The 142,960-nt window shown below is 45.6% G+C and overlaps 5 protein-coding genes across 5 annotated transcripts in view; 3 read left to right on the top strand and 2 right to left on the bottom strand.

Annotated features, from left to right (window-relative positions):
* The first annotated feature begins 8,785 nt into the window (after positions 1 to 8,785).
* RBP3 (retinol binding protein 3) lies at positions 8,786 to 18,657 on the top strand. Its single transcript, XM_079975106.1, has 4 exons — positions 8,786 to 11,918; positions 15,207 to 15,397; positions 17,179 to 17,321; positions 18,189 to 18,657. The coding sequence occupies exons 1-4, from the start codon at positions 8,880 to 8,882 to the stop codon at positions 18,506 to 18,508; spliced, it is 3,693 nt and encodes a 1,230-aa protein (XP_079831232.1). The 5' UTR covers positions 8,786 to 8,879; the 3' UTR covers positions 18,509 to 18,657.
* An 11,754-nt stretch (positions 18,658 to 30,411) lies between these two features.
* On the bottom strand, positions 30,412 to 43,999 carry ZNF488 (zinc finger protein 488). The gene is made up of 4 exons (XM_079975287.1): positions 43,875 to 43,999; positions 38,100 to 38,322; positions 35,249 to 35,480; positions 30,412 to 31,777 (listed from the first exon to the last, which is right to left on the bottom strand). Exons 2-4 carry the CDS (start codon positions 38,313 to 38,315, stop codon positions 30,630 to 30,632), a joined length of 1,596 nt encoding a protein of 531 aa, XP_079831413.1. The 5' UTR covers positions 38,316 to 38,322; positions 43,875 to 43,999; the 3' UTR covers positions 30,412 to 30,629.
* Positions 44,000 to 54,535: 10,536 nt separating this feature from the next.
* Positions 54,536 to 114,061, top strand: ANTXRL (ANTXR like). Its single transcript, XM_079975234.1, has 18 exons — positions 54,536 to 54,772; positions 63,088 to 63,159; positions 63,267 to 63,338; positions 65,336 to 65,417; positions 66,206 to 66,236; positions 67,405 to 67,484; positions 67,733 to 67,801; positions 70,967 to 71,047; positions 71,143 to 71,203; positions 73,650 to 73,748; positions 74,872 to 74,941; positions 75,288 to 75,366; positions 83,196 to 83,291; positions 91,073 to 91,111; positions 92,916 to 93,014; positions 96,121 to 96,288; positions 98,462 to 98,542; positions 112,320 to 114,061. The coding sequence occupies exons 1-18, from the start codon at positions 54,582 to 54,584 to the stop codon at positions 112,545 to 112,547; spliced, it is 1,698 nt and encodes a 565-aa protein (XP_079831360.1). The 5' UTR covers positions 54,536 to 54,581; the 3' UTR covers positions 112,548 to 114,061.
* Positions 114,062 to 122,081: 8,020 nt separating this feature from the next.
* Positions 122,082 to 127,574, top strand: NPY4R2 (neuropeptide Y receptor Y4-2). Its single transcript, XM_079975393.1, has 2 exons — positions 122,082 to 122,431; positions 126,107 to 127,574. Exon 2 carries the CDS (start codon positions 126,184 to 126,186, stop codon positions 127,288 to 127,290), a length of 1,107 nt encoding a protein of 368 aa, XP_079831519.1. The 5' UTR covers positions 122,082 to 122,431; positions 126,107 to 126,183; the 3' UTR covers positions 127,291 to 127,574.
* A 13,573-nt stretch (positions 127,575 to 141,147) lies between these two features.
* Positions 141,148 to 142,960, bottom strand: part of MSMB (microseminoprotein beta) — a 6,037-nt gene continuing 4,224 nt past the window's right edge. Inside the window, exon 4 of the mRNA XM_079975536.1 lies at positions 141,148 to 141,286. Within this exon, the coding sequence (XP_079831662.1) occupies positions 141,157 to 141,286 (130 nt within the window). The 3' untranslated portion in view covers positions 141,148 to 141,156. The remainder of the gene's footprint in view (positions 141,287 to 142,960) is intronic.

Here is a 142,960-nt window from a genome sequence, read left to right as displayed (position 1 = left end):
CGGCAGGGAGGGAGGGAGGGAGGGAGAGGAGCTGCTTCCTTTGAAACCCAGGAAATTAAAGGGACATCATCAATAAGGGACAGCAGCGGGACACGGCGCTGGGATAAGGGACTTTCCCGCCAAATAAGGGACGGTTGACAGCTATGCCCTAAGATCCTAAACTGTGGCTGCAGAGACTGGTAATTCGTAACTGCTGCCTCTTGTGTTGTTGTTTTTTGCTGCATTAGCAGCACTGAAGTGACCTCCCTGGGGTGCAAGCCTGGGCAGTGTGTCTGGGGGTCTTGGGCCGCTCAGACAACAGGACCCACCACTCTTGGCCTTGCTGATGTGGTCCAAAGGAAAGCAGAGCAATATGCTTGGCATCAGTTAGGCTGCAGGAGTTGCCAAAAGGAGGCACGCAAGGTGTCATTCAACCATCTTAGGCGCTCTACTCTGGGTTTGTGTAGGGCCTACTCCCTTTCTTCTCCCAGAGATATCTGTCAGGAGTGCGTGAAGGAGCCAGGCCCTGTGACCGGTAAGGCTTCACAGGACTGGGGCTTTCCTAAGTTTGTTCTGAAGAGGCAAGGCGCGGCCGTACAGGTGAGACCGATTGGTAACTCACAGCACCTGGTAGCAAGAGCCGGGAAGGGATATAAGGTCAGCATTTCCCTTCGGCTCTTGGCCACAGCAACATGCTTCCTGCCTCGCTGCATTTGGCTTCTTGAGTCCTGGTTTCCTGACCCTCGGACCCTTGGCTTCCTGACTCCTGGCTTCTGGATTCTTGTTCCTGCTCCCACCCCACCGTCTTGCCCCCGGTCCCAACATTCTCCGCCAGGACTTCAATCACAAGGCAGTGGAGGTTTACGACCAGAGTTTACCCTCTCCTAGATGGTTTGCTTTCCCAGATGTATGAGCTCCATCTGCCCCTCACTTCCGTCTAAAACAGGCATCCCTGACCTTCGGCCCTCCAGATGTTTTGGACTACAATTCCCATCACCCCTGACCACTGGTCCTGTTAGCTAGGGATCATGGGAGTTGTAGGCCAAAACATCTGGAGGGCCGCAGGTTGGGGATGCCTGGTCTAAAAGCATGTGCTGAAAAGGCCGCCTTGACCTCTTGGTCTCGTCCATTCAATCTACCAGAGCCTGTCTTTGCATGCAACTCATTGGCTACTCTCAGCTGGTTTTGGTGGCCAGTGGAAGCCGTTCCACAGGATGTCCCATGTGGACAGCTTCTAGGTGCCACAGGTGAGAGACGGGTGCAGGGTGGGGACCAAAGGTACACAAACTCTCCCAGAAGAAGCACGATGCGTCCCCACCAGAACAATTTAAAACGTGGCATTCAGGGCAACTTATGATCACCTAAATGTTGTTGTTTAATTGTGTCTGACTCTTCGTGACCCCATGGATCAGAGCAGGCCAGGCACTCCTGTCTTCCACTGCCTCCCGCAGTTTGGTTAAACTCCTGCTGGTAGCTTCGAGAACACTGTCCAACCATCTCGTCCTCTGTCGTCCCCTTCTTGTGCCCTCCATCTTTCCCAACATCAGGGTCTTTTCCAGGGAGTCTTCTCTTCTCATGAGGTGGCCAAAGTCTTGGAGCCTCAGCTTCAGGATCTGTCCTTCCAGTGAGCACTCAGGGCTGATTTCCTTCAGAATGGATAGGTTTGATCTTCTTGCAGTCCATGGGACTCTCAAGAGTCTTCTCCAGCACCAGAATTCAAAAGCATCACCAAAATAGGATGGGTCTTAAAATAGGCATGCCAGGCATTTGCCTTTTGAACTTCTGAGGGTGGTGGAGCTACCAAAAGTCCTCTGCCCCAGGGCTGAGCTTAACACCTGAGAGGGTCTGTGGGGAAGGAGGGCCTGAGTCGTTTAGGGCTTTAAACATTAACCCCATTGAATTGGGTCCAGAAACAAACTGGAGTGATGTGAGATCTAAATGTAGCCCCTTCCAAGCAGCCCTGCTCCCCCTTCCAAGTAGTCAACCACCACAATTTTTAGGTTTTAAGGACCTAAAGCTCAGGTCTGGCAGCTGGGCCAGGGAGGGGAACAGCATGCAAAAGCACATCATGAAGATACTCAACCCTTAACCCAGCAATGTGTGCAGAAACCTTCTTACGCCCATGTCGTAGTGTCCTTTAGGTGCATCGGGGCATAGTACATTTGTAACTGTACTTTGAATAAAAATTAATGAATGTATACTTCTCTGTATTCTTTAGAATCCACCACCGAACTGGGAGGCAAGGCAGCTGTGGTTTTTCATTCTCCCTTCCTCCTTCCTTTTGACAGCTTTCTCTCCCAGCTGCAGTAGTAGGCAGGAGGACTGTGTGACATAGTGGTTAGAGCAGACTTTCTCAACCTTTGATCCCTAGAGGTTGTTGGACTATAACTCCCATCATTCCTAGCCAGTATGGCCAGTGGTCAGGAACTGATGGGAAATGGAGTTCAAGAACACCAGGAAACCCAAAGCTGAGAAAAGTTGGGTTAGAGTGTCAGGCTAGCACCTGGGAAACAGAGATTCATAATCGCCATTCAGCCATGAAGCTCACTGGGCGACTTTGGGCCAGCCACTCACTTTCAGCCTAACCTACCCCACAGGGTTGTCGTGGGGATTAAATGAGGAGAGGAGGAACCACTTTGAAGTCCTGGGAGAAAAAGGGAATAATATGAATGCAATGCAATCAATCAATCAATCCACAGCGGCTTTTCTGCTGCAGCAACAGTTACCGTATTTTTTGCTCCACAAGACACACTTTTTTCTTCCTAAAAAGTAAGGGGAAATGTCTGTGCATCTTATGGAGCAAATGCGTGGTCCCTGGAGCTGAATTGCCCAGGGGCAAAAAGCAGATCATGCTCTTTTTTTTTAAAGAGGGAGGTGGTGTCGAAACAAAGCCGCTGATCGTTTGCCGATTGGGGAGAGAGATAAGGGACGCTAGAGATAAAGGAGGCTGCCTGGGAGGGGGGAGGTAAAGACAGCAAACTTGCAAAGAGGGAAACAGGAAGACTAAAGCAATAAGGAGAGAAATGAGAAGAAAAGGAGGAGGAAAAAACTGGTCCAGCTAAGGAAAGGACACTAAGACAAACAAAAGGGAAGGGAGTGTTGAAAGGAAACAGCTGATCGGTGGGATCCAAAGAGAGATAAGGGATGCTAGCGGAGGCTGCCTGGGAGGAGGGAGGTAAAAGCCCATGGATCCTCAGGATTTTTGCATTGGGTCACCCCAAATTCACCATCAGATCACATGTCTGTGGCCACAGCATGAACCACAAAAATCATACACCCACCATTTCGTTCAGAATATTTTTTTTTCTTGTTTTCCTCCTCTAAAAACTAGGTGTGTCTTATGGTCAGGTGTTTCTTATGGAGTGAAAAATACGGTAACTCAACCACAGAGACTGGGGAGAAATTCAGTTTGGTGTGCCTTTTAACATCCTTTGAAATTTGCGCCTCTCCAAATTTTGCAACCAACCCAAACATCTGCACAAAAAATGCATTTATGAGGGGGAAAGTGTGCAGAGAGTTGCATATATTTCTGAAAATAAACTACGACAGGCATTCTGCTAGGAAGCATCACTTGCCCAAATGTGTATACTCAGATAACATGTGCCCTAAAATGCTGAAAAATTATTGTGAGGACTTGTTTTTTGCAAAAAAATAAAACAAAATTGCAAATTTATGTGGAAACCTGGAAAACTAAATTTAAGATTGGGAAAAAATGAGAAACTGAAAGCTAACAGATTCTCCCATCCCTACTTAGGAATCTTAATTGCTATTGTTCTTTCTCAGTTTTCAGGTGTGTCCTGCACAGGGATAAAAAAGAGATTTAAAACTAAGGATAACCAGGCTCAGTGAGGCTGAACAAAGCTAGAAAACCATGCCAGAGACTCAAAATCTCTAAAATTACATACTAAGACCAAAATGTCTGTCAAAGCAAATGGACAGAGGGGCATGTTGGGTAAAATGCAGTTTTCTAGTGTGTTAATAAAATATTTTTCTGCCTCTTCTCTCTCATAAAGTACTTGAAAGATGAACTGTCATCAATACCACCAGAGCAATCCTCTACATGTTTTCTCAAAAGTGTCCCATAGAGCTCTGTGGAATTTACCCCCTGGTAAACTGCAGTTCAAAATATTGTACAGCTCCTAAAACAAGCATGTCCACAGTATATCTCCACCCTTAAAAAGCAATCTCGGAGGTCAAAGGATTTCAACTAATTGCCTAAAGCAGTGAATGAACCAGATGGATCACACTTTGAATGTAGTTGCACTGGGGTCGTGTGGCAGAATAGAAAAAAATGGCCTTTGCCACCACAGGTATTGCAGAGTCTTCGAGGGCTAAAACCACTGCTCAGTGCCTCAGGCTTCCATTTTTCCTAGTGACTTCCTTTTCATGGTCGCCAGGGCCACATCTTCTGTAATCCTGTATGCCTCTATTTTTACCCCTTTATGAGACACATCCGAGCGATAAGAAGCAGAGTCGGAGACTCCTAAGGCATAACTCCATCTGAGGAACAGACTCTTTTATCTCCACACTCAAAGCACCGAGCTTTCTAACATTTCCATTCAGGTGACCAGTCAAATCACACAGAGAGGCCATCGTCGTAAGAACACACACCCATCAGCAAAAAAACAAGGAGGGGGTGTTTATTTATTTGTTTATTTAAAGGATGCATTTTAAAACCCTGATATCTGGATTCTTTTCCCTTTTTTGTACAGGGCCCCATTCAAAGCAGGTAGCAAAGAAGAAAAATTAAGAATGGTCAGATAAAATAAACGTAAGCACGTAAACGTATTTTGTGCTCAGCCGGTAATTGTGTCTGAATAAAGCTTATGTTACAGAAAATGGAGCAGCAGTCCTCAGTGACCTTCATTGACACAGAGGGCTTGGATTAGAGAAGGGGTACAATACTTAACGGGAACGCAGGTGGCGCTGTGGGTAAAAGCCTCAGCGCCTAGGGCTTGCCGATCAAAAGGTCGGCGGTTCGAATCCCTGCGGCGGGGTGAGCTCCCGTCGTTCGGTCCCAGCGCCTGCCAACCTAGCAGTTCGAAAGCACCTCCGGGTGCAAGTAGATAAATAGGGACCGCTTACTAGCGGGAAGGTAAACGGCGTTTCCGTGTGCGGCTCTGGCTCTGGCCAGAGCAGCGATGTCACGCTGGCCACGTGACCCGGAAGTGTCTCCGGACAGCGCTGGCCCCTGGCCTCTTAAGTGAGATGGGCGCACAACCCCAGAGTCTGGCAAGACTGGCCCGTATGGGCAGGGGTACCTTTACCTTACAATACTTAACGTTTATTTATTGGGACAAACGTCAAGTTCTGCACTTGGGCAGGAATAACCAAGTGCTAAAATATAAGACGGGGCACACCTGGCTTGCTTAGAATCATAGAATTGTAGAAGTGGAGGAGACCCCAAGCATCATCTAGTCCAGCCCCCCCCCCCCCCCCCGCAATGCAGAAATCACAACTAAATAATCTCTGACAGGTGGCCGTTCAACTTCTGTTTAAAAACCTCCAAGGAAAGAGAGTCCATCATCTTCTGAGGCAGTCCATTCCCCTGGCGCAGCTCTTACTTTCAGAAAGTTCCTCCAAATGTTTAGTTGGAATCCCCTTTCTTGTAATTTGAATCAATATCAATCAATAGGAGTATAGCATCTAGATCAAGTATAGCATCAATAGCATCAGTAGGAGTATAGCATCTAGATCAAGGGAAGTAATAGTGGCACTGTATTCTGCTCTGGTCAGACCTCACCTGGAGTACTGTGTCCAGTTCTGGGCACCACAGTTCAAGAAGGACACTGACAAACTGGAACGGGTCCAGAGGAGGGCAACCAAAATGGTCAAAGGCCTGGAAACGATGCCTTATGAGGAACAGCTAAGGGAGCTGGGCATGTTTAGCCTGGAGAAGAGGAGGTTAAGGGGTGATATGATAGCCATGTTCAAATATATAAAAGGATGTCACATAGAGGAGGGAGAAAGGTTGTTTTCTGCTGCTCCAGAGAAGCGGACACGGAGCAATGGTTCCAAACTACAAGAAAGAAGATTCCACCTAAACATTAGGAAGAACTTCCTGACAGTAAGAGCTGTTCGACAGTGGAATTTGCTGCCAAGGAGTGTGGTGGAGTCTCCTTCTTTGGAGGTCTTTAAGCAGAGGCTTGACAACCATATGTCAGGAGTGCTCTGATGGTGTTTCCTGCTTGGCAGGGGGTTGGACTCGATGGCCCTTGTGGTCCCTTCCAACTCTATGATTCTATGATTCTATGAATCCATCTGTTCAGTCCTACTTTCCACAGCAGGAGAAAACAAGCTTGCTCCATCTTCCTTGTGACGGCCCTTGAGATATTTGAAGATGGAGATCATATCTCCTCTCAGTCTCCTCTTTTCCAGGCTAAACATACCCAGCTCCTTCAACCGTTCCTCATAAGGCTTGGTTTCCAGGCCCTTGATCATCTTGGTCACCCTCCTCTTTACATGTTCCAGTTTGTCAACATCCTTCATAAATTGCAGTGCCCAGAATTGGACACAGTATTCCAGGTGTGGTCTGGCCAAGGCAGAATAGAGCAGGAATATTATTTGACCTGGACACTATGCTTCTGTTGAAGCAGCCTAGACTAGCATTAGCTATTTTTCCTCTGCTGCTGCATCGCACTGTGGACTCATGTTAAGCTTGTGTTCTACCAAGACCCTGTGACCTTGGAGAAAAAGGGTAGAATATGAATGTACTACTAGCAAGCCAGGGACGCGGGTGGCACTGTGGTCTAAACCACAGAGCCTAGGACTTGCCAGTCAGAAGGTCAGCGGTTTGAATCCCCATGACAGGGTGAGCTCCCGTTGCTCGGTCCCTGCTTCTGCCAACCTAGCAGTTTGAAAGCATGTCAAAGTGCAAGTAGATAAACAGGTACCACTCCGGCGAGAAGGTAAACAGCATTTCCGTGCGCTGCTCTGGTTCGCCAGAAGTGGCTTAGTCATGATGGCCACATGACCCGGAAGCTGTACGCCGGCTCCCTCGGCCAATAAAGCAAGATGAGAGCCACAACCCCAGAGTCGTCTGTGACTGGACCTAACAGTCAGGGGTCCCTTTACCCTTTACCAGCAAGCCAAGTGTCCCCCATCTTGTATTTTTGCAGCTGGTTCTTTCTGCCTAAGTGCAGAACCTGACATTGAAGAAGAAGAAGAGAAGGGTTTGGATTTGATATCCCACGTTATCACTACCCTAAGGAGTCTCAAAGCGGCTAACAATCTCCTTTCCCTTCCTCCCCCACAACAAACACTCTGTGAGGTGAGTGGGGCTGAGAGACTTCAGAGAAGTGGAACTAGCCCAAGGTCACCCAGCAGCTGCATGTGGAGGAGCAGAGAATCGAACCCGGTTCACCAGATTATGAGTCCACTGCTCTTAACCACTACACCACACTGGCTATTGAAATTCCTTTTGTTAGTTTTGGCCCATTTCTCTAGTCTGTGATGGTCATCTTGAATCCCAATTCCATCTTCTAAGGCATTAGCTATCCTTCCCAATTTGGTTTCATCTGCAGACTGGATGAGCATCCCCTCAATTCCTTTATCCAAGTCATTTATAAAGATGTTGAAGAACAACGGGCCCAGGACAGAACCCTGCAGCACCCTTCTTCTCACTTTTCCCCCAGGATGATGAGGAAATTGAAACTGTCTCACCCTAACTCTATAAAATCTGTAAATTGGCACTCACATTTTATCCTCATGGAAACTGCGTAGACCGGCAAATTTGAAAGGGATAAAGTCTAGACTGATCCTCTTTCAATCTCTAAGCAGCACAATAGAATGGCACTTAGGAAATAACACACACATTCTATTTCAGTCTGTCGGGTTGAGTTTCTCTTGTCCGGAAGCAGTGGCCATATGTTCTGCACTGGTATTACAAGTAAATCCTAATTGATGACAAATTGTGAAGATTAAAGTCGCCTCAGATTTAGCAACACTCTGGTGAGCAGACATAGTAAAAGTGCAGTCCTGAGAATGGTCAGTAACACTAACAGCAAATGTATTCTTACTTGACGGGGAAGGGATTGCAGCGCAAATATTCAGTGTTGGAAAAATCCAAAACACCAAATGCAAGTAGAATGTAAGCTGGAGGACTGGGAAGCTATCATTGGTCCAGGAAAAGAAACTGCCATAACCTCCAACATTTCCCCAATGAAAAAAGGATGTACTATTCAATAATAATAATAATAATAATAATAATAATAATAATAATAATGATGATATTTATACCCTGCCCATCCAACTGGGTTGCCCCAGCCACTCTGGGCAGCTTCCAGCACATACAAAAACATAATAAACATTAAACAAGCTCAAATGTAGACAGTTTCCCAGGAGAGTCTCCTAAAAAACTGGCCCAAGGACCACTTGGAAATTACTGGGGTTCTCGGCAGACCACATAATGATTTTTCTGCCTGTTGTAGCAGTTACAATGTGCTGTAGGTGCTGTGTGATATTCAGTTACTCTTGATTGATCCTTTTGTTCCTTACGTTGAATTTTATTACCTCCCCATTCAGATTTTAAGTGTTTTTCACACACCTGCCACGCCCCACCTGAATGACCACTGGCGTTCCACAGACTACCATTTGGAAACCCCCGACCTAAGCGCTTCTCTTGGCTTCCTAAAGCTCCTTAAAGGCCGTTTTGTAAGAGGGATTGTTGCGCGATGAAGCTGCACTTTGTGTGGCCTTTGTCTGATGCCCTCCAGTTTAATGAGATTAAGGGGTTAGAGCCAGATTTAAGGGCTAGTTAAAGGATATTCCATGCTCTCCAAATGTAATACTTGGCTGTTCAGCACTGATTCACAGACAGCGCCGGCAGAAAGCTAAGATCCTCCCGGACTGCAAGTGTTTTGGATTTCTCTTGCGGCACATTTCACTTTGCACTAAAGAAAATGATCAGGGAACGTCTCCTGCTGTGTGTGGCCCTGATGTGTTGCGGCGGCTGTACTGAGGGCGTTCTCCAGTCCACACTGGTGTTGGATATGGCAAAGCTTCTGCTGGATAATTATTGCTTTCCCGAAAACCTAGTGGGGATGCAAGAAGCCATCGAGCAAGCTGTCAAGGGCGGTGAGTTCTGGGACATTTCCGATCCCAAACTTTTGGCAACTGTTCTGACAGCTGGGGTGCAAGGAGCCCTTAACGACCCGCGGCTGGTGATTTCTTATGAGCCCTCAGCTCCCGTTGCCCCCAAACAAGAAGCAAAGATTTCTCTGACCTCGGAGCAGCTCTCAAATCTCATCCAACACACAGTGAAGTCCGAGGTGCTGGAGGGCAACGTAGGCTACCTAAGGATCGACTCCATCATCAGTCAGGATGCTGTGGAGCAGATTGGGGCTTTCCTGGTAGAAAAGGTGTGGAAAACCTTGATGGAGACGTCAGCTCTGGTCCTCGACCTGCGTTACAGCACCGGAGGGCAGGTTTCCGGCATCCCGTTCATTATCTCTTACTTGTACAACGAGGACAGGGTACTGCATGTGGACACCATATACAACCGGCCGTCCAATACGACCGTGGAAATCTGGACTTTGCCGAAGGTGCTGGGTGTGAGATACAGCAAGGAGAAGGACGTTGTTTTGTTGATAAGCCAGCACACCACAGGGGTGGCGGAAGATGTGGCATATATCCTCAAACAAATGCACAGGGCTATCATAGTGGGGGAGAAGTCAGCAGGGGGCTCCTTGAGCATCCAAAAGTTGCAGATTGGGGCTTCCCCATTCTACATGACAATTCCCCTATCCTGCTCTGTGAGCCCCTTAAGTGGAAACGGGCAAAGCTGGGAAATCGGTGGCGTGGAGCCATGTGTAGCTGCCTCATCAGAGCAAGCTTTGGAGAAAGCCCTGGGCGTCATTTCGCTACGCAAAGCTATCCCTGGCAGTATCAGCCTCTTGATGGGTATCCTGAAGGACAACTATTCCATGGTAGACCGGGTCCCCACCCTGCTGACGCACCTCTCCGCTTTCGACCACTCTTCCGTCCTATCAGCAACTGAGCTGGCTTCCAAGCTCAACGCCGAACTGCACACTGCGTCGGAAGACCCGCGTCTATTCTTGCGGGCTGCCGCCCCGGGAGAATTTGCAGCTGCACCAGCCGAGGAGCAGGTTGCCATGGCTACCGACCTACCAAACGACGAGCAACTCATGCACGCCCTGGTAAATACCGTGTTCAAGGTGTCGGTACTGCCAGGCAACGTGGGCTACATGCGCTTCGACGAGTTTGCTGATGCTACGGTGCTGGTCAAGCTAGGGCCCTACCTCGTACGTCAAGTCTGGGAGCCCCTGGAAGCCACAGACAGTTTGATCATGGACCTACGGTACAACATCGGAGGCCCCTCCTCAACCGCTGTGCCGGTGTTGCTCTCCTACTTCCAAGACCCTTCCGCTGGTGCTGTGCATTTCTTCACCACCTACGACAGGCGCACAAACCAGTCGCAGGACCACAACAGCAGGGCTGAAATGCTAGGCAAGCCCTATGGAGCTCGGCGGGGTGTCTACCTGCTCACAAGCCACCACACGGCCACAGCCGCCGAGGAGTTTTCTTACCTCATGCAGTCCCTTGGCCGTGCCACCCTGGTTGGCGAGATTACAGCAGGTATCTTGACCCATTCGCACACCTTCTGCATTTTGCAGCTCAGTGAAGGAGCAGATTGCGGCCTTCTGATCAATGTACCGGTCGTCTCTTTTATCGACAACCACGGGGAGTGTTGGCTGGGTGGCGGGGTGGTTCCCAATGCCATCGTGTTGGCTGACGAGGCTCTTAAAAAGGCACAGGAAATACTGGCGTTCCACAACGGCATGGGAGTACTTGTCGAGGAAGTAAGGCAGTTGCTGGAGGCCCACTATGCCATACCGGAAATGGCCACCAGGATCAGTGGCGCCCTCCGTTCCAAGCTGGCCAAAGGTGGGTATCGCTCAGTCGTGGACTTTGAGACCCTCGCTTCTCAGCTGACCAGCGACCTTCAAGAAACCTCTGGGGATCATCAGCTGCACATCTTCCACAGCCACGTGGCGCCACCTCCAGAGGAGCACTCTCCCGACAAGATGCCCACTGCCGAGGAACTGGCTTACCTCATCGAGGCTCTTTTCAAGGTGGACGTGTTGCCAGGCAATGTGGGGTACCTGCGTTTTGACATGATGGCTGAGGCGGAGACGGTGAAGGCTATTGGTCCACAGGTGCTGCACATGGTTTGGGACAAGTTGGTGGAAACGGAAGCTATTGTCGTCGACATGCGCTACAACACAGGCAGTTACTCCAACGGAGTGCCCATTTTTTGCTCCTACTTCTTTGACGCCGCTCCTCAGCGACACCTGTACACAGTTTTCGACCGCAGCACCTCTCAAAGTACCGAGGTGTGGACTTTGCCCGAGGTGACCGGCAAACGTTACGGCTCGGCTAAGGATGTCTATATCCTAATTAGCCACATGAGTGGCTCGGCTGCCGAAGCCCTCACTCGCTCTTTGAAGGACCTGCATCGTGCCACAGTAATTGGGGAGCCCACGGTCGGGGGCTCGCTTTCGGCTGGTAATTACCACATAGGCAGCAGCCCGTTGTACGCATCAATCCCCAGCCAAGTGGTGCTCAGTCCAGTCACTGGCAAAGTGTGGAGCTTGTCTGGAGTGGAGCCCCACGTCACCGCGCAGGCTCCAGAGGCCTTGGCTTCCGCCCAGAAAATCATTGCCTTGCGCGCCAGGTTGCCCAGTGTGCTGCAGACCGTGGGCAAACTGGTGGCCGACAACTATGCCTTTGTCGATATTGGGGCTACAGTGGCAGCCAAGCTTGCTGAGCAAGCCGCCTACAGAAATGTCAACTGTGAGGTGGAACTGGCTGAGAAAATGAACGCTAACCTCAAAGCTCTCTCTGGAGATAGGCACCTCAAGGTCACCCACATCTCTGAGCATTCAAAGGACCACATCCCAGGTATCATTCCCATGCAGGTAAGTTCCTATTCGGGGTGTGCTACCTCTTTGGTTTCTGCCACCCAAGGTGACTGCTTCATCCTGTCTCATGGGTGGGCCAGTCCTGCTGGGAAATGTGGCAAACGTGTGTGTGTGTGTGTGTGTGTGTGTGTGTGTGTTTACTTTGTCATCCTATGGCATCACTGAACTTTCTGCTACCCTGCCACGTTATAGAGTATTAGCGGCAAATCATGTGTATTATTACTATTATTTCATTTCTATACTGCTGTATATTTTTAGGAGGGATCTCAACGCAGTTTACAACCTACATTAAAACAGCAAATAAAACAATTTAGAATAAAACATTACTGAAGGAAGTCGAATATAAAGTATACATTTAAATACAATTAACATTCATTCAGACATAATTAACAGGAAACTAAAATATTATCCTGAACATTAAAAAAACAACAACAACTACAGAGGAGGTCAACTGCGGAATCCACATTTAGCAGAGCAAAGTTAACCCCAAAAAATCTTAAACATTTCAAAAGAAAGCATGACTAAGTGAAGTCAAATATAAAAGGCACATTTAAAACAGCACAACTAGCAAAATAATAAGTTGCCCTATTCTCTCCACAGTGTTACTATCCCTTTCTACAGTTTGTTTGTTTTTAAGACGAAAGACACTTTTACTGTTGCCCATATCAGTTTTTTGCCCTTCCTGTTGTTCAGAGTGTGTCATCTCCCAGTTACAATTTAGGGCCAAGCTAGATGTATGCATTTAGCATACTGTGTTTTTCGCTCTATAAGACGCACCAGACCACAAGACGCACCTAGTTTTTGGAGGAGGAAAACAAGAGAAAAAAAATTCTGAATCCCAGAAGCCAGAACAGGAAGAGGGGTCGCTGCACAGTGAAAGCAGCAATCCCTCTTGCTGTTCTGGCTTCTGGGATAGCTGCGCAGCCTGCATTCACTCCATAAGACGCACACACATTTCCCCTTACTTTTTAGGAGGGAAAAAGTGAGTCTTATAGAGCAAAATATATGGTAATTTCTGAGCAGAGCCTCCTGCACTCTGAACATGCACCTGTTCTGACTGCATGACCTGCACTCTGCAGATTCTAAACACAGACTGTATCATCGCACATGCTCTGTTCAAAAGTCAGAAGCAATCTTGTCTCCGTTCTCCAGTGTAACAGATTCTCTGCTGAGGGTTGCCATCGTTCAAAAAGTAAAATTCCTGACCCCTGCAAAGTCGCTGAACTTTTTTTAGGAAACCCCCAAAATTGTTAAGCTTATTTTTGGGAACAAACCCAAATTTTTGAGCTTTTTTGGGAGGGGTGGACTAACCCAAAAAGTGATTTTAAGCCACCCCGCTATTCCCCGACCTGATCTGGAGGCTGGTGGGGGGGAGAAGCAAGCTTGCTTCTCTCCCCCCCCCCCGCCAGCCCCACAAGCTCAGGGGATAGCGGGGAGGCGGAGCGCCACCACCCCGCTATTCCCGGACCTGGTGTGGAGGCTGGCGGGAGAAGCAAGCTTGCTTCTCCCCATCGCCAGCCCTCAAGCTCGGGGGACAGCGGGGCAAGCCGCTGCCCCACGGAGGCTAGAGAGGCTGTCCCTTAAGGCAGAAGAGGGAGACGGAGCGCTCTGTCTCCCTCTTCTAGCTTGGGGATGGCTGCGCAAACCTGGGGGGGAAATAAAAAAATTTTCCTTGATTTCCCCCCAAAAAAACTAGGTGCGTCCTATGGGCCGGTGCGTCCTATAGGGCGAAAAATACGGTATTTATACATACATACATACATACATACATACATACATACATACATAACCCGCCCATCTGGCTGGGTTTCCTCAGCCATTCTGGGCGGCTCCCAAAAGAATATTAAAAACACAATAAAACATCAAACATTAAAAACTTCCCTAAACAGGGTTGCCTTCAGATGTCTTCTAAAGGTCAGATAGTTGTTTATTTCTTTGACATCTGATGGGAGGGCGTTCCACAGGGCGGGCGCCACTACCGAGAAGGCCCTCTGTCTAGTCCAGTGGTTCTCAACCTGTGGGTCCCCAGATGTTGTTGGACTACAACTCCCATCATTCCTAGCCAGCATGATCAGTGGTCAGGGATGATGGGAGTTGTAGTCCAACAACATCTGGGGACCCACAGGTTGAGAACCACTGGTCTAGTCCCTGAGTCTGCAGGTTACCTACACTAATATAACACAACGTCCAATGTTTGCCTCCATGGTTTGTTCTTTAACACAGGAAAGCAGCCTTAACTTAATAGGATCAACAGATGGTCGTGGTTCATTTTAAAGATATTATTATTGCAGCTTTCGACACATTCGTTTAAAATTCTGATTTCTACTTACACCAGGTTTGCGAGTGCGTGAGATGCTTTTACTGTAACTGAGAAGTTTTCGCATTAAAATGCATATACAGTGGTACCTCAGGATAAGTACTTAATTCGTTTCGGAGGTCCGTTCTTAACCTGAAACTGTTCTTAACCTGAAGCACCACTTTAGCTAATGGGGCCTCCTGCTGCCGCTACACCACCGGAGCATGATTTCTATTCTCATCCTGAAGCAAAGTTCTTAACCTGAAGCACTATTTCTGGGTTATCGGAGTCTGTAACCTGAAACGTATGTAACTCGAGGTACCACTATTTCTGCTCAGGAGGGAAGTTGCTGTCCCTTCATGGTTTCTGACGGGTTCAGAGTACAAGGGGCACCCAGTAGAGAAACAAGATTTATTTATTCTCATGTATATTCCCCCTTGGGACACGGGTGGCACTGTGGGTTAAACCACAGAGCCTAGGAATTGCTGATCAGAAGGTCGGCGGTTTGAATCCCTGCGACGGGGTGAGCTCCAGTTGCTCGATCCCTGCTCCTGCCAACCAAGCAGTTCGAAAGCACATCAAAGTGCAAGTAGATAAATAAGTACCACTCCGGCGGGAAGGTAAACGGCGTTTACGTGCACTGCTCTGGTACACCAGAAGTGGCTTAGTCATGCTGGCCACATGACCCAGAAGCTGTATGCCGGCTCCCTCGGCCAATAAAGCGGGATGAGCGCCGCAACCCCAGAGTCGGCCACTCATTCTCACAACAACCATGTGAGGTAGGAATGAGGCAGGCTAAGAAACAGGCACCGGCCATCATGGCTGAGTAGAGATTTGAACCTTGGTCTCCCCTAGTTCTACACTCTATTCAACCCTGGCTTAATTTCAGTGAGACTAGGAGCCATGATGTGCTCAAGATCTCCACCACCTTCATTCATTTGACGTTGCCCTTCTATGTTCATCAACATATGTTCTTCAAACCATGGCAGATCCCTCCTCCCGAAATGTTTGAAGACCTCGTTAAGTTCTCCTACCACACCAACGTGCTTGAGAACAACGTGGGCTACTTGAGGTTCGATATGTTCGGCGACTGCGATCTTTTGTCTCAACTCTCTGAGCTGCTTCTGAAACACGTTTGGGAGAAGATCGCCCACACGGATGCACTAATCATAGACCTGAGGTAACTGCTAGACCAAAAATTATCAGGGACTGGATGAAATCAACGAGGAAATAATCATAATTTTCTTTTCTTTCTTTAAATGTTAATTTTTATTTGATTTTTCCTAAGATTAAAACAAATTTACGTCACATACATCGCTCACTTATATTTTTCTTGTTGACTTCCCACTCCTCCAGCCTGGATATTTTTATTCTTATCCTTAATTGCTGCATTAAACCCCCAAATCCATCTTGTCATTTCAGCCCCCCGCCGCTTATATCTTGAATCCTGCTCACTAGTTCATATTGCTAAAATACTATGACAGTCTAATAAAGGCCTCCAATTTTCCATAAACAATTTGTCATGTTGACCTGTTACGTTTTACAATCAATTTTGCCATTTCAGCATAATCAGTTGATTTTATAAGCCATTCTTGTTTGGTTGGAATCTCTTCCTTTTTCGGCGTTTATAAGATTCTGTAGTTGCTGCATACGCAAAAAAGTAAAAATATAAAAAATTAGTCAGCTTCTTCAGAGCTTCTATCCCAATTATCCCTAGCAAAAAGGCTTCATGTTTTGGGGGATCAGCAATTTAAGGAATTAATTGTAATTTTGAAAATGGAACGTACACAGTAAAAGTGTTGTTTCTCAAGGCTTCAGATTTAATCTCTTTGCCCCGTAACCACTTGCATGGGTGCAACTGAACATTTCAAATGTCATATGTGCAGTTATATGGCAGCAGGCTATAGATTCGGACCTTCATAGTGAACCTGTGATGATGATTGTGATAATAACAATAACAATAACAATAACAATATTATTTATTTATTTATTTATACATACATACCTACATACATACATACATACATACATAAATACATACATACATACTCTGCCCATCTGGCTGGGTTTCCCCAGCCACTCTGGGTGGCTCCCAGCAGAATATAATAATAATAAATTGATAAAACATCAAACATTAAAACTTCCCTAAACAGGGCTGCCTTCAGATGTCTTCTAAAAGTCAGATAGTTGTTTATTTCCTTAACATCTGGTGGGAGGGCGTTCCACAGGGCGGGCACCACTGCCAAGAAGGCCCTCTGCCTGGTTTCCTGTAACCTCACTTCTTGCAGTGAGGGAACCACCAAGAAGACCCTCGGTGGAGTTTCTCAGTGTCTGGGCTGAATGATGGCGGTTGAGATGTTCCTTCAGGTATACTGGGCAGAGGCCGTTTAAGGCTTTAACGGTGAGCACCAACACTTTGAATTGTGCTCAGAAACGTACTGGGAGCCAATGTAGGTCTTTCAGGACCAGTGTTATATGGCTTTGGTGGCTGCTCCCAGTCACCAGTCTGGTTGCTGTATTCTGGATTAGTTGTAGTTTCCAAGTCACCTTCAAAGGTAGCCCCACGTAGAGCACATTGCAGTAGACCAGGCAGGAAATAACCACTCTGGTGAGAGAGTCTGCGGGCAGGTAGGGTCTAAGCCTGCGCACCAGATAGAGCTGGCAAACAGCTGCCCTGGATGCAGAATTGACCTGCGCCTCCATGGACAGCTGTGAGTCCAAAATGACTCTCAGGCTGCGCACTTGGTCCATCAGGGGCACAGTTACCCCATTCAGGACCAGGGAGTCCTCCACACCAGCCCGCCCCCTGTCCCCCAAGAACAGTACTTCTGTCTATGATCCAGATTCCCTCCCTTCACTGAATATACGTGTGTTCAAACCATGCAGCACATTTTAGAAAGTATGTCTGCCTTGTCCCTCAGGTTGAACCTTATGTGATCTGGGCTTTCCTCCTCTGTTTAGATATAATATAGGAGGCTCTTCATCTTCCGTAGCAGCTCTGTGCTCCTATTTCTTTGATGAAGGGCACCCAGTTCTTCTGGACAAGGTCTACAACAGACCCAATGATACCACCAGAGACATGTGGACCCTTTCGCAGCTTACAGGTGAGAGCAATTATACTTTTGGTTTGTAGGTGTCAATAGATTTCCTGATACCTATATTAGAAAGCCACTGACAGCATGTAATTTGTGAAATGTCAGAACGGCTGATAGCATGAATCATTGTCAAGCAGTTCTGATTAAGAAATGGGGGGGGGGGACGCAATGAATACATGGAGAAACAGAGTTTAACACCTCACTTTTTGTAATGTTTGAAAATGGGGTGTTACTGGGGCTAGACCACCGAGTGTGAGGAAGGTGGGAGAGCTAAATCCTCAGGTCAGGAGGGACCAGGGAAGCCACCGAAAGTTCCCCACTGTGTAGAGCAGCTTGTATTTCCTCCTGCATCTTCCTCAGGGGTCCGGGTTGAGGATGACATTACTCTCGCTTCAGGCAGTTGCCTTGTTCTGGCTAGCTGTGTGGCCTTTCTCAAGCTGCACTTTTCGGCCTTAATTTGCAATCTGTAGAGCAGAAGGAATAGCCACTTGCTTTTCAGGATTGCTGTAAACAGGAACAAGATTCATATAAGGCACTTCTAAAATTGAGACACTATGGACTCAACTACATTAGTCGAATTATAACATTATAAATGTGTTATAACACCCTGACACCAGATGGCGCTGTAGAGCTGAAATGGAAAGTCAATAATAATTTCCATTGTGAGCTTTTACAACTTTCCCCCCATAGCGTTTTTTTATAGCTGTGTAGATCCAGCCTACGCAAATTAAGTAAGGATTTCAATTTTGTTGTTGATTTTGAACCCTTGAGGTCTTATTACCCCTTATTTCATAGCTGCAAGGAGGAGGGGAGCCAATCATAGGGTTGAAAGGGACCAATGTACTAACCTAATGCATCTTATCTTGCCTCTTGAAGGTATGAGATACGGTTCCAATAAAGGTCTAGTCATCCTCACCAGCTCTGTCACTGCTGGTGCTGCCGAGGAATTTGTGTTCATCATGAAGAGATTGGGTAGAGCCTTCATCGTTGGGCAAAGGACCAGCGGGGGTTGCCTCCAGCCTCAGACATACCACGTGGATGGCACCAGCCTCTACGTCACCATTCCAACTTCCAGATCCACCATTTCCATGGATGACACGTGGGAGGGTGTAGGCGTTAGACCTCACATGGAAGTTCCTCCTGAGGTGGCACTCATCAAGGCTAAGGAAATGTTGCGGCTGCACAGGTCCAGCTAAACTAGTGGTCCAAAATGAAAGGCCCCATCGGAGCAAAAGGCAGGAAGTGAAAATTAGGGAAGGTGAATGTTTCATCCCGGAAAATCTGTCCCAGACCTCTGCTATCTCAAGGATATCACTGACCCAGTCCCAGTTCTTATGAGAAGTCCACAAAGACATGCAGAAGAACACCCCAACCCAACCCACCCACAGGTTCCTCTTTCAGACAATACACACAGAGTAGATGGCTAGGAGCAGCCGGAGCTCTGTGATTACTCGAGTTTGTGTATGTACCCTTCCACTTCCACTCCGATGCAAATTTTACAGGTCACACCACCCTGAATATCATCCCCCCTCACTGGTGTACACCCCTTATTCGTCCTTCCTGATTCAATGAGTGGATTCGTGCAATCTTGTACACGCGTGAATCGTCGTGAAGAGAGATGCTGATTCCTGTAGGGGTTATTCAGAAGTAAAATGTGAGCCAGTGTGGTGTAGTGGTTAAGAGCGGTAGACTCGTAATCTGGGGAACCGGGTTCGCGTCTCCACTCCTCCACATACAGCTGCTGGGTGACCTTGGGCCAGTCACACTTCTTTGAAGTCTCTCAGCCCCACTCACCTCACAGAGTGTTTGTTGTGGGGGAGGAAGGGAAAGGAGATTGTTAGCCGTTTTGAGACTCCTTAGGGTAGTAATAAAGTGGGATATCAAATCCAAACTCTTCTTCTACTACTACCTTTGCCACCAAAGAAGTCCTATGCGCCTAGGCAGAAACTCATCAGACTGAAGGCAATATTGCCATGTGTGAGCATGGGGGCATGCATGCATACAGACAAGCTGTGAGAGTAGACGCTCCTGTCTGGGGAACTCCCAAGAAGCTCCTTGCATCTGATTGTAGATCTTCCTGACATGGAGCGTCATTCTCGTGTGTTTGCGAATGTTCAGGCCGCTTGAATTGGTTCTGAGTTTTACTGATTACTAGGCAATGAGAAGAAGAGAGCACCTGAACAAAGGAAAGATTGTGCATTTTCAGAATGATATAAGCATAAGTAGGAAACCATTAACACTCCACAATGAAACAGAGGGAATTGAACTGACACTGACAAACTGGAACGTGTCCAGAGGAGGGCAACCAAAATGGTCAAAGGCCTGGAAACGATGCCTTATGAGGAACGGCTAAGGGAGCTGGGCATGTTTAGCCTGGAGAAGAGGAGGTTAAGGGGTGATATGATAGCCATGTTCAAATATATAAAAGGATGTCACATAGAGGAGGGAGAAAGGTTGTTTTCTGCTGCTCCAGAGAAGTGGACACGGAGCAATGGTTCCAAACTACAAGAAAGAAGATTCCACCTAAACATTAGGAAGAACTTCCTGACAGTAAGAGCTGTTCGACAGTGGAATTTGCTGCCAAGGAGTGTGGTGGAGTCTCCTTCTTTGGAGGTCTTTAAGCAGAGGCTTGACAACCATATGTCAGGAGTGCTCTGATGGTGTTTCCTGCTTGGCAGGGGGTTGGACTCGATGGCCCTTGTGGTCCCTTCCAACTCTATGATTCTATGAACTCAGAGCTTCTGAGCCCAGTTCCTCTCTGTTGCATGGTCTTTCAAGCTCTTATCCTTTAAAGGATCGCAGAATCCTACAATCGCAGAGTTGGAAAGGACCGAAAAGGTAATCCCACTGAAATGCAGGAATCACCGCTCTAAAGAATTCCTCACCCAACCTCTTCTTAAAAACCTCCAATGAACCAGAGTCCACAACCTCCCTGGGGACTCCGTTCCACTGTCAAAACAGCTCTAACCATCAGGAAGTTATTTCTAATATTTAGTCAGACTTTCCTTCCTTGTAATCTGAAGCCATTGGTTCAAGGTCCTACTCTCTGGAGCAGAGTAAAACAAGCTCACTCCATCTTCCATGTAACAACCCTTCGGATATTTGAAGATGATTATCATATCTCCTCTCTGTCTCCTCTTCTCCAGACGAAACATAACCAACTCCCTGAACTGTTCCTCACAAGGCGTGGCTTCTAGACCAAACTAAGGCCCGAGGGCCAGGGCCGGCCCAATCGCCTTCTCTTTTTTTAAAAAAATAATAATTTTTATTGGTTTTCCAACAGAAATAAAAACAAACAACACATTCACATACACAAACACATTCACATACACAAACAAAAACATATATAACATGTATAATTTCATAATCCTGTTTTCATACCCCTTGTTTCCGACTTCCCCATACCTCCCTTTCACTGCATCCTTAATTCTTAACATTTTTTTAGCAATTATCCAACAATTAATTATTTAATTCACTTTCATTACATTCCTTTTTCTTTAACTTATTCGTTACAGCCTCAATTCTCTATTTCTTATTCCCTGACATCTAGCACCCCTCAATTTTGCAATACTTTTTAAGATATATCTTGAATTTCTTCCAATCTTCTTCCACTGTCTCTTTCCCCTGGTCACGAATTCTGCCGGTCATCTCTGCCAGTCCCATATATTCAATCACCTTCGTCTGCCATTCTTCCAGAATAGGTAGTTCTTGTGTCTTCCAATACTTTGCGAGAAGAATTCTTGCTGCTGTGGTAGCATACATAAAAAACGTCCTATCCTTCCTTGGCATCAATTGGCCAACCATACCCAGAAGAAAAGCCTCAGGTTTCTTAGGAAAAGTCCACTTTAGGACTTTCTTAATTTCATTATAGATCATTTCCCAAAAGGCTTTAATCCTCGGGCAGGTCCACCAAAGGTGGTAGAAAGTACCTTCAGTCTCATTACACTTCCAGCAATTACTATTGGGCAAATGATAAATTTTAGCAAGCTTGACTGGGGTCATGTACTACCTATAAATCATTTTCATTAAGTTTTCTTTTAAGGCATTACATGCCGTAAATTTAACACCGGTGGCGGCCCAATCGCCTTCTCAATCCGGCCCGTGGATGGTCTGGGAATCAGTGTGTTTTTACATGAGTAGAATGTTTCCTTTTATTTAAAATGCATCTCTGGGTTATTTGTGGGGCCTGCCTGGTGTTTTGACATGAGTAGAATGTGTCCTTTTATTTAAAATGCATCTTTGGGTTATTTGTGGGGCATAGGAATTCGTTCATCCCCCCCCAAAAAAAAAATATATATATAGTCCGGCCCCCTACAGTGGCCAGTGGACCGGCCCCCTGCTGAAAAAGTTTGCTGATCCCTGTTCTAGACCCTTGATCATTTTCATTGCCCTCCTCTGTACATGTTTCAGTTTGTCAACATCCTTCTTGAGGGAAGGAAGGAATAAACTTTATTTCCAACCTCACCACAGAGAGGGCTTAATCCTTTGTGCTGCTGACAGAATTCCTTGGCGTAAGGGCAGGAGAGCACTGGAGGGTTTCACAATCCCACCATTTTTTCCCTTGCACCTTTCTCCAGAAGGTGGAAATCTTTTGCTACCCAATTCTCCCACCCCCACATTTAATTCCCAAGGTTGTCCATCTATTTCTCTAATTTGTGAAGTGATGGAGGCTGCCTGTTTTCGTTGAGGGTTTTTACAAGACCTTGTTACGAAAGCGTAGTACATTAGACCCATCTATCATGTTTCCAGTGATATGTCATTAGCTGAATTGTATTACTTAGTATATGGAGCCTGAGTTTGCCACCAGAATTCTTATCAGTGACCAGGTGTTCTTGAAACCCATTTCCTTGTTGTACCTGGATATTGTTTTCCCAGACTAGCTGACCGGAAGCAGTGCCTAACGGTCAGGTCTCGTCTGAGATGAAAATGCAAGTTGTATAGGCTTCCGTTCTGTATCTTCACCAATGTATGTTTATTAAGAAAAGGACACCATGCAGGAGACTAAGAGCAGAATCTGGACTGCACTGTTCTGTGAGAATTAAGATCCAAGAACAGAAAGAGAAAAGTTAGGTCAAAATAAAAATCTGGTTTAATCCTATCTGCTTCTCCCTGCGATCAACATCTTGCTCTGAGCCCTCATGTGAGTCATGTCTTTGCTTTTGTGTTGAAAACACTTCTGTGGCTCGTCGTTACTGCTTCTGCAAAAGATGAATTGCATTCCAGCCACTCCTACATGTACGACTTATTTAGATGGACGGATTATTAGCATTGCTGCCGTTCATCAGATCTGCAACCCATTAGGGCACCACACGCCATTTTTATGGTCTTTATCCTCAACTTCCAAAGCCTGATATTCCTTATGTCCCTTTCAAAACCGAAACGAAATTATCCATAGATTTAAAAGTGCATAATTTATTGTGCTGCTTATTTAATTCACAACTTTTGCGGGCATTTAAAAATTCTTGCTGCATATTTTGTAAACCAGATTACCGCTGCGAAAAGTTCTGTAATAAGAATCTGGTGGCATATATTGATTTATTTGCAGGTAAAGTCACAGTATAAAGGTCTGTGTCAGTTTATGTAGCTAAAATAGAGCCGTTTTAGTCTTCAGTATGTATTTAGCAAATCTTAGCTGCTTCAGCGTGCTTAACAACACAGTTTTAAACATATGTATCTACTCTGGAGTAAGCACTACTGAGTTCAATGGGGCCTACATGCATGTGAGTATAAAAATGCCATCAAAGTTATTTAAATATATTTAAATTTGTGTGTAATGATGTAATGTTTACTTTGTGTCTAAAAGGTAAAATGCTTTTTATTCACACTTACCTTGCATAGTGATTATTAGTAGACTAAATAAATAGTCCAAGAGTTTTTTCTCTCACTTGCTAAGGGCTCAAAATATTACATACAGGTATTCTTATTTTCCTGTTTTTACATCCAAGCTACTGAAACTGAGAACTGCGTGAAACTTTCATCCAGAACCCATTAACCTACTCATTAACGCAGTTGTGTAGCCTACACTAATAAATGAAACCCAGTTTATATTTTGTATTATACTCGTGCACACAGTAAACCATGGTTGGAAATGAAACCATGGTTTCCTGTGAACTAGTAGAACGCTGGTGCACAGTGGTTCGCGCTTCACCCTACCTGCCTCTGGGAGAAGCGAGCAACAAGTCTTGGCTACCTCTTGTGATATGTTCTCCGCCCCCCAAAAAACTATGAGCAGTAACCCAGTACTGCTGGTTTGCACATAACGCTAAAGTCTCGTTGGCTTCTTTCTCCCAGAGCCAGAAAGGATGGAGCGTGCCCCCTCGCTTTGCTCCTTTGTGAAACCATGGTGCTGTCAAGAGCAGACGGCATGGTGGGGCTGCGGGGCTTGCCTGACTGCTCTCCAGCTGAGTCACTGCTGCATTCTGAGATGCGGGGGATGACAAAGTCAGGAAAAGTGCCAACACATGCAGCAGATTGGCGCATGAACTGAGAGAACCATGGTTCCTCTCAGCCCCTGTCCTGGTACCCGAGCAACTCAGCCATAGGGAGATCACTCACCGTCCTACTGCTTATTGTTACATTTGAACAAAGCCAATACAGAACTATGGTAGTCTTATCCTACCATAAACATTCAATTATCTTCAGTTCTTCTAAATACCTTAAAGGTAAAGGTAAAGGGACCCCTGACCATTAGGTCCAGTCGTGGCCGACTCTGGGGTTGTGGCGCTCATCTCGCTTTATTGGCCGAGGGAGCCGGCGTGCAGCTTCCAGGTCATGTGGCCAGCATGACTAAGCTGCTTCTGGCGAAACCAGAACAGCGCACAGAAGCGCTATTTACCTTCCCGCCGGAGTGGTACCTATTTATCTACTTGCACTTGACGTGCTTTCGAACTGCTAGGTTGGCAGGATCTAAATACCTTAGGTAAAGGTAAAGGACCCCTGACAGTTAGGTCCAGCCGCAAACGACTCTGGGGTTGCGGTGCTTATCTCGCTTTACTGGCTGAGGGAACTGGTGTTTGTCCGCAGACAGTTTTTCCGGGTCATGTGGCCAGCATGACTAAGCCGCTTCTGGCGAAACCAGAGCAGCGCACAGAAATGCCGTTTACCTTCCCACTGGAGCGGTACCTATTTAGCTACTTGCACTTTGACGTGCTTTCGAACTGCTAGGTTGGCAGGAGCAGGGACCGAGCAACAGGAGCTCACCCGTCATGGGGATTCGAACCACCCACCTTCTGATCAGCAAGCCCAAGAGGTTCAGTGGTTTAGACCACAGCGCCACCCGCGTCCCACAGGTGGTGGGGCAGGACACCCACCTGTCAACATCCTCTGTCCGGCTCTGTCTAGCAGATTCGGAATGAAACGTCTCAAAAACTGTTTTCAGTTACTTTTTCTTTTATGCAAAGTGCTCAGGTAAGAATGCCAAAATCTTTAGACATTTGAAAACTAGAAAGTTAAATTTTAAAAAAGTGACATCAGGGAGGACCTTTCATGCTGTTAGCGAGTACATTTTGCAAAATTAAAAAGAACGTGCCTTTCTTCATTTGTTTTTTAAAAATCTAAAGTTTTCTTGGATTTGCTGAAAACCTTTCCTCCCCCCCCCCCCCCCCCCCGCCAATGGTTTTTCTCAGTAAGCATGACCTGTTGAGATGCTCCCCTGTCATCATCAACCTGTCTTTAATCTCTGCAAGATTCTGAATGACTGCTCTATGGTAAAAGCATTGCTTGGCTGAGCAACAGAGACAAGCCCTAGGCTCAGTGGTTTAGACCTTAAGCTGCATGTAAATCAGCAGCAGTTGCTCAGGCCCGGAACATGAGTGGTTATGAGTGAGGAGGATACAAAACTCTTCCACATAAAACCCCTCGCACAAATCACGTATGGCGGGAGAAGAAAACCCTGGCGAAGGTCCTCGCCCATGATCTGTGCACATCCTACTGAGGTTGTGAATCCAGCCTTTTTCACACAATCGGCTGAAAAGATCTGAGGTCACGAACCGGAACAGCAGCCAAGATCCTGGCATCTCGTCCCTCCCCAGGGGTTCAGGCCCAACATGTTCTCTATTGATCTGAGGGGGGTAACTCCTGTTTCCATCACCTATGAGGCTTTGGTTTGTATGATGTATCTGTGTGTGGCGACACACAGCCGTTGTTGCAATGAGACCTCACCTGGAGTACTGTGTCCAGTTCTGGGCACCACAGTTCAAGAAGGACACTGACAAACTGGAACGTGTCCAGAGGAGGGCAACCAAAATGGTCAAAGGCCTGGAAACGATGCCTTATGAGGAACGGCTAAGGGAGCTGGGCATGTTTAGCCTGGAGAAGAGGAGGTTAAGGGGTGATATGATAGCCATGTTCAAATATATAAAAGGATGTCACATAGAGGAGGGAGAAAGGTTGTTTTCTGCTGCTCCAGAGAAGTGGACATGGAGCAATGGTTCCAAACTACAAGAAAGAAGATTCCACCTAAACATTAGGAAGAACTTCCTGACAGTAAGAGCTGTTCGACAGTGGAATTTGCTGCCAAGGAGTGTGGTGGAGTCTCCTTCTTTGGGGGTCTTTAAGCAGAGGCTTGACAACCATATATCAGGAGTGCTCTGATGGTGTTTCCTGCTTGGCAGGGGGTTGGACTCGATGGCCCTTGTGGTCTCTTCCAACTCTATGATTCTATGATTCTATGAGATCAAGGGCAGAAGAAGCTTCCCATCCTTCTCACTCTGCGGCACAAAGGGATTGAGCTTATTTGCCCTTCCACCTCGCCCTCATTCCAGACGCTTTTGAGTACTGGGGTCACGTAAAATGTAGTCATTTCTAATGTAACGTGATTTCTTTCCCCTCCTCGCCAAGGGTGCAAATGGACCCTGTCTACATACTTACTTGGATCATTGCATGGCACAAGCAAAAGTGTTGTATGACTTATAAACTATTATTATTGTTGTTGTTATTTGAATTTATATACCGCCCTATACCCAGAGGTCTCAGGGTGGTTCACAGAAAAGATCACAATATATGGAATCAGAATAAAAACAATAATCCAATAACATCCCCTCAAAAGAGGCACATTTTAAAGGGTATAGGATGTTGATTAGGTCAGCCAAAGGCCTGGTTTAAAAGGAACGTTTTTGCCTGGCGCCTAAAGGTGTATAATGAAGGCGCCAGACGAACTTCCCTGGGGAGAGCATTCCACAGGCGGGGAGCCACTGCAGAGAAGGCCCCGTTCTCGTGTTGCCACCCTCCAGACCTCTTGAGGAGGAGGCACACGAAGGAGGGCCTAGGGATAGGCTTTCCACATCGTGTTGCATCACCAGCTAACCATTTGAGATATAGCGATATATCACAATTGAGGCATCTGATCAAGGCCTGTATTTTAAAATGAGCTTAAAGATTTGCAAATGTTTCATGCCAGGCAGAAAACCAGCTGGCTAAGGACTTTGGCAGTTGTTTATCCTCCTGGACAAGGGCCCCCCTGATTTATAGTAGTAGCAGGAGACAGGTTTCTCAAGGTTGTAAAAGGGAAATACAGGCTGGGAGCAAAGGTTACACTGACCCTACATATTACAGAATACAATCAAGCTGCAAAAACACTAATTAAGAGTTGGTAAATCCTAAGATCTCTGTTTAGATAGAACTTAATACCACGAGCCATCTGTTTTAGCCATTTGTTTTGGAATGTAGGGGCAACAGGGCAAAAAGGGGCAAAAGGTGATCTGGTAATTAAGGTGCCTTGTTGAGGCAAATGTAAGATATATGGCTACTTGTCTGCCATTTATGGATAGAAGGAAATATAGCTCTTTGTCTCCCATAAAAGGTAATAGGAAATGGGTGTATCTTTTATGATTGGTTCTAGCAAACAGCCAATAGGAATTTCAACCAGGCTGATTGGACAGGGGCAGCCAAAGGAGGAGCAAGGGGGCTGGGCTGAGGAAATATAAGTGCTGGCCATCAGGGCTGGAGGGCAGGCAGAGCTTTGGTAACCATATACCACTGTGCCTATCATTTATTTGTCTGACAAATAAATTATTACTTTAATTTCTCTATTGCTGCGTTGAATATTTCATTCCAGCTAAGCGTTAACCACAAGCAGGGTGCTACACAATGACTGAAAAGACTGGGGAAGCAGCTGGGCTGTGGAGGGAGGGAGGAGCGACGGGGAGGAAGGGAAGGGGACTTGCCGCTTGCTGGGTGAAGGATCTCCTGCCCTCTCCCTCTCTCAGACGGAGCCTGAGAAGGTGTGCCATCTGCCTCCTGCCTGCCTGCGCAGTTGCCTCTTTGCCCAAGCAAGTGGAGTGGGCTGTCTCTTTGCCCGCTGACTGGGAGGAAAGAGGCAGCCTGACCCATTTGCATGGGTGAAGGCAAACACACAAACATGCATACTGGCCAGCAAGCAGGCAATTTGAACTGGCGATACATCACAGCTCCCTGGTCGCCACCAGCAGGCAGGCTAGAATGCGCTGTGCTGGCAGGGGACGTGGCGCCACGATGCACCGCCAGCTCAGAAAGTCTGAAACCTGGGCATAGTTGGCCAATTGGTGTTAAAGAAGGATAGAATTTTTTTTATGTACGCAACAGCAGCAGCAAGAATACTCATCGCAAAGCATTGGAAGACACAAGACCTACCCACTCTGGAAGAATGGCAGATGCAAGTAATGGAATATATGGAGATGGCGGAAATGACTGGCAGAATCCGAGACCAGGGAGAAGAGTCGGTGGAAGAAGATTGGAAGAAATTCAAAATTTATTTACAGAAATATTCTAAAATTTTTGAATGTTAATGGCATTGAAATGAATTGAAGGGGTTCTAGCAACGAGGCTGAAAATAAGATTGGATGGATAATTAGACAAATTAATAGGATATGAATTTGCTGAATTAATGTTTTAACAGGGATACAAAAAAGGGAGATGTGAGGAAGTCAAGAAAATAAGTGAATCAAAGATGAGAAGTAAAAAGAGGGATTTTTGTGTTTTTTCTTCTTTTTTTTTAAATGTGTTTTTTCTTTCTTTTTTTGAAACTATTTTTCTTTTTTATGTATTTTATAACTTTGTATTTTTGTGTACTTGTTTTTCTTTTTCTTGTTTGTTGTTATCTCTAAAACTTAATAAAAAATATTTATTTTTAAAAAAACAAAGGAAAAAAACCAGAAAGTCTGAAACCGACATTGCAATCTGAACTTCATCCTGGTTTCAGACGAAGAATCTAAATATTGCCCAACTCTCTCATCGCCTATGATGTCTCAGGTAAAGTGGTACCTCGGGTTAAGAACTTAATTCTTTCTGGAGGTCTGTTCTTAACCTGAAACTGTTCTTAACCTGAGGCACCACTTTAGCTAATGGGGCCTCCCACTGCTGCCACCAGGCGATTTCTATTCTCATCCTGAAGCAAAGTTCTTAACCCGAGGTACTATTTCTGGGTTAGCGGTGTCTGTAACCTGAAGCGTCTGTAACCTGAGGTACCACTGTACTGTCCAATGTCTTACTCATGACAGCAATGCCAACACCGGTCCTAAAGGATCTTCACTGGCTCCCAGTACATTTCCAAGCACAATTCAAAGTGTTGGTGCTGACCTTTAAAGCCCTAAACGGCCTCAGCCCAGTATACCTGAAGGAGCGTCTCCACCCCCATCGTTCTGCCCGGACACTGAGGTCCAGCGCCGAGGGCCTTCTGGCAGTTCCCTTGCTATGAGAAGCCAAGTTACAGGGAACCAGGCAGAGGGCCTTCTCGGTAGTGTCACCTGCCGTGTGGAAAGCCCTCCCACCAGATGTCAAGGGAAAAAACAACTATCTGACTTTTAGAAGACATCTGTCAGCTGCGTCCCATTGCTGACAGAAGGAGACAGCTTGGAGAGACAGGTACCGTAATTAGGCAGGAATGCGGAAGGAGGAAGGAGCAGCCTAGTTGCAGTAGAAGCCTGAGTTCCAAGAACAGGGAGAAGGAAGGGGGGAGCTATAGGGAGAAGACACAGACTGACAGTTTAAGCTCGGACTCAGAGGGAAAAAGCCCATCCCACGATGCACAGGCGAGCAAGAATTAATGAGAGACATGAACAGGAAAGGAAGCGAAGGGGGGCTTTAAATGTGGGAAAAGGAAGGGGCGGAACTCAGACTCGGCAACAGCTAATTTGGAAGCAGACGCTGAGTGACTGAGCTCCAGAGTGATTTGTGTGTTTTGAGCAATAAACCTGAGTTAATTGCTGCTGGAATTGTCTCGCTTCCGTGGGAGAGACCCAACCATTACACATCTGGAGGCAGCCCTGTTTAGGGAAGTTTTTGATGCTTGATGTTTTATTGTGTTTCTAATATTCTGTTGGGAGCCTCCCAGAGCGATTGGGGAAACCCAGCTAGATGGGCGGGGTATACCGTATTTTTCGCCCTATAGGACGCACTTTTTCCCCTCCAAAAATGAAGGGGAAATGTGTGTGCGTCCTATGGGGCGAATGCAGGCTTTTGCTGAAGCCTGGAGAGCGAGAGGGGTCGGTGCGCACCGACCCCTCTCGCTCTCCAGGCTTCAGGAGAGCCACAGAGCCAGTCCCACAAGGTCGGGGGACAGCGGGGAGGCGGAACGCCGCCATCCCGCTGTCTCCCGATGTGGTTTGGAGGCTGACAGCGGGGAGACGCGTGCTTCTCCCAGCCGCCAGCCCCGCAAGCTCCGGGGACAGCTGGGAGGTGCAGCGCGTCCTCCAGCTGTCCCCGGACCTGATCTGCAGGCGGGCGGCGGGGAGAAGAGCGCTTCTCCCCGCTGCTGGCCCCGCAAGCTCCAGGGACAGTTGGGAGGCACAGCGCGTCTTCCCGCTGTCCCCAGACCTGGTCTGCAGGCGGGTGGCGGGGAGAAGAGCGCTTCTCCCCGCTGCCGGCCCCACAAGCGCCTGGGGGGGGAAATAAAAATTTTTTTCTTTATTTCCCCCCAAAAAAACTTGGTGCGTCCTATGGGCCGGTGCGTCCTATGGGCCAAAAAATACGGTAAATAACAAATTATTATTACTACTACTTCTGCTTAGTAGAGTGGACTGGACTTCTCAGGCGGGCAGGCTTTTTCGAAGAATAACATGAGGTACGATAAGCCCTCCGCCACACCAAACCAACAAAATTATTTCCAAAATAACACCACCACCTCAACGTCTCAGTCTTTTATTTCCTTGGAAGCATATCGACAGTGCTCAGTTTCCAGGAACATATCTTCCTGGAGCTCCTGGAGTAATGGTCCCCCTTCCCACATCTGAAAAACACAGAAATCACTGCAGATTGCCTGGCTCTTGGAAAATCACGGTGAAATCTAGCAGAAAATGAATAGAAACAGCTCAATCAATGCACACATCTGACCCAAGTGAGGTCCTAATTATGAGAAGTCATGTGCCGAGATAAGTGGTGCCGTTCCCGAAAATATTCCTGGCACACGGGACAGGTCAGCTTCTCCTCCCGCCTCCTTTTGCGTGGGGACTCCGGCAAAGCCCCCTCCTTTTTGTGGTGGCAGCGCATGTGGAACACCAGGTCAGACGTCATGCGGAAAGAGAGGTTGCATTTGGCGCACCAGTTTTGGGCCGCGACGCTGAAGGAGGTGAACGTGGGAGGCAAGAGAGTCAAGGAAGTGGACGAGGGACTCGAGGCCGGGGTGGACGTGGCCTGCCTTTGCTCTCCCATCTGCCCGGGCCACAGCCCTGAGGTATAAGGGGTGCGCTGAACGAGGGCCGGCGGCAGCAATGGGGAGCTGTTCAAGTCGCTGGCCAGGAACTTCGAAGCCAGAAGGGCACTGTAACGCATGACATCTGCGGCACTGACGCATCCTGACAACTCTCCTGGGCCTTTTGCTAAGTCGCTCAGAGGGTGAGGGGCAGATGGCGTTGACCTGTCCAGCAGGCATCTAGCTGGCTTGCTAAAAGCACTCTTTGGCTCCCTGGCACCTCGGCTGGGCCACACAAAGGAGAATGCACTGCCAGGGGAACATGGAACAGGGTCCCTGCCAGGGTGAGCCTCCTCAATTCCTTGTTCCACTGCCTTGGCTTTCTCCATTTTCATCTTCTCCTTTATCTGCCTCACTTCAGTGAACGCACTCTCCTTCTGCTCCAAGAGGAGAGCATCCTTCTTAACAGACATTTGTTTTCCCGTGCCGAGCTTCCAGAAAGATCCGCCTGATACCTGCTGCGCAACTCCTTCGTCCCTGCTCCCGCTGTGCTGTCCTCCGTGCAGGTGGTTCGTCTTCTCCAACAACACAGCCTTCCGGCTCAGGCCGTTCTCCACGTCATCGCAGTTCATCCGCCTCTCCCCGTGGGAATCCTCTTTCCAAGCGGCCATTTTGAACTCCAGGTCCCTAGCCAGGCTGTGGAAGTTTGTGGGTTGTCCTACCAACCTGCTTTTCGTCGTCTTTGGGGCAGAAAGGTTCCTCCAGAGCTGGGCACTGTTCTCTGGGAAGCAGAGGAAGCGGGCGTGAGACAGAAAGGGGTGTTCCCATTTGAAAACTTGCTTGCAGTTCGGGCAACCCAACTCTAGGCAGAAAGAAAAGTCATGAAAGTCACGGAATTGCAGGTCAGGTCTTTTCCTACAATCCCTAACAAAAATGCCTCTGGTTTTTTTCACAAACATTTTCTTCAACTCATTATTGCCAAAGAAAATAAAGAATTTATTTATGTATGTAATAACGGCAGCAAGAGTCTTAATAGCTCAAGGATGGAAGAATGAGGAAACCTCGACAAAAGAACAATGGCAAGAGAAATTGATGGAACTGGCGAAACTGGCATACAAATTGTGAGACAAGGACAACTGTGACTTTGGGAACTTTTTACAAACTACTTAAAAAGAAACCAAAATGAACTGGACTCCTTGGCAGGTTTTGAATAAACATACATAAATTTATTGACTGTTTATATAATAGATAGACAATTTAAGGATCTTTACAATTTTACAATATGCAGAGAACAACATGTGCTGAAAAATCAGAGAGAAAAACTGAGGGAAGTCTTGGGGGGAGGGAGGGAGGGTTCTTTTGGGGGGAGGGGGAAAATTGGGGAGGAATGATGAAGATGATATGCTATTATAATTTGTTATATTGAAATTATTAATAAAAATATTTTTTTTAAAAAAGAAAGTCACGGAATTGCAGAGTTGGATCATCTAAATCATAGATCATATCTGCGTTGTTATCCCAATTCCTATGCTTACTGACAGTCTCAACAACTCTAAAAGTTTGGAAATGTAAGACTTCTGTTGCAGAAGGCATGTTTCTTCCTCAGCAAGGCTTGTTCTTTTATATGCTTAATAATATTATTAATAATGCTTTCAACCAACAGACAGTGGTACACTGAAAGTTGAATGGAATCTGTTCCAGAAGTCCATTCGACTTCCAAAACATTCAGGAACCAAGGTGCGGCTTCTGACTGGCTGCAGGAAGCCAATCAGAAGCCGCAAAAGTCGCGTCAGATGTTTGGGTTCCAGAGAACATTTGAAAACCGGAACAATCACTTCCGGTTTTCGATCATTTGGAAACCAAAATGTTCGACTCCCAAGGCATTTGGAAACCAAGGTAAAACTGTTCTTGGAACAGATGTTGGACTTATAATTCCTCACTCCCCCTGCATCCCTCTTTAAAAACTGGCATCATTTTGGTTACTCTCCAATTCTCTAGGAAAAAACTCAATTTTAGTTACAAGCTCCTTTTGTTAGGAGACGAGCAATTTCACACTTGAATTCTCTCAGGGGGCTCTCAGGTGTATGCCAACTGGATAGGATGACATTAATCCTTAATTTGTCAATTAGCCCTAGAACCTCATCTCTTGTCAGTTCTTCAAACGCCCTCCCTGAAAAATTGCTTCTAGGACATCTGTCTAACATCTTCGACCATGAAAAGCAATGCAGAATCACTGTTTCTCAGCTATGGGAATAACAGCAATGTGTCTTATAGCAACAAGGTATGGGGGAAAAAGATATATTCTTGTAGGAAACATTGCATCATTACACACAAATTTAAATATATTTAAATAACTTTGATGTCCCTTTCCCAAAGCCTGGCAGGGCGCGAGGGCTGGCATGTGTGTGCCATATTTTGACATAGCTCAGGGCACCATAATGCCCAAGTCTGCCCTGGTGAGGAGTTCTATGGATTATTAGTAATAACAAACTGGTCCCTACCTTACGGATGCTCTGTAGGGTTTGTTACCATATCAGTTCCCACAGGTGGAAGTGTTTAAGACCTCAGAGTGAACCAGGGGCATAGCGTGGGGGGGGGGCTGGCTGCAGGGCCGATGGCCCCGGGCACATTTTTCTGGGGCCCGTGAGGAGGAAGCAGCAGCCATGCCCCCTTTGATGCCAACCTCGGGGCTGGCGTCACATCAGCGCGAAGGGCTGGGCTGGAGCTCCCTGCCCCTGGCGCACACCAGTGGGTTGTCCCCCCAAGTGACATGAAGACACACTCCACAGCTGGAGTGAGCTCCTGGGAGCTGGATTTTGAGATGAAGGCTTCCCCAGCTAAGATAGGCAGTTGTGGACTAGGAATTTTTGGCAAGACTCATTTTGATAGCTCTTTTTTCTGCGACATATCTGGCCATTTCTTTCAGGGCATCTGATCTAGTTAGGTTATGTCAGGGGTCAGCAAACTTTTTCAGCAGGGGGCCAGTTCCCTGCCCCTCAGACCTTGTGGGTGGCTGAACTATATTTTTTTGGGGGGGTGAACGAATTCCTATGCCCCCAAAATAACCTGGAGATGCATTTTAAATAAAAGCACACATTCTACTCATGTAAAAACACCAGGCAGGCCCCACAAATAACCCAGAGATGCATTTTAAATAAAAGGACACATTCTACTCATGTAAAAACACGCTGATTCCCGAACCATCCACGGGCCAGATTTAGAAGGCGATTGGGCTGGATCTGGCCCCCGGGCCTTAGTTTGCCTACCCATGGGTTATGTCATAATAAATGTGTTGATCTTAAATTGATGCAATACATTCTTGCCTTCTTGAGTATGTTTAATTGCAATATAAATAATAAAATATAATAATAATAATAATAATAATAATAATAATAATAATAATAATAATAATAATTTATTTATACCCTGCCCATCTGGCTGGGTCTGTTTCCCTAGCCACTCTGGGTGGCTCCCAACAGAATATAATGATAAAAAAGCGATAAAACATCAAACATTAAAAACTTCCCTAAACAGGGCTGCCTTCAGATGACTTCTAAAAGTCAGATAGTTGTTTAATTCCTTGACATCTGATGGGAGGGTGTTCCACAGCGCGGGCGCCACTACCAATAAGGCCCTCTGCCTGGTTCCCTGTAACCTCACTTCTTCAGTGAGGGAACCGCCAGAAGGCCCTTGGAGCTGGACCTCAGTGTCCGGGCTGAGCGATGGCTGACCTTCAGGTGATTCGAATACAATAGATGCTACTGTTAAAAGCCAGGCTCTACTGATTCTGAAGATGTCTGTCTTTCTATTTAGGAAGAGAAGGATGGTGTCCCAGACAAAATGTCGTACAGTGGTGCCCCGCAAGACGAACGCCTCGCAAGACGGAAAACCCGCTAGACGAAAGGGTTTTCCGTTTTGGAGGCGCTTCGCAAAACAAATTTCCCTATGGGCTTGCTTCGCAAGACGAAAATGTCTTGCGAGTTCCTGCGGGGGTTTTTTCCCTTTTTTCCCCCTTTTCCTAAGCCCTAAGCCGCTTATCAGCTGATCCGCTGATAAGCCGCTTATCAGTTGATCCGCTAAAAGCCGCTAAACCGCTAATAGCGCTAATCCGCTAATCCGTCAATGGGCTTGCTTCGCAAGACGAAAAAACCGCTAGACGAAGAGCCTCACGGAACGGATTAATTTTGTCTTGCGAGGCACCACTGTACGTGCAAGCCCTCCAAGGGAGTGGCAAGCCAAGTTGGGTGATAAGCAAAGAATTATGACTTGCACTCCCCAGAGAATGAAAATTCCACTTGGCACATTAGCTAGACGATGGGCTTTCTACACTCACCACTGTGGAGTCGTCTACTGGCTTTAATCTCGTTGAATCCCAGAAGCCCGGAGAGCTCCTCATCATACCAAACCAGGAGTTCCTCATTCCGGTGTATTTTCCTCGTAGGGCGATAGTACAGCTGGCTATTCCTTAAGTAGGCTTCTAGGTTCTGTTCTTTCTTGTTGGACGCTGGTTGAACCAACCTCATCCAAGGAAACCCACCAGGATTCTGCACTGATGTGGCATCTACCTACAGGGCCAAAAGTGGAGAAATTCACTGTTTTGTTCTGTTTATTATTATTATTTTTAAAAAGAAGGTTCCCCCACAATACTTTTTATTCCTTTTTTGTAACAACAACAAATAAAACAAATACTCTTACATTCAAAAATTTGTATGTCTTCTTATTTACCCTGCGCCTTATTGCGCCCAGACTTCCTTCCATCCCTTCAATGGGTTTTCATGTCTCAAATCTTTTCTTACAGTTTCTTATTTACACTCCATCCACATCACAATATTTACATTAATCCTGCTACAGTTTTTAAATTCTTACAATTACTCCGTATATATTCAACAAATTTATTCCAATCCTTTTCGAACTTTGCTTCTTTTTGGTTCCGAATCTTATAAGTCAATTTCGCCAATTCTATGTATTCAAACATTTTTGTCTGCCACTCCATTAAAGTTGGGATTTCTTGGGATTTCCATTTCTGAGCCACTAAGATTCTAGCGGCAGTCGTTGCGTACATGAATAGTTTGTAATCTTCCTTGTAATTTTTAAAAAGAAGTTTTGTGTGAGTGCTGCCATATTAATGGATACATGTCAGGCTTCAGGATTCCTCTCACGGTGGCAGCCAAGAAGCAGATAAACAAAAGGAGTTATTACCAAGTAATTTATTCAATATTCACAGAGAGAGATGAAGGAATGCCGTCTCCCTAAGACAATGGTGTTGCTCTGAGTAAAGTCGCCTCCCCTCCGTCTCTCCTACTCTACGTCATCCCTGCGTCGGCTGATCTGTGCTTTCTGCCTCTGAGCTTTCTGTTCTACAACTCTCAATGGCCGCCTAGTCCTGGGAGATGGAGGGCGGTCAGGAATGCTTTCCAAAGACACTGAGTCTGATAACTCTTCCTGGTGGCACTTCTTCTTCCTGCTGCTCTCCCAATATTTCCCAGCTTCTCCCCACTGCAGCCTGTGAACTGTGACCTTCTGCAAACCACTGTTCTAAATCTATACTGTCCTCCTGTTCTCAGGAAGGTTCAGGAGAATGGAGGGCAGTCCCCACCATTCTTCCTCAGTCCAGCCCCTGACAATTCATCCATAACAGTGATGAACATGTCCTCCCACATAAGCTTCAGAAAGAATCGACATTTCACCCTTTTATTAGGATACTGTGCACACCTAACTCTTTTGCTCTCATCCTTCAATAGCTGCCTTCTTCAAGTATTCATGGTGGAGCTCTCACCAGTTGGCCCGACTAAAATAAATCCATGTAGATTCTCCAGTGAGCTACAGTGGTACCTCGGGTTAAGTACTTAATTCGTTCTGGAGGTCCGTTCTTAACCTGAAACTGTTCTTAACCTGAAGCACCACTCTAGCTAATGGGGCCTGCTGCTGCTGTTGCGCCACTGGAGCACAATTTCTGTTCTCATCCTGAAGCAAAGTTCTTAACCTGAAGCACTATTTCTGGGTTAGCGGAGTCTGTAACCTGAAGCGTATGTAACCTGAAGCGTATGTAACCCGAGGTACCACTGTACTTTCTTTCTGGGAGGAAGGTCACTTCCTAGGTGCTAGGGTTAGGCTTTGGGAAGACACTGGGACTCTATTTCAGGATTTGGTTGGTGGCGTCACCTCAAGGTCAGCAGGGACAATCACACCATAGTCAACTTGCTCGATCTTTCTATGGCCTTACTATGAGAGCTCAGTGATACAATGGCAAGAATTTGCAAAAAAGAAAAAAAAATTGTGGGACTACAGTGGAACCTCGTGTTACGGATGGGATCCGTTCCGGAGGCCCGTCTGCAACACGGAACTGACGCAAGCAGTTCAAGCTTAGCGCTTCTGTGCATGCGCGAGGCAGGATTTTGTACTTCTGCGCATGCGGCAAAACCCGGAAGTGACCTGTTCCGGTACCTCCGGGTTGTCGTGGGTCGCAACACGAAAACACGTAACCTGAAGCAGACACAACTTGAGGTATGACTGTACTTATTCCTCCTGGGAAATCCCCAAAAGCAATGGTCGGAAGCCATTGTATTACATTATTTATTGTATACAGTGGCACCTCTGGATACGAATGGGATCCGTTCCGGAGTCCCGTTCACATCCAGAAGCAAACGTATCCAGCGACGATACGTCTGTGCATGCGCGCGCCACTTTTTGCCGCTTCTGCGCATGACGTCATTTTGAGCGTCTGCGCAAGCAGCAAAACCTGGAAGGAACATGCTCCGTTACTTCCAGGTTGCCACAGAGCGCAACTCGAACATGCTCAACCCGAAGCACATTCAACCTGAGGTATGACTGTAGTTGTATTGTATTGTATAGTTATTAGCATTGTATTACATTAGTTATAATTTGACACTGATGTGTTATAAATTTGGGAAAATGGTTAATAAATAATTGGTTAAGTAAGTAAGGGTCAATAGAATAAAAAATTAAATTCACTGTTTAGCCTTAAATCCCAACAGTACAGAAAATCCTGGGTGCCTGGGCCCCTTGGGAAATGATCCCAATGATTGCAAATATCACAATACAGTAACCATTCTCATTACTTTAGCTCACAATTAGGATTAGAGTGCCTATCAAAAGCTAGCTGGCTTCGTTTCAGAATCCCTTTCTGGAATCATGCAAAGGGACTCTTCTGAACAGCCTCTTACCTTGATGACATAATGGATGTTTCTTTTCTCTGAGCACTTGAGCGCAATAAAAGCCACCGTGTCCAACTGCGCATCGTGTAGCAGGCATGGCCCCAAAATAGTTTCCTCTGGAATTTCTTGAGTGGTGTGGACAGTTGCTAACACGTCTGGGAAATGCTGCGGCAGAAGTCTGTTATCGCTCGTCCTGAATTCTTTTGTTAAAAGTGTAAGTTCCATTGCAGACCTGTAAGGAGCAAAGAATTAAAGTGTCTACAGAGAATAGGTAGAGGCAGGTCCATGGTGTACACATTTGTCACCCAGGGGATTTTAATTGCAAGTCTGACTATGTTTCTTATGAGCTAAACAACACATGACTCAATATGTTTGTGATCAGAATCTTCCACTGCTGCTGCTTCCATATTAGGTCTGCTTCCAGAACAACTACATGGGGGCTGCTAATTTGATCAGGAATAAGTGTTGGGGGCTGTGTTAGAAGCACAGGTAGTGCCTCGCAAGACGAAATTAATCCGTTCCACGAGTCTCTTCGTCTTGCAGTTTTTTCGTCTTGCGAAGCATGGCTATTAGCGGCTTAGCGGCTATTAACGGCTTAGCAGCTTAACGGCTATTAACGGCTTAGCGGCTTAGCGGCTATTAACGGCTTAGCGGCTTTAAGAAAAAGGAAACAAACTCGCAAGAACTCACAAGACGTTTCGTCTTGCGAAGCAAGCCCATAGGGAAATTCGTCTTGCGGAACGACTCAAAAAACGGAAAACTCTTTTGTCTTGCACGTTTTTCGTCTTGCGAGGCATTCATCTTGCGAGGTACCACTGTATGTAAGAAAGGTGACAAATGGCTCCTTAAACCAAGGTTGCGGTCGCCAAAATGGAAAGTCTAGTTGCCATTTTGGAGCAAGAATACTCTAGAGTCTTCTTTTTCAAATGATGGACTTCTTGGTTAAACATCTGACTAGTTCAGATGACAATCTTGAGCTAGGTTAAGAGCTTTGAGAACTTAAGGAAGAAAAAACAATTCGATTCAGGGATAGTCCACATATATATTGACCTATTCTGACCTCATTTTCTTAATAGTGACAGCTCCTGCATAGAGAAACCAACTAGATTCCAGAAATTCATTCCGATTGTGCAGATTAAATATAACAGATAGAATTCCATAGGGTGGGGTATTTGTGTGTGAAAAAACAGTTCCCACTCAATGATCCCCAGATGATGATAATAATACTATAATAATAATTTATTATTTATACCCTGCCCATCTGGCTGAGTTTCCCCAGCCACTCTGGCCAGCTTCCAATCAAGTGTTAAAAACAGTACAGCATTAAATATTAAAAACATCCCTGAACAGGGCTGCCTTCAGATGTCTTTTAAAGATAGGATAGCTGCTTATTTCCTTCACATCTGACGGGAGGGTGTTCCACAGATGATGGAGATGTCAGGCATGATCCCAGCACACGGACATCTTCACTTGGTCGCAAGTGGTCGAAAGTCGGGTGCAAAATGCGCCTGGCACCTGGCTAATTTCGAACACTGGTTGGGGGTGGAAGAACTTCAATCTTTTCCTTGCATGACCTTTCCCTCATCCAAAAACGCCATCCTGAAGCTTACAGCTGGGTGATATCAGTTGGGAAATAGAGAACAGTGGCGTAGCATGGGTTGTCAGCACCCGGGGCAAGGCAAGTAATTTGCGTCCCCTAACCCGTGGATTTGCGCCCCCTAACCCTAACCCCCAGATGTTGCGCCCGGTGCAGCCGGCCCCCCCTGCACCCCCCACACTACGCCACTGATAGAGAAACCTCCCTTCAGATATAGCAGAAAAGATGAAAAAGATGAAGCAACTTGGTGAAAGTCTCAAAATAAGGAACAAACAATGCTTCTAAAAACTAGTTCTAGTGCTCTTCTTCCCTCCCTTAAATACCAGCTATGACTTGGGCCACAGTGGAAGCAGTTACAGCCCCAAATCAGCCCAACGGTTTAAAGTGCAATGCGCTTGGCTCAATGGAGGCAGTTAAAGTTAAAGGTTAAGGGACCCCTGACCATTAGGTCCAGTCGTGACCGACTCTGGGGTTGCGGCGCTCATCTCGCTTTATTGGCCAAGGGAGCCGGCGTACAGCTTCCGGGTCATGTGGCCAGCATGACTAAGCCGCTTCTGGCGAAGCAGAGGAGTGCACGGAAACGCCGTTTACCTTCCCGCCAGAGCGGTACCTATTTATCTACTTGCCCTTTGACATGCTTTCGAACTGCTAGGTTGGCAGGAGCAGGAACCGAACAACAGGAGCTCACCCCGTCGCGGGGATTTGAACCGCCGACCTTCTGATCAGCAAGTCCTAGGCTCTGTGGTTTAACCCACAGTGCCACCCGCGTCCCAATGGAGGCAGTTACAACCCCAAATAAGTTTTGTGAAGGTTTTCAGACCTACACTTCAGAAACCAAGACGTGCAGAGTGTGTAAACCAAGCAAAGAGCAATTGCAAAGCTGTTTTTTCAGGGCATGTAAAGTTGTCAGACACACAGACTGGGAGCAACGAGACCCAGGTGCCCTGTACATCTCCAAAGCAGGTAATATTTTCAGCAATTCCATCTGCATTGGGAATGCTTGGAGGAAAGGGAGAACAGGATGATAAAAAAGGAGAGCTCTGCTCAGAATCAGTGCTGCAGCGGCTGCATAAAGAGGCATGCGCTCTGAGACCGACAGCATTTGTCACAATTCAAACAACTGTGTCCCTATTGGTTAGGTGTTGCCAGTCAAAAGAGGCTGGATCAATGTGTCTCAACATACAATATAAATTTCAATGCTTTGTGAAAATCAAATGAAATGATTTGGGGCGCCAAGTTTGAAGAGAGGGTGTGGGATGTTTATATTAGCTAAATGAGGACACTGGCTTTTTAAAAAAAAGGTTAAGAAAGACTGGGCAACATGGAGAGTCATTGTGGCCCCTTGCCATCCCTGAACGGGAACTTCCTGAAGAATTTCTTTCTCTCGGTAGAGTTACAAGGGTGGAACCCCAGGCCACAATGCTGGAGACTAAAGCAAGAAGAATGTAAGTGATTCTGGAGGCTGGACCCCTTCAGAAGCCGAGGGACCCAGGCTATTTCCAGCTTTTGAGACGGCTAGTTGTAATTTTTTAAAAAACGGCAACACAAAAAGGCACCCAATAAGAGATTGAGTTGTTTGTTTATAACAACTCTGATGAGGTGACATCACGGTCTAATCTTGTACCAGCAGAACCATTTTTAAAATTAACATTTCTGAAAATGTTTGACTCAACATAACAAAACAACATAACAACATAACAAAATCTGTATATCACTTATGGGTGGGATTCACCTATCAGAAGCCCTGCACAAGGACTTCCAATTGCACAATGATGCGTTTTTCACTTCTCCTACCCCTACACGCCACTTGTGACCCCAAAATTGCATCAGAAGGGGGGATTTTGAGAACCTCCACTCAGCGAATGGAGATCGTTCTACCTGAAAGCTGCAATGTTTGCTCAGGCAGAACAGAACAGCACAACACTGAATACCAAAGACCCCAAGTCTCTGACCAAATCCCATCTCTTATTTGCTTAAATCTGCAGCTCTAAGCCAAGAGTGTGTGTGAACACCTTAGTCTGGCGCCTATAAAAACAAGGTAACAAGTGTCTAACTCTGTGGCCCCCTTTGAGCTTGAGGTCCAGGCAAGAAGCCAGCTCTGCATTTATAGTCACCTGGAGAAGGATATGGGTTCCTGTCTGGAAAGATGGGCAGGATTAGTCCTTTAGAGGGAGGGATGATTGGGATAGCCCTAGTTATTTATCATCGCTGTCATACAGAATGCCATCTAAGGGAAATCACTGCTTTAACAAAACTTGGGGCTCCTCCAGACATCTGTTATATTACAGATTAATGATGATTTGTGCTCATGATGCTATCAGGGAGGTCACATGCAACCCGCTTTCCATGCTCTTTGTGCCTGCAAATGTTGGGGGGGGGGCTTCGCTTCCAGGCGGCGCATATTCCATCACTTCCTGCCGACATCCCGTAAGTTATTATACTGCAAATGTTCCGGTTTATTTTTCTTCTGCCCTTGTTGCGATGTGGCCTTTCCAGACAGCAATAATGCATAGATTTGCAGAAGCATCGCAGAACAAACTGAAGCAAAATAAATCCACAACTAATGTGCTATCCTTGCGTCAAGAAGCTGTTGCAGAAGACAGCCGCACTGAAATACCACTCTAGGGAGAGTCCCTAGGAATTTTAGCAAAGGATGCTCCTAGGTTCATGGCACAGAAAATGCGGTCATCCTCTCAGTTTGGTACAGTTTGACGTTCAAAAACAATGCAACAATGCAGTCGCACTTAGCCAATCTCAATTGTCTAAAAAGAAGCAGCAGTGCCATGTAGAATTGCAGAGATCCAGAGTTGCTCTTTTCTTAACTGAGTAAATATTTTCTCCTGAAAAAGGGATGATCGAAATAGACTCCACCCTGCCTCTGATTCTCACAATATGTGTGTTGCTGCTTAACAAAGTATCTTTGTTCAATGTTTGTCCAAAATGTCAAGTACACTCTTCAATAATGTCAGGAAAGCAAGTAATATGGCAGATATCTTCTGAAATGGTATTCCAAGTCTACTATAAATTGTAACAACATGGAGTGGCACAGACATCTCTCAAAACCTAAAGACTCAGATATCTGTTCACCTGCACAACTGCCACATGTTTTAGCATCCGTCTGTCTCAAGAGACAATAGAATGCTTCTAGATACTTGACTAAAATGTATTTCAAATACTGTACAACAATACCGTACAACAAGACTCTCAAAAATGAATTATCTGCCCATTCTCAGTGCCAACAGATATATAAAAATTCCTTTCTTTTCCCTACTTTTGGTTAAGAGCTTTCTTATTAGAAACATGGACTAAATTACACCATTCATTCTCCCTAAAGGGTTATGATTACTCCCAACGCTTCTTCTATTCTAAATAAAAGAGGTATTAAATTTTGGTATCCACAATTTAAGTAAGTTTCGTTATTAGTTTTCATTTATCAGTATTGCAAAGCAATTTAGCATTAAAAGTTAACAATACAAAACACCAAAATTCAACCTTTTGTATCAGCCCTGAAAAGGTAACAGCAAAACCCTACGCATGTTTCCTCAAAAGCAAATCCTGCTGTGTTTTGAACTCTCCTTAGCATTTTACCATCATCCCAAAGAAAAGATATAAAGAAAGATCTAAGCCAAACATCCAGAGATAGTTTATCATTTCACATTATCCGTGTTCAGATACTCCTTGTAATCCAAATTCCACACAGGGGGACGGGAGTATTTGAAATCTATTCCAAAGCCCAAAAACAAATCCTGGATGTCAGATCCTGCGATTCAGGCAGCATTGCAGTATTCCAATTTGGTATTTGAAAGCTTGGTTTGAAAAGCTCTTCAGAAACCGGACGGTCGCTAATTTTGCAAACGTGCTATTATGGGATGTGTCCCTGGTGCTTTCCAGCAGGTCTGCCTCCGGCGGGTGGGCTCTCTCCGGGTTTTCCTCCCCCAAAAAACCTCCCGGCGGTTCCAAGGGACGCCCCTTCGACGGTGCCGTCGGAAGAGTGCCTGGAACCAAACCACTCCCGAACGTTAAGGCATTTTGAAGGCTGCGATCCTATTATATAAGCACGCGAGGAAGTCCCGCTGAACCGAATGCGGATTCACACTCCCTCGCAAGCACGCCTCGTCGGACAAAAGGGTCCTTTGGCGCACAGCCTCCTCCCCGCCGCTCAAACCCATCTTAACCCGCTTACTTACCTGGGAGGGTCGAAGCGCGGCTCGCTAGCCGGCTGGGCATCAGCTGGTGCTCAGACCCGCCCCGTCGGCTCCATCTCCGGGAGACGTCCAGCCGGAGCCCCCTGCTCTCCCCGCTCTGCTCCCGGTAGCCAAGCCAGCGGGGATTCGTCCGCGGGAGGAGGAGGAGTTTCGACGGGGCGCTCAGTCCAGCCCAGAGGGGGCGGCGGCGGCGCAGAGGGGGCCCAGCCCTCACTTGGCTGCCGTCGGCCCGGAGGCCATCGCCCGGACCAAGCCACCCGCCGCGGAAGCGCCTCTCCAGGGGTATCCCCAAAGCTCCCTCGACGGGGCGGGCTGGGGGGACGGACTTCACGCCGCCCACGGCAGTCTCGCCCCCACGAGCTTTTCCCTAGGCTCCTACCACGGCAGTAGCCGAGGGAGCAGGTCTCTAACATAAATCCTGCCCCACCCCATAAATCCTGGCTATGCCCATGGTTCCTACCCGCCCCCGCAATTGTGACTCCACTTACCGGACGGACGACAGCCTGGCATTCCGGTATCGCAGGGGGTCGGGCTAGATGACCCTTGGAACCCTTCCCTTCCAACTGTGCAGCGCAATGAGGGCCCCGTCTGGGCCATAGCTGTCAACTTACAGATTTGAAAATAAGGGACCAGCAGCCTCGAAAATAAGGGATCAGCAGCCAAAATAAGGGATTTTGGCTTAGCTTATACAGAAATCCGGCACTGATGGATCCATGCTGCTTTGGCTGCGACTGACTGTGTTTTGCAGAGGGTAGGATGATCCTAAGGGTCTACAACTCCAACCAAAGAAGAGGGGCAGACAAAACTGATGAATGATGTTCAGATGGCAAAGCTTACAGGCAGAATCAGAAACCAGGAAGAGGACCTCTTTAATAAAGAATGGGGAAAGTTTATAATTTAGTTGAAAAGCTATTGTCATTGGTAGGATTGACAGAAAACTTGTAGTAAAAATTTGAACTATGGATGGACAAATCGTCATCCGAGGCCCTTCTTTGTGTGCCTCGTTCATGAGAGGTCTGGAAGGTGACCACACAAGAACAGGTTTTTACAGTGGTGGTTCCCCATTTGTGGAATGCTATCTCTGGGGATGCAGGTGGTGCTGTGGGTTAAACCACAGAGCCTAGGACTTGCCGATCAGAAGGTCGGCGGTTCGAATCCCCGCAACGGGGTGAGCTCCCGTTGCTCGGTCCCTGCTCCTGGGACCTAGCACTTCGAAAGCATGCCAGTGCAAGTAGATAAATAGGTACCACTCCGGCGGGAAGGTAAACGGCATTTCCGTGCACTGCTCTGGTTCACCAGAAGCGGTTTAGCTGTATGCCGGCTCCCTCGACCAATAAAGTGAGAGGAGCCCCGCAACCCCAGAGTCAGTCACGACTGGACCTAATGGCCAAGGGTCCCTTTACCTTTACCTTTATCTCTGGAGAAGCTCACCTGGAGCCATTATTACGTATCTTCAGGTGCCAGGAAAAAAACATTCCGTTTAAACCAGGTCTTTCCCTTTTAACTATCCATGGCCTTTTAAAGTGGTTGAATGTTTTAATGTATTTCTTCCCCTGGTTTTAACGTATGTGTTTTTTGTTTGTAAGTTACTTGGCAAGTCACTTTCAGTTGTCACAGCAAAATAAAAAGGCACCTAGTAAAATAAATAAATAAATAAATACATAGTTGTGCTCATGAGTCTACCAGGTAACTGCTGCTTAAAACAGTGAACTAAATACTCAAGTCAGATCAACCACCAATTCTAATGGCTTGTGGACTAAGTAATGAATTGTGGATTTTCCCCAAAGCAAGAATTGAACCTGAAATCCTTTAGCAACTTGAAACTGGCAGCTCCACGGTAAAAAAAAGCTTCTCAAAAACAGGTAGAAGGTGCCAAATTTTCAGGGATGATCTCAGAAGAAGCAGATTTGTAGCTCAAGTCCAGTGTTAGAAAGACAGAGGTCAATAATTTGTTTATCAAGGGCAATTGTTTTCGGTGTGATGGGAATAGTTTTACTCTCCTCTGAGGTTTTATATGCAAAAATAAAAGCTTATCAATTTTCCATGTTTAGGGTTTTTGTTTTTTTAAATGTTATATTAGCCACCGATGAAGATATTTGCATTGAAACAAATTTGGCTTATGTCAAAATGATTTGCATAGTATTAGGATAGTTAAGGAATTATTGCTGGAATCTTTGTAGGTATGATTTGTTTGTTGTAATAAATAATTCTGCATTTTACTACCATTTCCCCCCTTTGTTTTTGGTTGAAAACACTGGCATTGCCATTAAAGCAGCAAGTCAAAACCCTTTAACGGAGAACTTCATCATCTGCATTAACCTGCCTAGTTGGTTGCTTTATGTGGCATGTAAGCCTGGCAGTTCCTGTTACGGGTGGGTGGGTCTAGTCATGTCTAATAAAAAAAAGGTTGCAGGGAGGGAGCTACAGAAATGGGGGGACCCAGCTGCACCACTGGAAATTGCGACAAGGATGCCTGCTCTTATTTGTTCATCCTCTGTTGCTCAAAATAAAATCAAACTATCAGACCCTCGTTGGAATAAGAGCCAGCACCATTTCCAACACAGAGGAGGCGGGAAAAATATTGGGGCCACTTTCAGAGTTGGTCTCCCTCGCCGGTCACCGAAACAGGTAAAATGAAAATAAAAAAGGCAGGTTCTTTATTTCCTCCAGCACTCCTAAAGTAGCAAATACCTGCGCTGGCAACCCAATCAGATCAAAGCAGCTGATGGGAGAACGTTGGATAAAGACCTTTATGAAATGCCTGGATTGATTTCTGTGTTTCCTTTTTCTTTCTTTCTTTCTTTTTTTTTTTTTTTTTTTTGCAAAATCAGAAATATTGCAAAGATTTCATCTCCCCCCCCCTCCTCCCAGTTTTCTACATCAGCTTTGCAAGATCTCCTGAGCTTGTTCTGTCTTTTCCACAATCTCTCCTGTCAGCTTTTCTTTTGGCAACAGATTTCTCTTTGATTGTATCAAATATAAAATATCCCTCCTTCAAAACCATTACTGGGTTGACGTTTGGTTTTTCAATACAAGCCAATATTCAGTTTGCTTGGACATTAATCAAAGAAGCTCGGTTATTTCATTTGTCAACATGCTCATAGGAATTTTCTACCAGGCGTTAAAGGCATTTATATGGAATGACATCTTTCAAAAGCGATGTAGCAAGTCCCAATTTGGGGCCTATTCGATTCTGACAAGACATTTGATGGTTATATATTTTATGTACCAGCTGTGCCAGAAACCATTTGCTATGCAGAGCCATAAATTATCTCCAGCAAATGCCTTTTATAAAGAAATTAAAAACAAACAGGCATAAGGCACTTCTTGCGATGATGATGATGATGATGATGATGATGATGATGATGGATGATGATGATCATCATCATCGTATGTGAATCAGGTGAATTCCATTACAATATTAAATAAAGGGTTGGAAATCAAAGGGATCTCAAGTTAGTGATTCCAAAGATAGGAGATAAAATGGATAAACCGTTTGCTAGATTTCACTGCAAAGGGCCTTTCTGAAGGCAGCGTTATTTGGGTTTATTATCTCATCCCCTTTCCCATTACTGCTGATCTTGTACAGACTGCCATAAGCATTATTCCATCAACATGCACGTTGTTTTACAGAATACAAGTCCCTGTTCTGCATGTGGCTCCAGCCTGGCAACCCTGAGCAGAGAAGGCCGATGTCGTTTTCACAAATGATACCCGCCTCTTCCCCCACAATTCCCCAGTTTGTAAGCTGAGTGAAGAACTTACACTGGCTACGAAAAACGTTTTCCCCAGCCAATTCCATCTTGAATAGGGAATTGTATAAGGGTAAGAGCTGCAGTCCAGTGGCCAAGTGTAAATGGTTTTGCATGCACAATGTCCCTGGTTCACTGCCTGCCATCTCTAGGTTGAGGCTGGGGAAGCCCTAGAACAGGCATAGGCAAACTCGGCCCTCCAGATGTTTTTGGCCTACAACTCCCATCATCCCTAGCTAGCAGGACCAGCGGTCAGGGATGATGGGAATTGTAGTCCCAAAAATATCTGGAGGGCTGAGTTTGCCTATGCCTGCCCTAGAAAGCCCTGATCAGCCAGAAGCAATTCTGAGTTACACAGACGGATAAATTGACTCTGTATAATGCAGCTTTCTATGTTCCAATAGGAGAGGCATCCTGTGCAGACCCACCCATTTGCCCTCTGGCATGGAGCCACTTCCTTTGTCAGACTTAGGTCAGGGGTAGGCAACCTAAGGCCCGGGGGGCTGAATCCGGCCCAATCGCCTTCTCAATCTGGCCTGTGGACGGTCCGGGAATCAGCATGTTTTTACATGAGTAGAATGTGCCCTTTTATTTAAAATGCATCCCTGGGTTATTTGTGGGGCCTGCCTGGTGTTTTTACATGAGTAGAATGGTGCTGTGGGATTGCTGATCAGAAGGTCGGCGGTTTGAATCCCCACAACGGGGTGAGCTTCCGTTGCTCTGTCCCTGCTCCTGCCAATCTAGCAGTTTGAAAGCACGTCAAAGTGCAAGTAGATAAATAGGTACCGCTCCAGTGGGAAGGTAAACGGCGTTTCCGTGCACTGCTCTGGTTCGCCAGAAGCGGCTTTGTCATGCTGGCCACATGACCCAGAAGCTGTACGCTGGCTCCCTCGGCCAATAAAGTGAGATGAGCGCCGCAACCCCAGAGTTGGCCACGACTGGACCTAATGGTCAGGGGTCTACAACGGGGTAAGCTCCCATTGCTGTGTCCCAGCTCCTGCCAACCAAGCAGTTCGAGAGCACACCAGTGCAAGTAGATAAATAGGTACCGCTGCAGCGGGAAGGGAAATGGCTTTTCCATGCGCTCTGGTTTCCATCACGGTATCCTGTTGCGCCAGAAGCGGCTTAGTCATGCAGACCACATGTCCCAGAAAGCTGTCTGTGGACAAACGCTGGCTCCCTCAGCCTGAAAGTGAGATGAGCGCCACAACCCCATAGTCGCCTTTGACTGGACTTAACCGTCCAGGGGTCCTTTCACCTTTACCTGCCCCACCAACATAAATCCTGACAACACCCATGCTAGGGGAGTTGTTTGTAAGCAACATCAGGAACGATGGAGCAAATGTGCAAATCGAGTAGACTCTGTAGAAGCATTTGTCACTCTTAACTGTGCTTGGTAAAACGTCTAATATAGTGTAGCTATATCAGAGTATCAGACACTGACTGGCTTGCATAGGCAGAAATGATCCTCTCTATTAGCTGTTGCAATGCCCTGCCTGGTTCATTGGCCCTTTGCTGCAAATTAAGGCTGCAATCCCATGCAACTGGAAGTAATTTACCTGTAAGTAAGCACCATTGAGGTACGTGGGTGGCGCTGTGGGTGAGAAGGTTGGCGGTTCGAATCCCCGCAATGGGGTGAGCTCCCGTTCCTTGGTCCCAGCTCCTGCCAACTTAGCAGTTTGAAAGTCAAAGTGCAAGTAGATAAATAGGTACCACTCCAGTGGGAAGGTAAACGGCATTTCCGTGCGCTGCTCTTGTTTGCCAGAAGCGGCTTAGTCATGCTGGCCATATGACCCGGAAGCTGTCTGCGGACAAACGCCGGCTCCCTTGACCTACAGAGCAAGATGAGCGCGCAACCCCAGAGTCGGCCACGACTGGACCTAATGGTCAGGGGTCCCTTTACCTTTTAAGCACCATTGATTTCAGGGGAGCTTATGACATATAAACGTGCATTGCATCAGGCTGCATGTGAGACCATGAGGAGCACAGAGGTGCAGTTGAGCCTGATGTGAGAGACTTTGAGTCAATATAATAGCTGCAATGTACGGACAAAACATCAACACGCAACTCCCCAGGTTGAGTCAAGGCTTGTTTCCCACCAAAATGAAAATGGACAAATTGCCTCCCAAGTGATTCTGCCTTGCTTCCCCGTCCTGTGACTTGATCCATTAATTAGGTCGGATCGGTCCAGTTCCTTCTTTCTCATGAGCTGTGGCTTGAGGGGGCGACGGGGGGGGACGGGACACAGGGATGACAAGAAAGAGTCGGTCATAATTACTGCAATAATTTCAGGTGGCTTGACAACCTTTCTAGGAAAAAGTCTTTGGCGAGAAGGGTGAAATATGGAAATATGCAAAATAGGGTGTGTGTGTGCTTGTTTGTTTTAGAATGTTTCATTGCAACAACTACATGTGTCTTACACACATAAATACAAGCATGTGCCTGGCAAATGTATCAATATGGTGCCAAGCTAATTTAGGTTAGATTTGCACATGATTTTATCACGTTAAAATCTGATTTTGTGTAGCCTCAACACTATATGCAGTATAAGCAAAAATCCAAGCTTTGCACAGCCATCCATATGTGAAGCTACCTATTTCTGTGTTTGCTTTCAAAGCACAATTACCATATCCCAACACACAGTTTGGATGCAGGCTATTGCTGAGCACAGCATTCCCCTACCAATTAGAGTCACAATATGTAGAAAATAATGGACTAGGGTGTGTGCCCAATTAGCATTGGCCCATCCCAGTTCCTTGAGAGCCAGTGTGGTGTAGTGGTTAAGAGCGGTAGTCTTGTAATCTGGGGAACTGGGTTTGAGTCTCCGCTCCTCCACATGCAGCTGCTGGGTGACCTTGGGCTAGTCACACTTCTTTGAAGTCTCTCAGCCCCACTTACCTCACAGAGTGTTTGTTGTGGGGGAGGAAGGGAAAGGAGAATGTTAGCCGCTTTGAGACTCCTGAAGGGGAGTGAAAGGCGGGATATCAAATCCAAACTCTTCTTCTTCTTCTTCTTATTCCTTTCTCCATCTATTGGCTGCTGTTGGCAAGGAAGTCCAAGCTTGACAGCATCCTGCCCCCAAATGAGGGCTGGACCACCAGGCACAATTCAACACTACCTCATAAAGGACACATCTCCAGTTGCCAACGGACAGTTTACAGGCATATTTATATTGGTCACCTGGGCTCATCATGTTATCAATAAGTGTTGTGCAAAAAACAATGGTTTTGCCTGAATATAAAGAAGACAATTCCCCAGTCACGGAAATCTGCTAGGCAAAACTTATTTTGTGGCCTAGGGACATAGAAACATAGGACAGATATATTGATTGAGCTCATTCAAACTTTCATTGGAAATAGTCAATATTCTAGTGAACTAGTACTGTACAGTATTCAGCTTCAATAGACGCCCCTAGGAGACTACATGCTTTTGAATTATGGTGCTGGAGGAGACTCTTGAGAGTCCCATGGACTGCAAGAAGATCAAACCTCTCCATTCTGAAGGAAATCAGCCCTGAGTGCTCACTGGAAGGACAGATCCTGAAGCTGAGGCTCCAATACTTTGGCCACCTCATGAGAAGAGAAGACTCCCTGGAAAAGACCCTGATTTTGGGAAAGATGGAGGGCACAAGGAGAAGGGGACGACAGAGGACGAGGTGGTTGGACAGTGTTCTCGAAGCTACCAGCATGAGTCTGACCAAGCTGCGGGAGGCAGTGGAAGACAGGAGTGCCTGGCGTGCTCTGGTCCAGGGGGTCACAAAGAGTCGGACACGACTAAACGACTAAACAACAACAAGGAGACTACAAGTGGGGTGGGGGTGGCAGTGGCAGCACTCAGATGCATTTGTGGTCTCCTCTGAAAAGGATGCTTTGAATCAACCCTGATTTTACTGCTTTTTCTTGCTAACAACTACAGTGGTACCTCGGGTTACATTTGCTTCAGGTTACATACGCTTCAGGTTACAGACTCTGCTAACCCAGAAATAGTGCTTCAGGATAAAAACTTTGCTTCACGATGAGAACAGAAATCTTGCTCTGGCGGCGCAGCGGCAGCAGGAGGCCCCATTAGCTAAAGTGGTGCTTCAGGTTAAGAACAGTTTCAGGTTAAGAACAGACCTCCGGAACGAATTAAGTACTTAACCTGAGGTACTGCTGTAGTTAATGCATAAAAAAAGCTGACAGTCACTTTTCTGTTAGATGCCTGCTTTCATAGGAGCCAACTCCTAAGTGCCGAGGTCCCTTCACCCCCCTCCCCATAAAATATTTGAGGGGGCTGAGTGTCCCCCAGTTGCCATTCAAATGGTGTCCCTGTGCTTGTCATGTGATTGATTACGCGGGGTGCAGTTTACCCCAGTATTTAATTTAAGTTGGCACCCCCGGGCAGGACACCCATTTGTCACCATACTCCACCTGGCTCTGTCTAGCAGCTTCAGGCGGAAATGTCTCAACAGCAGTAGTTTTATTTTTATTTTTTTCAATTTTTTTATTAAGTTTCACAAAATTATACACAAGCAAAACACACAAACATAAATCATATGCTTATTAAAATTACACATTGACATTGTCAAGTGACTTCCTCGCTTCCCCTTAGTCAAATTTCCATGCATATCCTTATAACGGCTTTCCAAATCATAATTCTTATAAACTTAACTTAGTCCAGTAACATCCTTATATCTTTTCAATTCGAAATTGTACATGTTAAACATCACTTAACTTATATAAATTCCTAAGCCAATCTGTTGCCTGCAAGCTATTTCCAATTAATTTAACTTAACAAATTTAGGTAAGTAATCGTTAAATTTTGTCCATTCTTCCTGATACTCCTCCTCTTTCTGGTCACGGACTCTTCAGTTACGTTGGCTAGCTCCAAAAAATCCATCATCTTCATCTGCCATTCTTCCACCGTTGGTAATTCTTGGGTTTTCCACTTTTTCGCTAGTAAAATTCGAGCAGCAGTTGTGGCATACAAAAATAATTTAACATCTTTCTTGGGCAATTCCAAACCTCTTATTCCAAGAAGAAAGGCCTCTGGTTTCTTTATAAATGTATATTTCAACATTTTTTTCAGTTCATTATAAATCTTTTCCCATAAGTCTTTCACCTTGGGACAGGTCCACCACATGTGATACAAAGTTCCTTCCTTTTCTTTACATTTCCAACATAAATTATCACAGTTATGATCTATCTTTGCTAGTTTGACCTGAGTCAAATACCATCTGTACATCATTTTCACTGTATTTTCCTTTAACACAGTACATGCAGTGAACTTTACCTCTTTCTTCCACAGTCTTTCCTAGTCCTCAGACATTATATTATGCCCTACATCTCTTGCCAATCTAGCATCACCAACAGCAGTAGTTTTAAATGACTTTCTTTTGGACCCCTAGCGCTCAGAAAACTTTCTACAATATCTACTTTTAGCGAAGTATGCTAGATTAAGGAGGGGCAACCCCGATCTGTTGTCTTTGTCCATGGAGTTTTCTTGGCAGGGATACTGGAGTGGCTTGCCAATTCCTCCTCCAGGTGGATCACGTTTGGTCAAAACTCTCCACTATGACCTGTTCATCTTGGGTGCCCTACTCGGCATAGTTCATAGCTTTTCTGAGTTCTTCAAGCCCCTTCGCCACGGCAAGGCAGTGATCCATGAAGGGGATGAAGATAATGGCTACTGGTCCCATCACCTCCTGGCAAATAGAAGGGGAAGAAATGGAGGCAGTGAGAGATTTTACTTTCTTGGGCTCCATGATCACTGCAGATGGTGACAGCAGCCACGAAATTAAAAGACGCCTGCTTCTTGGGAGAAGGGCAATGACAGGCCTAGACAGCATCTTGAGAAGTAGAGACATCACCTTGCCAACAAAGGTCCGTATAGTTAAAGCTATGGTTTTCCCAGTAGTGATGTATGGAAGTGAGAGCTGGACCATAAAGAAGGCTGATCGCCGAAGAATTGATGCTTTTGAATTATGGTGCTGGAGGAGACTCTTGAGAGTCCCATGGACTGCAAGAAGATCAAACCTTTCCATTCTGAAGGAAATCAGCCCTGAGTGCTCACTGGAAGGACAGATTGTGAAGCTGAGGCTCCAGTACTTTGGCCACCTCATGAGAAGAGAAGACTCCCTGGAGAAGACCCTGATGTTGGGAAAGATGGAGGGCACAAGGAGAAGGGGGCGACAGAGGACGAGATGGTTGGATAGTGTTTTCGAGGTTACCAGCATGAGTCTGACCAAGCTGCGGGGGGCAGTGGAGGACAGGAGTGCCTGGCGTTCTCTGGTCCATGGGGTCACGAAGAGTCGGACACGACTAAACGACTAAACAACAACAACAACAAAAACCCCGATCTCTGCGCTACGCCGTCTTCCCGCAAACGTCGGGGATGAAGCGCGCACGTGTGAACGCCGCTCTTGGCTGGAACCTCCGGAGGGCTGCGCCCTCCGCGATCCCCCGTGGGCTTCTCCTTCCCCGGGTCCTCTTCTGGCCGATCCCCGAGAAAGGCCGCGGGGCTTTGCGCGCTTCGCCAAGGCTCCCACCTCCCTCTCCATCTCCTGGGTCCTGTGCGCGCCTGTGCGCCCCGGTTCCCTGCGCGCCCGCCTCGCCGTCCGAGGGAGCTCCGCGCCGCGCGTCCCGGAACAGGAAAGGTCCGCGCGGCCGGCTCGCCGCCTCCCGGCCTGGGCGCGCAGTAGAGCAGCCCTCCTTCCCTGCTGGCCCGCTCCGTCCGGCCCTCCTTCCCCTCCCCGCCAAGGCGGGCGCGCAGGAAACCGGGGCCGCGCGGCAGACAGCCTCTTCCTGGGGCTTTAGGTAACGTCTCGCCAAGCGCCGCGGGCAGCAGCAAGCCGATCGCCCCACCCAAGCAGCCGTCCGCCGGGGCTGCTGAGCCGGGCGCGCACGTCGGAGGAGCGGGCCGTTGCGCGCTGCTGCTGCTGCTGCTGGCGGAGGCGAAGATGGCGCGCCCGGGGAGCGGAGGGGCTCTCCTCCTCGGCGCCGCCGCCCTGCTGCTGGCCGCGGGCAGCCTGGCGTCGGGAGCCCGGCAGGAGAAGGACATCGGAGGAGGAGGAGGGCACGGAGGCGGCGGGCCAGGGGAGCGGCCCTCGTCGTGCCACGGCGCCTTCGATCTCTACTTCGTCCTGGACAAGTAAGTGCCTGCCGTCGGGGCTCTCCAAGAAGAAGCCTCCTCCCCAAACTGCCCTGGGCGCTTACTCCCGAGTAGTCCGTCCCCGTCCCCCCCAGGGGGGGCTGGTTCCCGAGGAAGCCGTCGTGGGCTTGCAGCCTCCCGGTGGAGGTTTCGTCCGGAGAGTTGCACCGTCGTTTTGTCTCGGAGCAACGTCCGCTGCGGGGAAGTGCGCAAACTTCGGGGTTGCACCGAAATGCGTGACAAGAAAGGGGGGGGGTGTCGTCGGGCTGCCCAGACGCCAGCCTAACAGGGGCAAATTGGAGTACTCTTTTTCTGCCAGCTGAAGTTACTCCAGGGTCGTTGTCTTGCAAATCCGCACCTCTTTGTTGTACATTGTGTGCAGTTGCAACCCGAGGGCAATTGCGTCCCCTCCCCTCCGCTCCCCTATGCATCAGCTGCACAGAGGCCCTACAGAGAGAGTTGAAAAGTGCTATTGAAGAAAGCATAGTCGTGGTTATTCCTGCCTCGTTGCTGATGTTGTTGTTCAGAGGCGTTCATATTCTGCCAGACTGGATTGAATGGCCAAACTTTTTGCAAGTTTTCTGGTCGTTGTGAGGAAGAAGCATCACAAACAGAAATCCAAGCACAAAAGTAGGTTCGGCAGAAAGAGCATTTAAAAAAAACAACCACGATCCCAAGGAAATGGGTTCATTTCCAGCAATTCTCCTAGAGGCCAAGTTTTGGCCAGATGTGAAGACTTCTGTGTGCACTGACAGTCAGCGCATGACGGTCTGCATTGAACTGAACCTGGATCGAGTTCCGAGTCTCCCTCATAGTTTGGCGCTGAGCAACGCTGCTTTTATTGCATAAATTAATATTCAGACTTGTTAAGCGACTTAACAGCCTAAGTGAAAACACGTTAGCTCCAAAAATCGTTCTTTGCTTGAGCAAGTATGGAGCTCAGACAAAGAATGTTTTACTTCCTAGCATGCACATCATGGAGGGACGCGGGTGGTGCTGTGGGTTAAACCACAGAACCTAGGACTTGCCGATCAGAAGGTCGGCGGTTCGAATCCCCGTGACACGGTGAGCTCCCGTTGCTCAGTCCCTGCTCCTGCCAACCTAGCAGTTCAAAAGCACGTCAAAGTGCAAGTAGATAAATAGGTACCACTCCAGTGGGAAGGTAAACGGCGTTTCCGTGTGCTGCTCTGGTTTGCCAGAAGTGGCTTAGTCATGCTGGCCACATGACCCGGAAGCTGTTTGCAGACAAACACCGGCTCCCTCGGCCAATAAAGCAAGATGAGCGCCGCAACTCCAGAGTCGGCCACGACTGGACCTAATGGTCAGGGGTCCCTTTACCTTTACCTTGAATGGCCCATCATGAGCTGAAAGCATTTCTCCTTGGGAGAAATCGGTTCTGTGGACCCCATGAACAAATAGCTTGCAACTCTTTAACTCTGCCGTGCGTTTAAGCCGCTCTGTTTAGAACCATGACTGAAAACTACTACAGCTGATGGAACAGACCTCTAGCAGCGACAGCTTAAATTGTCTCAGTAATCACCAAACAAACCCAAAAAATTAAGAGAAGCCGAAAGAGTTGTTTGTCACGCAGTTGATGAAAACAGCCAAGACAGCTTCATTTCTCTTAATGCTGAGTGGTAATTTAAAATACATATATTCCATACAAACTGTCACTATCGTTCAAGATCCTCTGAAAATGATACAGTAATGGCAAGCCGGTGGTCAGTTTATGCTGGCCTAACATACCTAGCGGGATGCGGGTGGCGCTGTGGGTTAAACCACAGAGCCTAGGACTTGCCGATTAGAAGGTCGGCAGTTCGAATCCCCGCGACGGGGTGAGCTCCCGTTGCTCGGTCCCTGCTCCTGCCAACCTAGCAGTTCGAAAGCACGTCAAAGTGCAAGTAGATAAATAGGTGCCGCTCTGGCGGGAAGGTAAATGGTGTTTCCGTGCACTGCTCTGGTTCGCCAGAAGCGGCTTAGTCATGCTGGCCACATGACCCGGAAGCTGTACGCCGGCTCCCTCAGCCAGTAAAGCGAGATGAGTGCCGCAACCCCAGAGTTGTTCATGACTGGACCTAATAGTCAGGGGTCCCTTTACCTTTACCTAACATACCTAGTTGTAGTATAGAATCGTAGAATCATTGAATTGTAGAGTTGGGAGGGACCCCAGGGGTCATCTATTCCAACCCCCTTTTGCCTAACGTGGGGCTCAAACCCACAACCCAGTTGTGTGCTATCTGTACATGAAGTGTGCGATGGAGGGAGCTAGTCTGTGCATGGCGACAAAGAAAGGTTTCCATAATTTCGCTGCCCCTTGCTACAGGCTAAGCACACCGGTGTCTATAGAGACAGATACCACAGCGCTGTGAGTCATTGTGGCGCAGGCAGCAAGCAGCCAGCGGCTCTTTTTAAAATGATCTTTTTAAGTTTGCAGCAGAGAGATTCCCATGTGTATTGCTCAGCTCCCAGTCTGAATCATTGGGTAGAACTGATTTATAGACTGTCCAACTCAACAAAGAGCATAGAAGGTGCGGATTTAACAGACTCGGGTAAAGAAAAGAGAGACCCCCGTTACATCAGTCAAAGCAAAAATGCTGTTGAAATCAGTGAGGTTTACTTCTGAGTAGACATATTTAGGATGGCAGTAAAAAAAATCTACTGGAGCTCTTTACCTTCCTCTTTCCAAATGGGGATAATAAAATGCAAACCAGCAACTTTCTAATAAGACTGTTTTCACCATTGAAGGCAGCAATTATTCATTTCTGTGATTCCTTTCTTTTTAATAATGCTTAGCATTCATGTATATTTTATTATACTTCACCAAGTTGGTGAAGTAAGCCAGTGTCATTCTGTCACTAAGTTGGGGTGAAACCATCCTACTGTCTCCAGGGGCCTTATTTGCTCCCGAACCTCCTATTACAGTTTAATTTGTTTCATAGGGAGGAGTCCAGCGCAGTGCGAATGTTACAGCAGAGTGGAGATTTCTGCTTGTACAATGGACCATTCTCCCCTCTCCTCCCTGTCTCCCGCATGCCCCATGAATCTGTTCTAGGGGTTTCCGTGACTCTCTGGAGCAGATTTGCAGGGGGCGGGACCACAAGAGTCATCTAGTCCATCCCCTTGCAATGCAGGAATCAATAATAATAATTAATAATTAATTAATTAATTTACACCAGAGTGGGAGATGGCGTCCTTGCAACTGATGCAATTTTATTTTATGCATCTGTGTTCATTTGTTGTTTTTATGTATGCAATTGGTGTATATTTGTGTCCTTCGATGTATTCTCTGCTTCCCACCGGTTTGTTAAGCTTGTGTGAATGCTTAGCCGTCCACAAATGAAACCACAATAGCTTAATGTTATTGTGGTGTGTCACTGACTGTTTTGCTCTAGCCAATTTCAGTGTTAATTTGCACCAGGCTTTCAGGGCTTTGAACGGTAATGGGGTAGGTTTTTTCTGCTTAAATATTATGGCTGTGTTTTATGCAGAAAGATGGGGTAGAAATAATCAAAAGTGAACAAAGGGTGTTTCCTCATGAGAAAGCAAAAACTGAGTTCTATGTTTCACCAGGAAAAGACGGAATGAAAAAAAATAAATAAATACTGTTATTCAAAAACAGAAAGCAAACCAAACCGTAAATAGCCCAAGATCACCTAGTGGCTTTGTGTCTGTGTGTGTGTGTGTGTGTGTGTGTGTGTGTGTGTGTGTGTGATTTCAGTCAGTCTTGATGAATTAAAAAAAACCTTGCCTGTACAGTGGTACCTTGGTATGCAGTTGTTTTGGATTACAACTGTTTTGGATTACAACCATTTTGGATTACAACTACATCAAACCCGAAAGTACGTGTCCCTTTTTTTGGATTGCAACCCATTTTTTTTGGGGGGATGCCCCATTGGCGAAAGCGCACCTTGGGTTACAACCTGTTTTGGTTTACAACTGGACCTCCGGAACGGTTTATGGTTGTAAACCAAGGTACCACTGTATTGGATGTTCAGAGAGAGAAGAAACAGCACATGTTTTAACATGAAGCTGTTGAAAGGAAGAACCATGCCTAGATGGAATGTGACAGCACTCCTGTTTACACTTACTTCAAAGTAACCTCCGTTGCTTCTGAGGAATTATACACAGGAGCCAGACTAGCAGCAAGGCATGATGCCACTAAGTAATGGGTAGTTTGTCCTACCAAAGCAATTTGGGCGGTCCAATCCAACACCTGATTTGGAACTGCATGCCTGTTCTTGCAACTTTTTCTGCTGTCTTCACGGGGCAGGGTGTGGTGACAATTACCACACAAGCTTTTCATTTTCTAACAATGAAAAACTATTGCCAGGGGATAGTCATTATGGCAAATATAGATTGGAGCAAAATCTAAAATCCATCTCGCACGTTTTTCATTTGACGAGGGAGTGTAGCAGAGAGGGATACGTATGAAAATGCAAAGGTGCAAAAGTGCATCCCGTTTGCATAAGAGATTTACTTGCTCCCGAAACCGTTCGGACAACCTTGTTCTTATTAAAGCACGGTAATTATCCTAAGGGATAATCCTAAGGGACACGGGTGGCGCTGTGGGTTAAACCATAGAGCCTAGGACTTGCCGATCAGAAGGTCAGCGGTTCGAATCCCCGCAACGGGATAAGCTCCCGTTGCTGCGTCCCTGCTCCTGCCAACCCAGCAGTTCGAAACATGTCAAAGTGCAAGTAGATAAATAGGTACCACTACAGTGGGAAGTTAGACGGCGTTTCCGTGCACTGCTCTGGTTCGCCAGAAGCGGCTTAGTCGTGCTGGCCACATGACCCGGAAGCTGTACACTGGCTCCCTCGGCCAATAAAGCGAGATGAGTGCCGCAACCCCAGAGTTGGCCACGACTAGACCTAGCGGTCAGGGGTCCCTTTACCTTTACCTAATTATCCTAAGATACATACAGTATAGCAGGTTCTGCATTCCCTCTGGCTCTGATGTGCATGAACCAGGGACTGTACAAAAAATATAGAGAGGCCCCCACTTTGCAGCCATGCTGTTGCAACCTGCTGTTGCAATTTTCCATTTTCAGGTGAAGGGGATCATTCTGAAGCAGCATGGCTCTAAATTTTTATGCGGTACTCATCCTTCACTCACCTGGGTTTGCTCATCAATTACAGTGGTACCTCGGATTACATACGCTTCAGGTTACAGACTCCACTAACCCAGAAATAGTGCTTCAGGTTAAGAACTTTGCTTCAGGATGAGAACAGAAATCGTGCTCTAGTGGCACGGCGGCAGCAGGAGGCCCCATTAGCTAAAGTGGTGCTTCAGGTTAAGAACAGTTTCAGGTTAAGAACAGACCTCCGGAACGAATTAAGTACTTAACCTGAGGTACCACTGTAAAGCAAACTAGTTCATGGCTTTGCAAGTTAGTTAAAGTTTTGAAGGGGGCTTGTACATTTTGCTTCATAATGTCTGCAAATACTAAAGATGTAATTTTGTTAATGAAGGCTCCATGTCTGGGCATTGCACAGGCTCTGGGACCTGTGGAGGCGAGGCGAGGAAGTAGCAGATCCCTGAAATGGTAGCATAGCATGTACTTTTCAGTCTGCAGGGGTGCAATATTTTGAATGGTCCCTGTGGTAAAATGAGCATCTGATTCACCTGATATAATCTCGACGCGGGTGGCGCTGTGGGTTAAACCACAGAGCCTAGGACTTGCTGATCAGCAGGTCGGCGGTTCGAATCCCCGCGACGGGGTGAGCTCCCATTGCTCGGTTCTTGCTCCTGCCATCCTAGCAGTTTGAAAGCACGTCAAAGTGCAAGTAGATAAATAGGTACCACTCCAGCGGGAAGGTAAACAGCGTTTCCATGCACTGCTCTGGTTCGCCAGAAGCTGCTTAGTTATGCTGGCCACATGACGCGGAAGCTGTACGCCGGCTCCCTCGGCCTGTAAAGTGAGATGAGCGCCGCAACCCCAGAGTCTGGACCTAATGGTCAGGGGTTCCTTTACCTTTAGAAACCGCAAATTGCTATATCTTAACAAAAAGAACTCCCCTTTGCCTTCTCTGTCTTATGTCTTCGCTATGGAGCACCCCCCCCCCCCAAAAAAAACCCCACACGTTGATAATTTTGCTGCTATCTCCAGGAGCGACAGGGGAGGAATTTCCAGGTGGACACCCTTGTTGCATCTGACCTCCTCAATGTAGACCCTGAATTCATTTCTGTCTTGGGAAACCTTTCCCCCTTGATTAAGGGTCAAAAATCCAGCGTTGGTAAGCCCCTCAGCTTAAAAAGCTCTTCTATCCTGATCTTCTTTTTTTATCCTTTAAGGCAGTGGTTTTCAACCAGCGTGCCCTGGCACTCTGCGGTGCCTTGAATGATGGTCAGAGGCAGTGGCGTAGCGTGGGGGGTGCAGGGGGGGCCAGCCGCACCGGGTGCAACATTTTGGGGGGGGCGCGCTCGCACTCGCAGCTCTCTGCCCCTACCTGGCTCACTCACTCTCTCTCACTGCAGTGCTGGCTGTGCGAATCCGATCCGAGCTGCCGGGTCGCCGCCCACTGTGGAGGGGGAAGGTGCCAGGCGTGCGTTGGGGTGCGGAGCGGAGAGAGAGCAAGGGAGGGACTATCTGGGGGAGGGACAGTGCAGCGGCCGCCCAGTGCAGCGCTGAGCGCGGGAGAGAACTACACCCGACCAGCCCAGGCAGCAGCAAGAAGAAGCTGGCAGCGGCGGCAGGTTAGGGGTTAGGGGCGCAAATTACTTGCCTTGCCCCGGGTGCTGACAACCCACGCTACGCCGCTGGTCAGAGGTGCCACAGGCAATACTGGCCTCTGTCCCTCTTTCCTTCTCTCCCTCCTCTGATGCCCCCTTTTCAGCAGGGGGCCGGTCCACTGTCTCTCAGACCTTGTGGGGGGCCATGCAGGCCCAGGGGTGCCCGCTGCTGCCTCCCAAGGAGAGTAAGATGGTGGCCTCAGATTTGGGCCAGTCTCTGTTGGGCCACTAAGGCTGGGGGCATCCTCTTCCCCGGCCCCTGTGGGGCAGTGTGAGAGACCAGGGATGGCGGCAGCTGCTGCCCAGAGGACCCCCAAGGAGAGGGGAAGGGAGAGGAGAAGAGGCTGAGGAAACACTCCCCAAGGGAGGGTATTTGAAAAGGGGTGAGAGGCTGTCATTTTGCAGGCAAGGGGTGACATAACTGGGCTCCTGAGCCCCACAGGGGTGCCCCAGAAAGAAGGTAGATGGTCAACGGAGCTGTGGACCCAAAAAGGTTGAGAAGCTCTGCTTTAAGGTATTACAGTAATTATTTTGTTCAGGTAGCAGTAACCGAAAACAAACGTGCAGAGGAAGGTTGTTGGTTTTTTAATGATGAGGATGATGATGATAACAACAACAACAACAACAACAACAACAACAACAACAACAACAACAATATTTATACCCCACCCATCTGGCTGGGTTTCCCCAGCCACTCTGGGCAGCTTACAACACACATAAAAAATGGTAGAACATCAGACATTAAAAAATTCCCGATATAGGGCTGCCTTCAGGTGTCTTCTAAAAGTCAGGTAGTTTATTTCCTTGACATCTGGTGGGAGGGCGTTCCACAGGGTGGGCGCCACCACCAAGACGGCCCTCTGTCTGGTTCCCTGTAACCTCACTTCTCGCAATGAGGGAACCGCCAGAAGGCCCTCAGAGCTGGACTTCAGTGTCCGGGCTGAACAATGGGGGTGGAGATGCTCCTTCAGGTATACAGGACCGAGGCCATTTAGGGCTCTAAAGGTCAGCACCAACACTTTGAATTGTGCTCGGAAACGTCCTGGGAGCCAATGTAGGTCTTTCAAGACCGGTGTTATATGGTCTCGGCAGCCACTCCCAGTCACCAGTCTAGCTGCAGCATTCTGGATTAGTTGTAGTTTCTGGGTCACCTTCAAAGGTAGCCCCACATAGAGCGCATTGCAGTAGTCTAGGCGGGAGATAACTAGAGCATGCACCACTCTGGCAAGACAGTCCATAGGCAGGTAGGGTCTCATCCTGCATACCAGATGGAGCTGGTACACAGCTGCCCTGGCCACAGAATTGACCTGCACCTCCATGGACAGCTGTGAGTCCAGAATGACTCCCAGGCTGTGCACCTGGTCCTTCAGGGGCACAGTTACCCCATTCAGGACCAGGGAGTCCCCCACACTCACCCGCCCCCTGCACACACCCCCCTCCAAAGATAGCACTTCTGTCCTGCCAGGATTCAACCTCAATCCGTTAGCCGCCATCCATCCTCCTTTTACTGAGTTTCTGCCAAAAGCTATAAGAGAGTTGAGTAAAAGTTGGCCATTGCTGATCTGAGTATAATTCACTTTCAGGTCTGGAAGCGTCAAACACCACTGGATTGAAATTTATTCCTTTGTTGAAAGTCTGGCTGAGAAGTTCATAAGGTGAGTATAAACACCGGGAGATTTGAGTGCAGTTGATTTCAGTATTTCTTATCTCCTTCATTCATATTCACTTATTCACGGTTCTTTGCCCTGCCTTTGACTCACAGTCCGATGCTTCGAATGTCTTTCATTGTGTTTTCCTCGCGAGGGACCACGATTATGAAGTTGACTGAAGACAGGCAAGTGTCTATATTTTTAATTAAATAAAGAAGGGGAGAGGAGGGGAGCAGAGGTGTTCCTGTGAATTGGTTGGTAATTTCCTGGGATGAAAGAGGGGCTAGTTTTGGAGAGAGCGTTGGTAGTTACTGGTTTGTACAGTTTTTGCCCAGTTACAACTGGGGAAACAGTAAAAACAAGCTCAGTTCGTATGCACTGAAACGTATTTTGCCATTTGGCGATACTTTTTCTAGTTCTGATTGTTGTGGAGCTTTGTTCACAATCACAGAACGCTGGAAACTTGAGAGAGGCAGGCAATTAGTTTTTCCTGAGAAAATAATAATAATAATAATAATAATAATAATAATAATAATAATAATAATAATAATGGTAATATTCGTACCCTGCCCATTTAGGCGGCTCCAAACAGTTACCATGCAATAGATCCAGGATGCCAGTGGAAAGACCCTTTGGGTAACAAAAAGTTGGAGATGCCCCTTCAGCCCGCTTGATATTGAGGCCATTGAATTGTAGAGTTGTAAGCATATCTTAGAGGACATCTCAGTGATGGGCATCTTCAGATATTTGAAGGTGTCTATTATATTGCATGTGGATAATCTCTCTTCCAAGCCAGACAGCCCAATCTCTTTGACCTTTCCTCATAGGCAGTGATGGCCAAACTTGGCCCTCCATCTGTTTTGGGGCTACAATTCCCATCATCCCTGACCACTGGTCTTGTTAGCTAGGAATGATGGGAGTTGTAGTCCAAAAACAGCTGGAGGGCCAAGTTTGGCCATCACTGCTCATAGCTTTCCAGGCCTCTTGCCATCCTTGTTGCTTCCGTTGTGTTCTCGCTTGATGGTTAGTAAAGCTCGCTTGAAAGCAACAACCCCGATTTCATGAAACCAGCGGAAGCCGTTGAGGTTGCTGGTAGAGTTTTGTTAAGTGGTTGTCAGCTGGGTGGGATGTGTTGGTTGCAGGGTGGATAAAAATAAGTGATTTTTTAAAATAATAATTTTAAAAATCAGATTTTTTAAATTGTGGGTTTTTTTATTTAAATCAGATTTTTTTAAAATTTTAATCAGATTTTTTAAAATTTTAATCAGATTTTTAAAATGAAATGCTTTTGGAGGAAAAATCTTTCTATTTAAGTTACATTAAAGTTTTTCATGTGTTCTAAAACTCAGTCTAAGTTGGGTTTTTTAAAAAATTGTTTAACCACATCAGTTAACAAACATGGATACATATGCTATAATGTTATTGTTTTAGTTAAATTCAATTGTTTAAATTGTTATTAAGGAAATGATTATTAAAATAAATGATTATTTTTCTCCTTCCAATAAAGTACAGCAGAAAGGTTGTCTGAATATAAACAGCTAACTTATGAAACCTCACAATAATTTCATAATTATCTGTCTATGTATTTCTAATATAACTATTTTTTGATATAACTGTAAAAACCACTCTGAAAATTTATCATTCCAAAAATGAAACCTTCATCTGTTTGTAAATATTTTAGATGATACCAGAATGAGTCTTTCTGTGAAAATAATAATAATGATTTAAATCAAGTCTTCCTGACGAGTGATTTAAATTAAGTCTTCCTGACGAGTGATTTAAATTGTGATTTAAATCAATTTGATTTAAATCAAATCCACCTTGTTTGGTTGATGGTTGTGGGTCGAAACACAAGGGCTGTCTAATGTACGGCTTCCATTTTGTTGAGTCTGTGCATAATTTCAATTAGAGAGAGAGATCTAGAGATCTATCAATATGTTAATTCAGAGAAGTATTCCAGTTCAGTAGGCTATGTCGCAGTGAACAGGACCATATGACCTTATTTTTATTTACACGCACGCAAGTGTCCCGGGGGATGCAATTCCGAGCGAGCTTACGTGATGCACAACGCACGCTTTCCGGTCACTTTCCAGTTGTGTCGCTTGCTGAGGGTCTGCTGTCTTATTGCAACGTTTCGCGGTGGCGAAGCAAAAACGTTGAAAAGCTCTGCCTTTTTCCCTAGGGAAGTTATCCAGCGAGGCCTCGCAGTTCTCCAGAGACAAGTGCCTGGAGGAGACACGTTCATGCATGAAGGCTTTAAAAGGGTAAACGCTATAGTTCCTCAGTGCTGTGATTTACACATACCAAGCGCTTCCAATTCATTTTGGGACCCATTTCAAAATGCCGGGTTTTTGGTGTGTTTTTTTACCTTTAAAGCCCCCAAAGGCTTGAGGTTGGGCTATTTGAGGGATCACCTTCAAATGCGATGCAGTATACCTGCCTGGGTGTTGAGACCTTAATAAGAGGCCATTTTTAGCTTAGTGAGGTGGCGTGGGTGGCGAGCAGGGCCTTTGTAGGGGTGGCACCCAATATATGGAATGCTGTGGCCTCTTGTCAAGTGAAGAATCTTCTTCTTCTGCCAAGGCACTTGCTATTCCCCTTGCTGACTTTATGTCGGTTTTAAGTTGTTCTTTGGTTGCATTGTTTGTGTTGGTTTTAGCTATATTGGTTATTTGTAAATGGTTTTAGTGGGGGTTTTTTAACCGTTGTTGTGATGCACTTTTAGTGGTATGCAAAAGACCCAAATAATACATCATCATCATCATTATCATCATCATCATAATTATTTATACCCCGCCCATCTGGCTGGGTTTCCCCAGCCACTCTGGGCAGCTTCCAGAAAAATATTAAAATACAATAATTCATCAAATATTGAAAGCTTCCCTAAACAGGGCTGCCTTCAGGTGTCTTCTAAAAGGTCAGATACTTGTTTATTTATTTGACATCGGATGGGAGGGTGTTCCACAGGGCGGGTGCCACTACCAAGAAGGCCCTTAGTTATGTGAGTGGTATGCAATGTATTTAATAAATAAATGTGTGTCCTCTGTTGCAGGCAAATGAACAGATCTATGAAAATTATGGAGGTAGGAGATGTTTTTGTTAGGAGCACTATCACTTTCTACTGTAAGCATCCCAGGGAGGGATATGCGAGGGTGGAGACCTAATAGGAGTTGCCATTAGATCAGGCCAGGCCTACCATCATGAAGAAGAAGAAGAAGAAGAAGAAGAAGAAGAAGAAGAAGAAGAAGAAGAAGAAGAAGAAGAAGAATAGTTATTATTATTAACACTCTGCCCATCTAGCTGGGTTTCCCCAGCCACTCTGGGCGGCTTCCAGCAAAATATTAAAATGCAATAATTCATCAAATATTAAAAGCTTCCCTAATTGATCTGTTTTGATCTGTTTTGATTTGGGGTTTTTTTACAATTGCTGTCCAGAATGTTTTCTTGAAGTCGTTAACTGTCTTAGGTCATTGCTGTTCTTACATGATAATCTGAAGGTATCATTTCACAGCCTGCAAAAATGTTAGAGCGACCGACAATTGCCATTTTTTCTTATTACATCCAAATGGGTTTTTTAAAACATTTGTGCCATGCAAGCTTGATCTTTTTAACATCAAAACTTAAATGGCTTTTGCTTTCCGTTTAGCCACATTTTCTAGGAACTAGACTATTTCATATGAAACAAAGGGAAGACCTGGATGCCAAACGATAATTCCCTCTCTTGCCTGCGTTTCTCCCAAAAAGCAAGACGAATGCGCCCGATCTTTCTCTCCCTTCCCAAGGTCACCTTGAAGATCTTGTGTCTCTGTGACATGAGGAAGAAAATAATATTTGACATTAAGAATACCTGTCAACAGTGATCAGTGTCTTTAATTTCAAGCTAGACTGAGAGAGACATTTGAAAATACGATGAATTGTATTAGGAATGCACCCAGTAATAAAACAATATTTTAAATGACTGCTTAGCGGCGCTTTCAGATTGATGTATGTAACAAATTTCACGAAAGCGGTTTTCTTGAGATTCTTCGTTGAGCTACCTACCTGTTGCTAATAGCTCAGTTTGTAGAATCCCCAGGCGCTTCAATGAGAGTGGCTACTGTATGTCTTGCTTCTGTGCATGTCATTCAACCTCAATCCTGTTTTTCTGCTGGTTGATGCCCAAGTAAATTACTAGCTTTTCCCTTAAGCTGAAGCCCTGTTTTCTTTTTTAATTGAAGAATCTAATATATATTTTATGCGGCCGTATTTCAGGACTCCAAACAGCTAGCGTGATCATAGCTCTCACAGACGGGGAGCTGCAAGAGGCCCAGTTTTATTACGCAGAGAAAGAAGTAAGTTGAGCCTGAATTTCGTCAGACTATGTGGAAATGTAGGAAATGTTCGTTTCATATCTCCAGTTTTCTTGAACAGATCTCTGGTTCTTCCCATTCTGTTGTTTTCCTCCATTTCTTTGCATTGCTCGTTTAAGAAGCTCTTCTTGTCTCTCCTTGCTAATTTTTGGAACAACAACAATGTGGAAATGTACAAGTGTGCCCCTTGGGAGTTAAATAGAGTTTTTTAATGCTACCTCTCATTTTAGGCTGACAGAGCGAGAAGCCTCGGAGCAATTGTCTATTGTGTTGGTGTGAAAGACTTTAATGAAACTCAGGTAATTTAAAAAATAATAATAACGTTCTTCCACAAACGGAGTTTGATTCTTCCATTGCATTAAAGGACAATGGATGGTTCCTGTAAGGCACTCCCGTACCTGCAAACAAAGACAAATACTTTGTCTAAATAAGTAACACACACCTTTGTCTTTGTTCCCCTTTAAGGTCAAGCACCCTAATCCCCCCTTTACTAATATTAGCATATGAACATCATACACAGTGTCCTTCTTCAAATGCCTGTCATACACATTTTCCTCTGTGCACTTTGGCCTCTTTAAATGGCTATCATTTCTTCTTGCAATTTCCAGTTCTACCCCATTCGCATCCAGACAACAACAACAACAACAACAACAACAACAACAACAACAATTTATTATTTATACCCCGCCCATCTGGCTGAGTTTCCCCAGCCACTCTGGGCAGCTCCCAATCAAGTGTTCAAAACAGTACAGCATTAAATATTAAAAACTTCCCTGAACAGGGCTGCCTTCAGATGTCTTTTAAAGAGAAGATAGCTGCTTTTTTCCTTGACATCTGATGGGAGGGCGTTCCACAGGGTGGGCGCCACTACCGAGAAGGCCCTCTGTCTGGTTCCCTGTATCCTCACTTCTCGCAATGAGCGAACTGCGAGAAGGCCCTCGGCGCTGGATCTCAGTGTCCGGGCTGAACGATGGGGATGGAGACGCTCCTTCAGGTATACTGGACCGAGGCCATTTAGGGCTTTAAAGGTCAGCACCAACACTTTGAATTGTGCTCAGAAATGTACTGGGAGCCAATGCAGATCTCTCAGGACCGGTGTTATGTGGTCCCAGCAGCCACTCCCAGTCACCAGTCTAGCTGCCGCATTCTGGATTAATTGCAGTTTCTGGGTCACCTTCAAAGGTAGCCCCACGTAGAGCACGTTGCAGTAGTCCAAGCGGGAGATAACTAGAGCATGCTCTCCTCTGGCGAGACAGTCCGCGGGCAGGTAGGGTCTCATCCTGCGTACCAGATGGAGCTGGTAGACAACTGCCCTGGACACAGAATTAACCTGCGCCTCCATGGACAGCTGTGAGTCCAAAATGCTCACCCTCATTTCTTAGGGGAGATTCCTCCTGAACTTGGACACACCTTGGTTCCCAAAGCATCCATGGACAAGCTGTTCTGCCACCTTTTAGATGCCAGCCGTTCTGGTTCAGCTGTGGTTCAAGCGAAGCCTGTTCCAACGTACAGGCCTAGCTTCTCCACAATGGCCCCAGGTCCACAATTAATCAAAAACCATCCTCCCAGCACCATGGTCTCATCCACACGATGGAGAATGGCCAGCTGGCTCTGTGTATCTCAGACAAAGCTACACAGAAGGGAAGCAGCGGAGTGGGTGGCGCTGTGGTCTAAACCACTGTCTTGGGCTTGCAGATCAGAAGCTTGGCGGTTCGAATCCCCGTGACGGAGTGAGCTCCCATTGCTCTGTCCCAGCACCTGCCAACCTAGCAGTTCGAAAGCACACAGTGCAAGTAGATAAATAGCGTTGGGGAGCAGTCAGTGGTCATGTTGGCACCAGTGATGTGGGGAAATGAAATTCTGGGGCCTTGGAAGCCAAATTCTGGTTCTTAGATATGAAAGGCAGTACCTACAAGGTAAAGGTAAAGGCCTCCTGGGCGGTTAAGTCCAGTCAAAAGCCACTATGGGGTTGCGGCACTCATCTTGCTTTCAGGCCAAGTGAGCTGGCGTTTGTCCACAGACAGCTTTCCGGGTCATGTGGCCAGCATGACTAAACCGCTTCTGGCGCAACGGGACACTGTGACGGAAACCAGAGCGCATGGAAAAGCCATTTCCCTTCCCACTGCAGTGGTACCTATTTATCTACTTGCACTGGTATGCTTTTGAACTGCTTGGTTGGCTGGAGCTGGGACAGAGCAATGGGAGCTCACCCCGTTGCGGGGATTCAAAACATCCCCCTTCTGATCTGATCGGTACCACCTGCAGTGGTACCTATTTACCAGGTTATACAGACAACACCTGACGCAGACAGCCTTTGGGCAGGCAAATCACCATGCTGCCTGCTTGCATGTGACAAACACAACTACCTATGCCCAAAATGGAGGGGACATCTTCTTTGCTTGCATGGTCATCTCATACAATGGCAGTGATTCCATTGAACACCTTACAAAAAATAATGTCCATACTTTTTTGCGGTTAAAAAGAACAAAACACCCCTTGGTTTCACCACAAATTTTTTTTGCAGTGATGGTGGACCTTGGGCGTCCTACTCACAAGCAGCGTAGCATTGCTTGCTGCTGCCCGGGGCATGTGTGTGTATGTGCTTCCATGCTGCCAGAGCAACCCCACCAGAGCAAATTGGGGCCGCACTTAGCTGCCTGCCCACCCACATAGGGGGGAGTCCGGCTGGCTGACATGGCCCTTGGGGGGCAGAGAGGAGCACTGGGCTATTGGGGTCACCTGGATCATGCCGCCTCAAAAATTGTGTGCCCCCCCGGCACTCCCTTTTAAAGAAGGTTTTTATGATCTTTATTGCTGCGGTTGATTGATTGTGGTTCATCACGCTGCTTTCTTTTCTCTTGTTTTATTACTATGCTTTGTGCTTTACGTACATCTTATTTTAATGTATGCTGCTTTGAGGGTCTCCTCTGGCCAAGAAGCTGAGTATTAATGTAAGTAAGAACTAAATAATAAATACTACACCTGTGTCCTTTCCAAAATGTTGGTGTATGGCAATAGTTAAGCTCTGTGGGTTGCAAGTTCCGATTTCGCATCAGCTCATTGATTGGCCTTTGGGTAGGTCATTATTTTCTTAATCTTGGTTGCCTCGCACCCCTGCAATATTGGGAAATAGAACTGGCAACGCTGTTAGGCAGATTACTGATATATGTGAAATACTACAAACTTTCAAATATATCTCTATAAATGTGAAGCCTTTTATGACAAAGAAATCTGCATGTATTTTAATAAGTGGCCCTAAATTCTTCCAGTCAGCCTCTACTCTGGGCACATAATTCTACCATGTCTCTGTGTGGATATCACTGGATAATTTAAGTCTCTCCTGGGTCACACGTTCTTCAGAACTTCCCAACGGAAAAGGGGCATAAGCAGAAAGCAGGCTCTGTTTTTAATTTAATAGATATTATTTTCCCCACCACACATTTATGAGTGTCCTGTCTTTGCAGCTATCGACTATTGCGGATAGCATTGATCACGTTTTCCCTGTGACTGGAGGTTTTTACGCTCTCAGAGGCACCATTGATTCAGTAAGTAGCTTATCCAATAAATTCACCCTTTTCTCAATTTGTCAATCAGTGTCAGGCTACCCTTGGCTGCAAACGTCGTTCTTTCAATCCTACAGATTCTGAAGAAATCGTGCATTGAGATCCTGGCCGCTGAACCATCAAGCATCTGTGCAGGAGGTGAGTAATGCTACCTCGTCCATTATGGATTCTGGTGATCTTTCTAGATGGTGATGTGAAATGCTGGGCTCTGTTAAATAAAGTCCTGGCTTTGATTTTCCACACAATATCACAGAACCGTAGAGTTGGACCTCAAGCACCATCTAGCCCCAACAATGCAAGAATATTCTTGCTTAACCAACTAGTTTTTTGCAAGTGATTTATTGAACATGGTGCATCCACATTTTAGGAATATGCTTTCTTCTTCTTCTCCTCTGTTTGTTTGGCAAACCATAGCCTACAATGTGTTGTAGTTCCCTATTGAACGAAGGATTTGATGATCAAATTCCATAAGATGCAAATGGCTCCTACGCTCGTGAAGGAACAACCATACACTGCAGGACGCCATATGCATTCCAGATCACAATGTGCGAGATCAGAAGAGAGGTCAAGTGTGTCCTGGAATGGGCTCTTCAGAAGACAATGGTTCCAGTTGACTTGAGAAAGCGAGGCAAATCATTTCATTTCGTTTCACTTTTAATTTGTATGCTGCAAGGCAGCTTACAGCAACAAAATATACAACAAAGAACACACGCCTTTATAATAATCTCACAGAAAGTCATAATAAAACATAACTCTGAAATGGAATGACTTGTATCAAATAAAGTAATATTAAGTAATCTATTGGAATATAATAGTACACCACAAAATTAACTATCAAAACAAAACAATAATTGAACAGAAATTCACTCCCTGTGGAATGCCCTCCCGTCAGATGTCAAGGAAATAAACAACTATCTGACTTTTAGAAGACATCTGAAGGCAGCCCTGTTTAGGGAAGTTTTTAATGTTTGATGTTTTATTGTGCTTTTAATATTCTGTTGGAGCCGCCCAGAGTGGTTGGGAAAACCCAGCCAGGTGGGTGGGGTATAAATTATTATTATTATTATTATTATTATTACTACTACTACTACTACTATTATTATTAGTATTATTATTATTATTTTATAAATAATGACTAAACTATGATCAGTAAAAATGACTGAGGGACAGTGGACCGGCCCCCCTGCTGAAAAAGTTTGCTGGCCCCTGTTCTAGCACAACCCCCTGCAATACAAAAACAACAACAACAACAACAACAACAACAATAATAATAATAATAATAATAATTTATTATTTATACCCCGCCCATCTGGCTGGGCTTCCCCAGCCACTCTGGGCTGCTTCCAAAAAAATATTAAAATACTGTAATACATCAGCTAGAATCTCAACTAAAGCATCCTTTGCGTTTAAGAACGGGTCTCTCTGTGTTTGTATTCATATTTTTCCACATATATTTCCACCTGCCTCTGTTGAATCATGGATAGCCCCCAAGGCTGGTTTTTAGCGATCAAGAAAACTGAATGTTGACTGAGCTGCTGTAGATGGATTAGCCTGTCTGGATTCTGACAATTCTCTGAGGCTTAATGTTTTGTGACCCTCCCAATCTGTAAGCCCCCCGACTCGTAGTCCACTCTGCAAATTTGGATCTCCCTTGATTAGAAGTGACCGAGACGTGCAGCCTGCGAAGAGGCCCATCAGTCTGGAGTTCATTGCTCTGATTATACTCACAAGTGCCCTGGCTTGATTGAAAGGTTGCGCTGGATGTTGGCACCCAACCGGCCGCGTCAACTCCCAGGTGTGGATGCAAGCCGTCAGCTCCTCATCACGGAAGCAAAACAGACAGCGCCGCCAGTGCGCACCAGTTTCAACCCACCCTCTCGCTGCCAGCGCTGCCTCTTTGGTTCTGTGTTGACCTTTTCCCCTTCGTTGTCTTGTCAAAAGCAGCAATTTGGAATCTGACAGTAACGAAGGAAGAAAAGGACGCGTGCCGAGTCAGGGCCCCCAATTTAAATAGAATTAGCCCTTTCAGCTGGCTTGGGTTCCCCGGAACTGAGTCGCGCTGTATGGCATTAAGAATGGGGCAAAAGGGGGCACAGGTTGGCAGACCCAACAGTTTCCACCGCTCGTCTAACCCGCAATGAAAATGAATAGTTTCCCCCTTTTTTTGTTTCTGTACCTGTTAATGGAAGTGGAAAATGCATAGTGGTCGTTTTCACAAACACCGATAACATTGGGGGTGGGGGATGCAGTCATTAAAACATAATATTTTTGTAGTGTCAAAAAAAGCACTTTTACAGGAAGTAACAGTAATAGTCAGGGAAGAGGACTTTGCCTCAAAAGCATAATTCTCCAGCCTTCAAATAGGTCCGAACTGAACGCTTTCCCCAATAATATTTTAATGTTAATAGTGATTTCATAGCTCCTCGGCATCGCACTTCTTGATTTCCTTTATCGTCTGAGGTTCTCCGTAAAATAGTGTTCCCATTTCACAGTCGGTACACTGAGGACCGTTCCCCATGAAGCCCTGCTGTATGTTATTGGGCCACGCCAGTTTTCCTCTCATGTTAACGTTTTCTCTTTACAGAATCCTACCAAGTGGTGGTCAAAGGCAATGGCTTTTATTACGCAAGGAACATTGACCAAGTTCTCTGCAGTTTCAAGATCAATAACACCATTACTCTTAGTAAGTTGGCAGGTTGTGGCATAATGCTGTTAAGCCTTCCCACCCTTTCACCATGTTGTGGTGTGAAATGGTAACAGGGGAAGAATTTTCACCCTCATGGCTACTTCTGCATCATTCCCATCGTACCTGGGCTTGTCTTGCTGGTACGTGCAGGAGATGTCCAGCCAACCCATTTGTCATCGTTGGAATGGAAGTTACGAATTTGATAATCCAGAACAGAAAAGCACAGGCAGGGTTGCAAAGTTTCAGGAAGATGCGGAAACCTACACTAGTTAAATTTCTGCATGTCCTGCAGGTGATAATGTCAGTCTGTATTCTCTGTCAAGGAGTGCAGCGAGATAGCCACACTAAAAGGGCCTTTGCATTATTTTCCTAGATAAGGATTTCATGAACTTCATCCGAAAGAAGCAAGTTTGAACCTCCCTAACGTATACTTAGGGTGGCGCTGTGGGTTAGACTACAGAGCCTAGGACTTGCTGATCAGAAGGTTGGCGGTTCGAATCCCCGCGACAGGGTGAGCTCCTGCCAACCTAGCACTTTGAAAGCACGTCAAAGTGCAAGTAGATAAATAGGTACCGCTCCAGCGGGAAGGTAAACGGCGTTTCCATGCGCTGCTCTGGTTTGCCAGAAGCGGCTTAGTCATGCTGGCCACATGACCCGGAAGCTGTACGCTGGCTCCCTCGGCCAATAAAGCGAGATGAGCGCTGCAACCCCAGAGTCGGTCACGACTGGACCTAATGGTCAGGGGTCCCTTTACCTTTACCTTTAACATATACTTAGCACAACAACTCAAGCAGCATCGGTTAGGGAATCAGATCACTCTAAAACAGAACAGACAAATAATTATCTATCTATCTATCCATCTATCTTTCTATCTATCATCTATCTATCTATCTCAATTTGTTCTACTCTGAATGAAATGAAAGGGAAGACACACATATAACCTGTAACTCACTAGCTGAAATGTTAAAAAAAGAAGAAGAAAGGGAAACCTAAAACTATTTGCTGCTGTAACGAATTTTTTAAAAAAATGAAACAGGCACTCTTCATAAACTTGCCATCTAAAGTTTTTTATGGCTGCTTTGTACTAGCATAGAAGTGATTTTTCGTTTCTTCCCTTCAGATGAAAAGCCAACAATTGTTCAAGACACATACTTACTTTGCCCTGCTCCAGTGATAGCAGATGTCGGACAGTAAGTACATTGTGCTTTTACCTGTTCCTCATACCACCTCTTACTTGTCGTGTTTTCTCCCCCCCAAACCCCCCCCCCCGAAATGCTAAAATGTGAGAACCGCCAACTGAAATATATCAGTTCTAAGGGGTTAGAAACTCGTGGGGGTGGGGAGAATCATTGATTTCCTTGTTTGTTACGATAAACAGAGAACAGAGATAGTAAAAATTATAATTTATTATTTATACCCCGCCCATCTGGCTGGGTTTCCCAAGCCACTCTGGGTGGCTTCCAACAAAAGATTAAAAATACATTAAAACAGAGGGAAAGACCATCATTTTAATCAACGTCTCTGTTGGCTCTCCAGGGTGGTTTACCTGCAAGTTAGCATGAACAGCGGACTGACGTTCATCTCCAGCTCTGTCAGCATCACCAGCACCCGCTGTGTAAGTATGAACCACGAAACTGAGGGAAGGAAGGACTTAAAATGCAGAAACAAGGACTAAGGGGTTGGGTGGAAAAGTGTTGCTTTTTGACCACCGATCCAGCTCTTAATAATAATAATATATTACTTATACCCCACCCATCTGGCTGGGCCTCACCAGCCACACTGGGCGGCTCCCAACAGAACATTAAAAACACAATAAGATATCAAACATTAAAAACTTCCCTAAACAGGGCTGCTTTCAGATGTCTTCTAAAAGTCAGGTGTTCTTAATGGGAGGGCGTTTCACAGAGCGGGCGCCACCACCAAGAAGGCCCTCTGCCTGGTTCCCTGTAGCTTCACTGCTTGCAGGGAGGGAACCACCAGAAGGCCCTCGGAGCTGGACCTCATTCTCCGGGATGGACGATGGGGATGGAGACACCCCTTCAGGTATACTCAAGGGAACATGAACTGGGTTTGACAGGGGCAGCCAACCTTGTTTATTCCTGACCCATTCATATCTAAAGCAGTGGATGGGGTGGGGGGCTAATTTTAAAGCCAAGAAAGGGATCTGTGACTGTAAGACCTCTTGCTGAAAAGGGTTTTGGTAAGACACTTGCTGCTTTGTCTACACTGCTGCTGACCCAGGTTCAGGCTGTGGTTGTTTGAATGCTTGTACAGTGGTGCCCCGCAAGACGAACACCTCTCAAGACGGAAAACCTGCTAGACGAAAGGGTTTTCCGTTTTGGAGGCGCTTCGCAAAACGAATTTCCCTATGGGCTTGCTTTGCAAGACGAAAATGTCTTGCAAGTTCCTGCGGGGTTTTTTCCTCCCCCCCCCCCTTTTCCTAAGCCCTAAGCCGCTTATCAGCTGATCCGCTAAAAGCCGCTAAACCGCTAATAGCGCTAAGCCGCTAAGCTGTCAATGGCCCTGCTTCGCAAGACGAAAAAACCGCTATACAAAGAGCCTCACAGAACGGATTAATTTCGTCTTACGAGGCACCACCGTACTTTATAAGTTAGAAACAAATATTTCATTTATAGAACAATGAATTTGTCTCCTCTCTCTTCCCACCCCCCTTCACTTTGCGTTTGTGGGCATTTTGCTCCTTACGCTGCCCTCTGCAATTCTGTGGGAGGGGTTCAGTTCCCTTCCTTGTGAAAATGGAAGAAAATGCGTAGGTCTATATTCTCACTATGGCGTCAGCATAACTGTCTGCAGGTGATCCTAGGCAGTGTACCAAGCAAAAACCCCATGCAACAAAGGCAGAAAGAACAAAACATTAGTCACACGTGGGCACACACAACTTACAAAAACAGCAGAGGGGGAAATCAAACATTTAGTCTCTACAACTAAACTTGTATGGGTTTGACTTTAACTATCTGTCCACACGGGACGCGGGTGGCACTGTGGGTTAAACCACAGAGCCTAGAACTTGCCGGTCAGAAGGTCGGCGGTTCGAATTCCCGCGACGGGGCGAGCTCCCGTTGCTCGGTCCCTGCTCCTGCCAACCTAGCAGTGCGAAAGGACGTCAAAGTGCAAGTAGATAAATAGGTACCGCTCCGGCGGGAAGGTAAATGGCGTTTCCGTGCGCTGCTCTGGTTCGCCAGAAGTGGCTTAGTCATACTGGCCACATGACCTGGAAGCTGTATGCCGGCTCCCTCGGCCAATAAAGCGAGATGAGTGCCGCGACCCCAGAGTCGGTCTTGACTGGACTTTATGGTCAGGGGTGACTGGACTTTATGGTCAGGGGTCCCTTACCTTTTTATCTGTCCACACAGATTTTTTTTGTATTTTGCAATGGGCATTTCTGATTTTGGCCTACCCAGATTGCCAGATAGACCGTGCGGAATAGGTACAGCAGAGACAAAATTTTAGCTGTGCGACTGAGCAGATTTATTTAGCAGTATATACTAGCAGTGTAAGCGAGACTTGCCTTTCCGGTAGAAATGTTCTTGTGCAGTGCAGTCTCATACATATCTGCTCAAAGTAAGCCAATTGGGTTGAGTGATGCTCCCAGAATTGCTGCCTTTGCGGCTGTTACAGAGAGCCAAAATAATAGCTATGTTCACTTGCCCCACAACCATGCGATCAAATGCCACTACTTAGGTTTTCTGGAAATAAACTAAGAAGATAAGATCTTTTCTTACTCTATAGCATGGTCTAGTCCTTTCTTTCGAAGTCACTGGTGCTGTTTATTGTCACGTTTGATAATATGTACAAATGCAACATGAAATGGCTATGAGCATGCAGGAAGGAATGTACATAAGAAGATGGCTCTATGGAGCAGGCATAGGCAAACCCAGCCCTCCAGATGTTTTGGGACTACAACTCCCATCATCCCTAGCTAATAGGACCAGTGGTCAGGGATGATGGGAGTTGTAGTCCCAAAACATCTGGAGGGCCGAGTTTGCCTATGCCTGCTCTATAGGTACCCAAGACTTTAAAGGTTAATACCAATGCTTCAAATTGAGCCTGGAAACTTAACAGGGAGCCAATACGGGCCTCTCCAAATTGGCCTGGTGGAATTAAGGTGCCTAGGGCCTGTCAGCAAACTGATTTCATTTTCTGAACAGTTTTCAGATGGTGCTTTATAGTAGTCCGCTCTTGGGCGTGAATGACTCTGGGCGAGGACAGATTCTGCCAGGAACGGTTGTGGTTGGCCGCTTGCCAGCGTTATATTTGAAAACACACATAAAATTAAAACGAGGTTTTATTTTTATTTTTTTTAAAGATATTTGTTGAGGTTTTACCAACAGAGAAAAGAAAGTAATTACATAATAAAAAAGAAAAAGTTACAAATACAAAAATACCAAAAAAACACAAAATAACTGAAAAGTGAAAAATAAAAAACAATTAGCGAGAAAGAAAAAAGAAATGGAAAAAAACCCCAATCTTTTCATATCTTATATTTTGTTTACATGTTTCCTGACCTCCTCACACCTCCCTTTTTCGTATTCCAGTTCACATGGTTGGTTCAGCAAATCCTTTCCCTCTTTGTTTTTACCTTAATTCTACATCTTAACATATTATAGCTTCATATTTTCATCTGATTATCAATCCATTTTTTATTTTTTATTTTTTAATAATATTTATTAAAAATTTTCCAGAATAAAAAGGAAAGATAGCAAGAAAGAAAGAAAAAACAAATATGATTTACACTTGGTTTCAGTGGCATCTTTCCCGGACTTCCCCCCCCCCCTCTTGTATTCCATTTCCCTTAAATTGATTCCACAGATTCTTACCCCAAATTTTAAAACCTTATTTGTAATTTTAAATAACCCATTTATTCCAAATTAATTTATCTTATTTATCTTAATGAACCATTTCTCCTTATATTTTATATAATTCCCTAAGATCGACCCCATTTCCCTTCCACGAATTCCCCTATTTTCAAACAACAAACATGAAAAAAGAAAAGAAAGAAATAATATATAATTTTACAGCCTTTGGATTCCAAATCCCCCTCCCCCCATTCCCCGGTTCCAATCCCCAAAGTTCATCCATTGTCTACTGCCAGCCTGGTGTATCCACGTCTATATCTCAACTCCACTTTGCCGTCTTTTGATAGCTTTTAATTTCAGAAAGTCCAATCTCGAAAAAACTCTCAGAAAAAGTCATTGTTCTTCCATCCAGACCTCTATGTTTAAGAGTCTAACTTAAATTCTATTTCTTGGTCCTTTTAAAGTCTGGATGTTCCAAATACTCCGGCTTCAAATTTGGTCCAGCTCTTATTCCTCAGGTTGCTTTTTCCTGTTCTGCTGCAGAAACCTTCTAATTCAGAAACTTCTTGTTCTCCACAGAGGCTTTTGTTATTCAGGAACATAACTTGCGTCAAGTCCCTTCCTTTCTTCAATAGATAAATCCATTGTCTCCTTTAGTATAGAAACCTCTGTAGACAAAATAATGCTTCGTTTTTGCAGCTTTCCCAAGAGATAACAGATCCTGCTCAAATTCATAGTATTTTTCCACTTGCTGCTACTGTTGCAATGTCCCAGCCTCCCTCTAGAGGGAATATGGTAACTTAATTTCTTTCAAAATCAGACCCAAAAGTCAAATAACTTGTTGCCTTTATTTCCAATAATTTATGTCCAAATTGTAACAAATCTAACCAGCAAAGCCATCGTAACAAAGTTCTCTTTTATTTTCCTGCTTTGACAGCTACTTTGACAGCTGTCAAAGTTTCTGTGTCTCTTCACCAGTCTCTCATAGCGGATCGTTCCCGGTTCCCGGGGGGGTTGCATTTAGTTCCCATAAATCAGTCTTCTCCTCCAGCACAATTATTGTAATTTCCCTTCGTGAAGTTAAAAATTTTTCTCAGGTAAACAAGTTCATCTCTCGATCTTAGTTGTCAAATCCTTGCGTTGAGCCATCTACGACAGGGGGGAGGGGGGGCGGACTTCCTTTTTGCACTCCCCACGCTCGCTCCAAATTCAAAGATCAAATTTCCCTTTTAAGTCCAATCAATTTACTCACGGGTTGTTCCTTTTAGTCCAAATCCGAAATTTTCAAAGAAGAAGTCGTTGCTCTCCGCCGAATGGCATGCGGCTTCGCTGGGCAGGGGAAGCATTGGACTCACAGCACCACACACCCCCCTGTCACCCGCTCCGCAGCCTTTAAAAAGGCTCCTTCGCGGGTCGGGGGGGCGCAAACGGTGCCCGCCGAGTCACAGTCCATGGGCATCTCCGCCCATGGTTTTTGAGGGTCCCCGCGTCGCCGGCACGGCAGGACCCAACCCCTACCCAGCCGACTCCCTCCGGAGCTCGGAGGGAGTCCGCCATTCGGCGATGGCGCCGACCCGGAAGCTCATCAATCCATTTTTTACATACTCTTTTTAACCTTATTGCTAAAACCGTTTCATTTCAATCCAACATCATTTTAACATTCATTAATTTTACACTGCTTTCTGAAAACTGCTTTGCACTAGAGAAGCTGTGTCTGGCGTTCAAAGAGATGAGCTTGTGTGGCTTTATTCTTCATAAGGAGAAAGCAAGGAAATTGATCTAATGTGCTGCCTTAGGGCCTGACCGCAGCCAAACGACACTCGCAGATGTCACAAGTAGCACATTTATTCGCATCCCATTTTTTTCTTTCAAAGGCACACGAAGCAGCTTACAAAAAACGATGCAGCGGAGATTAAATTGAAAAACAACAAACCCTGACTAATATAGCAGCAGTAAGCATGGTAAAAGTCCATGTTACAAACTTTCATTTAAAAAAACAACAACTGGGTCATTAAACGCTTGTTAGATAAAAAAAAATTAATGAAATGAAAAGAATAAAGATTTGCAAATTCAATGCTTAATTGTAAAGGACTTGCTCTTAATGGTAGATTAATGGGGAAGAGCTGTAGCCTTGGAGAAGCTTCCTGGTTCACTCTCTTTTTTTTTTTAAAATAACTTTTATTAACCGGCCAATCAAATCAAATCACATCACATAAATTCCAAATTACAAAGCCGAATTTTAAATTTTGTTGAGGGAACCCATATTTCAAGATCCGAAGGGGGATTCTGATCATCTTCTTGCCACTGCGTTAATGTCCAAATCAGTCCAAACAAAGTTCATAATTCTATCCAGTCTTATCTTGCTGTTTCCACATCACACTTCCTGGTTCACTCTCAGGAGATGGGGACTGTTATTGGTTATACTGGATGCGGGCGGCGCTGTGGTCACTGAGCCTCTTGGGCTTGCCGATCAGAAGGTCGGTGGTTCGAATCCCCGCAACAGGGTGAGCTCCCGTTGCTCGGTCCCACCTGCTGCCAACCTAGCAGTTTGAAAGCACGCCAGTGCAAGTAGATAAATAGCTACTGCTGTGGTGGAAAGGTAAACAGCATTTCCATGCGCTCTGGCACTCGTCACGGTCCTCTGTGAGCCAGTAGCGGTTTAGTCCTGCTGGCCACATGACCTGAAAAGCTGTCTGTGGACAAACGCCGGCTCCCTCGGCCTGAAAGCAAGATGAGCGCCACAATCCCATAGTCGCCTTTGATTGGACTTAACCATCCATGGGTCCTTTACCTTTAACTATACAGTGGTACCTCGGGTTACATACGCTTCAGGTTACATATGCTTCAGGTTACAGACTCCGCTAACCCAGAAATAGTACCTTGGGTTAAGAACTTTGCTTCAGGATGAGAACAGAAACCGTGCTCCGGCGGCGCAGCAGCAGCAGGAGGCCCCATTAGCTAAAGTGGTGCTTCAGGTTAAGAACAGTTTCAGGTTAAGAACGGACCTCCAGAACAAATTAAGTTCTTAACCCGAGGTACCACTGTACTGGTTGCAGCGAAGGAAGCATGGTGGGATTTGCAATGTTTCCCACCCAGCGCTGTTTCTTTGAACTAGTTGAAATTTAGAAGGCTGAGCTTCCTTAGTAAAGCCCTCAATAAAAGTTCCTTGGCAGCATTTTCCGGGTGTCAAAGCCAGAAGCAATGGGCACCCTGGGCTCAGCGGGGAGGGGGGGGTGTTCCAGATGTTTTAACGAGTGCCCTGAGTACTGAGGGCACCTTGTGGCACTGATAAACAGTGGTGTGGATGCCAGTAGTTCAACAAGCAGGGCAGCCGTGGGAAAAAGGAAGTTTTTGTTCCCAGCCCTCCTCCTCACCCTTCTCTGAATCACTGCATGCTGGGTGATAGAGCCCAGTGGAAACCCAAAGGTGTTTGCAGTTGTAGCTGTTTTAAAAAAAGAGAGGGAAGAAAATACCTATGCTTTATTTGTTTATTTATTTATATTTTTAAAATTAGTTTTCAATTACAACAATCCAATAATAGCCTCATTATAGCAATGCCAAATTATAATATAATTCCTAATACAAAACATTCAAACACCAAATTACTGTATTTTTCGCTCTATAAGACACACCAGACCATAAGACGCACCTAGTTTTTGGAGGAGGAAAACAAGAAAAAAAATATTCTGAATCCCAGAAGCCAGAACAGCAAGAGGGATCGCTGCGCAGCCAAAGCAGCGATCCCTCTGGCTTCTGGGATAGCTGCGCAGCCTGCATTCACTCCATAAGATGCACGCACATTTCCCCTTACTTTTTAGGAGGGAAAAAGTGAGTCTTATAGAGCAAAAAATACGGTATATAATTTAGGTGGCCCCCCGCATACTAGAATTAATGGTTTGATGATTTACTTTGTTTCTGCATTCCAAAATCTTACTGATTTCAATTACATGCCCGTCATAAAAGTAATCCCTTATGCAACAGCTGCAATATTAATAACTTCTGTTCGTGTTGACACATTAAGTAACTTATAAGCGTGCAAGTGAAGCTCTCGTACTGTGTCATTGCTTTCCCTGTGTGTGACATTTATTCTGCCCGTGATTTATCTTCCTGTCCTTCCCATCATTAGGGACGCGGGTGGCGCTGTGGGTAAAAGCCTCAGCGCCTAGGGCTTGCCGATCGAAAGGTTGGCGGTTCGAATCCCCGCGGCGGGGTGCGCTCCCGCTGCTCAGTCCCAGCGCCTGCCAACCTAGCAGTTCGAAAGCACCCCCGGGTGCAAGTAGATAAATAGGGACCACTTACTGGTGGGAAGGTAAACGGTGTTTCCGTGTGCGGCTCTGGCTCGCCAGATGCAGCTTGTCACGCTGGCCACGTGACCCGGAAGTGTCTCTGGACAGCGCTGGCCCCTGGCCTCTTGAGTGAGATGGGCGCACAACCCCAGAGTCTGTCAAGACTGGCCCGTACGGGCAGGGGTACCTTTACCTTTACCTTTACCTTCCCATCATCACCTCGTACACCATACGTTTAAAACCCGTGATTAAATCCAAACCGCGTCAATTGCAATGCGAAATAAACAATGCCCGGTTCTGTTGCAAAATCCGTAACCTTGGAATACCTTGCTTGCTTGCAGCATCGTGGGACGATTGTTTTCATTGTGCTCCTGATCCTGTTCCTGCTCCTGGCCTTGGCTCTCTTCTGGTGGTTTTGGCCGCTCTGCTGCACCGTGGTAAGTGTGCGGGTCGTATTCAAGGCTGTTTTTTAAAATTTCTTTTTATATGTTGTTGTTGTTGTTTAGTCGTTTAGTCGTGTCCGACTCTTCGTGAACCCCTGGACCAGAGCACACCAGGCACTCCTGTATTCCACTGCCTCCCACAGTTTGGTCAAACTCATGCTGGTAGCTTCGAGAACACTGTCCAACCATCTCGTCCTCTGCCATCCCCTTCTTCTTGTGCCCTCCATCTTTCCCAACACCAGGGTCTTTTCCAGGGAGTCTTCTCTTCTCATGAGCTGGCCAAAGTATTGGAGCCTCAGCTTCATGATCTGTCCTTCCAGTGAGCACTCAGGGCTGATTTCCTTCAGAATGGAGAGGTTTGATCTTCTTGCAGTCCATGGGACTCTCAAGAGTCTCCTCCAGCACCATAATTCAAAAGCATCAATTCTTCGGCGATCAGCCTTCTTTATGGTCCAGCTCTCACTTCCATACATCACTACTGGGAAAACCATAGCTTTAACTATACAGACCTTTGTTGGCAAGGTGATGTCTCTACTTTTAAAGATGTTGTCTAGGTTTGTCATTGCTTTTCTCCCAAGAAGCAGGCATCTTTTAATTTCATGGCTGCTTTCACCATCTGCAGTGATCATGGAGCCCAAGAAAATAAAATCTCTCACTGCCTCCATTTCTTCCCCTTCTATTTGCCAGGAGGTGATGGGACCAGTGGCCATGAGCTTCATTTTTTTGATGTTGAGCTTCAGACCATATTTTGCGCTCTCCTCTTTTACCCTCAATAAAAGCTTTTTATATATAAATTTTTATTAGTTTTTTTAACATATCATTTTCAACAGTAATTGAACATATTTTTACATCTTATTCAAAAAATTTTTACTTCCATCATTCCTGTCTGAAAACTTTCCAATCCAATCTCTTTGTATACATTTCTTATTTTCCCTGTTACATTAAAACTCATAACCAATGTCTCTATTCTTTATCTGCTTTGCAGCACTTCATATATTTCTCCCTCCAAAACTTCTTGTAGTCCTACTAACGTAATTTGTTGGTTACAATTGCTCTTCAAATAGTTCATATACTTCTTCCAATCTTCTGTAAATCTCTGCTCCCGCAGGTTTCAAATCTTTCCTGTCATTTTGTCCAATTCTGCATAGTCCATTAATTTCATCTGCCATTCTTATTTCGTTGGAATTTCTTCTTGCTTCCATTTCTCGGCTAACAATACTCTTGCCGCAGTTGTTGCATATAAATTTTTTTTTTACATCTTGCCTATTAATATCCTGACCTATAATACCAAGTAAAAATGCTTCTGGTTTTTTAAAAAATTGTATATTTCAACATCTTTTTCATCTCATTATATATCATTTCCCAGAAGTTCTTTATTTTCTTACGTTCCCAGTATTCAAGGCTGTTGTTTGGCTGTTATTTAAAGGAGAAATGTAAAAGGAAGAGAAACACTCTCCCTTGTTTGACCTGAGAAATGAAGAGTTTCCACCTCCCTTCCCTGCACGCCCAAAATTGTATTGATTTCCAAATATAACAAGGCTTAAGAAAACAGCCACCTTCTTGCTAGGTTCCTGAACTTTTAACAGCAGGCCGACACGTGCAGATTTAGGAAACGAAGGTTTTTCTTTTCACTTTAGTTTCCTGCCAGGAAACTCTTCCTCATTTCTGTGTGATAGATTGCTGTTATCCTGGGATATTTTTTATATTTTTTAACCAAAGGGTCACATGGAAACGTTTTAAATATATTAATAGCATCCTAACGCAGTAAGGGACGCAGGTGGCGCTGTGGGTTAAAGCCTCAGTGCCTAGGGCTTACCGATCGAAAGGTCGGCGGTTCGAATCCCTGCGGCGGGGTGCGCTCCCGCTGCTCGGTCCCAGCGCCTGCCAACCTAGCAGTTCGAAAGCACCTCCGGGTGCAAGTAGATAAATAGGGACCGCTTACTAGCGGGAAGGTAAACGGCGTTTCCATGTGCGGCTCTGGCTCGCCAGATGCAGCTTTGTCACGCTGGCCACGTGACCCGGAAGTGTCTCCGGACAGCGCTGGCCCCTGGCCTCTTAAGTGAGATGGGCGCACAACCCCAGAGTCTGTCAAGACTGGCCCGTACGGGCAGGGGTACCTTTACCTTTACTTAACGCAGTGAGAGGTCTAGGTGCTGGTAAAGGGAAAAAGACTGGCCACCCTTGTTTCTTTTGCTCAATTTCCACCCTTTTTTCTTACAATGAAGGCATAGGAGAAGGGACCAGGATAAACTAGGTGACTGTAGTGAGATTCAATCTCGAATCGGTAACAAACTAATGGGACAACTTTGCTCTCTCCTGTTGCTGGTCTTTCCCGTTTTGTAAAAAGGCAACAACAGTAAGCGTTCCTTGCAGGGATTTTGTGAAGATTTATTAAGGCAAAAATAGAGTTGCCGGTCCTTAACCTTGACTATAAGGAGGCTAAGCAATAGGGTACAGAGTGGGACGCGGGTGGCGCTGTGGGTTAAACCACAGAGCCTAGGACTTGCCAATCAGAAGGTCAGTGGTTTGAATCCCCACGACGGGATGAGCTCCCGTTGCTCAGTCGCTGCTCCTGCCAACCTAGCAGTTTGAAAGCACCTCAGAGTGCAAGTAGATAAATAGGTACCGCTCCGGCGGGAAGGTAAACAGCATTTCTGTGCGCTGCTCTGGTTCGCCAGAAGCGGCTTAGTCATGCTGGCCACATGACCCGGAAGCTGTACGCCGGCTCCCTCGGCCAGTAAAGCGAGATGAGTGCCGCAACCCCAGAGTCAGCCAACACTGGACCTAACGGTCAGGGGTCCCTTTACCTTTAACCTTGGCTATAAGGAGGCAAAACAATAGGGTACTGAGTGGGAATGGTCAGGTAACCTGATTTTAAGAAATTGTATTAAATTAAATTAATTTGGGTTGATTTGTAATAATTGGGAAAATTAATAAATAAAAAAAAAATTAAAGCAGCAGCCGAATAATAATAATAATAATTTATTTGTACCCCAGCCATTTGGCTGGGTTTCCCCAGCTCCCAATAGAATATTAAAAACACAGTAAGACATCAAACATTAAAAACTTCCCTAAACAGAGCTGTGATCCGATGTTTTCTAAAAGTCAGATAGTTGTTTATTTCCACAGGGCAGGCGCCACTACCGAGAAGGCCCTCTGCCTGGTTTCCTGCCAAGATGTTTCCAGAGCTTTAAGGGTTATGTTTAACAAAAGGATGTCTTGGAGAAAGCTTGACTGTGAGCTGCTTTCTCGCAGGAACGGGTGCTGTGTGCTTTCATTGCACAGAGAGCCCTTAGTAGATTCTGCAGCCAGCAGCAAAGCGATTAGAGTCTCAGGCTACATGCCAGGATCCCACCCCAGAACTTGCACTTGCTTGTAAGTTTAGAAAATGAGTCACTTCCTTGCTGCTCAGCTCTGCTTTTGCGAGATACCCCTGGCAGGGTTTTCATCTGGAAGACGCTTGCTTGTTTTCTGGGCACTGGAAAAAGATTCGTGGCGGCTGAGCTTGCAGAATGATACAGAGCCCAGAAGCCACGTTCCAAGCAGAGGCAGAATTCGCTAGATATTAGTGGTCCACAGACAACAAAGCAAGGTTTGGTTTCTAAGGAGCAAACGTATTTTAAAAAAAGAAATCACTAAGTTATTTCTTCAGAAAAAGAATATCAAACAATCCTATTTCAGCTGCAACTGAGGGCTGTTTCATATATTGTCAGCTAGAAACCTGGGCCAGGAGCCAAGCTGACTGCCCTTGTATGATCTTTTTATTTCCTGCGTTTATACTTTCTGCTTATACTTTCTGTACATTTTAAAAAAATCTTCAAGTATCCACTGCTTGTTAAACTAAATTTAGCAAGCCAGTAGAATTATATGAGTGGATTGCATTAATTTCCTCAGACCAATTATATCCGCGCCATCTTATACCATTAAAAAGAAACTGTAAAAGAGCAGTTTAACGAGATTGCCAAGAAGCAGAATACTTCTTAACAGGGAGAAGAATGTGAGCACACTAAAATGCGAAAAGCATAACTGACTAGTTCACGGCTGGTTCACAATGGTAGTAGCCTGTCCTTCCTCGGTTTCTGCAAACTTCACATCAGGGTACGTTTTCATTTTTGTCAAATTATCCCTGATTTGCCAAGGGTGTTTTAAAGAGTCACACCCACCACAGCTGCACAGCCGGTGGCAACAAGTTAAAGACAGATGTGTGGGCTGGATGGCTGCCACAATTCTCCATGATTAAATGCCTAAGGTTGCAATCCTGGCCCCCACTCCCAAACGCTGATTCTTGCCTCTGCTTGTGGGGGAGCTCCATTGTCGCAGAAGCCCTGAGCTTTTACCCCTGTGGTCAGGATGCTACTTTGCCGGGGTTAGACTAGATGGCCCTTGTGGTCCCTTTCCAACTCTACGATTCTGTGATCTGTGGGTCTCAGGGTCCGATGCCAGAGGCTGGATCCCAAAGCCCCACAGATCTCCCAAGGCGCCCGATCTTTGGAGCTGGTATAGTGAAAAAGAAAAAAGCGCCTACCTTTTACTTTGCCCTGCAGGAGTTGGCAGGATTGTGAGCGCAGCAGTGAATACAAAACACTGTGGCTTTTCCATTGCACCTCGCTAGGAATATTGGTGTTTTCAGAGTAGTGATGTATGAAAGTGAGAGCTGGACCATAAAGAAGGCTGATCGCCGAAGAATTGATGCTTTTGAATTATGGTGCTAGAGGAGACTCTTGAGAGTCCCATGGACTGCAAGAAGATCAAACCTCTCCATTCTTAAGGAAATCAGCCCTGAGTGCTCACTGGAAGGACAGATCCTGAAGCTGAGGCTCCAATACTTTGACCCCCTCATGAGAAGAGAAGACTCCCTGGAAAAGACCCTGATGTTGGGGAAGATGGAGGGCACAAGGAGAAGGGGACGACAGAGGACGAGATGGTTGGACAGTGTTCTCGAAGCTACCAGCATGAGTTTGACCAAACTGCGGGAGGCAGTGGAAGACAGGAGTGCCTGGCGTGCTCTGGTCCATGGGGTCATGAAGAGTCGGACATGACTAAATGACTCAACAAGAACAAAAAGGAATATTGGTGGAGCAATCCCAACCTTAGGTTCATTTCCCAGGCTTTAGCAACGGCACTGTTGAGCCTGGAACACGAGTGGCTAACCTCTGGGGCTGCAGATATTTTGGGACTCCCAACATCCATCAGCTCCAGCCAGCATATTCCTCCCCCCCACCCCATTATATTTTATTAAGTTTCCATATTTTAACATGCATAGTCACAACACGAATTTGTCTTTCATTTTTGTCGGCTTCCTGCCCCTTTTCCCATGGAGTTGTTATTGGTAAAACCTATTTGGTGTTTCGCAACTTTCTGACCAGTTGCAGGAGCTTAGCCAGACCTAGCAGAGTAAACGCAGAATCCACGGAAGCAATTGGCGACTTGGCTGCAGACAGGATAGACGAAGCAGGAACCAGGAACTTGTAGTTAGGTGTTTATTATATACAGTGGACTATTTACAGGAACAGAACACGGATCTTATGCTAGCTCTCTCTGATACGACTCTCAATTCCAACACCTACAACTCCTACTAGCTCTCATTCCAGTTAGTAGGCCATTAATTATCACTCCCTTGAGAGAGCTTGACCAATCAGGGAGCAGTCTTCATGTCTCTGTTATCACCAGGCAGACTTACTCCTTCAGATTGCCTTCTGGCTGTCTGCCAAACCTTAATTGACTCTGTGTGAGTAGCTGCACGTACACAGTTTCCCAACAGTTGTTTTATCCTCCCCTTCTGTCACACCTCTTCTTTTATCTATTGCATCATAACCACAATATTATAATCTAATTACTTTTGTTGCTCATAGGTTAAATCCTACTGGCAGGTTCATCATACTATAATATTTCTTTAACTAGTCTGAAAAAGGCAACCATTCTTCCACAAAACACTCATCATAAGATTCCCTCAGTTTTCCTGATCATTTTGTTGGTTCTGCTTAGTCCATTATCCATTTTTCTTTGGTTGGAAATTCTTCCCCTCCATTTCTGTGCATATACCAAAATGGCCCGAATATAAGCCGCACCTTTAAAATTCGGGGGGGGGGGGGGAGGAAGGGAAAAAGGCAATACCCGAATATAAGCAACTCCCTTAAAATTCCACAGGCACTCACACCCGTAAATGGCAAATGTATAAGAAAATCCTACAGCGATATCATAAAAGCCAATTTTTGTAAGATCACGAATTTAAGCCGCACTTTAATTTTTCACGGTCGGAATTTGGGGCGGGGAAAGTGTGGCTTATATTTGGGGCAATACAGTAAAATCCTAGTTGCTTTAATATTTGGGGGGGGGGATTTCTGCCATCACATTCAACAGTCTGTGATTGTGGTCCAGTGGCATCTGAGGGGCACCACTGGTCTAAAGACTCTAAAGGGCTCGGGTAAAGGCAACTTTTGCGAACCATTTGAAGAGATGAAGTTGATGAGCCGGACTGTTTCCTTGAGTGAAAAGGTTGTACAGTGGTGCCCCGCAAGACGAATGCCTCGCAAGACGGAAAACCTGCTAGACGAAAGAGTTTTCATTTTTGGAGGTGCTTCGCAAAACGAATTTCCTATGGGCTTGCTTCGCAAGACGAAAATGTCTTGCGAGTTCCTGCGGTTTTTTTTTCCCTTTCCCCCCCTTTTTCTATTTTTTTTTTTATTATTATTATTAATTTTTTAGAAAAATTTTCTTTTACAGATTTAAATGACACATTCATATCCACTATAATGCCAAATTCTTTTGGACTTCCCCCCGCTCCCTCCACAATCCTCATAATTTTATATTTATTTCACATTTCCTTTATAATTGTATTGCCAGTTAATAAATCTTTACAACTCTTATCCCTCTCACAATACCCTTTCTCATCACAAAGCCTCTTTAAATCCAACTAGCGTTGTCTGTTCATCACAAATATTTTCCAGATAAATCGTAAACTTTCTCCAGTCCTGTGTGAACTTGTGATCTTTCTGATATCTAATTTTTCCTGTCAGTTTATCTAGTTCAGCAAAGTCCATCAATTTCCGTCTCCATTCTTCCAATGTTGGTAATTCTTCTTGTTTCCATTTTTGAGCCATTAAAATTCTTGCCGCAGTCACCGCATATTGAAAAAGTTTATAATCACTTCTATTAATTTCTCTTCCTGTAATTCCTAACAAGAAAGCTTCTGGTTTCTTCACAAACGTGTATTTAAACATCCTTTTCAATTCATTATATATCATTTCCCAGAAGCCTTTTACTTTCTTACACTCCCACCACATATGATAAAATGTCCCTTCCCTCTCCTTACACTTCCAACATTTGTTACATGTCTTATACATTTTTGCTAATTTTACGGGAGTGATATACCATCTGTATACCATTTTCATAATATTTTCCTTTATCGTCATACATGCAGTGAATTTCATATTTTCCTTCCACACCTTCTCCCAATCTGCAAAACGAATTTCCTATGGGCTTGCTTCGCAAGACGAAAATGTCTTGCGAGTTCCTGCGGTTTTTTTCCCCCTTTCCCCCCCTTTTTCTAAGCCTCTAAGCCGCGTATCTGCTTATCCGATAAGCCGATAAGCCGCTAAAAGCCGCTAATAGCGCTAATCCGATAAGCCGTCAATGGGCTTGCTTCGCAAGATGAAAAAACCGCTAGACGAAGAGACTCGCGGAACGGATTAATTTCGTCTTGCGAGGCACCGCTGTATGCAGATGAGGGACAAAGCTTGCAGGCACTGACAGGCCTGTGTGTGTGTGTGTTTCAGGTCATCAAAGAACCGCCACCGCCACCCCCAATGGAACCTGTAAGTATGTTGTTACTCAAACTGTTACCCTGGAAGTAGCATCATTCGTGTAGGGCAGGGGTCAGCAACCTTTTTCAGCTGTCCGCCGGTCCACTGTCCCTTAGACCATGTGGTGGGCTGGATTATATTCCTATGCCCCACAAATAACCCAGAGATGCATTTTAAATAAAAGCACACATTTTTCTCATGTCAAAACACCAGGCAGGCCCCACAGATAAACCAGAGATGCATTTTAAATAAAAGCACACATTCTACTCATGTAAAAACATGATGATTCCCGGACCATCTGTGGGCCAGATTGAGAAGGCGATTGGGCCACATCCGGCCCCCCACGCCTTAGGTTGCCTACCCCTGCCATAGGGGCTTCTGGGAATGGCAACGAATGGGGCAGGCTAGGTAGGGAGAAGAGTCTCCCATTAATTTAACCAGTAAGTCAGCGATTGCAAACTGAAACTTCCAGTTCTCCGGGAAGGAAAACAACAGGGTTTCCATTTCCTTTCTATGGGGAAAAGAAAGGGCTGTCCAGCTCAGGCTTCCCCAAACTCGGCCCTCCAGATGTTTTTGGACTACAACTCCCATGATCCCTAGCTAGCAGGACCAGTGGTCAGGGGTGATGGGAATTGTAGTCTCAAAACATCTGAAGGGGCGAAGTTGAGGAAGCCTGGTCCAGCTCTACCATTGGAGCTTCCCTCTTTTTTCCCCGTCCCTCAGAAGGAAACAGGAATGGTGTTGTTTTCTTTTCCTTGGGATATTTGAGGTCACACTCGGCTGCCAGCTTCCTTTTGCTTAATGTAGGTTTTTGTTTTTAAGGAAAAGGAAAAGAGGTGCCTTTTCCAACTAGTATCTACATTAGAGATACTCGACACTTTTCCGGCTGGATCTGTTTGGCTGGCGCAGGGTCATGCCAGTTATCCACGCCAGAGCTAGCACACTTAAAACGGAAGAGGAGTCCCAGCAGCGCTAAAAATGTGTAAACGGGAGCGTGGGTGTACGGGTGCAGGCGCTGTTCAGTGTAAATAAGTGTAACATGATGCACATTGGTGCAAAAACACCCGATACAGTGGTACCTCGGGTTAAGTACTTAATTCGTTCCGGAGGTCCGTACTTAACCTGAAACTGTTCTTAACCTGAAGCACCACTTTAGCTGCTGCCGCACCGCCAGAGCCCAATTTCTGTTCTCATCCTGAAGCAAAGTTCTTAACCTGAAGCACTATTTCTGGGTTAGCGGAGTCTGTAACCTGAAGCGTATGTAACCTGAAGCATATGTAACCCAAGGTACCACTGTACAGACTAGTGGAGTTTGAGCTGGCAGTGACAGACCAGGAAAGTCTGAGGGGTAATTTGCTTCCAGATGCAGTAGCATTTTCCCACAAGAAACCATGATCAAAATAATAGTTGTATAACTGGAGCAATGAATAAACAGGAGTTTGCGAGAAATATGGATAGTTTCAAAAGTATATAATAAATAAGGTCATATTTTATTAATGCATTGCCCTTTAGAATATCTAGCGTTATAATCTACAATACAGCTTTAGCATCTAAATGTATTTTTGAAGCTCTCTCTGTATTTGATTACAGATAAATAGCCTTAGCTAAAAAGGCAAAGAGCCCCTCTCTCTTTCTTTTTTTATGCCCTGGAAGGAGCTGCAGCTGGGAAAACAACAAGGTTTCTGTTTGCTGCCAGGCTATGAATGCAGACATGCAAAGCCAAGAATAGAGATTTCAGATGCCTGCTTGTTGACCAAGTTGCTTCCTGAGAATATACACACACAGATCGCTCTCCCTTTCTGTATCTTTCCCACAGGAGTCAGATGACGAAGATGGGTTTCCAAAGAAAAAATGGCCTACAGTGGATGCATCATATTATGGAGGGAGAGGTGTTGGTGGAATCAAAAGAATGGAGGTATTGCACTTGTTCTGAAGCCTGGGTGGGGCTCCTAATTGCGTCTGCAAAACTCCTCACATACACAAGCAAACTGTTTGCATGTGACCATGCACATTCAGATGATCGGTGTTGAGGATGAGTTTAGGACATGCACAATCCAAGCTTAAAGTTTGAGAAACCCTGACTTGGACTATAATTGTACTTGTGTCTAGGAAATCAGAAATCGCCATAATTTGGGGGCTTCAATAAACCATCTGTTAGTGCCAGGCAAGCTGATACATGGGTGTCAACATGGGCAATTCATTAACAACAACAACAACAACAACAACAACAACAACAACTTTTATTTGTATCCCGCCCACCCTGGCTGAAACCGGGCTCAGGACAGCTAACATCAAATATATAACATTGGTATAAAATCAGACAATTATTAAATTACCTCCTAAAAACATGTTGGGATCAAGTTAAAATCTAATTAGATGGCTTTCCGCAGGATTAGGGATGGGAACAGTAAATGCTCATCGGGCCCAACTGTTTACGCTGTTCTTATTGGGCCTGTGAGAATGCTGGGAGGCCTTTTTCATACTAGTTCTTATACAAAAAAAGAAAGGAATTCAGACTGAGCCCTGACCAAAGGCCTGGCCTGGCCAGATTCTCTACTGATGGCCTCAGTGGAGCAATATTGGTGTTATTCCAAATCGTTCCTGGCCCACATGTCACAAACTAATGATTTTATAATAATAATTTTATTATTTTTACTCTGCCCATCTGACTGGGTCACCCTGGCCACTCTGGGTAAACCCCAAACTATTTTGCACTTGGACCCATGAGAAATCCCAAGGTAATCCAGTAGTGACAGGTTTTTCAGGTTTCACAGTTCTACTGAAATCATATAACCAGTGTTTTTTTGGTGTGGTTTTTTTAATGTTTAGGGGTACTGTCATTTTGACTCAAGAACATCACCATTTTATAGTTCAAATCGGGAAAAGTAAATGGACAAAAGTACAAAGAACATGCATTACCTCATATTGCACAGCTGACAGCTCACAGTAACTTCCACATTGGCATGAGGTTGTGTGCACTAACATCTTCCCGAAACTGACCAGTCACAGCCCTAGATTCCAACTCCTCCTTCACACATTAAACGCTCGCTTCTGTCTGAGACTCAGGAAACACTGTGGCAGGAAATGAGGCTGCCATCAGGGGTAGCAACAGAACCGATGAATCACCGTGATAGAGAAGAAACTAAAAAATTTAAAAATTGTAGTTTCTTCTCCCATTAGATTCACAAAATGTTTTAGGGGTACACATACCCCTGCGTCCCCCCAGGAAGAAAGCACTGCATATAACAAAACTAGGATGAGATCACTGTAATTCTTAAAAGTTCAAGGACATAACCAGTTTTAAGCAGATGCGAGTTCATAATTAAAAAATAATACTGAAGTACGGAGGCATAAATGGTATAGAATGAAACTACCCCTGCTCCCATCCCCCCAAAAAATAAATAGAAATTCAATCTGAGATAGAAATTCAAAATTATATATATAATTTTTATTGGTTTTTTAAACATATCATTTTCAACAGTAATTAATCATAGTTTTCCATCTTATTCAAATTTTTGACTTCCATCAATCCTGTCTGAAAATTTTCCAATCTAATCTCTCAGTATGCATTTCTTATCTTCCCTATTACATTTCAAACTCATAACCAATATCTCTATCTTTTTCTACTTTGTAACACTTCGTATATTTCTCCTTACAAAACTTCTTGTAGTCCTACTAGCGTAATTTATTGATTACAATTGCTCTTCAAATAATTCGTATACTTCTTCCAATCTTCTGTAAATCTCTGGTCCCGCAGGTTTCAAATCCTTCCTGTCATTTTGTCCAATTCTGCGTAGTCCATTAATTTCGTCTGCCATTCTTCTTTCATCGGAATTTCTTCTTGTTTCCATTTCTGGGCTAACAATACTCTTGCCGCAGTTGTTGCATATAAAAACAATTTAACATCTTGCCTATTAATGTCCTGACCTATAACACCAAGTAAAAATGCTTCTGGTTTTTTAAAAAAATGTATATTTCAACATCTTTTTCATCTCATTATATATCATTTCCCAGAAGTTCTTTACTTTTTTGCATTCCCACCACATATGATAAAATGTTCCTTCTTTTTCTTTACATTTCCAACATTTATTATTTGTCTTATACATTTTAGCTAATATAACTGGTGTAATATACCATCTATACATCATTTTCATCATATTCTCTTTCAAAGCATTACAGGCTGTAAAGAGATAGAAATTCAAAATGAGAAAAACATAATATGCATGACTTGGGGGGAAATTATGAAAAGTGTTGTTGTTGTTTAGTCGTTTAGTCGTGTCCGACTCTTCGTGACCCCATGGACCAGAGAACGCCAGGCACTCCTGTCTTCCACTGCCTCCCGCAGTTTGGTCAAACTCATGCTGGTAGCTTCGAGAACACTGTCCAACCATGTTGTCCTCTGTCGTCCCCTTCTCCTTGTGCCCTCCATCTTTCCCAACATCAGAGTCTTTTCCAGGGAGTCTTCTCATAAGGTGGCCAAAGTATTGGAGCCTCAGCTTCAGGATCTGTCCTTCCAGTGAGCACTCAGGGCTGATTACCTTAAGAATGGATAGGTTTGATCTTCTTGCAGTCCATGGGACTCTCAAGGGTCTCCTCCAGCAGCATAATTCAAAAGCATCAATTCTTCGGCGATCAGCCTTCTTTATGGTCCAGCTTTCACTTCCATACATCACTACTGGGAAAACCATAGCTTTTACTATACGGACCATGGGTATTGGTAGTGCTGTTAGAAAAATAATAGAAGAGTCTTGTGATAAGACAAAAGAAACTGCATAAACATTTGTGGACTAAAGCCTTGTCAGGTGCATAAGGAAGTCTTATTCTCTTGCACATACAGCTGTGGAGTGGGGGGGCGGAATGTAAAACAGTGGGGTCAGATGGCAGTCAAATTCAAAAACAAGACCTGTGACAATTCATCTGGCTATTTTCCCAGTCAAAATCACAAACACCTCACACACAAAAACCCGATTTCCCACCCGCTAGAGAGAATATCCCATTCCGTTGTATTTTACCTTAATCAGGTGAGATGGGGTGACAAAGGATCGACAGAGGAAGGAGCGAAACTAGAGAAGCCCAAAAATGCCGTCATCAAATTGCCAGAAGAGGAATTTGAGCCCTGGGAACCCAAGCCAAAGAGAGATCACGCCCGGAGGTTGCCGTCCGAAAGGAAATGGTACACTCCCATTAAGGTAACGCACATATTTGATTTTCTTCTAGGTTTTGCCAGACACCCACTCCCAGAATTGAACACCAGAACGGCCACCGTCGTTCTTTGCCATGATCTTCTTAAGGAGCTGCTCTCATGCACGTATTAACTGTAAAGAAAGAAACCAAACCAGTTCTTAATTTTATTAAATTTTTATATGCTGCCCAAGAAGCGGAGAAGTGGGGGGCAGTTTCCAGCAAGATCTCGTGTGATCTTGCCAGAACCTACCACCATTGTTGCTGCTTCGCAGGTGCCACCACGGGATCCAGGCGGTAGCAGGAAGACAATTTCCTGTTTTGCCTCAGGCGGCAAAATGGGGCGGGCTACCTCAGTGCAGAACAGTGATACCACCTTTTTTCTGTGATTGCGAGTTGTTTTCAATTGTTTTAATCTTGTGTTTTGACGCTGTAACCTGCCTTGGGACCTTAGTGTTAAAGGCGGGTGATTACGATTCATAATACAGTCGTACTTTGGTTCTCGAATGCCGTGGTATTCGGACGTTCAGGCGCCCGAATGTCAAAAACCCAGAAGTAAGTGTTCCGGTTTTCAAACGTTTTTTGGAAACCGAACGTCGCTCGCGGCTTCTAGTTGAGTGCAAGAAGTTCCTGCAGCCAATCGGAAGCCGTGCCTTGGTTTTTGAATGGTTTCGGGAGTCGAACGGACTCCCAGAATGGATTAAGTTCGAGAACCAAGGTTCCACTGTAATAATAATATAAAAGTCCCAAGGCAAGACAGTCCAATGCTACAAACAGTCCACTAAAATTATGTGAATATTTGCCTGTTTAATAGGCCCTTGATCTGATTGCCGTGTTGTTAAGATTTCTGGAATATTTTGTTACAATTTTTTCAGAAATGTGAGTAACAGTTGGGATTCCAGCCAAATCTAGGCAATGTGGTTAATGATCAAGGGTGACGGTGTTGCCCTCCAACCACACCTGAGGAACCAATGTTGAAAAATGCTGTTTTGTCCTGCCCAGTATGATTCCTATGCAATAGATTAATCTGTCTGAACTGCTTAGAATGGCTAAAGACCTCAAATGCTGTTTCAAAAGACTGGTGCATCTTAATTCTGTCTTAATTCAAAGTGTTGGTGCTGGCCTTTAAAGCCCTAAACGGCCTCGGCCCAGTATACCTGAAGGAGCGTCTCCACCCCCATCATTCAGCCTGGATGCAATTGTATGCAATTGATTAATTGTATGCAATTGATGAAATTGTATGCAATGGAGGGGGACTGAGCATCGCCCCCTCCCCTCCTGTCTTCAAGACTTACACTCCATCACTGCTGGGACTTCTCTCAAAGCCCAGCTTCGATAGGGACAGTATGATGGGATAGAAAGAAGAGTGTTTCAGGCTGCAGGTAGCAGTGAGATAATAAGGAAACAAAAGGGGTCTTACACGCACAGATCTCTTTCTTGGCTTTAAAATTAGCCCCCCACCCCACCCCATCCACCCAGCCTCTGCTTTAGATGTGAGTGGGTCAGGAATAAACAAGGTTAGCAGCCCCTGTCAAATCCAGTTCATGTTCCCTTGAGTATCCCTGAAAGAGCGTCTCCACCCCCATAGTTCAGCCCGGACACTGAGGTCCAGCTCCGAGGGCCTTCTAGCGGTTCCCTCCCTGTGAGAAGTGAAGCTACAGGGAACCAGACAGAGGGCCTTCTCGGTGGTGGCGCCCGCCCTGTGGAACGCCCTTCTATCAGATGTCAAGGAAATAAACAGCTATCTGACTTTTAGAAGACATCTGAAGGCAGCCCTGTTTAGGGAAGTTTTTAATGTTTGATGTTTTATTCTGTTTATTATTCTGTTAGGAGCCGCCCAGGGTGGCAGGGTATAAATTATTATTATTATTATATTTGCTGTCCCATTTGCCCCAGCTGGACTGATTCCTGATTATTAATTAATTCTTCAAAGGCTACGAGACTTGAAAAGCCAAGTCTGTGACCAGGTACAATAGCAACCCTAAACTCCGAGCCTAAGTTTTAAAGGAAACACAACCCCTTGTTGAACATGCAAGATAAAAATCCTGTTTGGAAGAACCTCTTTCTTGCCTGAATTTCGTTTCAGTTTGCTGGTCCTCATGAAGCTCATTGCTGATATCAAACCAGTCTAGGAAACCTACCATTTCCAATGTCCAATATGTCAGTCATTTCTTATTTCAGGGAAAGCTGGATGCCCTCTGGGCCCTTGTTCGACGAGGCTATGATCAAGTTTCTCTAATGAGACCACAGCCTGGGGATAAGGTAAGGTTTTATAAGTTCCTTGACACGTCACTTCCTTCGTGTCAGAGGCAATGCTTTTCATCTCTCTCTCTGCCTTTTGTGTCCTATCGAATTCCTGTTAAAACTAAACGTTTTCAATCTAAAAGTATCTATTATCATTCTGCATTTGTCTGAACCCCAAAGCCATAACTGGATCCTGTTTTATTATTTAACACGCAATCAACAATATCTTTTTTATATGCCTGTTGTCTTTGTCCATGGAGTTTTCTTGGCAGGGATACTGGAGTGGCTTGCCGGTTCCTGCTCCAGGTAGATCACATTTGGTCAGAACTCTCCACTATGACCTGTCCACCTTGGGTGCCCTGCTCGGCATAGTTCATAGCTTCTTCAAGCCCCTTCGCCACGGCAAGGCAGTGATCCATGAAGGGATCTCTCTTCTCATGAGGTGGAGACTCCAATACTTTGGCCACCTCATGAGAAGAGAAGACTCCCTGGAAAAGACCCTGGAAAAGACCCTGATGTTGGGAAAGATGGAGGGCACAAGGAGAAGGGGACGACAGAGGACGAGATGGTTGGATAGTGTTAGCGAAGCTACCATCATGAGTTGGACCAAACTGCGGGAGGCAGTGGAAGACAGAAGTGCCTGCCGTGCTCGGGTCCGGGGGTCACAAAGAGTCAGACACGACTAAATGAATAAACAACAACAATATCTTCCAGCTGGTTCACAATGAAAAAATAATTAAATACTGCATTCCAAAAGTAAAACAATCAGTTAAGAAAACAGACCAACAAACAAATCACCATTGATACCAAGAAAGGTCCTAAAACAGATAATTGAACAGTTGGTCTATGAGCACTTAGAAAATGCTGTGATTACTAAGCGGCAGCATGTTTCTCTCAAAAACAAGTTATGCCAGATGATTCTCCTTTTTTGATGCAGTTACCAGCTATGTGAATCAGGGGAATGCTGTGGATTTAGTATATCTTGATTTCAGTAAGGCTTTTGACAAAGTCCCCCATGATATTCTGGCAGAGAAGCTGGTAAAATGTGGACTGGATGAGTAACTGTTAGGTGGATTTGTAGCTGGTTAAATGACCGAACCCACAGAGTGGTTCCTCATCGTCCCGGAAAAAAGTGACGAGTGGGGTGCTGCAGGGTTCTGTCCTGGGCCTGTTGTTCAATGTCTTTATACAGTAGTGCCCCGCAAGACGAATGCCTCGCAAGACGAAAAACCCACTAGACGAAAGGGTTTTCCGTTTTTCGAGGCGCTTCGCAAGACGAATTTCCCTATGGGCTTGCTTCGCAAGATGAAAACGTTTTGCGAGTCTTGCGAGCTTTTTCCCTTTTTTCCCCTTTTTCTAAGCCGCTAAGCCGCTAATAGCCACTAAAAGCGCTAATCCGCTAAGCCGCTAATAGGGGTGCTTCGCAAGACGAAAAAACCGCTTGACGAAGAGACTCGCGGAACGGATTATTTTCGTCTTGTGAGGCACCACTGTAACTGACTTGGTCGGAGGAATTGAGTGGATTCTTACCCATTTTGCAAATGTCACCAAACTGGGAGGGATAGCTCATACTGCAGAAGACAGAATTGGGATTCGAGATGACCGTAAGAGATTGGAGAGCTGAGCCCAAACTAACAAAATGAATTTCAATAGGGACAAATGTCAGTTTGTGCACTTAAGCAAGAAGAACCAGGTGTACAAATATAAGATGGTTTGCCTGCATTAACAAAGTATAGTGTCCTGATCAACGTATCATGATATTTAGCTGCTGAGGTGGGGTGAAATAGCACACAATTTTGTTGCCCATAAAAAGGCAGATGGAACGTTATCGGTTATTTGAAGAGGAGTAATACAAAAATTATGGGATGTGGGTGGCACTGTGGGTTAAACCACAGAGCCTAGGACTTGCTGATCAGAAGGTCAGCGGTTCGAATCCCCGCGACGGGGTGAGCTCCCGTTGCTCTGTCCCTGCTCCTGCCAACCTAGCAGTTCGAAAGCACGTCAAAGTGCAAGTAGATAAATAGGTACCGCTCTGGCAGGAAGGTAAACGGCGTTTCCGTGCGCTGCTCTGGTTCGCCAGAAGCGGCTTAGTCATGCCGGCCACATGACCCGGAAGCTGTACGCCGGCTCCCTCGGCCAATAAAGCGAGATGAGCGCCGCAACCCCAGAGTCGGCCACAACTGGACCTAATAGTCAGGGGTCCCTTTAACTTTACCTTTAATACAAAAATTGTGTTATGCTGCACTGCAATGCAGCGCTGTGCCTTCCCTCCCCACCCCTGTCCCTAAAGCACTGTGTGCAGTTGCAGTTATGCCACAATTTTATGACTGTGGCAACAATGAGGCTTCTGGCATAAGGATGGGGGCAGGCTTCCCATGTAAGCTAAAACTCTGTGGGTAGCGGGGGGGGTGGGGGCGGTGGAGAGAAGCTTGCCTTATGGAGCCCTGACCTTGTCCTTCTCAGATCCTCCTTTGATTGGGTTTTCGAAAAGAATCTGCCCTAGTATGCATTTCAGCAAATAACCACACAGGAAATTCCCCAAGCCCTGGTTGACCAAAAACCTCAGCTGAAAAGAGTCAGCATTCATGTTTACTCCAGCCCGGATGGAAAAGCCCGCCATTTGTCTCTGAAAAATGCATGCCCTCTGTTGCTGAACACCATCCCATACACGTCTACTCCCATCGTATTCAATGAGGTTTCTTTTTTTAATAATAAAAACAACAACCAGTGCTAAGTGTGGCCTAGCCACTAATCAGAACCATAGCTGTCAACTTACAGATTTGAAAATAAGGGACCAGCAGCCTCGAAAATAAGGGATCAGCAGCCAAAATAAGGGATTTTGTCTTAGCTTATACAGAAATCCGGCACTCATGGAGGCATGCTGCTTTGGCTGCCACTGACTGTGTTTTGCAGGGGGTTGGACTAGATGATCCTAAGGGTCTACAACTCCAACCAAAGAAGAGGGGCAGACAAAACTGATGAACGACGTCCAGATGGCAAAGCTTACAGGCAGAATTAGAAACCAGAAAGAGGACCTCTTTAATAAAGAACGGGGAAAGTTTATAATTTAGTTGAAAAGCTATTGTCATTGGTAGGATTGACAGAAAACTTGTAGTAAAAATTTGAACTATGGATGGACAAATGATTTATAGAGTTATGAAAGGGACGCAGAGGGGGAAATCACTACATTAAGATGCTGCACGGGTTGGAGGGTATGCTAAGCAGCACATCGGGGCTGCCGTCGTCCTGGCGCGAGGAGCTCCATCGGCCCTTCCCCACCTGAGAGGGAGGGAGAGAGACTTGCCCATGCCGCCCACGAGCCCAGCATGAAGTGGTTGCAGCGCCGCCGCGGCCACTGAAGCGCCGCCCTTCTGCGTCCCTCCCCATCCCCTCCTCTTCCTCCTCCCTCAGGCCGCTTCCTCAACCGCCGCTGCCGCCTCTGGCTTCCCCTGGCAGCACGGCGGAAGTCTCACAAGAGAGGGGCTGCCTGCCTGCCCGCCGCCACCCATCTCACAACGTGCCCCTGAGGGGGAAAAGGGAGAGATGGAGACGTGGCAGCTCGTGCACGTGCTCTCTCTCACGGTGGAGGACCCCGAGCCGCTGCTTCCCTCCTGAGCCGGGCGAGCATGAAACCCACGAAATTTAAGGGACAGCATCAATCCGGGACAGCAGCGGGACACGGCACTGGGATAAGGGAGTTTCCCACCAAATAAGGGATGGTTGACAGCTATGATCAGAACTGGTCCTGGGCTGCATCAATAGGAGTATTGCATCTAGATCAAGGGAAGTAATAGTGCCACTGTATTCTGCTCTGGTCAGACCTCACCTGGAGTACTGTGTCCAGTTCTGGGCACCACAGTTCAAGAAGGACACTGACAAACTGGAACGTGTCCAGAGGAGGGCAACCAAAATGGTCAAAGGCCTGGAAACGATGCCTTATGAGGAACGGCTAAGGGAGCTGGGCATGTTTAGCCTGGAGAAGAGGAGGTTAAGGGGTGATATGATAGCCATGTTCAAATATATAAAAGGATGTCACATAGAGGAGGGAGAAAGGTTGTTTTCTGCTGCTCCAGAGAAGCGGACACGGAGCAATGGTTCCAAACTACAAGAAAGAAGATTCCACCTAAACATTAGGAAGAACTTCCTGACAGCAAGAGCTGTTCGACAGTGGAATTTGCTGCCAAGGAGTGTGGTGGAGTCTCCTTCTTTGGAGGTCTTTAAGCAAAGGCTTGACAACCATATGTCAGGAGTGCTCTGATGGTGTTTCCTGCTTGGCAGGGGGTTGGACTCGATGGCCCTTGTGGTCTCTTCCAACTCTATGATTCTATGATTCTATGGTCCCACAATTAGGAAAAGTGAACTGGTATTCAAGAAGCGACAGCAGAGGAGGGCTGGAGCTGAGGGGGAATTACTGCCCAATGTTATGTGCTCCTCCCTTCACTAGCCATATCGCCAGGTTATGTTCCTGGTTAGGAACGCAAGAGGAATCCTGATAGATGAGACCAATGACCCCTCTAGGCTGGCATCTGGATTACAACAGCCTTTGAGGGCTTTGCGGGGCAAACAGAGGAGATTCCATTTATACGACTGCTAGCAGTTGGGTGAATGAATAAATAATGGAATAATAGAATTGTAGGGTTGGAAAAGACCCTGAGGGTCATCTGATCCAACCCCCCTACAATGCAGGAATCTCAACTGAAGCATCCATGGTAGATGGCCATCCAAACTATATACCAATAAAGTGAGATGAGCGCCGCAACCCCAGAGTCGGCCATGACTGGACCTAACGGTTGGGTTCCCTTTACCTAATACGTACAAGCGTTTACAATTTAAGTGAATTAAATAGCTGTACTTAACAACCTTTGCTTAAAAACCTCCCAAGGAAGGAGAGTTCACCACCTTCTGATGGGGACTGTTCCACTGTTGAACAGCTCTTACCATCAGAAAGGTCTTCCTGTCGTTTAGTCGGAATCCCCTTCCTTGTAACTTGGAACCATTGTAACTCCAAAGCAGGAGAAAACGAGCTTGCTCCATCTTCCATGGGACAGCCCTTTAGATATTTGAAGATGGCTTTTAAAAGAAAATAGAAGGAGCAGATGGGAGCGCAGTGGAGGGGCAAACAAGTTCAAGGTCCATATTCACATAGCACTGTAGCATTCCTGGTCAAGGACTAGCGTGTGCTTTTTATTTTATATATATATATATATAATTTTTATTAATTTCAACATACCAATTATTATACATTCCACAGAACTTCACATCTTACACAATCTTTTTGGACTTCCATCAGCACCTCTGATGATCCACCATTTTTATCATTTCTTCTCCATTTCTTAAATTCCTATTGCCTTTAATTATCTTAACTCACAATCCACCTCTTTAACCATTTTTGCAATAATTCAAATAATTTACCTCACAAAACTTCTTGCAAACCTACAAACGTAATCTGGTCATCACAATTACTTTTCAAATAATCCGTAAATTTACACCAGTCTTCTGTGAATCTCTGGTCCCGCAGGTTTCGAATTCTTCCGGTTAGTTTATCCAATTCTGCATAGTCCATCAATTTCATCCTCCATTCTTCTTTTATCGGTAATTCTTCTTGCTTCCATTTTTGTGCCAATAATATTCTCGCTGCCGTCATTGCATATAAAAACAACTTACAATCCTTTCTGTTTATATCATCTCCTACAATGCCAAATAAAAATGCTTCTAGTTTCTTAATAAATGTATATTTCAACATTTTTTTCATCTCATTATATATCATCACCCAGAAGTTTTTCACCTTTTTACATTCCCACCACATATGATAAAATGTTCCCTTTTTCTTTGCATTTCCAACATTTATTGCTAACCTCATACATTTTAGCTAATTTAATGGGTGCGTGCTTTTTATTTTTAAAAGCCATCCAGGTACAGTGGTGCCCCACAAGACGAACGCCTCGCAAGACGGAAAACCCGCTAGACGAAAGGGTTTTCCGTTTTGGAGGCGCTTCGCAAAACGAATTTCCCTATGGGCTTGCTTCGCAAGACGAAAATGTCTTGCGAGTTCCTGCGGGGTTTTTTCCTCCCCCCCCCCTTTTTCTAAGCCGCTAAGCCGCTTATCAGCTGATCTGCAAAGCCGATAAGCCACTAAAAGCCGCTAAGCCGTCAATGGGCTTGCTTTGCAAGACGAAAAAACCGCTAGACGAAGAGACTCGCGGAACGGATTAATTTCGTCTTGCGAGGCACCACTGTAAAATCGTCACTTGCGTAAAGGGCACATCATTTAGTTGAGCTCTGAGAAAAGAAGGCACAAAGCCCATATCCTTTCCCCTCTGCTTGACCCCAGTATCTGATTGAGAGTCATGGCTAATATCTGTAGAATAAATCTGTGAATTTATCTAATTTTCCATGAGTTTGTGAGTCACATGTGACCAGCTTGTTTCCCTGTTACTGCCACGCAGTTCCTGCGGGGTTTCTGATCCCGCGAGTGTCTCCTGCTGTTTTTGAAAATGACAACATTCTGGATATAATAGTTAATTCGCTGGGGAGAGCTTTGCATAGCCTCATTGCTCTCTTTCAGTGCTTCCTAGACTAGACTTTTGTTGCCATGACAAGTGACTTGTATGCCTCCCAGCTTGATGCACATGCTTAATATCAGTGACACTGTCTTAATGTTTCCTGATGTTTGCTGACTGTGATTTCTGGGTGTCCTAGTCTAGGGGTAGAGCACTTCAATGATATAAAGCAATTAGGTCCAGAAGTATAATAGCTAGATGACTGCAGTCAACAAATCAGTTTTGGGCGTAGGCCAGTCTAATAGGATCTGTGTTTTGGATGCTCAAGAATCTGGAGTGTTCCATTCTCAGACCAGGCATTGTTTGGTTCCTTACCCAGAATGGATGGAAGTGTTTCATAGGTGAGGAACCATGGAATTGTAGAGTTAGAAGGGACCCCCAGAACCATCTAGTCCCCCCCCCCCGCAATGCAAAAGCAGATCATTTGCTGGTCATAAATGAATTGAGTGATTTGCCAAAGAGCACCATGGGCTTGTAACATAGCTGAAAATCTGCCTCTTATGCCCCATACCCCTCGAGTTTTCAAGTATATTCTCTGCTGCTTCAAGCAAGGCATTGTTGTTTTTTCATTTAAGGATGAAACCCCACCCAGTGTGGAAGGAGAGGATGGTGAGAAGATTCAAGGACAATCAAAGAAACATTTAAACACAGTGGTGCCCCGCAAGACGAATGCCTCGCAAGACGAAAAACTCGCTAGACGAAAGAGTTTTCCGTTTTTTGAGCCGTTCCGCAAGATGAATTTCCCTATGGGCTTGCTTCGCAAGACGAAACGTCTTGCGAGTTCTTGCGAGTTTGTTTCCTTTTTATTAAAGCCGCTAAGCCGTTAATAGCCGCTAAGCCGTTAGTAGCCGCTAAGCCGCTAATAGCCGTGCTTCGCAAGACAAAAAAACCGCAAGCCGAAGAGACTCGCGGAACGGATTAATTTCGTCTTGCGAGGCAGGCACCACTGCATTTCAGTGTAGTGTAGTACAGTGACAATTTTTTTTTTTAATTTGCAGAATATAGACCAGGGTTCAGCAACCTTTTTCAGCCGTGGGCTGGTCCACCGTCCTTCAGACCATGTGGGGGGCCGGACTATATTTTTTTTTGGGGGGGGGGAATGAACGAAATCCTATGCCCCACAAATAACCCAGAGATGCCTTTGAAATAAAAGCACACATTCTCCTCATGTAAAAACACCAGGCAGGCCCCACAAACAACCCAGAGATGCATTTGAAATAAAAGGACACATTCTACTCATTGTAAAAACACGCTGATTCCCGGGCCATCCGCGGGCCGGATTGAGAAGGCGATTGGGCCGCATCCGGCCCCTGGGCCTTAGGTTGCCTACCCCTGATATAGACATATTTTCAAGACGAGAGCAAGATTATCAAGTGATACGGAGGACAATCCTAGTTGTGTTTTCCGATGTATTTCTAATCGGTAAAAAAATTGGTGTGCTGCGAGCAAATTTTTATGGCCCAGAGAACAAAGTTTGAGAACCACTGGCATACCATACTGAAGATGACTTCTCAGCCCAAGCCCTCCTAATGATTTTACCCAGTAGTTTCAAATTGCATGGGTGGCAAAAAAATAAAAATAAATTGAACCTTGTGGCACATCATAGACTCTCCTTCCATCACTACCCCCTGAGAACCGCCAAGGTTCAGTCGCTTGAATCATCCATGCCGATAGATTTCAGAAATATTACTAGAAAATTATTTTTAAGACCTGAAGCTGTATGACGTTTTTGACAAAAAATATGGACAGTACTGAGCTGAGGACAAACTTCCGCAAAAAACCCATCACCCAGTTTGATGCTAATAATTCATGTTCTGAGGCTCACCACTTCTGTGATCTGAATAACTGGAGCGTCTGATCCTCTGAGACAGTCCAGCTTATAAAATAATTAACAAAAAATAATTTTCAGGGATGTGTGGATTCTAAAATGTTTTATTAAATATGTGAAGCAACTGCCTTTTTTCAGTGCAAATGTCAGTTGATTTTGCGCACGTGGGAAAAGATTTGGTTAATTACAGATCTATAAAAGCACTCCCATTTTTTTGTTTCCTCTGATAAATCGTACTGCGTAACTGCACTTACCATTTAGCAGAAGCCCAGTTATAGAAACTGTTATTTTTTCTACCTTTTCAGCTGTGAAGAGTTGGGTTAGAGAAAGCAGGCATGACTGAAAAACACACTACTGTCTTTTAAGTTGCAGCTGTTTAAATCTCCCTTTTGATTAACACTGAGGCAAAAACTGATTTCTAAACCCAAGGCTATATTTCTTGCAAGCTGCAAACTGGTGTGAGTTAACCCAGGCATACATTAAGTGACCAACTGCGCCAGTGGCTTCCTCATTTCCAGCTCTGCTCTCTATGATAATCAGTAAAATACCACGGGAAGCAAGGGAGGTTTTTTAATCGGCCGTGACAGCCAGCCCATGGCTTTTAGCAAGCATCAATTTCCTTAAAGCGCAACCTCCAATACAGGCAATCTAGTTAACATGAATTGCCAGTGATCAACTTTATTCCAAGTCCGTCTATCTTAACAATAAATCTCATCACCTTCTTTTCTGCTTTGCTGGCACCACAAGCCAGACAGAGCCCACCCAGCAAGGACCTGCCCATCAGAAAGAATAACCTCCCGGACTTCATTGTGTTGGTATCATCAGTTGACAGATATGAGATGCGTTTGCCAAGTGCCCGGGGCTGCTAACTTAGAGCAGAGAGGCGCATGTTGCTTGCGTCCGAAGCAGCGTCTCCTCAGCAAGTTCCTACAGAGACGGGCAGTGTGAAGTATTTCTAAACCAGAGGCCTCGCAGTTCAGGGCACAGAAACTGAAAAATGCGGAGACGGGCATCCATTCAGTTGTTGTTGTTGTTGTTGTTGTTGAGTCGTTTAGTCGTGTCCGACTCTTTGTGACCTCATGGACCAGAGCACGCCAGGCACTCCTGTCTTCCACTGCCTCCCGCAGTTTGGTCAAACCCATGTTCGTAGCTTCAAGAACACTGTCCAACCATCTCGTCCTCTGTGGTCCCCTTCTCCTTGTGCCCTCCATCTTTCCCAACATCAGGGTCTTTTCCAGGGAGTCTTCTCTTCTCATGAGGTGGCCAAAGTATTGGAGTCTCAGCTTCAGGAACTGTCCTTCCAGTGAGCACTCAGGGCTTATTTCCTTCAGAATGGAGAGGTTTGATCTTCTTGCAGTCCATGGGACTCTCAAGAGTCTCCTCCAGCACCATAATTCAAAAGCATCAATTCTTCGGCGATCAGCCTTCTTTATGGTCCAGCTCTCACTTCCATACATCACTACTGGGAAAACCATAGCTTTAACTATACGGACCTTTGTTGGCAAGGTATCCATTCAGTAAGCCGCTCTAAATGTTACTGCTGCAAAGTGGCATTCCTGAGATCAAGCCGTCAAATCTTTACAGACAAGCCCTGTCTTTTTCAGATATATATATATTTTTATGTGACGGGCCTCGTGTGGCCACCCTAGTTCCATTTTGACTGGGAAAGCTTCCGGTTATTGTTTTCTTTTGTTTTTATTTATTCATATCTCGCCTTTTCTCCAGAACCAGGCATCTCACAGATATTTAAAATTCAGGTAGGTAGCCGTGTTGGTCTGACGCAGTAGAAATAGATATTAAAAATTAAAAAAATGTCCAATAGCACCTTAGAGACCAACCAGTCATACCTCAGGTTGCGAACGTGATCCATGCGGGAGGCACATTCGCAACCCACAGCCTTCGCAGCCTGAAGTGCCATGTCTGCACACTCGCGTGACATCATTTGGTGTTTCTGCACATGCGCGAGCGCCGAAACCTGGAGGTAACCCGTTCTGGTACTTCTGGGTTCAGCGCAGTCTGCAACCCGAAAAGGCGCAACCCGCAGCGTTCGTAACCCGAGGTATGACTGTAAGTTTGTTCTTGGTATGAGCTTTCATGTGCACGAAAGCTCATACCAAGAACAAACGTAGTTGGTCTCTAAGGTGCTACTGGACAATGTTTTTATTTTTTAAGATATTTAAAAAATACAGATAAAACCACACATAGCTTTTAAAAAGCATGTAATTATTGTTACTGTTAAAAAGCAATTAAACTGTCTATGGAATTAAGGCAATGTACTACTAAAATTGGACGCGGATGGCGCTGTGGTTTAAACCACTGAGCCTCTTGGGCTTGTCGATCGGAAGGTCGGCGGTTCGAATCCTCACGACGGGGTGAGCTCCCGTTGCTCGGTCCCTGCTCCTGCCAACCTAGCAGTTCGAAAGCACGCCCAAAAGTGCAAGTAGATAAATAGGTCCCACTCTGGCGGGAAGGTAAACGGCATTTCCGTGCGCTGCTCTGATTTCACCAGAAGCGGCTTAGTCATGCTGGCCGCATGACCCGGAAAAACTGTCTGTGGGCAAACGTCGGCTCCCTCGGCCTGTAAAGCAAGATGAGCGCCGCAACCCCAGAGTCATTTGTGACTGGACTCAAGGGTCCTTTTACCTTTTCTACAAAAATTATGATTAGTTATGGGATTTGTATAATGAATTTGCATAATAATAAGAAATGTGTATAATACATAGCAATTAATCCTATAGTGAAATGCAGACACTAAACCAAAAATAAAGGAACAGCCCATTATTAGCCCTTCCCTTAAAAGCAATCAATTCCCCAGAGAGTTAAAATAACTATTCATCTGTCAGTGGAAGGACAACAAGGAAGGAGCCAGTCTAGCTTCTCTAGGAAGTGAGATCCAAAACCTGGGAGCAGCCATCACTAAGAAGGCCCTGTTGCGCATTCCTAGCAAGATGTGCCTGTGAAGGTGGCAGGCCTCATTTCTTCGCTGTGATTTTTATTTTGGCTTCAGGCAATGTGTCAAATACAGAGGGCAGTGTCTGTTGAGAAGGGGACTTCCTGTTTTGAAGCTTAGTGCCTCTGCCAGTTATGCTACACAAGTCTCTTTTCAATAGTCCACCTTGGCCAAATTTTCCCTTTGCTAAGCAAAGCCAGCACTCCTCAGGCTGCTTTTACAGAAGAAAGAGGTCGAGAACAGATTATGCTGAACCAGCGCAAGATAAAGCGCCATTGCTGTCTCAAGGGTTTTTCATATGGTGGCTTTAAAATTAACTTATCCCTGCTGGGATTTGCCATTCTTGTAAAAAGAATGACAGTGCTGGCTTACCTTTACATTGTGCAACTAGGAGCACATTTCTATGCATGACTATTCTGAAATAAGTTCTATTGAGCTTACTCTCATATAAGTACAGGCCCAAAAACCCCTTACTGTTCTGGTGAATGCAGGCTGGCATCGAAATTAAAAGAATTATTAATTATTAATTATTTGTTGCTATCTTTCACCCTAGTAGTAATACAAGGCTGACATTCATCTTGATTTCTTGAAGTCTCATCTCCTTTGAGCACCACAGTACAAAACGAGACGAGACTCAAGCTCACCCCTGCGATATTTTGCAAGGAAATGTCACACTAGATCTGTTGATGACTGGCCCCGTTTTGTGTCAGACGTTCCAGTCCAGCTTTATTTTCCGAGACAAACATAGCACTTGGCCTTTAAATTACCCATCTGTCCGACAAATCAAGTGGTGTGGCAGGAACTGGCAATAGTTTGACGTTGCCCATCAGTTTAATTGAAGTGAAAGTAATGCAAAGTGATCATTCTACAGGATTCCCTTTGATTATGGACTATGAATATATTTGATGCAGAGAAAGAGGCAAAAGGCAAAAGCTAGCATCAGGCAGCAGAGCTTCTAAGCTTTGAAATAATAATAATCCAGGCATTAGCAAAGATTCAGAAGCATTTTGTTAATCGCAGAGCAATCTGTAACACGACTGATGTGTCTTTGTCTCTGCCTTTTAAAATGGAATCCCTCTCACACACACCCCTCTCTTACACATGTGCTGTAACCCAGTACAATCCATTCTACTACAGCAGGCATAGGCAAATTCGGCCCTCCAGATGTTTTGGGACTACAGTTCCCATCATCCCTGACCACTAGTCCTGTTAGCTAGGGATCATGGGAGTTGTAGTCCCAAAACATCTGGAGGGCCGAGTTTGCCTAGGCAAAGCAGTTGGAGTATTGTTTCATTGTGGAGTTCAAGAGTTTGAAGTAAAAATGAAATGGGTGTGATTCCACCCCACTCCATCCCATGTAGCATTAACCAAGTTAAATCTCAAAAGTAAAAAGTGCTCCTTTTTTGAGGTCAGGCGGCTGAGACGGAATGGCCGCTTGGTGCACCACAAGCCTGCAGATCCAAAAAAAAACCATCAGGCATACCTGGAGCCCGAATACCACACTAGCCTCTGGGGTTATTTTGACTTGTGGGAGCAGTTTCAACAGCTACCAGCCAAGAGCCAGCATGTTTCTGCCTGAAAGCCACTGCAGCTGCTCAGCCATTCAGAAGTAACGGACTATGTAAAGCTCAGGCTTCATAGTTAGTTAGGGTTTGCCAGGACTCAGCAGATGACTTGTGGATCCTGCCCTGTATGTTGGCATCGGCATATCTGCCATAAAGACCTCGCAGTGCCAACTTAACAGGTCTATGAGACATGAGCCTAATCTTTTGATTAGGCTGTTAGTTGCTGGTGTGGCTCCCCCTGGATTCATATATACCAAGGAAAGGGTCAGTTAGTTAGCACTGTGCGTTGGTAGTGCTGTATTGATGACTAACCAATTAATTGATTACGGTGGTACCTCAAACGCCTTAGTACTCAAACAACTTGGAACCCAAACACTGCAAACCCAGAAGTAAGTGTTCCGGTTTGTGAACATTTTTTGGAAGCCGAACATGCTCCATTTTGAGTGCCACATTTCCAATCTGAGTGCCACACTTCCGTTTTGAGGGTTACGCTGAGGTCTGTCTGTTTTTGCTATTTATTCTGCGTTTTTATTTTTGCGCCTCTTTTGTTTTTGTTTTTGTGACTGCGTGAAACCCAGTTCAGCTACTGATTGATTGATTGATTGTGTGACTGCAGTAAATTGTTTATTGCTTTCATTTTGTGGATCAGTGGTCTTGTTAGATAGTAAAATCCATGTTAAGCTGCTGTTTTAGGGGTTGTTTTTAAAAGTCTGGAACAGATTAATCCATTTTGCATTATTCTCTGTGGAAAAACGCACCTTGGCTTTAGAACGCTTTGGTTTTGGAACAGGCTTCCAGAACGGATTAAGGTTGAAAACCAAAGTACCACTGTATTACTAAAAAATATGTTGGTACTTGGAAAGAATAACCTTCCCTTTGTTTGCTTCTACAGGGACGATGCATAAATTTCACCAGAGTGAAATCAGATGGGACGGTCATCTCGTACAGCGCACCTCAGCAACCAAGAGAACACCACACCCTCAACAACGCTCCAAGAAGCCCATCTTCTCCAGCGCCAATGCAGCCCCCTCCCTGCAGGCAACTTCCTCCTGCTCCTCCCCCTTCGAGATGTCCGCCAGGGCCCCCTCCATCCCGTCCTCCACCTCAGCTTCTGGCTTGAAGCGTGGGGAACCGAGATGGGAGCAGAGCATATCCAGTCTTAGTTTATAATCAAGAGTTTGTTGCTGGTCAGCAAAAAAACAGAACAAAATGCCAGGCGTCCTTTTGTACTGTCGAGTATATTTATGCCACACGTGCCGTATAAACATTCCATGATTGAATCTTGGGAACTGCTGGGTATTTGACAAAAGAAAAATATCCAGGCAGCGAGTGATAATGGATTATGCATTAATGGTTCACACACACATTCCCTCGTTACGTTTTATAAGTCGTTAGCCAGATGGAAATAGCCTGCGCTGATGAATGGGGTTAGGTTTGCGCGCAAATAATTTTGCCATAGTAATGCTAGGAAGGGTCCGATTAAGTGGAAGCTAAATTCTGTAAATTTCCTCCTCCCTCCCCACTGTCTCAGGTTCTTTCAATGCCGCTGGGAAGGTCCTGCTAATTTTAAGCTGACTAAAGTAACAACGTCATATTGCGGCGGTGTCTTAAACATTTGCTCGTTTGGGATTCGGTAATGAGGAAAATTCGGAAAGCTTCCCAAGTTTCCATTTCTTTGCATCTCACAGTTGATGAGGCAGCAACTACCAGGCAGCAACTCTTGCAGGGTACGAGGGGGGGGGTTCATTTTGCACATAAACCGACTTCTGTTGGACTTCTGTTGTATTATGCATTGCATCCTTCGTCGATGGGCGCCAGTCTTCTGATAAATTCAGCTGGGCGTCTCCTTTCCAATATAGTATCGTTACTGTTTTTTATTCACTGATAAAACTGTTCTGCTTCCGTACATAGAAAAAAAGATAGATGTGGAAGAGATGGTACACCTTCTACTTTACTGCTGGACAGTCAAAATAACTTATTAAATAGTACTGCAGGCAAATGTGCGTCAAAGGTGCCACACAATTATCAGTTCAGGTGCGATCGTGCTGCATGTGCTGTTATCAAATGACTCTCCAGCTTTGAGCTGGGCTAGGGGGGAAAACATTGGTACTTTTTCTGCGTTTTTAAGAGCTTCATCCAACTGAATCCTGCAAATCTATGCAAAGTATTAATAGCACCAAGAGGGCCAGGGATTTGGGCCCGTGCAACAAAACTGTAAAACATACAGCAATAACAAAATAAATTAAAAGAGGAGGATTATACAGATGGCCTTTTTTTTTTTTTTTTTTTTGAAAGGCATACGCGTTGCAGTTGTGGTCTGGTGAGGGGTTTTGAGAAAGTAAAAAGACGGTGTTTGGCTGTGTAGCGTCTTGAGAATTTAAATAGGGTATGTATCAGAGCAGGTCATTGAATGCTGTCCACTGGTCCATCTTGTATACAACTTTCTGTAAGTAATGAAGTGCTTCCAATGTTATACTTGTGTAAGATTTGTGCATTGTGCACATCGCGTTAGCAACATCTGCAAGGGTAAGTATGTGGTGATGAAAGCTATGTAGCAAAAAAATTTCATAATCCAAACTTTTATGTAGTTCTCATGGATTTTTTAATAGCAATAAAACTGCTAAATTAGCTACAGATTGTCTTGGTGAATTAAGAAGAAGATAATTCTGACTTTCTACCTGCGTTCCTATTGTTGTTACTGAGTTTGTTTACTGGGGGGGGGGTTGGGATTTGTAAGATCAATAAGGGGAAGAGTTGGCTGTCCTTGCTATGTTCCTTAATTCACATTTGTTTATTTCCTTAATGCTTTTTCCAGGCTTCTTCAGCCGCTGCTTCTCTCTCGCTCGGTGTCTTGAAGAAAACAATGCAGAGTTTGCAATGTGCACACAAATTCTTAACATGCACACAAAACCAGCAATTACAGATGGTGGAGGAAGTGACCTTGGAACCAACTGAGCTTAAAAATAGCCCTGGACTGAGGTCTTGCCAAAACCTCTCTCTCTCTTTCTCATTGCTGAGTCAAACTATCCCTCTCCAAGTCTCTGTTGTTCCTGTAGCCACAAAAATTGATCCCGAACAAACCAAGAATTATTTCCTTTCCTTTCGCACCAACGGTTTGTGGCAGGTTGGACTGTCTACTATCAGTAACCAAGAGGGAGGCCCAGGCACTTGAGAGCTAGAACTCTTCCTTCCTTCCTTCCTTCCTTCCTTCCTTCCTTCCTTCCTTCCTTCTTTCCTTCTTTCTCTCTCACACATACACAAAGAGAGAGAGAGGGGAAAAATTAGACACAGTATTCCAGATATGGTCTGACCAAGGCAGAATAGAGTGGGACTATTGATCTGGACCGGGTGGCGCTGTGGGTAAAAGCCTCAGCGCCTAGGGCTTGCCGATTGAAAGGTCGGCGGTTCGAATCCCCGCGGCGGGGTGCGCTCCCGCTGCTCGGTCCCAGCGCCTGCCAACCTAGCAGTTCGAAAGCACCCCCGGGTGCAAGTAGATAAATAGGGACCGCTTACCAGCGGGAAGGTAAACGGCGTTTCCGTGTGCGGCTCTGGCTCGCCAGAGCAGCAATGTCACGCTGGCCACGTGACCCAGAAGTGTCTCCGGACAGCGCTGGCCCCCGGCCTCTTGAGTGAGATGGGCGCACAACCCCAGAGTCTGTCAAGACTGGCCCGTACGGGCAGGGGTACCTTTACCTTTACCTTTATTGATCTGGACAGGGACGCAGGTGGCGCTGTGGGTTAAACCACAGAGCCTGGGACTTGCTGATCAGAAGGTCTGCGGTTCGAATCGCCACGGCGGGGTGAGCTCCCATTGCTCAGTCCCAGCTCCTGCCAACCTAGCAGTTCGAAAGCACGTCAAAGTGCAAGTAGATAAATAGGTACCGCTCTGGCGGGAAGGTAAACGGCATTTCCGTGTGCTGCTCTGGTTCGCCAGAAGCGGCTTAGTCATGCTGGCCGCATGACCCGGAAGCTGTACACCGGCTCCCTCGGCCAATAAAGCGAGATGACCGCTGCAACCCCAGAGTCGGCCATGACTGGACCTAATGGTCAGGGGTCCCCTTTACCCTTTACCGATTAATCGGGACACTAAACTTCTGTTGATAGTCTTTTTTGCTACTGCATCACACCATTGACTCACATTAAGCTTGTGGTCCACCAAGACCCCTAGATCCTTTTCACATGTACTGCTAGTGAGCCAGGTGACCCCCATCTTGTATTTGTGCAGCCGGTTATTCCTGCAAAAGTGCACAACCTGACACTTGTCCCTACTGAAATTCCTTTGGTTAGTTTGGGCCCAGTAATCCAATCTGTGGAAGGTCATATTGAATCCCGGTTCAGCTACCCCTCCCAGTTTGGTATCAACTGCAAATTGGATGAGCATCCCCTCAATTCCTTTGTCCAAGTTGTTTATAAAGACGCTGAACAATCCAATACTTGGTTTAGTTTTTTAGTTTGTGTTACACACTTATCAGTCTGGCGTGCAGCTTAGAACCACCCCTAAAAAAGCACAGGCCTCAAAACACAGTACAGTGGTGCCCCGCAAGACGAATGCCTCGCAAGAGGAAAAACTCGCTAGATGAAAGAGTTTTCCATTTTTTGAGTCGTTCCGCAAGATGAATTTCCCTATGGGCTTGCTTCGCAAGACGAAACGTCTTGTGAGTTCTTGCCAGTTTGTTTCCTTTTTCTTAAAGCTGTTAATAGCCGCTAAGCCGCTAAGCCGTTAATAGCCGCTAAGCTGCTAATAGCCGTGCATCGCAAGACGAAAAAACTGCAAGACGAAGAGACTCGCAGAATGGATTAATTTCGTCTTGCGAGGCACCACTGTACAGTGGACGCTCGGGTTGCGGACATAATCCGTGCGGGATGCACGTTCGCAACCCGTGTCTGTGCACGCGCAGGTTGCAATTTGGGGCTTCTGCGCATGCGCAAAGCACGATTTAGTGCTTCTGTACATGTGCGATCGTTGAAACCCGGAAGCAACCCGTTCTCTGGTACTTCCGGGTTTCGGCAGTCTGCAACCCAAAAAAAATGCAACCTGAAATGGCTGTAACCCGAGGTATGATTGTACAGTGGTACCTCGGGATGTGAACGGGATCCATTCCGGAGCCCTGTTCGCATCCTGAACAGAAAGTAAACCGTGACGGCACGTGCATGGGTTGCGTTTTGCGTTTCCGCGCATGCGTGTGATGTCATATTGAGTGCGCATGCGCGAGCGGCAAAACCCAGAAGTAACGTGCTCCATTACTTCCGGGTTGCCGCACTCAACCTGAAGCGCATTCAAGCCAAGGTATGACTGTATAGTACAGTGGTACCTCGGGTTAAGTACTTAATTCGTTCCAGAGGTCCATACTTAACCTGAAACTGTTCTTATCCTGAAGCAAAGTTCTTAACCTGAAGCACTATTTCTAGGTTAGCAGAGTGTGTAACCTGAAGCGTATGTAACCTGAAGTGTATGTAACCCAAGGTACCACTGTAATTCCATTTTTTCTCAAGGAACACTTTTGCCTTTTGGCCACTAGGTGGCAACCACACCAGCGTATCTTACAGAAAGGACCACAAAGCCAACATGATACGAGATGCTATAATTAAAAGAGGAATGCACATTTGAGCTTCTAATAAATCGAGATGAAGCCAAATGAATGGGAAAAGGAGCTTGCGGAAGTGACTCCTGCAGTTGATGACTCCATGTTGGGGTTGACAGGTGAAGAACTTCTGAGACGGATAAGAAATCTCATTAGCGATGGCCAGCAAAGTGCAGCTCCACAGTACCTCACACTTCGTTAACGCTGAACTAAATGCTATTCCCGGTCTGAGCAAAATAAGGCAAAAGCCAACTGCGTCAGATGTGCAGTGCTTCGAACTGGACTTCCTGGTCTAGGCCTGTGCACGAATAAAGGCACATGCAGAAATGTTACAAGAGGGCCCGACTGCTTCACTGTCATGGCTGCTACTGAAGACGGAGATGAGCCGACGAAGAAGTAGGCCTTATGACCACAAAATATTAAGTTTTACCAGGGCCAGATTTAGGTTTGATGAGAGCCTAAGCTATTGAAGGGAATGGGGCCCTTTATATGTCCAGCTGTCCTTCGTCAGCAACAAATTGTTGCTGGTTTTTTTGTGTTCAATATATGCTATACAGTGGTACCTCGGGTTACAGACGCTTCAGGTTACAGACTCCGCTAACCCAGAAATAGTGCTTCAGGTTAAGAACTTTGCTTCAGGATAAGAACAGAAATCGGGCTCTGGCGGCGTGGCGGCAGCAGGAGGCCCCATTAGCTAAAGTGCTGCTTCAGGTTAAGAACAGTTTCAGGTTAAGTATGGTCCTCCGGAACGAATTAAGTACTTAAACTGAGGTACCACTGTATATGGTAATATATGGACCTAGGGTGAGACGCGGGTGGTGCTGTGGTCTAAACCACAGAGCCTACGACTTGCCGATCAGAAGGTCGGCGGTTCGAATCCCCGCAACGGGGTGAGCTCTCGTTGCTCTGCCCCAGCTCCTGCCAACCTAGCAGTTCGAAAGCACGTCAAAGTGCAAGGAGATAAATAGGTACCGCTCTGGCGGGAAGGTAAACGGCGTTTCCGTGCGCTGCTCTGGTTTTGCCAGAAGAGGATTAGTCATGCTGGCCACATGACCCAGAAGAACTGTCTGCGGACAAACGTCAGCTCCCTCGGCCAGTAAAGCAAGATGAGCGCTGCAACCCCAGAGTCATTTGCGAATGGACTTAACTGTCAGGGGTCCTTTACCTGTACCCTTTAATTTATGCATCCAATAGGTATCTAAAGCCATTTGCACATGTTGCCATACAACCAGTCCATGCAGAATGTAGGCACCCTATATATAGAAATGAGCAAACCAGTGATATTTTAGGGAGCAGGCTAGCAGGCGGGGCTCATTACTTACATCATAGGAGCCTACACAACGCAAAACACTTGCTGTATGAAGGTTTTATTTTATTTGTTTTGTGTCTTATATTTTGGAAATGTACATCCAGTTTTCTTACTTTAAATTTTTTGGGGGGCCCCAAGAGAGGGGGGCCCTAAGCTATAGCTTGTTTAGCTTATACTTAAATCCGGCACTGAGCCTTACCCCTAACTCCAGTCCCAGCTGGTGTTTCTGTGTGGTCCAGGAGACTTTAATTCATCATCCTTTGTCTTACGCTAGAGTGGAAAAGAACTGATTGGGCAAAAGTTTGGGGAGAACAATAATTTGACAAGAGGTAGGGACGCAGGTGGCGCTGTGGGTTAAAGCCTCAGCGCCTAGGACTTGCCGATCGAAAGGTCTGCGGTTCGAATCCCTGCGGCGGGGTGCGCTCCCGCTGCTCGGTCCCAGCGCCTGCCAACCTAGCAGTTCGAAAGCACCTCCGGGTGCAAGTAGATAAATAGGGACCGCTTACCAGCGGGAAGGTAAACGGCGTTTCCGTGTGCGGCTCTGGCTCGCCAGAGCAGCGATGTCACGCTGGCCACGTGACCCGGAAGTGTCTCCGGACAGCGCTGGCCCCTGGCCTCTTAAGTGAGATGGGCGCACAACCCCAGAGTCTGTCAAGACTGGCCCGTACGGGCAGGGGTACCTTTACCTTTACCTTTAAAAGGCGAAAGATTTATACGATCTGAGGTGAAACCAGAATATCCGAGACCAGGGAGAAGAGTTGGTGGAAGAAGATTGGAAGAAATTTAAATTTAAAGACTACTTGCAGAAATATTGTAAAATTAATGAATGTTAGAATGATGTTGGAATGAAATTAAGTGGCTTTTAGCAGTAATGCTATTAAGGAGTATGTGAAAACAGATTGTAAACAGGTGAGAAAGTAAAGTTATAATATATTAAGTTGAAGGATTAAGATAAAAACAAAGAGGGAAAGGATTTGTTGAATTAACCAATTGAATTGGATTACAAAAAAGGGAGGTGTGAGGAGGTCAGGGAAATAAGGGAATGAAGGATAAACATGGAAAGATGGATCTGTTTTTAATTGTTTTTGTTTTTCTCTGTGTTTTTGTATTTTTTTCTTTTTGTATTTTTTTGTTTATTCTTTTTATGTCTGTAACCTTTTTTTGAAACTTCAATAAATATCTTTTTTAAAAAAACAAACAAAAACAAACAAAAAATAATTTGACAAGAGGCAGGGATTTCGACCCATGAGGGGAGTCCATACTAGGGAGCCAGCATCAATTACACTTCCCTGTCAGAGTATGTTGTGGACAAGTGCGATCCTGTCCAGCCTCCAAACTTTTCTCCAGTGAAAATAGGGACAGTGTCGGGCTCCATTTACAGTAAAGGAATAAACACCCCAGGCGTTTCCTAAGAAATGTTTGGCTGTTGCCATTAAAGAACTTAAAGCGGATTGGTGACCTTTTCCTTTCAGAATTATTGGAAGGGCTTCACCGTTTCCATCATTTGGTGCAGGTGTTCTGTTTTCAGTATAAGCAGGACTAAGTTTTTACACACACGCACAGCACTTTTAATTGTTCTCTGAAATGTGGAAGGGGGGACGCAGGTGGTGCTGTGGGTTAAACCACAGAGCCTAGGGCTTGCCGATCAGAAGGTCGGTGGTTCGAATCCCCGCGATGGGGTGAGCTCCCGTTGTTTGGTCCCAGCTCCTGCCAACCTAGCAGTTTGAAAGCACACCAGTGCAAGTAGATAAATAGGTACCACTCCGGCGGGAAGATAAACGGCGTTTCCGTGCGCTGCTCTGGTTTGCCAGAAGTGGCTTAGTCATGCTGGCCACATGACCCGGAAGCTGTACGCCGGCTCCCTCGGCCAGTAAAGCAAGATGAGCGCCGCAACCCCAGAGTCAGCCACGATTGGACCTAATGGTCAGGGGTCCCTTTACCTTTACCTTTATGTGGAAGGGAGGTAAAAGGAAAATTGGGACATTCCAGGGTCAAATAAAAAACCGGGACGGCTTCTGTAATTCTGGGACTGTCCCAGGAAAAGCAGGACACATGGAAGTTAGGAGCCTTTGATTATCCTCCTGGATAGTTGTCCAAAGAACAGCAACATGACTTCTATCAAGTGCTTCATGTTCCTCCTGTGTAGCTCTCCTTTGCTTGCATTTTGGACTCACAGCTGTCCATGGAGGCGCAGGTCAATTCTGTGTCCAGGGCAGCTGTTTACCAGCTCCATCTGGTACGCAGGCTGAGACCCTATCTGCCTGCAGACTGTCTCGCCAGAGTGGTGCATGCTCTGGTTATCTCCCGCTTGGACTACTGCAATGCACTCTACGTGGGGCTACCTTTGAAGGTGACCCGGAAACTACAACTAATCCAGAACGCGGCAGCTAGACTGGTGACTGGGACCGGCTGCCGAGATCACATAACACTGGTCCTGAAAGATCTGCGTTGGCTCCCAGTACATTTCCGAGCACAATTCAAAGTGTTGGTGCTGACCTTTAAAGCCCTAAATGGCCTCGGCCCAGTATACCTGAAGGAGCGTCTCCACCCCCATTGTTCAGCCCGGACACAGAGGTCCAGCGCCAAGGGCCTTCTGGCGGTTCCCTCACTGAGAGAAGTGAGCTTACAGAGAACAAGGCAGAGGGCCTTCTCGGTTGTGGCGCCCGCCCTATGGAATGCCCTCCTGTCAGATATCAAGGAAATAAACAACTACCAGACTTTTAGAAGACATCTGAAGGCAGCCCTGTTTAGGGAAGTTTTTAATGGTTGATGTTTTATTCTGTTTTTAGTGTTCTGTTGGAAGCCACCCAGAGCAACTGGGGAAACCCAGCCACGTGGCAGGGTATAAATAATAAAGTATTATTACTATTACTATTATTATTATTATTATTATTATTATTATTATTATTATTACTACTACTACTACTACTACTACTACTATTATTACAGTGGTACCTCGGGTTAAGAACTTAATTTGTTCTGGAGCTCCGTTCTTAACTTGAAACTGTTCTTAACCTGAGGTACCACTTCAGCTAATGGGGACTCCTGCTGCCGCCGCGCCACCAGAACACAATTTCTCATCCTGAAGCAAAGTTCTTAACCCGAGGTACTATTTCTGGGTTAGCAGAGTCTGTAACCTGGAGCGCCTGTAACCCGAGGTACAGTAGTGCCCCGCAAGACGAACGCCTCGCAAGACGGAAAACCCGCTAGACGAAAGGGTTTTCTGTTTTGGAGGCGCTTCGCAAAACGAATTTCCCTATGGGCTTGCTTCGCAAGACGAAAATGTCTTGCGAGTTCCTGTGGGTTTTATTTTCCTAAGCCCTAAATCGCTTATCAGCTGATCCGCTGATAAGCCGCTTATCAGCTGATCTGCTAAAAGCGGCTAAACCGCTAATAGCGCTAATCCGCTAAGCTGTCAATGGGCTTGCTTCGCAAGACGAAAAAAACCGCTATACGAAGAGCCTCACGGAACGGATTAATTTCGTCTTGTGAGGCACCACTGTACCACTGTCTTGCTGTCCCATTTGTCCCAGCTGGACTGATTCCCTTGGGTGCTCCAAGCCTTGGTCTGACTCTGAGTCATTGTGAAGCAAAACCCCACCCCTGGCTGACGTGCCAAGCCTTGATGCTGGGAGTGACCTTCTGCAGAGCCATCTGGTAAACAGATCAAAGATGCCCCATGGGTGACCAAAAAAACCACCACCCCGGATTGCAATGCCCAGGCTGCATATAAAGATGAATGCAGCCAATCTGAGTTGTTTATACTCATTTGGCTGCCATGCTCATTCACTCGCTGCTTCACATCATTTGCATGTTCCTTCTCTCTCCTGCAGCAAAGAGTTTGCTTCTTCTTTTCTAAGGAGACAACAAGAGGGAGCCAGAGATTTGCATTCCCATCAAAACTCCAGGACTAACGTCCCTTTGGAGGTAGAGAGATTGAGAAGAGGAACTGGCACCCATTTTTTCATACTGAAAGAGAAAAGAGAAAAGAGAGTTTTAATGCCCAGAAAGGTGATCGGATGTTGGTTTTGCTGGCCTGTTGCTCATTTGATTCTGCCGGTGGAGATCCCTGGTGTATGCTTGCAGCAGATATGCTCCTGGGGGGTATCAAAGGTAAGTCTTTTTGCACATACCATATTTTTTGCTCTATAAGACTCACTTTTTCCCTCCTAAAAAGTAAGGGGAAATGTGTGTGCTTCTTATGGAGCGAATGCAGGCTGCGCAGCTATCCCAGAAGCCAGAACAGCAAGAGGGATTGCTGCTTTCACTGCGCAGCGATCCCTCTTGATGTTCTGGCTTCTGAGATTCAGAATATTTTTTTCTTGTTTCCCTTCTCCAAAAACTAGGTGTCTCTTGTGGTCTGGTGTGTCCTATAGAGCGAAAAATACGGTACTTTCCCCACTCAGTATCCACAAGAGCATGGAAAAAAGCACTTAGAAGTGGGTGGCGAAGGTAAGCCAGAAAATCAACTTGCTGCCCATGCCCCTAGAACATTCTAGAACTAGTGGTATGTTATCCACTAACTATTGATTTTTTAAAAAGTATTTTTAACCCACTCTTTGGTCAAAAAAGGCTCCCGGAGTGGCTTACAACGATCGTTAATAAGCCAGACAGGAGCAACGGACGGGTTTCTTGGAAATTCCCTGTGTGGCCACTCTCTCCACACCAGAGTTAGCACCCTAAAAGAACAATGAAACCCCTGCTAAGATTGCGATTTTTTCAAAGAAACAAACAAACAAACAAATAGTTTGTATTTTCCAAGGGGGCAGCAGGATCAGGCTCGCAGGAGTTGCCCTCAGAGCGCATTGTGTATGTGAAGACAGACGGGGGAGAAATGTGGTTTATAGGTGAAGGAAAAGAGAGCATTTCTGTGTTCCGTATATGATTGAGGGTGGTGGCATCCTGATCCTTTATGTGGCCCTGGGAAAGGAATATAATGTACGCCGCGGATGGCACAAAGAACCCACAAGTAGAAATATTATGGTAGGATATGCCTTGCTGCTTTCCCCCAAGGCATTTTAAGACATGGAAGCAATGAAACCATGCCACAATTTTAACAGATTTTAACAAAATCAGATATTTCTATCCCCGTGCCTTCAGAACCTTCTGGCAATTGATCATTCTGAAACATAGACTGGCAATACTGAAACATCTTTCCCTCCTGCACCCAACATAGATATTTAAGGCTTATTATGTTATTGTTGTTGTTGTTTTGTTGTTGAATGGCAGGTAGTGAGAGTATTTCTGTGTTTGCTGAAAGATAATGTGTAAGATTTAGATAGATAGATAGATAGATAGATTCTTTATTGTCATTACACAAGTGCAACATTGCACAGTGCAACGAAATTGGATGTCATCCCTTAAAAAAACAACAAAAGCAAAACAGCAACAACAACCATTTAGGTAAGTCTAGGGGAAGCAAGCCTTAAGAAGAACGTTCAAACACCGCAACCCATCAGTGTCTTATGCGTATGATTTGATTTCTTTACGTTACAAGATCAGTTCAACGGCATACACAGAGAAATTTGGATTTGAAGAAATGTGTGCAGTTTTCCTTGGGGGTTTCTAAAAGGAATTTTAGAAAGGAACTCCAAATAGATGAAATCATCTGAAAGTGCATTTTCAGCCTTCATTTTACATAATTTTTTACATAATTGAACATGCACTTATTTAAATAAAAAGTGCCATAAAATATGCATTAATAGTAAATTCTTGCAGTTTAAAGAAACTCGGCTTTTAAAACATGACTTTGAAAGTCCAGAACTCCAAAAGGAACTTTTCTACAAAATCCCACTCAGCATAAATCTCTGGAGCAGGCTGACCTTGTCTTCTGCCTCCGGTTGATAGAGAGTGGAATCGTAAACGATCCCAATCCCATTCAAAGCTACATTTAGCTGTGCATGAGCTGTCCGTGTTGTCATACTTGTTCAAGTGCCATCCACCTTGAGATTATGCCGGGGCAGAAATCTTTAGGATTTGCATTCGGGTCAGAACCACTTCGTTATGTTTAAACCAGGGGTAAAGGTAAAGGTAAAGGTACCCCTGCCCATACGGGCCAGTCTTGACAGACTCTGGGGTTGTGTGCCCATCTCACTTAAGAGGCCAGGGGCCAGCGCTGTCCGGAGACACTTCCGGGTCACGTGGCCAGCGTGACAAAGCTGCATCTGGCGAGCCAGAGCCGCACACGGAAACGCCGTTTACCTTCCCGCTGGTAAGCGGTCCCTATTTATCTACTTGCACCCGGAGGTGCTTTCGAACTGCTAGGTTGGCAGGCGCTGGGACCGAGCAGCGGGAGCGCACCCCGCCGCAGGGATTCGAACCGCCGACCTTTCGATCGGCAAGTCCTAGGCGCTGAGGCTTTAACCCACAGCGCCACCTGCGTCCCTTAAACCAGGGGTAGGCAACCTAAAAGGGACGCGGGTGGCGCTGTGGGTTATACCACAGAGCCTAGGGCTTGCCAATCAGAAGGTCAGGAGTTCGAATCCCCACGACGGGGTGAGCTCCTGTTGCTCTGTCCCTGCTCCTGCCAACCTAGCAGTTCGAAAGCACAAAGTGCAAGTAGATAAATAGGTACCACTCCGGCGGGAAGGTAAACGGCGTTTCCGTGCGCTGCTCTGGTTCACCAGAAGTGGCTTAGTCATGCTGGCCACGACCCAGAAGATGTACGCCGGCTCCCTCGGTCAATAAAGCGAGATGAGCGCCGCAACCCCAGAGTCGGCCACGAATGGACCTGATGGTCAGGGGTCCCTTTACCTTTACCTTTACCTTTAGGCAACCTAAGGCCTGGGGGCCAGATGTGGCCCAATCTCCTTCTCAATCTGGCCCGCGGACGGTCCAGGAATCAGCGTGTTTTTACATGAGTAGAATGTGTCCTTTTATTTAAAATGCATCTCTGGGTTATTTGTGGGGCATAGGAATTCGTTCATTTATTTTTTTCCAAAATATAGCCCAGCCCACCACATGGTCTGAGGGACGGTGGACTGGCCCACGGCTGAAAAAGGTTGCTCAGCCCTGGTTTAAACCCTTTCTTGTACCACTTTTAACAGTCATGACTGTGACATTAACATAAGAGAGAGTGCTGGAGGTGAAATATTTAAACAGGTTGCCCAGTCAGGACCCAGGGGGTGGAGTCAGTGGGACTATAACACCAGCTCTGGGAGGAGTTCGTTGGGAGTTGTTGGTGGGTAGTTGGTTGGTTTTAGTGAGTTGGCTGGTTGGGAAAGGCAGTTGGAGAAGCAGTTGGTAATAGAGAGACAGTTAGGGCAGTTGGTTCTTGAGTGTGAGGAGGTAGAAGAGATAGAGAGAGGAAAATAAGACCAAGAAAGTAAAGAGCAACAACGTTTGGAATGCCGTAAAAGTTTGGTTGTGTCTGAAATAAAATACACTCTTCTTTATTAATTGAGAACCTGACTGAGACTGAAGTGATTTTACCAGGGAGGACCTGGTTGGTGGCAGCGGATTAGTGGTGTACGGGTCAATAGTCCGTGAGACAACCAGGGGCTCCGTACAAATGTCACAATGACTTCCCCCAAAGAATCTTGGGAAGTGTAGTTTGTTATGGGTACTGACCTCACAAAGTTGCCATTTCAGCATCTTTAACAAGCTGCCGTTGCCAGGATCCCCCACAACTGTTAAAAGGAGGGTATAAGAGAGCTTTGAATGCACTGCGGTTGTGCACAGAGTCCGCTGAGAAAGTTGTGACTGCTGCGAGACGTTTTTACATCCCCTAGTCTGCTCCAGTGTTGAGACTGTGTCAGTAAGAAATAAAACCGTCTCTCCCTTTTGCAGATCACCCCGACAGATTGTAGTAAGATCACAGGAAGTGCCTAACCCTCCGACCAACGACACACCTCTTTGACTCCATAATGAACAGGACTGTGGCTTCTAACACATCGTCTCCACCCCAGACCAACTGGAGTTTCCCCTTCCACACCATCCAGCCATGTAGAAACAGCACAGATATTACTCTGTTTCTAGTCGCCTCTTACAGCTTGGAGACCCTGGTAGGCATTTTAGGAAACTTGTGCTTCATCGGCATCCTGGCCAGACATAAAGAGAAAGCCGCCGTCACCAACATATTTATCGCCAATCTGATAGCCTCAAGCTTGACGATGTGCATATTCTGCTTGCCGTTCACTGTCACCACGGTCTTGTTGAAGCACTGGATATTTGGCGAAGCCATGTGCAGGGTGACCTCATTCATCCAGTGCACGTCTTTGACCGTCTCCATCCTGTCGCTTGTGCTCATTGCTTTAGAAAGGCACCAGCTCATCGTAAAACCCACCGGCTGGAGGCCCAGCCTCTCCCAAGCCTACCTGGGCATTGCCATCGCTTGGATCTTTGCTTCTTTCTTGTCCTTGCCTTTCATCGCTTACAGCACCTTAGACAATATCTTCCCAAAGCAGCTCCACAGAACGGATTCTTTGGCGAGCAAGGCCGTTTGCATCAACTCCTGGCCATCGAATGTTTACAGGCTCACCTACGCCACTGTTCTGCTGCTCATGCAGTACTGCATCCCTCTTCTCCTCATCGCGGTGTGCTACCTGAACATCTACCTGCGCCTCCGGAAGAGGGAGGACCTGTTTCGGAAGAAGCATGAGTGCAGTTGCCGGGCGAGCCACCTGAAGCAGATCAATATTCTGCTGGCGTTAATGGTTGCCGCCTTCGCAATCTGCTGGCTGCCGCTTCATGTTTTCAACACCATCGATGACTGGGACTATAAAATCATCCCCCACTGTATCCATGACCTGATCTTCTCCCTGTGCCATCTGGTCGCCATGGCATCAGCCTGCATCAACCCCGTCATCTACGGCTTTCTCAACAAGAACTTCAAAAAAGAAGTGAAGGCCCTGATTCTGGGTTGCCATCACCGCTCCTCATCGCAGGAATATGAGATGATACCTGTATCGACCAGGCAGATGGAACTCTCAAAGGATTCGCTGAGGATAAGCTGTCAGCAGAATCCTATCTAACTCCTAGGCTGAACCTTCAGAGTCCTGAGGCTTGGAGCTCACCTATGTCTGCTAGCTCCTCCATCATCACCACCACCACCACCAAGTTGCAGTGTCTGTCATTCTCCAATTTGCAGAGGACAACTGCCTGAAGGAGACTTGTAGGATAAGGCATCGGACTTCCCATACCCCAACCCATATAAATAAGAGACCGATCAGACTGGGTTTGTGGTAAAAACAGGCCACAACTTTATTGAATACAGATGAAAGAGGTTTGGCTTGGGGCAATTTAAAAACTTCCGGCCTGCCTGGCTGGAAGTGACACATGGTCAATCCAGGCGGGGGTTCCTAAGGCTTACATCCAATAGGGTGATCCCTGCAGGGACCGCCGTCTGGGGAGAATGCTTTTGGCCCTGGCCCCGGACCCACAGACATGGCCACTCCCCCCAGATCCCTTTAATGGGATACCCCAGCGTTTGGAGGGGCAGGTAGGACTACAAACCCCCCTCTGCCCAAAACAAGGGATTGCCCCCAATGCCCAACCAGTTGTGAGGAATTGCTATGAAGCATGTCAAAGTGCAAGTAAATAAATAGATACCACTCCAGCGGGAAGGTCAACGGCGTTTCTGTTTCGAATTCCACCGTCGGGGCCCCAGTGAATCATCTTCCAGCCAGCAATGCCGCCACACTCAAGTTCTGGAAGCTCCCCCCACATTTTAGCACCAAGGATCTGGCAAGTAATTGAGTTTGTGCCATGCAACACAGAGGACATGAATTATCCTGTTCCTCCGTTTTTAAAAAAATTGTCGTTTCGCTTTATTTATTTAATAGCACACACTGGACCCTAGTGTGGCAGGTTCCACTGCTATCTTGACATCCTAAAAGAAGTGACTTTTATATATATATAATTTTTATTCATTTTTAAACATATTAATTGTCATACATACCACAAAATTTCACATCTTATACAATCTTTTTGGACTTCCATCAACACCTCTGATGATCCCCCATTTTTATCATTTCTTTTGCATTTCTTAAATTCATATTACCTTTGATTATCTTTACTAATGTCTCCCTTTTTATCCAATTATGCAATAATTGAAATTATTCACCTCACAAAACTTCTTGCAAACCTACAAATGTAATCTGGTCATCACAATTACTTTTCAAATAGTCCGTAAATTTACACCAATCTTCTGTGTATCTCTGGTCCCGCCGGTTTCGAATTCTTCCTTTTAGTTTGACTAATTCTAAAAGGAGTGACTCTTGATAGCCTGGAATGAGAACATTCGGTGACTCTGAATTTCAGGAGCGGGAAATCTATTCCTGCATTCTCATCCTTCACCTAAATGGCACTGGAGGGCTGCCCGATCCAAACTTTCGCGTTTTTAAACTTAATTTTAAAATACAATTTTGCGAGGGGGTGCAGTTATTGGAAATAGAACCATCCATCATCCATATCCATTGGCTGTGTTGTCCGAAGCCGATGGGACTTGGAGCCAAATATTCCCCATCCCTGTTATGAGCAGGGAATTCCACTTCTTCCAACTGTCCGCCATTTCCCCTTTTTCTTTTGCAACTGGCATTCAGCATTCCAGGGGGACGGACAATGATACTGCCAAGTCTGAGGGTTTCCTGAGCAAGATGCCCTCTAAGGGGCCCCCACCCCACTGCCCTATCTAGGTGGTGGGTCTCATGCCACCTGCAAAGGGGTGCATGGGTGTGATTGAAAATCATCCTGTCATTTCCTCCCTCCTCCTTGCCTGGTAGCAGGAAGGGAATGAATGGGTCTCTTTCCTAATAATAATAATAATAATAATAATAATAATAATAATAATAATTTATTATTTGTACCCCGCCCATCTGGCTGGGTTTCCCCAGCCACTCTGGGCGGCTTCCACAAAGACCAAAAAAACACTAATATGTCATACATTAAAAACTTCCCTGAACAGGGCTTCCTTGAGATTTCTTCTGAATGTCAGGTAGTTGTCTATCGCTTTGACATCTGATGGGAGGGCGTTCCACAGGGCGGGTGCCACCACCAAGAAGGCCCTCTGCCTGGTTCCCTGTAGCTTTCCTTTTCGCAATGAGGGAACCGCCAGAAGGCCCTCGGCACTGGACCTCAGTGTCCAGGCAGAACGATGGGGGTGGAGACGCTCCTTCATTCCCTCAGGTGGCAGCAATTTGTTTCCTTTTAAAAAAATTATTTATTTTTTTAAAAAAACCATTTTCCTGAGCAGGTGCTTTGCTACTGCAGAGGACAGAACCCACATGAGCAAAGCACCTTGGGAAATAAAAATGGCGGATGCAACTGGAGCGTCTTCATTCCGCAGTAGCAGCAGCACACCTGCTCTGTAACATGTGGGGAAAAGAAAGCAAAGCTGTCGTGCCCAGGGACACACAGCTGTGATTGGGACTTCTCTCGCTTGTGGGGCCCAAGAACTGCACCCCACTGGCACTGGCTTCTAAGCATGACCAATACTAACACTGCTCTTTTGGGTTTCTTTGTTTTTTCCTTACCCCCTTGTTGTTGTTTTAAAAAAGGTATTTTCTACTTCTCCAAACCTCTGGTGTTTTGTAGCATGGGGACCCCTCTTTCTTGTTTCTCGTGCCCCCGTTTTGCCTCTATTTCTGCCGACACGTTTGCTATTGGAGGAAGTGCTTAGCAAGCACCTAGAAGGAGAATTACATGAAGATGATGTACAGATGGTACACAACACCAGTGCAGTTAGGGGAAATGTACAAAACTAGTTCAAATATATGTTGGAAGTGTAAGGAAAAGGAGGGAACATTTTATCATATGTAATGGGATTGTAAGGTAATTTTAAAAAATTGGGAAATGATATACAATGAATTGAAGAAAATGTTCCATTTAACATTTGTTAAAAAACCCAAGGCATTTTTGTTGGGGATTGTAGGGAAAGACCTGCCAAAAAAGTTGAAAAACATCTTCATGTATGCGACAACGGCTGCGAGAGTTCTGGTAGCACAAAGATGGAAGACTGAAGAAACCCCAACTAAAGAATCATGGCAAGAAAAATTGATGGACTATGCAGAACTGGCAAAACTAACATATATGCTACGTGACAAGGATAACTGTGACTTTAAGGATGAATGGGAACCCTTTACAAAGTATCTGAAGACGCAACAAAGCGAACTGGACGCCTTGGCAGGTTTTGAATAAACATTCACAAACTTTTTATTGATAATAATAAGCTAAATAGTTTGAGGATCTATACAACTTTGTAACATGCAGAAAACAGCATTCTTAGAGAAACCAAAGACTGGAACTGAGGGAAGTCAGGGGGTGGGTGGGGTTTGTGTGGGAGGGGGGGAGGGAGGAAAAATGGGGGGGGGGACAAGGATGATATATTTTTGGATAATATGTCTTGTTATAATTTTGAATAAAAAAAGGGGGGGAGGAAAAAAGAGCAAGCACCTACAAAGCAAAGCTGGAATTAGCAGCGGTGGACTAACAGTCAGTCGGCAATGTTCGAACGTATAAGAAATATTCACAGACGCAGAAGAAAAGGAAGCCAGCCCCTACGAACTGCCACGCTGGATCAGCCAGCTGGCACATCTCACTCAGCCGTTATCTCCTATCATTCAGCAGCCAGATGTTCCAGGAAAGTCGATAAAGAGTCAAAATGGAAATATTTGTCCACGGGGCTTGGCAGTCAAAGTCTGAGGATGTGGCGTGCAGTTCTGTCTTCGTTAAGGCACCTAATCACGCCCGTAGGCTGTGCGCACACAACCCACCCCGTCATTCATCGGTTTGCAACAAATAGTAACCCCATCCTGAACTGCAGTGTTTGCCCTGGTTCAAGGCTTGTTGCAAAAAAAACCCCACCCCACCTACACTCTGAAGCTGGATCCTGTGATATGCGGAGAAGCATAGCTGTCAACTTACAGATTTGAAAATAAGGGACCAGCAGCCTCGAAAATAAGGGATCAGCAGCCAAAATAAGGGATCTACAATTACTTTGATAAAATACATATTTTGTTGTGTGCAAATGGCTTTACATACCTATTAGGTCCATAAATTACCATATAGCATATATTCAACACAAAAAAACAGCAACAATTTGTTGTTGACAAAGCAAGCTGGACATAGAAAGGGCCCCATTACCTTCAGTAGCTTATTTAAGGGACATCATCAATAAGGGACAGCAGCGGGACATGGCGCTGGGATAAGGGACTGTCCCGCCAAATAAGGGACGCTTGACAGCTATGGGGAGAAGACAAGTGATGGAAAGGACAACTGTACTGCTTCAGAAATGGCTGCTGCTTCAGAAATGGCAGTAGAAGAAAATGATTATTTCGAAACACACCCTGTAGGCAAGAATGTGAAGAGAGAGGCCAATTGGTGGTGGTGTTTTTCCTGGTCAGTTGGCAATCCAGTAACGACTTGGCAACCCTTATTAGGCTTCCTACTTAGGAAGAGAGAGAATCGCAGCTACTGGAAAACTTCGCTAGATTTATTTGTGCAACGCGGGCTGCTATTAAAAGCTCGGAAACAGTGACAGGAGCTACTCGACTCTTTTCTTGTATCCGATATGAAAGCAGATTTGAAACCAGGATGCTGGTTTTTAGAAGTGCATGGGCCCCTGGTTTATTAGAAAAGCAAATTATATGGCTCTGTCCAGCTAATCAATGTTTGCTTGGGACAGTAGAAAGGAGTTTGCATTATGATTATTGCTATCATGAATAAATATTATTCTGTATACAGAAGCTGATTCAAAAGGAACAGGAGCAAAGGGAAAGTTATTTAACTCCCACCCCCCAGGAGTAGTATAGCATAAGAAATTGATTTAAGATGCTGTGTTAGGGTTGGCAGTACATATAGGTGACTCCACAAGACTGGGGTGCGGCAATTAACCTTTAATACGCGAAAAGAAATTGTCGTTGTTGCTAGAATTTCGCCAAAAGCTTTGCTAAATGCGATTCCGTTGATCTGAATGGTTTATTGGGTGTGTTTGTGTAAGCAAGACAATCAAAATACATGTTTATCTTAATGCAATTCCATATCACTATGTCATATTAAACCAATTTTTAATAAACAATATTATATGTGAATAAATGGTGGGGGGAATAAAAGATTTCAGCCTATCATATAGTACTTGGGATCCCAAAGGAAGTGATCAAAGCATTGGATTATATTCATGATGAATTTGAACACATCCTCCTGTTGTAGGCATCCGTTTTTTTGGAAAGACAATGGATTGCAACTCCGGGGGTGAAGTCAAACCACTGCGTTATCAGCACTCAAATGAGCTCCCCGGGGTGCAAGCCTGGCTAGTGTGTATGTTGGTCCTGGGCAACCCAGACAACAAGACCCCCCTCAGCCTCACTGATGTGGTCCAAAGCAAAGCGGCGCAATACATTTGGCAGGAGTTGCCAGCCATCTTAGGGACTCTGTTAAGTAGTGGGTGGACATAGCAGACGACACAGAGATTTCTCCAAGCAGTTCTTTATAAGTAAGCTGGAACTGAACTGAACAGCAAACAGCTCAGCCGGCCCGCTTTTATAGGCAGCCAGCTGTCAACATTGCAACAACAACAGCCCAGGGTTTCCCGCCTAAATTAACTGACGTGGACCTGAGTGAAAACTATATACAGTGGTACCTCTGGATGCGAACGGGATCCGTTCCGGAGCCCTGTTCGCATCATGAAGCGAATGCAACCCGTTCTGGAGCCCCATTCACATCCTGAAGCAAACGCAACCCGTGTCCGTGCGTCTGCGCGTGCCACGATTTGTCACTACCGCGCATGACATCATTCTGAGCGTCTGTGCATGCGCGAGCAGCGAAACCTGGAAGTAACGCGCTCCCTTACTTCCAGGTCGCCGTGGAGCGCAAGCCAAAAATGCTTAACTCGAAGCTACTTCAACCCAAGGTATGACTGTACACAATACCCCTGGTGGCCAGGGTGAGAACTTCAATACATAACAGACTCCTCTCTGGAAATGGAGTTTCAGCGGAGAGCATCGCCCGCAGTAGCCAAGCTCTAGTTAAAAGGTGGACTCAGCGCCACCCGCGTCCTGGACAATGGGTTAGCCTATCACAAAATCAACTCCAAAAAGATAAGCTCTGAAATATACTCAGAGTCGCAAGGTGATTTCATGCTCTTTATTCAGCTCATAGTCGTGAGGAGAAACGAATGAATGTCCCCTCAAAGTATCTGCTTTATATACATTATTTACACAATGGGCTGCACATGATTGGCCAATTCTGGAATTCTACTGTGAGCCAATCAGGTTGTGGATTCACTTATATCTGGAGCATGATTGGGTGGTTCCTGCCAACCAATCATACTGCTGCATTGTTCTGAGACCAATCAGACTGCTGCATTCTGAATCCTATTGTTCTAGGACCAATCAGGCTGCTGCAGTTTGGATCCTATTCAACTCAGTACATAACAAGCTCTCAGGTTTTCTTCCACCCTGGGGAGTCTTAAGAACACTGGGGAACAGGAAATAAACTGCCTGCATCTGTCTGTCTGCAGAGACAATGGAGTGCGCCTCTGGGGGTGAACTGCTGCCCAGACACACTGGGCATGGGGGTCCTGGACTGCCCAGACGACATGCCTCTCAGTCTCGCTGATGTGATCCAAAAGAAAGCAGAGCAATACGTTTGGCACCAGCTTGGCTGCGGGAGTTGCTGGAAGGAGGCGTACAAAACACCATCCAGCCGTCTTAGGGACTCCACTCTGGATCTGTGTAGGACCTCACACAGCCTTTTCTTCTCCTGAAGATGTTCTACGAGGCAGCGGGTACAGATTTTTCCTTGGCGTTTATTTCCATAGCCTTTCTCATTCAAACTTTCATCTGTTCCCCCACCCCACCCCGCCATTCTGCACAGGTCTTCTGTTTTATCATCCAGTGATGTGGAAAAATACTCTTTTCCATCTATTATAGAACACAATAGACATGCATATCTCAACCATCAGCAAATCAAATAAATCACCTCCCCTGTGTGTTTTCTTTCAAGAGTAATGAATTTGCAGAGGGGTGTCCTCTTGGTCTTTTGCAGCGAAAACAACAAGAGTCTTGGCACCTTAAAGGCAAAGTTAATGAGGTGGCTAATGGCCCATCGGGATACGGGTGGCGCTGTGGGTTAAACCAGAGAGCCTAGAACTTGCTGATCAGAAGGTCGGCGGTTCGAATCTCCACGACGGGGTGAGCTCCCGTTGCTCGGTCCCTGCTCCTGCCAACCTAGCAGTTCAAAAGCACGTCAAAGTGCAAGTAGATAAATAGGTATCGCTCTGGTGGGAAGGTAAACAGCATTTCCGTGCGCTGCTCTGGTTCGCCAGAAGCGGCTTAGTCCTGCTGGCCACATGACCTGGAAGCTGTACGCTGGCTCCCTCGGCCAGTAAAGCGAGATGAGCGCCGCAACCCCAGAGTCGGTCACGACTGGACCTAATGGTCAGGGGTCCCTTTACCTTTACCTTTAATGGCCCATCACAAACTCATCTAGGGCCCCAAACCTCACCATGCCTGCTCAGTAGCAAGGCTGACTGAATTAAGTGGGGCTTACTCCCAGGTAAGCAGGCTTAGGATTGCAATTTAGCTATCTTGATTTTACACTTCGATGTGAACTGAATCCGATTTCATTTCCCTCACTCAGGCATTAACGAAAGGGCGGTTTAGCACCCTGTTGATATTTTACTAAATAGGCCACCTTTGTATCCTGGATTGCATGAATTCCCGTGGTCATATTAAACATTTACAGGCCTTCTCCTTTGCTCAGCTTAATTCACTTATATAAGTCTCCTTTGTAATGCAACTTTTCATAAATGTGAAGCTCATACAGAAAGTGGCCATGGGTTTGTGCCCATCTCTTGAAATGTAACATACAAAGTAAGGTTAAGGTAAAGGGACCCCTGACCGTTAGGTTCAGTCGCAGACAACTCTGGGGTTGCAGCGCTCATCTCGCTTTATTGGCCGAGGGAGCCGGCGTACAGCTTCTGGGTCATGTGGCCAGCATGACTAAGCCGCTTCTGGCGAACCAGAGCAGCGCACGGAAATGCCGTTTACCTTCCCTCCAGAGCGGTACCTATTTATCTACTTGTACTTTGATGTGCTTTCAAACTGCTAGTTTGGCAGAAGACACGCAAAGTAATGGGTTTTAAATATTTGTCATGAACATGCTTCTGTGTTTGACGGCTTGAAATGCTCCTTAACTGAGGAGCACAGTTGAAGTCTACAAGGTAACAAAGGAGATTTCCACATGAGAACAGCTACAGTGGTACCTCAAGTTAAGAACTTAATTCATTCTGGAGGTCCGTTCTTAACCTGAAAATGTTCTTAACCTGAAGCACCACTTTAGCTAATGGGGCCTCCCAATGCTGCCGCGCCACCGCCACACGATTTTGGTTCTCACCCTGAAGCAAAGTTCTTAACCCGAGGTACTATTTCCGGGTTAGTGGAGTCTGTAACCTGATGCGTCTGTAACCTGAAGCATCTGTAACCTGAGGTACCACTGTATAACGAGTGATGCATCCTACTGGTTTTTAAAAATTCGTGGTAAAAAGCAAACTAAGGCTGCAGTCACAACCCCACTACCTGAGGGCAAGTCCCATTGAGTAGATGTGGTTCGGCTTTCAGCCTTCGCGCCCGTCTAGCAACGAGGAACTTCTACGCACGCAAAGTCAACAAGCAACACTTCAGGGCGAGTGGAGAGGCAATGAGACCCCTTCCTCCATTGGAACAGCAGCAACTATCTTTTTTTTTTATAATTTTTTTTATTAATTTTCCAATTTTTAACAAACACAACAAAAACAACATGAAAACAAACACGAAAAGTTATACTTTCTTAACCTTATTTCCATAAGCCTCTTTTCTCGGACTTCCCCATACCTTCCCCTTTTTGCATCCTTTTTTTTTAAACAATTATTCAACAACCCTTTTAGCCAATTAAATATAAATTCATTCTCCTTTTCAATTTTACCCTAAATCAAACAAAATTTACCGCTGTAATTCTACATCTCCCTCTCCCTTAGCATTTTAGCATTCCTCAATTTTATAATAACTCTTGAGATATATTTTAAACTTCTTCCAATCTTCTTCCACAGTCTCTTTCTCTTGGTCGCGGATTCTGCCGGTCATTTCTGCCAGTCCCATAAAGTCGATCACTTTCGCCTGCCATTCCTCCAGCGTGGGTAGCTCTTGTGTCTTCCAATACTTTGCTAGAAGAATCCTTGCTGCCGTAGTAGCGTACAAAAAGAAATTTTTATCCTTCCTCGACACCAGCTGGCCGACCATACCCAAGAGAAATGCCTCTGGTTTCTTATGAAAGGTGCATTTAAGTACTTTCTTAATCTCATTATAAATCATTTCCCAGAAGGCCTTAATCTTTGGGCAGGTCCACCAAAGGTGGAAGAAGGTACCTTCAGTCTCTTTACATTTCGGAACAGCAGCAACTATCTATCAGTGCAGGGTGAGACCACTTCTGAGGCCACGTGAGGTGACCGCCTCAGGTGGCAGGATCCACAGGGGCAGCAGATCCCGATGTAGATCTTTATCCCCATCACCACCTTGTTCCTGATGCAGATCCTCACTCACCCCTTTTTCCCTAGGGGAGAGAAGGGGTGCCGTAGTGTAAGGTTACCAGATGTCCCCATTTCCAGGGGACAGTCCCCAGATTTACAAATCAGTCCCCATAGAAAAGTGTCCCCGGATTCATTGAAAAAAATCTGGTAACCTTACCGTAGTGTGGTTCACCTCAGGTGCCAAAAACCTTCCACTGTAGAGAACTAGGGGTGTGAGGGAAGCATTCATGGCAGGAGTCATGCCAGGAGGGGCAGGCAGGAGAAAATCTGCTTGATAAGTTTATGTCTACAGATCCCTCCACCATCCCTAGCACGCCACAGAGCTATTTTTCTAGAAAAAGAGGTGTCAGATCTCCCCATGAACACCTCCCTTGTTCTCCTGGTAATGGCGAAGGCGTCCACCTGAGAGGTTCTGGCAAGTTCCGGCTAAAAGAAAGCCCCGGAACTCCATGTCATGAAGTTTCTAGTGGCTGCTGGTGCCATAATGATGCCCTTAAATTCCCTGTGAGAAATGTATCTAGGAACAAGACATGACCTTAAGTACATGATCTGGCCAAGCTCATTCCAAGTGACATTCTCTTCCTCCAAATGGCTGGAATTGATGCTAACCAAACATTTTCAATTAGCACGCTGATTCGATTTCTGGCCTTGGTTGCTATGGATAGCTGTTTTGCCCGGTTTGTGGTAATTTTATATTCTTCTTCAGGCTACCTCCATTCTTCAGTTCTTTGTTGTTGCTTTTTTGTGAGCAAAGAATGGATATAGTCATCTCAAAAGCTGAAGCTGCCTATATAGCTTTGAGCAAGATGGACTATGTTGGTGTTATGAAAGAATTCAAATAAGAGGCCAAGATAGGGCAGGAGTTATTCAAAGCTACAAATGCAGAGCGTTGAGAGGAACTCTGTAAGAATTAGACTGATATGGGGAAATGTGAAATTTGGATGCTGCAACATCTGGCAGAAAACGCAAAGTTAATAACACTATTGTGAAACTTAAGGATTTATATGCTTGGGTTGTTTCTGTTAACGAGGGACGGTTTTAATTTTCTGTTTCCCTTTGTCCCTCTTTTGCCTTACATAGAAATGTTGGAAATATTTTCCTAAGAGTTGCGAAGGGGGAGGGAGAGATGGCTATTCCTTGGACCTCGGCTCCTGCCAGATCTCTAGAAGTTAAATCTCTGAGTGGAGGTTGGATTCATCTTGACTCTTGAACATTCGGTGTCAATATACACAGAGAGACACAAAATAAACAGCTTCACCTCCCACTTCCTCTGGCAATAACTGCTTATCCAGACAATTGATATTGCTGAATGTGTTTGAACCGCAGCTCCACTATAATATTAATCCAAATACATTGAACTTGATATTTTCATGGGAAACTATATTTTAAAAACCATTTTACTCCATGTTATCTGACTTGGAAACCCAATGACATGGCAGAAACACTGGAATGTCCAATGTTTGATTGCCATTTCCACGGACCGTTACTATGCTACACGGGGAACAATTACTCTGGGTCTTGGCACCTAGCTAAAAGTGAGAAGCAGAAATATTGAATACTCCCCCCCCCATCCCGCCCGGCAAAAAACTTACAAAACATATAAGGTGATAAGGAATGAATATTCAGCTTCTACAGAATGATCATCTCGTGGTCTTTTCTAATGTCTCCCTTTACAGACTTTTACAGCTTTCCCACAGTTCCTGCCTAGCTAATATTTGCTGTGCGGAAATTTGATTAAAGCCCATTACCGTGGAAAGTTCCCCATTCATTTCCAGCGCTGCCTCTAATGAATAGAACAATTTCATTCTCCATCGGTAATAAGATACCAAATTAAAAGGTATTGTCCCATGGAACGGCTTAGTTCCAGATTACTCCTTGGATTTGGCAAGATCCGTTAGATTTTGCGAGATCTGTTACATGTCTTTTAGAGATAGGGGAGAAATTTGGTTCAATTCACATTTTAATTCCACTGATCGGGGCGAGGGCTAAGATAGGACCAGCAACCCATCCTATCGACGCCCACTCGCCCCTCACTACTGTGGGTTAAACCACAGAGCCTAGGACTTGCCGATCAGAAGGTCGGCGGTTTGAATCCCCGCGACAGGGTGAGCTCCCGTTGCTCGGTCCCTGCTCCTGCCAACCTAGCAGTTCAAAAGCACGTCAAAGTGCAAGTAGATAAATAGGTACTGCTCCGGCGGGAAGGTAAACGGCATTTCTGTGCGCTGCTCTGGTTCGCCAGAAGCGACTTAGTCGTGCTGGCCACATGACCTGGAAGCTGTACGCCGGCTCCCTTGGCCAATAAAGTGAAATGAGTGCCGCAACCCCAGAGTCGGTCACGACTGGACCTAATGGTCAGGGATCCCTTTACCTTAACCTTTAGAAGTGCTAGAGGAGAGAAAGAGCATATTATATCACCTAATGTGCTCACAACGGCAGCTCCTCATCCAGGCTGCTGCATGCCTACATTTGGGATGGGTGAATCTGTCCTTATTGGTTTCCACAGATACCTTTTTATTTCAGTTTTACTTAGTATATAAGTTGAAGTGTAGGTGGGCTCCCACGAGGCAAGACACAGCAACAACAGCAAGAACCTTTACTGAACTAACAGAACTGGACAACAGACGCAAAGCAACTGCTTATATACATTTCTGAAGGCCTGGGCCACTCCCACTCCCAACGTGATTGGCTGTCTAAACTTCCAAGCTGCAAATCATGACTCAGAGTTTAAGGGCCAATGGCAGAGGTCCAAATCCTGAAGTGTTCTGTGATTGGATATCATATATCCAATCAGAACACAGAGGCTCAGAATCCTTAGTCCAAACTCAAGCTCAGGCAAACACAGACCAATAAATATATAACAAGTTTTCAGACAATCTGTTTGTGTGAACTAGATTATCCTTGGGGTCCCTTCCAACACTACAATTCTGTGATTTTGATGATTCTCACAGCAAGAGAAGCTTCAGAAGGCCCTCAGTTAGGAGATCATGCGTGGGGAGGGGCTTGTTGCAGGGATCAACATGGAAAACCCCTTCTTGCAACTGCCGTACAAGGGCATTTTAATGCTTTCCACAGGCTAAAAATGGACTACTTGGGATTTAAAGAAGGGACTATTGGACACTCAAGGCAGTAGAAACACGAGATGATTGGACCCTACTGATCTTGAAGCATGGGAACCCCCAACAAAAAATTTATGATTTGGCAAAATATTTGGACTTTATGATATGTATTTGTACAATTTGGAATATTCAATGTGATGTGATTGGATTGTTAAAATGGAAAACTTAATAAAAACTATTATTTAAAAAAAATGGGCTACTTGGTTCTCTTAACAATTTTGCACAAAAGGTTTCATATCATTTGAAGTTCCTGGGATTTTTTGAGGGAAATCATGTGCTTTAAATGTGCATTAGATGTGTGTGGTGTGGACCTGCCCCTTGTTAGGTTTGCGGCCACGGATGGCTTTGTGGTGGACCATTGGTCACTGAGTTCATTTTGTCTTTAAAGCTCTTTATTTATTCTTGCTGCAAAATACTGCTGCCCCTCTGGAACACACAGGGAAAGTACGGGATTTGTAAATATCTGTTGGTGGTTGGGATATGTATTCCTATTGTATGCTAAATAAAAAACAGAACATAGACTTCTGCAAAATAAACCAGTTGCAGTAGAATAGAAAATACCAAACGTTAGTGTTATTGGAATGGATTCAGGCATATTCATACATCCCTCACCACAGACAAATCTCTCTCCCACCATTTCTTCCATTTCTTTGGATGCTGGAACTACCAAAAGATCTCTTTCAGCCTATCTTAATATGGAAGATGGTCTGAAGAGATAAAGACGGTCTTTCAGATATTTGAGGTTTAATATTAATGCAAGTGTTGAAAGATATATTTTCTTTTTGATATTTGACACCTGATTGTTCCCATGTTGAAAATTTTGCTTTCCAATATTTTCATCCTAGACTAGTTAGAGAATGTTTTCTGTAGCTCGTTCCTACAGGGAAATTTTTGTTTCAAGTATTAGATAATGAACGACCAGGAAATCAAACTACCGTAAATCATTGCATAGTGATCTGTGATAGCTTTTTGGTGCATTTGAGTAATCAAGTGATAGCTGCGATTCTTTTTTTGATAAATAAAACAACAATGCATGAACTCATCTCACAAAATCAGAAGCTGCTTAGTAATAGAGGTGGAGTGTTTGAGAAGATAATAACCAGGAGAGGGTGAAATTAGTACATTTGTGGTTCCCTAAATAAATGTGAAGAGTTAAATTCTTTGGCCTATTGCCCCTTGCCTTCCTAAAAGACCCAGCCAGAATAGAAACCCACAGACAGGTGTTAACCAACGCCAGCAAAGACCTCGCAACGTTTTGCAGGATCAGTCTTGTTCACCACACGGATAGAGCAGCTTCGCTTGTGGAACATGGCAACACACTTCTCCCTGTCGTAGTTGATAGGTCTGAAAACTCTATAAACAATGAAGACAGATAGTCAGGCCATATGGCAGAGATGACAAGAGAACTAAGAGGACTAGAGTCAAAATCAGCTCAGTCTCCAGCGGGCCGCAGAGTTTGTGGTTTTAAACTTTAGGAATGGAATTTAGACGATGAATGCATGCGAATGCATTCAATGGCAGAAAACAATCTTTAACCTGACATATTAATTATTACAGGCATTACTTTCCAGCAATCTTACATACAAGTGCACTCCCTCCAATATTTATCCAATGAAAATAGGAACATCCTACTCCAGGCATAGGCAAACTCGGCCCTCCAGATGTTTTGAGACTACAGTTCCCATCATCCCTGACCACTAGTCCTGTTGGCTAGGGATGATGGGAGTTGTAGTCCCAAAGCATCTGGAGGGCCGAGTTTGCCTATGCCTGTCCTATTCCATACCCTTCAACATTTCTCCAATGAAAACAGGGATGTCGCTTCCAACATTTTTCTGATGAAAATAGGGACATCCAGTGCTATTTTTCTAGAATTTTTTTCTAGAAATTTTTTACTGGAACTCACTATGAACACCTTCCTTGTTTTCTTATAATGGCAATGGTGCCTACCTGAGAGGTGCCGGAACTGAGTTCCAGTGAGTTCTGGTAGGGGGGGAAAAGCCCTGGGGACAGCTTTTGTAAATTCAGGACTATCCCTGCAAAACAGGGACACTTGGAGGGTCTGAAAACATGTGCCAAAGTTCAAACACCTGAACTGGCCTTTGGGGGCCCACATGTCAATGTCATTAGCTAACCTAGGAGAGAAATCTGCTTAGCCTCATTCAGTCCTGAAAGTACAAACAGAAGGCTCTTATGCTATTCTTGAGGAACGTTAAAGAGGTGCTTTAGTTGATACTTTAACTGGAGATGCCAATGCAAAATTCACTAGCCCCAGCACCGCAAATAAGTTTGGGGGCTGAGGTAATTCACACCATAAAGGAGAGGGGAGAATTCAAAGTGAAAGCAATGTTGTCGATTTTTAAGTATATAAATAAAACAATGTTCTTACATTCTCAATGTTCAAGAGCCCCAAATCATTACTGAATATAAATTAAATGTGCAGAAAGGTAGCGTTGACTGGTATTTTATGTGTGATGGTTGATTGGGTTATGTTGGCTTGGGATGCAATAAGTAGTAGGTGGTAGTTGCAAAAGAGGAAAAAGTTTACTGTATTTGGAGTAAAAAAAGCAGAGAAATCAGCCATGAGTGCTCCCTGGAAGGACAGATCCTGAGGCTGAGGCTCCAATACTCTGGCTACCTCATGAGAAGAGAAGACTCCCTGGAAAAGACCCTGATGTTGGGAAAGAATGAGGGCACAAGGAGAAGGGGACAACAGAAGACGAGATGGTTGGACAGTGTTCTCGAAGCTACCAGCATGAGTTTGACCAAACTGCGGGAGGCAGTGGAAGACAGGAGTGCCTGGCGTGCTCTGGTCCAGGGGGTCAAGAAGAGTCGGACACGACTAAACGACTAAACAACAACAAGTCCCATAGAATTCTATGGAGTTACTCACAGGTAAGGCTATAAATCGCATTGCAGCCCCAAGCATGTACTGGATAAACTAGGGTTGCATATGTAACCACATGTCTCATATGTTCTTGGGTACTTAGAAAGAAATGCCAGCATTAAAATAAACACAAAACACCCATA

Source organism: Podarcis cretensis, assembly GCF_951804945.1.
Source record: "Podarcis cretensis genome assembly, chromosome: 5".
Taxonomy (NCBI): Eukaryota; Metazoa; Chordata; class Lepidosauria; order Squamata; family Lacertidae; genus Podarcis; species Podarcis cretensis.
Note: the sequence above shows the minus strand (reverse complement) of the source record. Positions and strands in the feature narration are given on the sequence as shown.

Excerpts from the sequence above, each read along its gene's own strand:
- RBP3 (XM_079975106.1), top strand. The coding sequence starts at position 8,880 with ATGATCAGGGAACGTCTCCTGCTGTGTGTGGCCCTGATGTGTTGCGGC. Across the intron at positions 11,919-15,206 it reads CAGGTATCATTCCCATGCAG|ATCCCTCCTCCCGAAATGTT; the intron begins GTAAGTTCCTAT and ends AAACCATGGCAG. Across the intron at positions 15,398-17,178 it reads GCACTAATCATAGACCTGAG|ATATAATATAGGAGGCTCTT; the intron begins GTAACTGCTAGA and ends TCCTCTGTTTAG.
- ANTXRL (XM_079975234.1), top strand. The coding sequence starts at position 54,582 with ATGGCGCGCCCGGGGAGCGGAGGGGCTCTCCTCCTCGGCGCCGCCGCC. Across the intron at positions 65,418-66,205 it reads TGCATGAAGGCTTTAAAAGG|GCAAATGAACAGATCTATGA; the intron begins GTAAACGCTATA and ends CCTCTGTTGCAG. Across the intron at positions 73,749-74,871 it reads CAATAACACCATTACTCTTA|ATGAAAAGCCAACAATTGTT; the intron begins GTAAGTTGGCAG and ends TCTTCCCTTCAG.
- ZNF488 (XM_079975287.1), bottom strand. The coding sequence starts at position 38,315 with ATGGAACTTACACTTTTAACAAAAGAATTCAGGACGAGCGATAACAGA. Across the intron at positions 35,481-38,099 it reads ACATCCATTATGTCATCAAG|GTAGATGCCACATCAGTGCA; the intron begins GTAAGAGGCTGT and ends TTGGCCCTGTAG. Across the intron at positions 31,778-35,248 it reads CAGTAGACGACTCCACAGTG|AGTTGGGTTGCCCGAACTGC; the intron begins GTGAGTGTAGAA and ends CTTTCTGCCTAG.
- NPY4R2 (XM_079975393.1), top strand. The coding sequence starts at position 126,184 with ATGAACAGGACTGTGGCTTCTAACACATCGTCTCCACCCCAGACCAAC.